This window comes from Bufo gargarizans, chromosome 2 (assembly GCF_014858855.1).
Source record: "Bufo gargarizans isolate SCDJY-AF-19 chromosome 2, ASM1485885v1, whole genome shotgun sequence".
In the NCBI taxonomy this organism is placed as follows: Eukaryota; Metazoa; Chordata; class Amphibia; order Anura; family Bufonidae; genus Bufo; species Bufo gargarizans.
The window spans coordinates 346,225,218-346,369,396 of NC_058081.1; the positions used below are offsets into that span (position 1 = coordinate 346,225,218).

At 43.2% G+C, this 144,179-nt stretch overlaps 1 protein-coding gene across 1 annotated transcript; it reads right to left on the reverse strand.

Annotated features, from left to right (window-relative positions):
- Positions 1-16,333: 16,333 nt before the first annotated feature.
- GPRIN1 (G protein regulated inducer of neurite outgrowth 1) lies at positions 16,334-89,551 on the reverse strand. Its single transcript, XM_044277399.1, has 2 exons — positions 89,455-89,551; positions 16,334-21,385 (listed from the first exon to the last, which is right to left on the reverse strand). Exon 2 carries the CDS (start codon positions 21,332-21,334, stop codon positions 18,791-18,793), a length of 2,544 nt encoding a protein of 847 aa, XP_044133334.1. The 5' UTR covers positions 21,335-21,385; positions 89,455-89,551; the 3' UTR covers positions 16,334-18,790.
- Positions 89,552-144,179: the final 54,628 nt, after the last annotated feature.

Genomic DNA, 144,179 nt, shown 5'->3' on the forward strand with positions numbered 1-144,179 from the left:
AGATGGAACAGAACATTTTGGTATTGTTGTTCTGTTCTCTCGCCATAACATCTATATGAGGTTCCCCCCACCGATTCTCAATTTCCATAAACACAGCTAGATTGAGACTCCATTCTCCTGGATGAATTTTCTTGCGACTGAGCAGGTCGGCTGTAATGTCCAGTGAACCCTTCTGGTGGACTGATGATATTTCTTTGGTCCATCTTTCGTCCCATTCCATGAGAAGACTGCATTCCCTGAAAAGATCGCTGTTTCTTGTCCCCCCCTGCTTGTTTATATAGAATACTGTGGGAACATTATCTGACTGGATTAGGACGCTGTGGTCTTTCAGTTGGTCCTGAAAATGAAGCAATGCTAGGCTCACTGCTCTCAGCTCCCTCCAGTTGAAGGACCCTTTGGAGTCCATGGCACTCCACTTGTTTTGTACCCACAGATTGTTGACATGAGCACCCCAACCCTAGGAGGAGGCATCCGTAGTGAGGCAAATCTGGGACTGATGTTGCAGACTTTTCCCCTCTTGAAGGCGATGGATGATAATTACTTTTTGTTCAGGGAGTGATAACTCCTGTCTCATGCTCTTAAGATTGCATACTGTAGCCTCTTGAAGTGAGCTTTTGCCCAAGGCACTTATGAGAAATATGGATTATCATTTACTGGCAGCCCTGATTTTAATTTTATTCACCTTTTGCATGTACACAGACAGTGTACATGCAAAATATGTTCTCACCCCCAGCCATCTGCTGTCAGATAGCAAGGGAGAAACCCTCCCAGGGGTCCAGGCTTCAAGGAGGCCCCCGGTGGATAAAGTCGCACCTCTTCTAGCTGATAGGCACGGAGGATGTAGCAGGAAAACTCCCATCAGGAGGTCTCAGCCCTGGACCAGATCTATCACTTTCCCACAGACATGTTGGCACCGACATTTCATAAGGAATTATGAATCGTCCGTCCATTCCAGGTATATTTCGGTTATCTTTTTGCGATCCTGGGGCAAAGCCAAACATCCACGTGGTCCTGGCTTGATGCATAACTCCCCACAGAAGCCCCATAGCAGCACAATGTTTGGACTCTAGTTGTAGCCGGAACCCAGGCGGATCAATTGGGCCCGGAACCACCTCCCTGCAACATTCTGGTCTTGGGCTATGAGCCATAATCTGTTTTGCCAGTCTCAGAACAGGAGGAGGGGACCCCTCCCGGAGGCAGGGAGGGGAGGGGCCGGCTACAATTTAAAAGGCTTGTGCCAGCAAGCGGGTGTGTCTTTTTCTGAAAGGGGGTCACATTGTGCAAATGTGTTTTTAGAGACCTGGAAACCGCTGATATCCCCCCCCCCCCCACACGTGACTGCAGCCAAGGACTATTCCACCATCATAACCCCAAGGAACTTTCATCTACCCGGTAACTGACTTTTGCTCTGCTTAACCCTGTTGTACCTATATCACCTGTATCTGTAACCTCAGACCGCTGAATATATTCCCTGTGTATATTGTGTCATCTAGTGTGCCCTTAAGGCGATTAAATATATAATTTAATCTTGTGCTATCTTGTATCTCGATCACGAATCCACAAGTACGTGTTTCGGCCTAGTTATAAGCTACAACGGGTTGGTTTCTTACCCTATATAATCCCGTTAGTGGACCGGGCTGAGGAGGCGCTGTTTCACGGCGGCAGTGAAAAGGCTCTCTCAGCTTGTTGCCTCTCTGTACCCGCGTGGACAAGAGGTGTCTGTGTAAACTGTACCAAGCTGACCTTACCTGCTCCTCTGGAGGGTGTAATGTAACGCTTTGGTAACAAGTGACCATACTGCATCTAGTAAGCTCGACGTAGGTGATGTCAAGCGGGCACAAGGCGTGGTATCCATCACAGTACTGCATCTACAGAATAAGTTAATAGACCCAATACAGATATGGCCCACTGAAACAATACTTTGGGAGAGGAAACCAGGTGCAAGATGTTTCTGTGGATGGATACTATCCTTTCTGAGGACAGTCTGACATTCGTTTGATTTTAATTCAGGATGAATCCTAGATATTATATCTCCTGGGAGGGAACAAGTTGAGATTTCTTGTAATTTATCAGAAAACCATGATTCTGGAGTATTAGCAGAGTTTCTTTTAAATCCGCTGACAACTGAGTTGAAGATTTCGCTATCAGGAGCAAGTTGTCTAGATACGGTATGCAGTATATTCCTTTGAGATGCAAAGCTTCCGTCAGAACCACTGCTACCTTCGAGAACACCCTGGGAGCTGATCATATCCCGAAGGGCAGACATGGAGATCTACTGATGCCATATAGCTGTTCTCTTCCAGTAATGAGATTACTGAGCGGATTGATTCCATTCTGAACTTTTACTTGGCAATGTACTTGTTTAAGTACGTTAGATCTAACACTAGCCTTAACTTACTTCCTGGTTTTGGCACCGGGAAAATCTTTGAATAAATGCCTTCCCCTGCTTCCACACACGGCACCAGTTCCAAGGCAGCCTTTCCTTTGAATTCCTCTAGTAGTTGAAGGATCACCGGATTGATTTATGAGATATCAATCTGGAGAGTATTTTGTAAATTCCAAGACGTCACCTTTTTGAATAGTGGAAATGACCCAGCCATTGTTTGATTTATCTCACCACACTCCAAACTCCTTTAGTCTTGCTCCTACCAGGGGCTGAGGCCTGGCGTAATTGTTCTGCGGGTTTCTTATCCTTTTTTCTGAAGTCAGGTCTTTCTTGTCTGTTCCGAAACCTTCTTTGTCTGTCAAACTGCTGTCTGTTCAGAAATCTAGGGGATCTTCTTCTTTGAGGCCAAAAGGATCTAAAAGGCCTTTTTTTTGTTTCTGGAAATTCTGTTACTTTCCCATCATAATGACTAAAGAATTTTCTCCAACTGTGGACCAAAAATGGGACGTAGGCTGGAACGGAAGGTTACAGAAGTGAAACTTGGACAAAAGGTCACCCGACCATTGCTTAATCCACAGAGATCTTCTGGAGGCATTAATAAGTGCCAAGGAACAGGACACAAATCTGAAAGAATCTAGTGGAGAATCACACAAGAACTCAGTAGCATTTTTTCGTAACTAGAATGCATTTTAGAATTTCTTCCCTTGGGACCCCTTCCTCCAGGTCATGGGAAAGTTGGGAAAGACAGATCCCCAGAGATCTTGCCACTGACACAGAGGCTAGGGCAGGCATACCGGAAGTGGACGCATACTTGAATCTGGAACTTGGATCTCGTTTCTTGACTGGTCAGTCCCAATCCTACTCTAGCTAATCAATTAGCAACGGGTGCCCTGGAAACACTTTACCTCCTGTTTTTGGAAAATGTCCTTGATTGCTTTGAGAAGACCCCCTAGTTTATCTTTACAGAACAGCATAGTATCCTCCATATCTTCAGAACCTGAGTCTATTTCTCCCTCAAACAAAGAGTTGTCAGATGACGAAATATACTGTGGCGGAGTATAATATGTTTTTACTTTCTTATTTGAGGCTCTGATTTCATCAAATATAGAAGACACCTGTTCCTTAAGCCATCCCAAAAAGCCACTGTTCTGAGAGGGAGGAGACCCAGATTCCACAGAGGTGCAGCCCTGACACAAATCAGAAGGAGCATCATCTGGCATAGGTTGCTGGAAATTTCTGCAGGAGCAGTGTCTAGACTTTCTTTTCCTCTTAAGAGATTCCTCCTGAGAGGCAGACATCTGAATAAAAATAAAAAGGAGCATCAGCAAACAGCACTCTTAACCCCAATACACTGAAAGAAGTGTGCCCAGAGGGAGAGACAGACCGCATCCCAAACCTATGCCAGATCTTGCCAATAGAATGTTATCCCCATACGCTATCCTTACTTACCCTTCCAAGCAGCAGGAGTAGCGTCTTGGCGAGCGCATATGGTTACTGTGCCACTGAAGTTAAATACCTCTGGGACGCGCCAGCATGAGCTCGCATGCGCAAGACTTTGTGGTTCCCTAGTATCATCTCGCACATTCGCCGTATGCTATAGCGAGTGTCTCTACTGCCCCAACCCACATCCAAATACAGAGGTAGGTAAGCAGAGAATGGAGCAAAATGCTGCATGAATGCACTGGGGAAAACACTCTAGCCTCCATCTTCTGGGTGAGGGACAAAAGTATCACACCCGGGGGATAACTGTGGGTGATGGTCTCTTTTAAAATTACCTAGAGAAATAAAATACATGGCTCTGTGTGTTCTGTGAGGCTTTATACTGGGAGATATTATACTAATTAATCAATTTATTGTTTGCTAATTGGTCTCTATTTCTAATTGTACCTAGGGGACTTAGGCCCCTTTCACATGGGTGAGTTTTACGCGGATGCAATGCGTGAGGTGAACGCATTGCACCCACACTGAATCCGGACCCACTCATTTCTATGGGGCTGTGCACATGAGCAGTGATTTTCACACATCACGTATGCGTTGCGTGAAAATCACAGCATTTTCTATATTGTGCATTTTTCACACAACGCAGGCCCCATAGAAGTGAATGGGGCTGTGTGAAAATCGCAAGCATCCGCAAGCAAGTGTATATGCGCTGCGATTTTCACACATGGTTGCTAGGAGACGATCGAGATGGGGACCCAATCATTATTATTTTCCCTTATAACATGGTTATAAGGGAAAATAATAGCATTCCTAATAGAAAATGCATAGTAAAATAGGGCTGGAGGGGTTAAAAAAAATATTCAAATAATTTACCTCACCTTAATCCACTTGCTCGCGCAGCCCGGTTTCTCTTCTGTCTTTATCTTTGCTGTGCACATGAAAAGGACCTGTGGTGAAGTCACTACGCTCGTCACATGGTCCGTCACATGATCCACCACCATGGTAAAAAATCATGTGATGGACCATGTGATGAGCGCAGTGACGTCATCAAAAGTCCTATTCCTCAAAGAAGAAGACAGAAGAGATGCCAGCTGTGCAAACAAGTAGATTAAGGTGAGTTAATTTTTATTTACTTTTTTAACCCCTCCAGCCCTATTGTACTATGCATTCTGTATTCAGAATGCTATTATTTTCCCTTATAACCATGTTATAAGGGGAAATAATACAATCTACACAACTTTGAACCCAAACCTGAACTTTAATGAAGAAGTTCGGGTCTGGGTACCACATTCAGTTTTTTATCACGCGCGTGCAAAACGCATTGCACCTGCGCGATAAAAACTGAACAACAGAACGCAATCGCAGTCAAAACTGACTGCAATTGGGTACCTACTCGCGCGGGTTTGCCGCAATGCACCGGCAACGCATCCGGACCCTATCCGGACACGCTCGTCTGCAAGGGGCCTTAACCATTTAGTGTGAAGCAAATTTTGAAATTTTTCAGAAAATTTCCAAATCCCACTTTTTATGGACCAGTCCAGGTCTGAAGTCACTTTGTGAGGCTTACGTAATAGAAACCCTTCAAAAATGACCCAATTTTAGAAACTACACCCTCAAGGTTTTAAAAACTGATTTTACAAACTTTGTTAACCCTTTAGGTCTTCCACAAGACTTCATGGCAAATGGACATAACATTTAAGAATTTAGATTTTTGGGAAAAATTTCCAATATAATAAATTTTTTTCAGGAACAAAGCAAGGGTTAACTGCCAAACAAAACTCAATATGGGTTGCCCTGATTCTGTAGTTTGCAGAAACACCCAATATGTGGTCCTAAACTACTGTTTGGCCAAACGGGAGGACATAGAAGGAGGGGAACGCCATATGGGTTTTGGAAGGCAGATTTTGCAGGACTGGTTTTGTTTATACCATGTCCCATTTCAAGCCCCCCGTTGCAACCCTAGAATACAAATTCCCCAAAAGTGACTCCATCTAAGAAAGTACACCCCTCAAGGTATTCAAAACTGGGTTTACAAACTTTGTTAACCCTTTAGGTGTTCCACAAGAGTTAATGGCAGATGGAGAAACAATTTTAGAATTTCTATTTTTTTGAAAATTTTCCATTTTACCCTTATTTTATTACTGGAAAAAATGGGTTAACAGCCAAACAAAACTCAATATGGGTTGCCCTGATTCTGTAGTTTGCATATGTTTTGCATGCACGGCAGGACATAGAAGAAGGGGAACGCCATATGTTTTTTGGAAACCACACCATGTACCCTTTCAAGCCCCCTGATGCACCCCTAGAGTAGAAACTCCATAAAAGTGACCCCATCTAGGAAACTACGGGATAAGGGGTTTGTTGTTTTGGGACTATTTTAGGGTAAATATGATTTTTGGTTGCTCTATATTACACTTTTTTGAGGCAAGGTAAATTTTGTGGAACACCTAAAGGGTTAACAAAGTTTGTAAAGTAATTCTTGAATAGCTTGAGGGGTGTAGTTTCTTAGATTGGGGTCACTTTTTTGGAGTTTCTAGTCTAGGCTACATCAGGGGGGCTTCTAATGGGACATGGTGTAAATAAACCAGTCCATCAAAATCTGCCTTCCAGAAACCATATGGTGTTCCCTTCGTTCTATGCCCTGCCGTGCGGCTATATAGCCATTTACGACCACATATGGGTGTTTCTGCAAACTACTGAATCAGGACAATAAATATTTAGTTTTGTTTAGCTGCTAACCCTTGCTTTATTACCGTAAATAATGGATTCAAATGGAAATTTTGCCCAAAAATTGGTGTCTTGGCACCGTTTTTATTTTATATTTTTAACGCTGTTCATCCGAGAGGTTTGGTCAAATGTTATTTTTATAGGGCAGATTCTTACGGATGCGGCAATACCTAATATGTCTACATTTTAAAATGTATTTTGATTTTACACTATATTATCATTTTAGGAACAAAAAAATATATATTTGAATATCTCCATAGCCTGGGAGCTACATTTTTTTTTTTGGACGACTATCTAATGTAGGGGCTCATTTTTTGTGGGATGAGATGGCATTTTTATTGGCACTAATTGGGGGTGCATATGACATTTTGATCGCTCGCTTTTACTCTTGTTGTGATGTTAGGTGACAAAAACAAAAAAAAAATCAGGCTTTTTTTTTTTAACCCTGTTCATCCGGGGGAGTTGGGTTAAATGTTATTTTTATAGAGAAGATTTTTACGGACGCGGCGATGCCCAATATGTATGGCTCTGAGACTTTGGAGACACTATGCAGGCATCCTCAAACTGCAGCCCTCCAGATGTTATAAAACTACAATTTCCACCATTCCCTGCTGATAACTGTCAGTTGTCTGGGCATGCTGGGAGTTATAGTTTTATAACCATGTTATAAGGGGAAATAATACAATCTACACAACTTTGAACCCAAACCTGAACTTCAATGAAGAAGTTCGGGTCTGGGTACCACATTCAGTTTTTATCACGCGCGTGCAAAACGCATTGCACCTGCGCGATAAAAACTGAACAACGGAACACAATCGCAGTCAAAACTGACTGCAATTGGGTACCTACTCGCGCGGGTTTGCCGCAATGCACCGGCAACGCATCCGGACCCTATCCGGACACGCTCGTCTGCAAAGGGCTCTTTCCCGGTCTGAAAAAATCAGGTCCTTGAGGACTGCCTCATCTAATTGGAAGAATGTCCCTGTGCTGCCAGCGCTTCGGGATAGTACAAAAGCGTTGTACAAGGCAACCTGTACCAAGTAGACCGCAACTTTTTTGTACCATGCCTGGATTTTGCGCATGGCATTATATGGCTTGAGGACTTGATCAGAGAGATCAACTCCTCCCATATACCGATTGTAGTCGACGATACAATCGGGCTTGAGGACCGTACCTCGCACAGGGACAGGGGTGATGCTGTTACCATGAATTGTGGACAGTATAAGGACATCCCTCTTGTCCTTATACCTGACCAGCAACAGGTTTCCACTGGTAAGGGAACAGGTCTCACCCCTGGGGATAGGTACCTGGAGGGGGTAGGGAGGGAGGCCGCGTTGAATTTTCCGCACGGTCCCACAAGCGGACGTAGATCTGGCGGCAAGGGACCTGAACAAGGGAATGCTAGTATAAAAGTTATCCCAGTGGGTGCATAAGGTTCCACACGAGTTTCCCGCTAACACGCAGAGTGGGGGGACATTCTGGGGGTTCAATACGGGAATCTCGCCCCTCGTACACACTAAATTTGTACGTGTACCCTGAGGCACTCTCACAAATTTTGTACATTTTCACGCCATACCTCACCCGCTTAGTGGGAATGCATTGGCGGAAACTGAGTCTCCCCTTGAACGCAACGAGAGACTCATCAACTGCGACCTCCCTTCCGAGTATTTAGGCCTGCGCAAATTTGGCCCCGAAGTGATCGATGACCGGCCGTACCTTACACTGGGTTCACACCTGAGCGTTCTGAAAGGAGCGCTCTGTATGCGCAATTGTACCGGCGTTTACAATTGCGCATACAGAGACAAGCGAACGCCCATTGTCGCGCGTTCCCGAAAGTCTATGTACGGGAAAGCGTGACAAAACGCCCCAAAGAAGCTCAAAAACTTTTTGGAGCGTAGGGCGTTTTTCAGCGCGTTCAAACGCGCTGTAAAACGCTCAAGTGTGAGCCAGGGCCATAGGGAAGCATTGGTTTTCATGTGTTGAGCGTTTTACAGCGCGTTTGAATGCGCTGTAAAACGCTCAGGTGTGAACCCAGCGTAATACAGACGGTCATGGGCAGAATCACCTCGGGGGGGGGGGGGGGGACATGCTGCATTATCTGTTGGGGGGGGGGGGCAAGTGGCAGTACCCCTGGGTGGGTCTAGGGTCTCTGGTGGACCCCAACCACCAGAGACAATACTTCTCCCTCACTGACCCTAACCTACCTGGAGGGTGATGGGTGCAGGAGGGTGATGGGTGCCGACGGGGGGATCACAGGAGCTGGTGCTGGATGGTGCTGGATGGTGCAGGTGCAGCAGCAGGAAGAGGGAGGGAGAGAGGAGCGCCGGGAGTTTGAATCTCCCGCCCCTCTCCCCGCACCAATCAGCACCAAAGACAGCACCGCCGCCCCCAAATGCTCGGACTGTGATTGGTGGTGTGTAATCACACTACAGATCACCGTCCTTTTCCGGTTCATCGGGTCACTGGAGACCCGAATGGATCGAAAACGCAGCAAACCGCAGGTCTGAATTGACCTGCGGTTTCCTGCGATCGCCCGAAGGGGGGGGTCACATGACCCCCCCGGCATTGTGACAGGATGCCCGCTGAATGATTTCAGTGGACATCCTGGTCCGATTAACCCCCGCTGCGCCGCAATGTATTTTTAAAGTTAGGACGTACCGGTACGTCCTGGGTCCTTAAGGACTCGGCAAAAATGGTGTACCGGTACGTCCTAAGTCCTAAAGGGGTTAAGGAAGGATTATAGCACATATTTTGAAAACCTCTTTTCAACCCTTAGAAAACATAAATATTTAAATGTACAGTGTTATTTGAGCTTCAAAAGTAATATTTTGTATTTAAAGAGTTAGGGTACTTTCACACTAGCGGTAGGACGGATCCGACAGGGTGTTCATAATAGTGACGGGGGCGGAGCTCCGGTGCAGACTAAAAAGTCGGACATGCAGTACTTTTAGTCCGGCAGCCTTTCGCCGTGCACTGCCATGCTGTGCCAGAGCTGCGCCCCGTCCCCATTATAGTCAATGGGGACGGAGTGGCAGTCCGGCGGCAAGACAAAATAGCGGCAGGACGGATTTGACAGGGTGAAAAGCCCGCCGGATCCTGCTGCTAGTGTGAAAGTAGCCTTAGGCCTCTTTGACACATCAGTGTTTTGTTCAGTGATTTCCATTAGTGATTGTGAGCCAAACCCTGGTGCAGGTCAAAAACATTCAGAACAAAACTCAACCCTCTTGAACTTGCAGCTTGGGATGCATTTGTGCTAGTAGTGCAGAACTTCCTTGGGAACAGACGAGCTGCAAACTATGGTGAATTAGTAGACAGTATGCTTACAGCATATGAACAACTTGGCTGCCGAATGTCATTGAAAGAGCATTTCTTACATTCCCATCTTGACTTTTTCCCACCCAATTTGGGACACGTAAGTGACAAACATGGAGAGCGGTTCCATAAAGATATTTCTACAATGGAGAACAGATATCAAGGCTGCTAGAATCCCAACATGATGGGACACAACTGCTGGTTTTTGCAATGGGAAACTATGACCTTTCACAAATGCAAAAGCAGATGCCGATGCACTTTTAACAGTACTGGGCCTTGCTCAATTGCTTAATTCATGTAGGCATACTTATGCATAGCAAAATTTTGTGATGTGTTACAACAATTCTGACTTCGGATTTGTAATCAGCACACTAATTTTAGTATAGGACAAATGGTTTTGCCCAGTAGCAGACAAAAAGTTTTTTTTTTGTTGCGTGGTGTTATAAATCGGCATCTGAGTTACTGACTTTTAACCTATACCAGGCAGAATGTTAAATTCAGGAATGTACCAGCATACTGAACAGCTACACGAATGTGGTTCCGTGTCTCAATCTATCACAGCATAGAGGTGTTAATATTAGCCAGTGGTGGAATAAATGTATGAATATTAATTAGCTGTATCCATTTGCTGACATACCATGAAACCTAGGGTGGCACCCAACGTCCACCAAGGAACCGGTCTTCAACCCTGGGGATCCTGCTGCAGAACCCACAAGGTTGCTCAGAATCTCTTTGGGAACCATTGGTCTAATAAAATAAAAGAAACTACATGCAAGATAAAGAGAGCAGAAATCAAGTCTTTTTTTTCCAGATTTTATTAACCAACATCAGTTCTACAGCTTTTACCCAGAAGAAAATGGATAGTAAAAGAAAAAAGACAAGAGTACAGTATTTCACCATATCACATTTAAATAAAAAGTCAATGGCACATGATAGAACTCCACATCATAACTAGAACAGCGAAGAAGGAAAAATGTGTAACAACTGCTGAAACTACAAGAACATCAGAAAAAGAGAGAGATAGAGACAGCTGCCCAGCTGGTACCAATCTGTCACTGGGGCTAAGGCAAATTGTAAAGAAATAAACCAACATTACCAAGTTGATGTTACAATATGGAGCACAAGGTGAGGCTACACCAAATTAAAGCCTTCATTCAATACTCTTAATTGAAATAAGTTGTGCTTTGCTCAAACCCCATGAAATAGAAAAGAAGGGGACATTCTTATAATGTAACATTTATTTAGTAAATTAATCTTTGTTATAAGATGGAACTAATGACTTATTTTCATACATTTCACTGTTTCCTTAGATTCCGAATCTGAGTAGCAATAAACATACATTTAACGTTAGTGCAGAACCTTATCATTAGGACCCAAGGCGTTGATGGTTCCATCTCGTGTTGTATTGTAAGGGCACTTTACAACTTCTTATGAGCTAAACCTGTGATGTTTTGCATTAAGTTACCTGATCAGCTAAAATAATGAGGCACATTTGAGTTTGACCACATTTATGTGTCTCAGACAGGTGACCCCCCCCCCCCCCCCTGATTGTCTGTCTCTGATATTATTTACATTGAACTATATAAGACATTCTCACCTCTTGTGTGATACTGCTCCTATGCAATAGAATATCGCAAGCCCGTGGCCAGAATGGCATACATGCAAAGCTCGTAGGCTACTCAGGAGCACAGACCAATACTAAACTTGTGAATGACACAGCTATGTACAAGAGCAAAACTCCATCGTTGTTCAAGGTCTGAGGTAATAGTACATCTAGTAGATAGTTCACCTCAAAACTGTTTAAATTACTGCTCGTTCTGCCCATCATTGGCCCGTGTAGAAGGCCCTTTAACTCTTTAGACCTTTATTTACATTGCATTTAACATGACTGCTATAATATCAACACCCTTTTTTTCCTCTCTTTGCGTCTGCCACCTTCTCCAGTGACAGAATGATAGGTACCAACTATTGTCATGTATTAAAAGAGGCTGCAAGATCAACACAGGAAATAGCAGAAGACATAAATCACTTCTAAATAGAAAAAAGCAGTGTTGGCCAGGTGAGTTCACCGTTTACTCCTCAGCAATATCACCTCCTCATGGACAGGATGTGTCTCGGGAATCCTCTGGGCTTAATAAGAAAAACAGGAGGAACCTGAGTCAAGGAGACATAACAGGCCCATAAATGAAAACTCTGGTTTTGGGGAAACAGATTGTGCTTAGCTGCACCTTAGCTAGAACCCATGTAGTTTTGACCTATATTTACAGCACAGTTTCCATAATTCTGGTTTGATCAGTAACTACTGTCCCAGCTTTGAGATCTAGTAATACATCTAATACACCTGCCCAGTTCCTGAGATATGACATAAAAGGCCAACAATGTCAGTATAACCTCAGTACAAAGACAAATTGTGAAAAAGGTAAAGTAATTATCTTCACAGTTTTATTTCCCGGATTTCTCTTAATTTTTTTGTAGCCCAGATATCTCAGTATTGCAGTCTACATGATGTTGAAATCACTGTGATAGTAGAAATCTCTTTTTACACTATTTACAGAGCATTTTACTTAGTCCTGCTGATGTATCAGCCAACCAGTTGGTTATAAATGTATTATTTTCTAAATAATGGTTTGAATTAAACATATTTCAAGGCTACTACTTCATATAGTTGTCCCTATATGGCCATTGTAGTCTTCTGGTATATTCTATTTTATAAACAGAAGGTTTTAAAACCTTTTTGAACTTTAAATCTCCCTTCTCATTTTCATTCTCATTATGGTTCTTCAAAGTGAACCGAGACAAAATGTATCAATGTAACAGATGGAACACGATGCCACCAATTTGGTAATGTCTGTATTCTGAACAAAGAACTTCAACAGAGATGAGACTAGACTAGATTCACCTGCAGAGGTCCCATTGCAAATTTTTTCACCAAATCCGTACCTCCCATATAGTACTGAGGTATTATTTTCTGGCAGAGTGATCATGGGGCCCCATTAGGCTCCAAGGTCCATTAAACTGCTGCCTTTGCACCTCCTATAGTGAAAGAGTTTTTAAAGTTTTGCTTATCACTAGTTTTCGAAGGTCATTCCATTAATGATGGAGCTGAATGAATGGATTTAGGAGGAACAATACATAAAGCAAACTTTTGTCAAATATTTACAGGCTACACTTTATAACATTATTCACTAGGAATAGTATCAATGATACCATGGGATAGTAGCCATGCCATCACAACAGAATGTAAAGCAGCACACTTATAACATTGTCATATGACCTGTGCAATATACACAGTTGAGTCACATTATTATAACTACCAGCTAATATCTAGAGTAACTGCCATGGCAGCACAAACAGCAGCTAGATGGGTTGGGAGTGTCTCAATAAAGTTCTGGTAGGGTGTCACTAGTATCTGAAGCCATGCTGACTGAAGTGCATCCCACAGCTGCTGGGGGGTGGGTAGGGGAGGATCCATAGAGCAAAAGAGGTAGTCCCACAGATGCTCAATTGGGTTCAAATTTGAGGAACTAAGGGACCAGGGCAGTACTTGGAAATCCTGCTCATGCTCTTCAAACTAATGCCAGCATTGTCTTGCTGAAAGATCCCATCCACCCCAGGGAAGACAATCATCATATATGCATGTACACGATCTGCAAGGAGGAATTCATACCCACATTGGTTGAGTGTGTCTTCCACATGGATTAAGTAGGCCCAGAGAATGCCATGGCAATATTCCTCAGATCATAATGCTGCCACCACCAGCTTGTGTTCTTCCAGCAATTGTTGCAGGGTATTTGTTCTCTGATGTTTCTTGCCTGGCCCACTAATGGGCATCTATTCAATAAAGCAGAAACTGAGACTCATTGGAGAAGAAAACCCTTTGGCAATAATCAGAGGTCCAAATCTGATACTGCAGAGAAAATTGAAGCCTTTTCTGCTAATGCAACTTTTTTTAGCAGAAGTGCAGTGGCCATCCATCTGCTTTGGAGCCCCACACACAGTAGAGTCTCCTGGTTCATTTTGGAGGTGAGCTACTCCACTGTATCATGTCGGTCTGCCCTTGCTCACCTTCATAGCTGACATTCACCTCTCACATCTGTGGCACATGGTGCTCCAGTTTCCATGTCTCTTATTCTCCATGGTGCCATTTGTCCACTCGCAATACACTTTTACCACAGCAGCATGCAAACAGCTCACAAATTGCTCAGTTTCAGTAATACTGCCACCCTCGGCTCGAAAGGCTATAATCATCCCATTTTGCAACTCCGATAAATTGCTAATTTTACCCATGACAGCAAGAGGGATATGTGTGCTGAAATTCTATTGCACACCTTATATACCCACCAAGCCAGCTCATAACACTTGACTTCCTTGATGAGCTATGCGTTGCCTCTGTCAAAAGTAGCCATAATAATGTGACTCCACTGTGTAGCATGCCATCATCTGTTTGCCAACTGTAAACCTTTTTGACAGGATCTGTTTGATGCATATATATATATATATATATATATATATATAAAAATGAGTGTCAGCTTGACAGACCTGTCATTTTTAGGTGTTTTTTTTAATTTTTTTTAATGTAAATCCAAATGTATACCGTGCAATATTATGCCTATATTTTGATCCATCTGCCAATAACTTCCATTGTCAAGACAAATTAACATATTTTGATATGAAAAAAAGTCATTCTGCACTTTTCAGCACTGTAATAAAATGACAGGTATCCAGTTGTAAACTTGCAAGAGGTAAGCAAGTTTACATGTGGTAAGAAAAGAGGTCACACACTGATTCATAGGATTGTCTATGAATCCTATACAGTATACATCTTGAGTTGTTGATCCAGACATACTGCCGCTTCTGTAGTTAACATGGGGTGAATAGTGGGTAAGAACACTGAACAGAACACTGTACGCAATGCATACATACAGGTCATTCTCAAAAAATTAGCATATTGTGATAAAGTTCATTATTTTCTGTAATGTACTGATAAACATTAGACTTTCATATATTTTAGATTCATTACACACCAACTGAAGTAGTTCAAGCCTTTTATTGTTTTAATATTGATGATTTTGGCATACAGCTCATGAAAACCCAAAATTCCTATCTCAAAAAATTAGCATATCATGAAAAGGTTCTCTAAACGAGCTATTAACCTAATCATCTGAATTAACTAATTAACTCTAAACACCTGCAAAAGATTCCTGAGGCTTTTAAAAACTCCCAGCCTGGTTCATTACTCAAAACCGCAATCATGGGTAAGACTGCCGACCTGACTGCTGTCCAGAAGGCCATCATTGACACCCTCAAGCAAGAGGGTAAGACACAGAAAGAAATTTCTGAACGAATAGGCTGTTCCCAGAGTGCTGTATCAAGGCACCTCAGTGGGAAGTCTGTGGGAAGGAAAAAGTGTGGCAGAAAACGCTGCACAACGAGAAGAGGTGACCGGACCCTGAGGAAGATTGTGGAGAAGGACCGATTCCAGACCTTGGGGGACCTGCGGAAGCAGTGGACTGAGTCTGGAGTAGAAACATCCAGAGCCACCGTGTACAGGTGTGTGCAGGAAATGGGCTACAGGTGCCGCATTCCCCAGGTCAAGCCACTTTTGAACCAGAAACAGCGGCAGAAGCTCCTGACCTGGGCTACAGAGAAGCAGCACTGGACTGTTGCATGTCATTCGGAAATCAAGGTGCCAGAGTCTGGAGGAAGACTGGGGAGAGGGAAATGCCAAAATGCCTGAAGTCCAGTGTCAAGTACCCACAGTCAGTGATGGTCTGTGGTGCCATGTCAGCAGCTGGTGTTGGTCCACTGTGTTTTATCAAGGGCAGGGTCAATGCAGCTAGCTATCAGGAGATTTTGGAGCACTTCATGCTTCCATCTGCTGAAAAGCTTTATGGAGATGAAGATTTCATTTTTCAGCACGAACTGGCACCTGTTCACAGTGCCAAAACCACTGGTAAATGGTTTACTGACCATGGTATTACTGTGCTCAATTGGCCTGCCAACTCTCCTGACCTGAACCCCATAGAGAATCTGTGGGATATTGGAAAGAGAAAGTTGAGAGACGCAAGACCCAACACTCTGGATGAGCTTAAGGCCGCTATTGAAGCATCCTGGGCCTCCATAACACCTCAGCAGTGCCACAGGCTGATTGCTTCCATGCCACGCCGCATTGAAGCAGTCATTTCTGCAAAAGGATTCCCGACCAAGTATTGAGTGCAGAACTGAACATAATTATTTGAAGGTTGACTTTTTTTTGTATTAAAAACACTTTTCTTTTATTGATCGGATGAAATATGCTAATTTTTTTAGATAGGAAATTTGGGTTTTCATGAGCTGTATGCCAAAATCATCAATATTAAAACAATAAAAGGCTTGAACTACTTCAGTTGGTGTGTAATGAATCTAAAATATATCAAAGTCTAATGTTTATCAGTACATTACAGAAAATAATGAACTTTATCACAATATGCTAATTTTTTTAGAAGGACCTGTATATGCACACATGCTTACAGACTGATTTTTAACTCTATTATCTCAGAAACAGCTGAATGTTTAAGACCAATGGCAAAAATATTTTTAGCCAAAATAAATAAAATGCAATCATAAAAAAATTTCCCCAAAGGCACCCATACTCTTTGAACTGGTACTCCAAGCTTTTATTAAAAAAAATCTGCAGCATTCTGACCTATGAAGCAACATGGTTTCCTTGGTTGTTACCCTTGTGTCACACCACCAATTCCACTGTGTCCGCTCTGCATATGGGACCACCGGGACAGGCTGCAGTCTCTTCTGCTCTGGTCCCGACCGAATGTGTCCCTAAATCCTAGTGATGAGCGGCAGGGGCAATATTCGAATATGCAATATATCACAAATATTTAGGCGAATATTCATCAAATATTTGTGATTTTGTGATATTCGTAAAATTCTTTCCGATTGCGCTATTATGCGCGCACAGGTACTAGCTAATAGCTACATAAGTGGTGAAAATGGTTGGCAGCAACTTTCGAGATGGTGAGGAAGAACTCCTGATCACGGTAAGTAATTGAACATTACAACACTGTTTTAGATTTAAATTCCATGCATGTCATAACAATAGCTTTATATGCAGATACAGTTTTTCAAAGTATTCATGATCGCGCATATCGCCACTATTGATTTGAATATTTTAGCGCAATACATACAACTTCACCTTTTAATCTGGTCTGACAACAGAATACTGACTGTTGAACTTAGTATTGTTGGGACATCACAGCACTATTTCTGTAGCATGTATGTATGGACAGCAGAGACATCTCTCTCACACGCACATTGCACATTTATTTTCCTGCCACACACTATAACCTATACTATCTAACACTAACTATCTGGATTATATACTTTAGCTAACTATCTCTATATCCCGAATATTCGTCATTACGAATATATAGCGCTATATTCTAAATATTTGTGAATTATCGAAGTGCCAGTATTCACAATATAAATTCGTATTACGAATATTTGCGCTCAATAGTACTAAATCCTCATAATCATCTGCATTTACAGTATGGAGCTGAATAGTAAGACTCAGCAACACATATGGTCGAGACCTGAGCAGAAGAACCTGCAACCAGTCCAGATGGTCACATCAGCCTAGTGGAGATGGCATGCAACGGAGGGTAAGCACTGAGGGAACCATCTTGTCTCCATAGGCCAGAAGGCTGCCAGAATTTTAGCTGACCATAAATAGTAGTATTTTTTGCATTATAATGGTAGACATGATAAATTTGTTTTAATTATGTAATTCAAAGTATATGTGAACTGTTTTCTGCGTGAAAATGGACATGTCTGCTCTGAATACAAGTTTCTTCCACAATATAGACAGCTATGGTTACGTGCAGAAGCTGATTTCCATGGCAACAAAGAGAAAAAGAGAGAGGAGAAAATATGAGCAAATATTCTAAATGGTGAATTTTAAAACCAGGGAATATGTCTGAAACAAGCGCCCATGTTACAGTTATCACATTATGATGCACTTAGTCAGAAGATCATTTACTAACATTGTAGGTTGGGTTGAAAGAAAAAAAACTCTAAGCTCAATAAATGCTAATAGTTTGCAGAATTGCAGCATTGTACTTGATCTGTGTATGATCTAAGTGTGACGCAAGTAGTTGAATATCAAGCTCATTTATCAAAACTGTCTAGAAGAAAAACTCCCCATGCAACCAATCAGAACTCGCCTTTCATTTCTTAAATTGCTCTGGAAGAATAAAACTTGCACTCTGGTCACTATGGGCAACATGTCCAGTGTTTCATTTAGACAGTCTTGATAAACGAAGCACTAGGCTTATAAATGTGTTAGATGATTGCTATTTCCATCAGCCAAGTATCTCTTGTATCCAAGCCACTTGGGTAATACGTAGCTGTTTCTTTAACACTTTCTGAGCCAGTCTTAACATTGAGGCATTTGAAAAAAGAAAATAAAAATCACCCGGTATCAGCCTCTCTAACCAGGCATTGTAGCAATAATCACCATAACCTTCACTGATCTTTGGCACCATGTGTGGTGCACTGTCTCCTCTGTCACCTCCTTCTCAAACCCATTGATCGCTAAAAGTTCTGCTATTAGGGACAGCAATGTGTTAAAGGTACTAGTGCAGAAGATGCGTTGTTAGAATGTAAAACACTTTACAATTCCCTTGTTCTGTCTGATCATCAGAAAGAGAATTTTATATTAGAATCCGAATGCACATTTATCTTTCCATTAAATCCAACCACTGGGCTCTTTACGACAAGAAGGCGTCACGTGGAGAATCCATATTTCCCCCTCTATTGATAGTTTCTGTCTATGCTCCTTTTAAACCAATCTTTTTTATTCACTTTCAAAATAAATCTTTACTTGCATCTTTTTCTTTTTCTAAGTGATTAAATGGCTTATCTCTTTTTGGTTCATTCTGCAGTTGCTCCAGCATGAGAGCAGCAACGGGATCTTCTCCGGAAAAAGGAGCGGAAGGTACCAGGTTGTCTTTTTTTGCTCTCATTCTTTACTACAGTACCTCGAACAGAACTACCTCTAACAGTATTTTGAGGTGTCATCACTTTCTGTCTCTCATGCTCCTCAATCTGTTTTTCCAGGTGCTTCTGTATAGCCATCCCCAAAACTTCAACTTCCATTGATGCTCCATACACTTCCCATGTCATTCCTTTCTCATCCCAGCTGACTTCTCGCACAGGTTCTGGGTGATCTGCTTTGGCTTCTTTTACTTTGACATCAGGATAGGAAGCCTGTGGTGTTTTCCCTTTTGGAGTCATTGGGTCAGTTGCAATAGATCTTGTTTCAACTGGAAAGGACACTTGCATCTCTGCATCCTTCATCTCAGGCTTTTCTTGAACATGTGAACATATTGCGGGGACTTGATTGGCATCCTCCGTTTGGAACACAAAGGAGCATGATCCTTGCAGTGGTACCATGGGACTGACAGCTATAGAAGCACACTGTACTATAGTATCAACTTGGATCCCTATATCATGATAAAGGGTTGTTGGTTCTGGTAACCGATTGGGAATGGCACTTATACTGCAGGAATCCAGCTTTTGTGTTTGGTCATGGTGCAAGGCAACTTGGTCCCCTTGGAAGGAAAAAGATGAAGATCCTGATGAAATTACAATGGGGCTCACAGCCACTGACACACATTCTACTTTATCAGCTTGTGTCCCAATATCTTGGTTAGGGGGTGTCAGCTCAATTGAACACGTCTTTGGCAGTGCATCTAAAGAGCTTGATGTGTTCTTTCTACCAGTTTGGAACGAAAAAGAAACCTCATCAGGGGGTATTATAGGGCTAACTGCCACAGACTTATATTCTACTCTTCTGCTAGTACTAGGTTCATCATCAGGAGGAGTGAGCTCAAAGGAGTATGTTTTGGGAAGGTTATCTGTAGTTTTAATAGTTATATCTTTGTTTGGCTCTGTGCCATTAGTATCTGCTATGAATGTAAAAGAGGATGAGCCACATGGAAGTACAATGGGACTGATGGCCACAGATACATACTGCGCTCGTGTGCCACCCTGTGTGCTCACATTATCTGGCACCTTTTCTCCGCCAATTTTATTCATTAGATCTGACTGGAAAATAAATGAAGATGACCCATCTGGTGGTATAATTGGACTTACTGCAACTGAAACACACTCGGCTCTGGTGTCTGCCTGAGTGCCTACATCATAATTCGGTGGTGTCAATTCAAAGGAATATGTTTTTGGGAGTAATTCTTTATTCTGGGCTTCTTGTTCTGCTGCTGTATTGCCAGAAACAGTTCTTAATGTATGAAATGTAAATGAAGAAGACCCTGCAGGTGGAATAATTGGACTCACTGCTACAGATTTATACTCTTTTTTGGTCTCAGACCCATCTTTGAGCTTCTCTTGTTCTCTAGTTTCTGAAGTTTGTTTTGAACAACAACCTTTTACATCTTCCTGACTGTTATCTTTTTGAAATTGAAATAATGATGTTTCCCCAGGGGGTATAATGGGACTGACAGCAATAGATCTATACTGTACTTTTGCCTCAGCTTCACCTTCAGCAGGAGTAAGTTCACAGGAATAGGTTTTTGGTAGCTCATCATTTTTGCCAGTATTATCTCGGCCAGAAGAATTTTTAGCAAATAGTGTTATACCAGTTTGAAAAGTAAAAGAAGAACTTCCATCCGGTGGAACAATAGGACTTATTGCAATAGACCTATAGTTTTTTTCTTCTATGTCACTGCTTGAATTTAAAGACAATAAGTTAGATGCATATGTTTTTGTACTCATTTCTCCATTGGTAACCTCCTTACATTCTGCCATTACTTCTGCCAGAATTTCTTTTCTTGCTTGATTACCAAGTCTGCTGGCAAGCTGTAGTGATTCAGATTTTCCATTCACATTTTCTTTCTCTGTGTCTGTTTCTCCTTGTAGGTTAGGGACTTCAGAAGCCACATCAGTGTTCATTACCATTGACAGGCTAACATCAGATACAGTTGGGACATGTAATATTTCTCCTTGACTATTCATTAGGTTTTCTGAGTTAATTAAGTCTTTTCTATCTGACACAGAAGTGATATTAGAACTTTTTTCAAGGGATTGCTTAGAGGGTGCCTCTGTTTGTGGGGAATCAGACTTACAGTTCAAGTCTCCTTGCTTTGATGAACTTTGATCTTCCCTGACTTCATGAAAAGAATATGCACCATCTGCGTCCACAGAAAAGTCCCTATGTATTTCTAAGATATCATCTCCATCTGTGTCGAAGCTAAAACTTCCTTCCATAAGTTCATGGTCTCCATGTACACTGACACAGAAGTTTCTCATACAAAGATCCTCCCTATCAAATCCTGAATTGCATGTGGGATCTTCAGCCTGCCATATTTTTGAGGAAATTGGAGAACGTAGAGAAAGGTTCTCACTGGTACCATCTGGTCTTGTCAGTTGCAATCGCTGAGGCTGTTTAGGGCTGCCCATGACTGGACCAAGTCTCTTCCATAATATTTCAAAATTCTTCCTCACAGTATTCTAAAACAAAGTGCAAAACATGAAAAAAAACATTAGTGTGGCCAAGAGATGGAACCATGAAGCCATCTACTAAATTGCTGTGTTTAAAGAGGCCCTGTGACATCTCCTGACATGTCTGTTAATACCAGTTCTGGAGCATCTATTATTATGACTCTATATTATGCCATTCCTGTTTTACTCCTGCTAGAAGTTTACAAATAAATTGCCAGCAGTATGCAGTAAAAGTATTGCAGGGTGTTACCAGTAACAGGTGTGTCTGACTCTGTCCAATCAGTGCTGGTGGTGTCAGACTGTACAAGGGTACAACCGCAACTGGTAACACTCATCTTTACCTTTATTGCAAGCTGCTGGCAATTCATTCATACCTTCTTTTAGAAATAACAGAGGTTCCAGAATTGTTATTACATGGGGAAATGCAATTAGTTACTAAAGGAAACATGCCTATTATTCACATTTTCTAAGAAGTATACCAACTGCAACAATGTTCAATTAGAAGTCTTATGCTTAAATATTTATTTTTATCCATTTTATATTTAAAGGGGTTGTCTAGTTAGGCTAGTTTCACACACACAGGGAACAGCCTGCCAGATATTTCTGCATTCCGACATTGCTGGAAGCTATCACATCGCTGTCCAGCCCCATTCACTAATGGGGGCCAGCAAAGATCCATCCACAACAGGAAGATCCTCGGCATGTTTGCCACATTGCGGGTGGATCTCCGCCAGTCCCTATTATAGTGAATGGGGCTGGTGGGTATCAGGTAGTGCCCGGCAGTGTCGAATCCAGACATCTCCAGTAGGCTGCTCCCTGCCAAACAGCTTGCTGGAGATGTCGACTGCTAGTGTGATACTAGCCTTAAAGGCTATGTACACCTTCGGAGGCAATTATTTTTTTAATTATTGCATTTTACTCATTTTGGGCTAAAAATAATTTTTTCAAATGTTCTTATTAAAAATATTGAGTTGTTCTGTCACACAGTCTTAACTGTTTTTCCAGCTGTATGCATCCTACTTTCACTTTGTGCCAGTCTTCTAATAAACCTTAACTTTACATTACTAAGAGGTCATAAACACTTATTTAAGGCATCCTTCTCCGACATGTCGTAGTTTTATTCCGGCAGCCTCTCGGCATGTTTGCCATGCTGCCACCGAAACTCCGGCCTGCCCACACTATAGTCAATGGGGTCGGTGTGGCCAACGGCAGCGCGGTTGCACTAGCGGCAGCACGGATCCGGCAGGCTGTTCATCCGCTGGAACAGCCTGCCGGAGAAGGCTGACGCTAGTGTGAAACTAGCCTAAGCCACATTCTTATCAGTAAGATAAGAACTGAGCTATAATGAGTGTTTATAATGTCAGAGATAAAGAGCTGTCAAATTAGCTAGCTGACAAGCAAAGAAAAAGTTCAGATCCCTCTATTAGAGCATCTCAGCGATGTACAGAAAAAAGGGTTCCATATTTGTAATAAAGACCAATTAAAAAAAAGATTTTTTTGCTAAAAATGCAATAACAAAACAAAATGCCCCCAAAGCTGTACATAGCATTTAGAAAAAATAATTCTTATATTTCTATTTCAGAAATATAAGAAAAAATAATTCTTATATTTCTATTTCACATTATGAATGGTATAAAAAATAAAGACCAATTCCCAGATTTTTTGTTCATCCAGTCTCTTAAAAACAGAATAAGGCCTCTTGCAAAAGTTTTTTTTTTCCGTCTGTTTTTTGCGTTCCGTATACGGACCGTATATAAAACCATTCATTTCAATGGATCCACAAAAAAAAAAAACGGAAGGTAGTCTGTACGGTATGTCTTTTGTTTCTGTATTTCCGTTTTTATGTTCTGTTCAAAGATAGAACATGTCCTATTATTGTCCGCATAACGGACAAGGATAGTACTGTTCTATCAGGGGCCAGCTGTTCCGTTCCTCAAAAAATGGAATGCACAGAGACGTCATCCATATTTTTTGCAAATCCGTTTTTTGCGGACCGCAAAATACTGAAAAAGCCATACGGTCATGTGCAAGAGGCCTAAAAGGCAATCAAAAGATGGATGTAAAGCTACAACTCCTTCTACAAAAACTCAACCTGCACACAATCTTACTGAACCAAAGACTAAGGCCTCTTGCACATGAATGTTGTGCATCCGTTCCGTGCATTGAGGACCACAATTTGCAGTCCCCAATGCACAGGCAAAGTCCGTGTGGTGGCTGGAATGAATCGAGACCCATTCAACTTGAACTGGTCCGTGATCCGTCCGCACTGCAAAAAAATTGAACAAGTTGTATTTTTTTGCGGTGCGGAGGCATGGACAGAAACAACACGAAAGCACTCCGTAGTGCTTCCGTGGGGTTCCGATCCGTGCTTCCATTGCCCATCTCCGTGATTGCTGACCCATTCAAGTAAATGGGTCCGCATCTGTGATGCGGAGTGCACATGGGCCAGTGCCCATGTATTGCGGACCCACCGTATGTGGGCCGCAATACGGCCACGGGCACGCAACGTTCGTGTTCAAGAGGCCTAAATGTAACGTCATTTATGCCACATGGTGAATTATGTGAAAATTAAACCACAAAAATTTGGAATTGCTGTTTTTTTCTCAGCAATTTCCTGAGGATAGGCCATCAATATAAAAGTACCTGAAAACTCTTTTAAGGATTCTATAATGACGGGATTTGTTCCACGGGACTAGTGTGTAGCAAATGTGATGGCAATGTTCAAAAAGGGGTTCAAAAGTGAGGCCGGACACTATAGGCCCATAAGTCTACCCCCTTTTATGGATAAAATATTTTAAGGTTTTCTAAGAGATGCTAGGCTGAAGTATCTCAGTGGAAATAACCTTACGATACAGCATCAGCAGGAGTTTATGAGGGAGTGCTCCATTTAAAACGAATCTGATCAGCTTCCATGTGGAAGTAAATTCCAAACTGGACCTGAGTAAGCCTGATTCACAGCTACATTTTTCAAAGGTGTTTGATACTCTACAACTAGAAATGAGCGAATTTCTCAAACATTCAATACGGCTGGTTCGCCAAATATTTTGAAACAATTTAGTTCAATCCAAACTTATTTGAGGTGAATCGAGTAAAAAAATGGCTATTTCCTGACTGCAGAGAGCCTTTATAGTGGTGTAGAACATTGTGCCTCGCAGTAACACGCAAAGCGAGTCTGTTGTGGTGGTGAAATAATACTGTGAGTCAGTACAACATGCAGATGACAGGTGTCGCTCTTAGAATCACTGCACACTTCACTTATTTGGGCGGTTACGGGGCCAAAACTGACCAAATAACTCAAGTATGAACTCAGCCTTACAGGTAAATGTTAGCGCCAAGAAGTAGCGCACTCCTTTTACACCATCATCAGCTGATTTCACCTAGATGGCTACAGAACCTGTTCTAGTAAACGCTTATACAAGTAGAGCCCCCCGGCAGGGTGGAGAGGGTGTCAGCAGTACGTTTGTGTTGATGTCACTGATTATTTTGCCCTTCCTCTGATCCGTCAGAATAATAACCCCCAAAAAAAGGATACTGTCTGTTGAGCATCCGCCTTCACTCGGTCAGCATTTGGTCAGTAATACTTCAGTATTTGTAATGCCCAAAAACAGGAGTGGATCCAAAACAGAGATGACACGTGAATGGAATATTTGCATGTCTTCTGTGTTTTGTACCCACTCCTGCTTTTGGCTACCAAATCGTAAGCCAAATCGTAAGAGCTGCTACACAGACAGGATACGTTGTGCGTCTCATTTTTCATTGCTTCTGACAGATCAAAAGAAGGGTCAAATAAATGACGAATCAGCCAGGCCGAAAGGCAAAATTGTCGCCCAGTCATGAAGTGGGGAGGGTGGGAACAGCATGAGGAGTCCACAGAGTGGCCTTATGACGTAATGGTGAGGTGGAAACAGCACGAAGAGATCACAGAGTGGCCCAATGACAGAGTCTGGAGGTGGCAGCAGCAGCATCAGGAGGCACAGAGTGGCACAATGACAGTGTGGAGGTGGCAGAGCAGCATCAGGAGACCACAGAGTGGCAAGGTGACATAGTGTGGAGGTGACAGCAGCATCAGGAGACCACAGAGTGGCAAGGTGACATAGTGAGGAGGTGGCAGCAGCATCAAGAGACCACAGAGTGACCCGGTGAGAGTGGGGGGGGGGGTGGCAATACGAGTACCAGCTGAAGATGGTGGGTGAAAGAAGGAGCACTTGGCATCAGATGTGTGGCATCAGGTGGGTGGCAGCATCAGAATAGTAGCTGAGGCAAATAGCCAGAAGAAAACGGTGTGGCGCCATGGATGATCTAGTCTTAAGTATCAGGCATTGGTGGGTGGAAATCCTGGCTGATCCACGCAAGCAAGACATAGAAATATTTCCTTGTAATAAACCCTGTTAATAGCTGTATCAAACAGCACTTGCACCCCAACAACAAGAACAGTTTGCTGAAATTACAGAGCTGTATATTGGCAATTTGGATCCCCAGTCAGTGCAGCAAGGTGTAGTAGGATTGTTTCTATTACCGAGGCTGTAACCTCCTCTACTGAACCCTGTTCTACATAAATGCTGTGGAATGATTTCTCCCTATCCTCTCCCTACACCTTGGATAACCTTTCCCTGAACTTGTAAATATTATTTTTTTTTTTCAAAATAAAGTCTTTACTAGCACTGTCCCTAGCGCCTGCTGACATCTCTCCCCGTACTAAGTACACTGGGAAATGGCAGAATCCAAGATGGCTGAGGCTAGTTATAGGGCTGTGACATCACAGGGCTGGCTGGCTGCTGCTTGGCTGCATGCATGGCATTATGGGTGATCCCATGTTCCCAAAGTTCCTTGCTCTATGTCCTCACACATGCAGCAGCCGTTTTAGGAAAAAATGCGATTCGTTACCACGAAGCGTGAGGAAATTTGGATTCGGTGCGAATCTAATTTTTCCTGAAATTCGGATCAAATTCCACTTTTTCAACTTCGATTCGCTCATCTCTACCTGCATCCAAAGGTTGTGCAGTAACCCAGCAGATCACTGCTAAAGATTGTATGCAAAAAGGTAAATTTAATTGAATGTTAAAAGCTGTTATCTCTCTATGCACTATGTATTACAAATAGTTGTGTATGGACATAAAACAGTTAACACTGGAAGTCTTAGTTAGGTTGCCATGGTCCGGCCTCCTCTGGTTAGTTAGAGAGTCATAGTAGAGCAAAGAAACAAGACCAACATGTGTGAGCTCCTGCAAGGGAAGCCTCATCCAGAAAACACCATTCCTGATTCTATACAGCTGCCAAAGAACAACTTAACTGATAGACTACCTCTGAGGAAAAGAGAATAGACGGGTTTAGAACCATCAAGGCTGTGCATGGGATTCAGACAGTAAAGTACCACACATTTAGCCTGGGAACTGCTGAAAGTACTTGAGAATAGAATTGCCAACCTGTGAGTGTTTGGAAAGATTGCTAAGTAATCATTGCTACTCCCTATATACAACTATTGGTGGAATCCTATTCTGTAATATACCCCAGAACTGTTCTTTTTTTCTGCTGTATGAACTACTCCCATTATCTGTTAAGTAAAGGTCACGGTAACCAGTGGGGTGCCACAGGGTTCGGTTTTGGGCCCTCTTCTTTTTAATATGTTTATTAATGGGATTGTTCGGGACTCAAATATTGATGACCAATCTACCGAAGAGGTCATCAATATCTGATTGCTAGGGGTCTAACTCTCACTCCCCTTCTGATCATATCTTGGAAGGGACCACAGTGCTGTGCCTTTTCCTAGGCTTGTGACCTCCCATCCATTGGTCACATTGCCTTTTCCGCAGCCCCTTCAACCCTCACTGATCTGACATTGATGACCTATCCATATGGACCAATTGACACCATAGGGTTTTTGTTCAGTGTTGTACTGGGGTTCTGTCACGGCTGAGGATGGGGAAAACCCTCAGCCGTGCGATGACAGAGGATGGTAGTCACGACTTGGCCAGAACCACAGAATTAGGGAGCAGGTCACCTCCTATTGCTTCCCTAATCTGACCCTAACTCCTAGCGACATGAGCCAACCTTGAAGGTAGGAAGGCTCATGCTCTGGAACCTTGGGTCCCTACTAGCCCTCCGCAGGTCCCTAAGCTAGGAGCTGGGTAGACTACCTGTTCCTCCTGGACATGGAGAAATAGGAGTCTAAAGATGGCCAAACTATAAAGACAGGAGAAACATAAACAGTCATATGGCAATGGCAGGTAAGTGCAACTAGTACTAACACTTACCTGCCACAGACACAGAGCCTGGGACCGAAGTATCAGTGCTGCTGTTCACAAACACAAACGACAGAGCACACACACCACACAGGACACCAGGAAACCATACGCTGTAAAGAATAGACATGAGACACAAACACATCCTCATAACATCGTGTATAAACAATACATAACAATTTGTTTATGACCACAAGGGTGGCCCCCACTGGCAGATGGAATTACCAGGAGGGTGTCTCCAGCCAAGCATGGCTGAAGAACCCCTCAGCTTCTGATCTCCAAAGAGGCTTTATAGCCCAAAGTGGCCACACCCACACAGACACACACAGGAGAGGAAATTAACCCTTCCAACACTAACCAGGGAGTGAAACCACTTAAAGAGGAAGTATCCAAAAGAAGATCACACTGCAGCTGTTATCGCAGGCAACGACATGGGTGGCAACCATGTCCTAGGAGTCAGCCAGAAGGCTGAGACACTGCCACCACATGTACACCAAACTAAACGTTGCCACGGGCAGCCACAGTGAAGGGAAGAGTCACAGTGCACACCAAACATAAACTTTGTGCACACCAGACATACAAAGTGCATAACATACACACACACCTAACTGAGAGGTTGCTAGGTGCAACCGCATGAACATTGCCGCAAGCTGCCTAGCACCAGCTCAGGCTGCTCTACTGCGACAATACAAAATTACTTGTTGCCCGCGGCAACCACAAGTGAGGCAGCACACTAGCGGCCCTCACCTGTGGTTGAACACCCAATAACAAACCGCAGGCAACAGCTTGCGGTTCAGGAGTCACGACCATGACCATGGCCATGACAGGTTCATTGGGTCCACCAGAAGAAGTTATTCTGGGGGCCCAACTCCTTTATTATCAATACAGTCTAATAGGTTTTGATTCAAAGAAATAGACTCTAGTGGAAAGTGATTGGCTCCAAAGGCGGCTCCAAATGTATTTTTTTTTTCTAATTTTTTTTTAGGCCCACTATGGTATCAGAACCTGGGCCCACTAGAGGATCCTCTGGTAGTATGGTGGGCCAGTCTGACACTGTTTTTTGCCTTCCTCTGGATCCACATGCTAAGATTATAGGTTAGACTTGAAGCCTTTTTTTATCATTACCAACTATGTATGTTACTGTGTATTGTTACTACATGACAGAGTAAATAAAGAGCGAATATGTGACTATTTTATATGTGTATCTTGATTCTGTCTGGTCTCTTGGCATCACAATTTCCACATCCAAACTATCGGGGCACATCTGAAACCATTTCAATTTATAAAAACCCTTTTAAATAATTCATATAAGTGTGGGAGTGTGGGAATAGAATGGATTTGATTATGAAAAGGGTAGGCTATTTTATGGCGTGTTTTTTTGTCAAGTACAATAGCTATTGTAGGCATGAGATTTCTATTAGGTTGTACAGTGATTGAAAACCAGCTCTGTAGTCTGACAGCGGAAAGGTACAACCTTGTTGCAATGATTATGAGTAACAAGCACATGTTACCATAGACAATGGAGCGTAGACCGCTATTTACAGAGAGAGTCATTCTAACTTTTCATTCTAACAAGCAGAATCTAATTTGTTGTTCAGTAGCCAAGAGAAAATAAAGCAGAATGGAAATTAACATGAGAAAAAATCCTCCTCCACAAAAGTAATTCCAGTCTCAAGGCTGTTTCTATAGGAACAATTTCACAGAGCTGAGCTGAGCTCTGATGTTCACTAAACTGTTAAGTGCTGAGGTCTGTGATCACATATTACCATCATGTTACTCTTCATATTCGAGCCTCAACCCACCTTACATCTTGTGTTAGAGGGCTTGTTATGACAACCCCTTTAGAAATGCCCTACCAGGCAGAGCAGAAAGCCACTACAAAGATAAGCTCTTTGCCTAGAAAACCCGGTACATACAATGGCAAACCATTGAATCCATTGGATGCTGTTCAGACCCCTGCCAATCTGATAATGATGACCAAAGTCTATGTGAAAGGGGGTGACTGTAAATGGTTTGTTGTTAAAATGTAATATAATGTTATGTAATGCCATGTAGTACTCCCAGAATAGTTTTGTATGGTAGTGAGGGAGTCGGATAACTCTGACAGAGCCCTTTGCACAAGATTGCTAGGTGGTGGCTAGCTCCACTCCTAGCGCTAGAGTAGTCTAGGAAAGTCTGAGGAGGGAGTAGAGAGAAGAAGGGGGCAAAGTCCATGTGCTCCCTCTCCTTGAGCCTCAGTATTTAGAGACTAACAGATCTCTGTTTTATTTCTGCAGCATCTACAGCAAGAGAGAAAAGAGAGAGTGGAGAAAATTTGGAAATCTGCATGGCTGCGCAACAAGAATTAGTCAGTAAGGTAACAGCAGTTAAGGGCAATACAGACTTTACTACCATGGAGGGATTACATTTAACACCCTACACACTTAAGGAAGGACCCGGATCAGTCATATCATTAAGCCTGTATGCTGCCAAGCACATTACAGGCAGAATTGCAAATGTACAGTCGCCCGCTAAAGATTCTACTAAGAGAGGCTTTAGAAAGACAAAGAGCTAAGAGGGCCATAATTCCCATCCTTTCCTGAATCCATACACTGCTATCTGGGAGAGAGTTTCATTGTGTACAATTGGAAATATGCTTTGCTATAGTTCTATAGTTGGATGTACTGTCCTAATACTGGTAGCTTGTACTACGGTATAAAGAGACATATATTCTTCTAACTCTGGCCTGGTTTCCTGACTCCTACACCATATGCTGGCCATTGCATTCTACACTCCCTGCCTTGCACCCATTCAGACACCTAACATCAAGGACACCCCAGCTACCATCAGGCAGGATCCCCAGAATCAGGGTGTGCACTGAGAGAAGAAAGGGTGCCCTCCCTTTCACTGCACTGCCCTAAGGAGCAACAATGTGAAACAGTGTGAAAAGATTAGGCAGTCAATATGAGAGCGGTTATCACCAATCTAAAAACTATTGATCCTTGTACAATCTAACCTCTTACAGCAAGCGGAGCGCTCTAGATCAGCTGACACACAACGGCCGAACAGATCAATACATCACAAACACATGGGACGCCACGTGGGACACTGAATGAACTGAGACACAACTCAGCGACCGCAGCGATACATTTCCATTTCAGATGCTGACTTCTGCTGCTACATAGGATTGTTAACATAACAGGGTATTTGTGTTACATTAACTATCAGTATTAACCAAAAAACTGCATCAATCAACGCTCCTTTATAGCGCTCAAAGACTAATTACAACAGCATCCTGTCTATATAAAAAGGATACTAATCAACTTTGATGCAATACTGATGTACAGATGTCAGCCTAAGTGAAAAGGACACAAGGGGATTCTTATATGAATAACTGGACATTTATCACTTGAAACTATCGTATTATAATACCAGCTGTTCAATCATATGAAATAATATGATCTGCAGAGTGTTATACACTAAATATTGTTCAGACTGTCAGACACACTTGATTTATCCCAAAAAACTGATGATTTTTATTTTTTTTTCAATTAGGCTACATCATATACTTATTTACCTCTAGATAATACCAAGCACATTATGCAGCTGCAAATCATGGGTTTTCAATAGTGACATACACATTGTGATTGTTTTATTTTATATTATAAATTTATTAATATTGTGGATATATTTAAAAAAAAAATCTTTATCATTTTTTCTTTATTTAATTTTTAATTTTTGTATTTTTATTTTTTGGGTTGTGATTTTAATATACATATGTATTGAATAAATATTTTATGCAACACCAGATACTTGAGTGCCTTCGAACCATTTGTTATTCAGTGTAAGGACAGCCACTGTGATTGATTTGATAGCCAGAGCCACTACCACTCCCACTGCAGGTCGCTGCATCCACCCTTGTTATTAAAAGTTATGTTAAGTGAGGCCTAATTGTTGGGATCCCCACTGATCGAAAGAAGAAGGGTCCTGTACCCCAATTAGAAAATGTGCCCTGCAGTCACCCCTACTGCTGGCCCTTCTGACTCAGGTACCTAGGGTTCTGGTCTCTCCCCTGAGCCGGGCCACTCTGCTAGGGTTATATCTGTCTACCGGGTATCGGTAACTTTCGTATCCAGCCATAGTGCCGGGAAACCAGGGAAGTCTCTCCCAATTAATAACTTATACGGTAATTTTGTGGCGAAGGCCACCTCATGCGCCTACCTGCTGGCCACCGTTGACAAAGAGACCAGGGTGGTGGGATAGTCCTTTACGTCCCCATGAATGCAGACAATGCTGACTTTTCGGCCAGTATACTCGTTGGGCCGCCCCAAGGCAGCTCATCCCAGGGACACCAGGCTCCCTGAATCCAGCAGTGCCACCGCCAGAGTGTCCCCCACTTCCACCTGGCACAGGTGACTATTGTCTACAGTCTCAGAGGTACCTGTGGCGCACATCTTTCTGGCATACAATGAGTGGCGGTAGCCATTGTTGGTTTCCATAGGTTCACCCCGATGGGGACAGTTGGCTCTTAAGTGTTCGGGTTCGGGCTCGTGACACCGCCAGCAGACCACCGGGGCTGGGTCTGCAGGACGTACGTCCCGTGTGGGTTTGGTTGGCACGAGCTGCCGAATTTGGAGTAGAGATTTCCGGAGTTTGACTGGCCCCCTCCCAAAAGAACCCCCCTGTAGATTTCTGGTGGCCTCGTAGCGCTCCACCAGGTCGACCATCTCCAAGGCATTATCCAGAGACACCTGGCCGATCCAGTGCTGGAGAGGGTATGGCAAAGCCCTCCAAAACACATCCGCCAACAGCCGATCCAACATAGCAATGGGAGTCAATATGTCAGGCTGCAGCCATTTTTGCAATCAGTGCAGCATAATATTGTGGTCTGGCGGGTTCAGCCGGGTTAAATTTCCTCTGATGCACCCGCTGGGCCCGGACCAATATATTCACCCCGAGTCTCGCCAGGGTCACACCTTTTACTGACGGGTAGTCGGCCGCTTGATCATCGAGGAGATCAAAAAATACTTCCTGGGGACCAGACGCCAGGAACGGAGCGACAACCTCAGCCCACTGGTCTCGGGGAAACTTTTCCCTCACAGCCACCTTTTCGAAGACCGCCAGATAGGTCTCGACGTCATCTGAGGGGGTCATGTTAGGAATCGCCGCGCGGACAGCTTTGCGCGCATCGTGGACGTTCTGGGAGGCTACTGCCTCTTGCAATGCCATTACATGTCATAATAGCAGCTGGTTAGTTTCTTGTTGCTGCCTGTTAGCCTCCCACTGCTGCAAATAAGCCTCCATGCGGGTTTTCACAACCGCCTCCATTTTGTCAGAGGACATGGGTCGTAACCTTGCCGGCTTAATGTATGACATGCACTTGTGCAGAGGAAAAACAAAAAAAAATTGGCCTTCAGGCCTGCCTCACTGCGTTTGCCCGCATCCGACACCAATTGTGGGGATTTGCTCTGGTAGTCAATTTAGCGGACACAGTACAGAGGCAAAAACTAAGTCTTTGACTTAAACAGTGCAGTGTTTATTCACACATAAACAAAAATGACAGTTTGTCATCTTGGTGTTCATTCACACCATGGCAAGTCCACAGAACAAAAAGCATTCACATTGTCAGCGGTTTTGCCAGTAGCAGTCCCCAACAGGCTTTAGGGCCTGCTTCCCAGCAATGCGGCTCTCAGCCCTTTAGTACGGCACACATCATGCAGATCTCAAACCACATAGACTTCACAGATCCACTGTAAAATGGAGGATAATCCACACCCAGCTGAGACTGCTGGCTGGGTTTTATATCCCTAACCAAAACCCGGCCTGGAACGTGGGGAACAGCCACCCACCCTGCACTTTGGCTGCTCCCAGTAAGAGCCGGCCCGGATTGGCTTTACAACCACACTAAATAACCAATAGTGTCAGTCAGCACTAGCTGCCGCTGACACTTAAAATTACCTGCTTTTACCTCACCGAGGCCAGGAACATCGGTGACACATATCTTCCATCAATGACGGCCCTTTGTGCTTTCCTACAGTATGTTCAACCATATTTCATTCAAATGAGACACACGGGACCCCTGTTTTTATGATCGGTAGGGCTTGCAAATGTCACACCCCTACCTAACAGCTGTCCTCTAGCTAGGGGTTAAGGAATAACTTGTTGTTACTACAATACCATGTTAACAACAAGGCTTTAAGCTGCAACACTATGCTCAATTCTAATGTTCAAGATACAGTACAATGATATGCCCAAGCTATCATAAGTAACATGATAAGTAGATAATTTTTACCATCTTTATTTATTCAAGGCAAAACAAAAGTGTACATCTTAAAACCTTAAACTAAGACTGGCCATACACATAAGATAGCTTATTCAGCTGACAACTACCACTCCTGATTGCTGTTATACAAACATCTTCTTGTCTTGGCTTGGCAAGCTTGTGTTCAAAATTGGGAGAGGGAACGGAAACTGCCAGGCACCTCTGGCAGTGGCTTTTCTCAATGAAAACAAAATGATTGGGCAGTTGATATCCAACATGCCCAATGCTCCCATTAAGGAAAGCTGGGAGGCCCCCATAGTTACATAGTTAATATTGTGACATAGGTCCATCAAGGACATAGGTCCATCAAGTTCAACCAACCACATTAGATAGTTGGCTGGTCCTTTCAAAAATGGTGAGTTCAGACAACATACATTTAAATATGTATGGCTATCTTAACCCCTTCAGGACCTTGGACGAGTATACTTGTCCTGGAGCAGCGGTACTTAGCGCACCAGGACGAGTATACTCGTCCTGGCATTAAACTGTCACCATGTCTGCAGACATGGTGACAGCACTGAGTGCCGGCTGTTACACACAGCCAGGCACCCAGGGTCAATGCCGAGGGGGTTCCTGTGACCCCCCCATATCGGCAATCGATGCAGACCGCAGGTCAATTCAGACCTGCGGTTTGCAGCGCTTTATGCAGTTTCTGATCCCTGCGGTCCCTGCACCCCTGAATGCATTTATGTCGGCGGGGTGCAGGGGGGCGGTTTATTATGCAGCTGCAAATCATGGGTTTTCAATAGTGACATACACATTGTGATTGTTTTATTTTATATTATTAATTTATTAATATTGTGGATATATAAAAAAAAAATCTTTATCATTTTTTCTTTATTTAATTTTTTATTTTTGTATTTTTATTTTTTGGGTTGTGATTTTAATATACATATGTATTGAATAAATATTTTATGCATTCATATATTACGAGCTTCCTTGCAACACCAGATACTTGAGTGCCTTTAAACCAGGGGGGGCGGTTTGTGGGCGGTGCGGGCAGTTGCGGGAGGCGGGCGGTGCGGCAGGCGGGATCGCGATCCCCCGCCTGCCTCCCGCTGAATATTCATTGGTGGTCAGTGGTACCAGAGTGTCAGTACATTGCTGACACTGTGGTATAAACGGCTGACATTGCTGCGATGTCAGCCGTTTAGCCGTTTCACCCTTTCCATACCGCGGTCGTATGGAAAGGGTTAAGTCAGGGAGCTCCCGCAGCCCCCAGATGGATGGGGGGACAGAGGGAGGGAGCTCCCTTCCTTCCCCTTCCCCGTCTGCTCAGTTGTGGCAGACGGGGAAGGTTCCCATGGCACAGGACGCCTTCTCAGGCATCCTGCTGTCCATGGTGCTGAACAGATCTATGCTAAAAGCATAGATCTGTTCAGTGTAAGTTAAATACAGTACAGTACAATATATATTGTACTGTACTGTATTATACAGACATCAGACCCACTGGATCTTCAAGAACCAAGTGGGTCTGGGTCCAAAAAAAAGATAATAAAAACACATTTATCACTGAATAAAAAAATAAATAAAAAAATACACTACACATATTAGGTATCGCCGCGTCCGTAACGACCTGATCTATAAAACGCCATGATCTATCAGGAAATTGAAATTTTGCCCACCTTACTGCCAAAAAAAGGTAATAAAAGTGATCAAAAGAGTTGCATGTACGCCAAAATAGTACCAATCAAACCGTCACCTCATCCCGCAAACAATGAGCCCCTACATGAGACAATGGCCCAAAAAATAAAAAAACTATGGGGACACTATAACATGATATTATTGTGTAAAACTTACATAAATAAATAAAAAGTATACATATTAGGTATCACCGCGTCCGTATCGACCAGCTCTATAATAATATCACATGAGCTAACCCCTCAGATGAACACCGTAAAAAATAAAAATAAAAACTGTGCTAAATAAAAAAAATTGTCACCTTATATCACAAAAAGTGTAATAGCAAGCGATCAAAAAGTCATATGCACCCCAAAATAGCGCCAATCAAACCGTCATCTCATCCCGCAAAAATCATACCCTACCCAAGATAATCGCCCAAAAACTGAAAAAACTATGGCTCTTAGACTATGGAAACACTAAAACATGATTTTTTTTGTTTCAAAAATGAAATCATTGTGTAAAACTTACATAAATAAAAAAAGTATACATATTAGGTATCGCCACGTCAGTGACAACCTGCTCTATAAAAATACCACATGATCTATCCTGTCAGATGAATGTTGTAAATAACAAAAAAAAACGGCAAAAAAGCTATCTCTTGTTACCTTGCCTCACAAAAAGTGTAATATAGAGCAACCAAAAATCATATGTACCCTAAACTAGTACCAACAAAACTTCCACCCTATCCCGTAGTTTCTAAAATGTGGTCACTTTTTTGGAGTTTCTACTCTAGGGATGCATCAGAGGGCTTCAAATGGGACATTGTGTCCCAAAAAAACTGTCTAGCAAAATCTGCCTTTCCAAAACCGTATGGCATTCCTTTCCTTCTGTGTCCTACAGTGTGCCCGTACAGTGGTTTACGACCACATATGGGGTGTTTCTGTAAACTACAGAATCAGGGCCATAAATAATGAGTTTTGTTTGGCTGTTAACCCTTGCTTTGTAACTGGAAAAAAAAATTGTAAAATGGAAAATTTGCCCAAAAATTGCTAATTCTGAAATGTCATCTCTCTTTGCCAATAACTCTTGTGGAACACCTAAAGGGTTAACGACGTTTGTAAAATCAGTTTTGAATACCTTGAGGGGTGTAGTTTCTTAGATGGAGTCACTTTTATGGAGTTTCTACTCTAGAGGTGCATCAGGGGGGCTTCAAATGGGACATGGTGTTCCAAAAAAACTGTCTAGCAAAATCTGCCTTTCAAAAACGTGTGGCATTCCTTTCCTTCTGCGCCCTGCCGTGTGCCCGTACAGTGGTTTATGACCACATATGGGGTGTTTCTGTAAACTACAGAATCAGAGCCATAAATATTGAGTCTTGTTTGGCTGTTAACCCTTGCTTTGTAACTGGGAAAAAAAATGGAAAATATGCCAAAAAAGTGAAATTTTGAAATTGTATCTGTATTTTCCATTAATTCTTGTGGAACACCTAAAGGGTTAACAAAGTTTGTAAAATCAGTTTTGAATACCTTGAGGGGTCTAGTTTCCAGAATGGTGTCATTTTTGGGTGGTTTCTATTATATAAGCCTCACAAAGTGACTTCAGATATGAACTGGTCCCTAAAAATTGAGTTTTGGAAAAGTTCAGAACAATATCAAGATTTGCTTCCAAACTTCTAAGCCTTGTAACATCCCCAAAATATAAAATATCATTCCCAAAATGATGCAAACATGAAGTAGACATATGGGGAATGTAAAGTAATAAATATGTTTGGAGGTATTACTATGTATTATAGAAGTAGAGAAATAGAAACTTGGAAATTTGCAATTTTTAACAAATATTTGTTAAATTTGGTATTTTTTTATAAATAAAAATTTATTTTTTTAACTTCATTTTACCAGTGTCATGAAGTACAATATGTGCCGAAAAAACAGTCTCAGAATGGCCTGGATAAGTTAAAGCATTTTAAAGTTATCACCACATAAAGTGACACTGGTCAGATTTGCAAAAAAATTGCCTGGTCCTGAAGGTGAAAATGAGGCGGGTCCTTAAGGTGTTAAGGGAATAAAACATAAATTTATTTCTTATAAACTTTATCCTCAAAGAACCAACTTCATCCTCTCCTTATCTCCATATAGGTAACCTTTTTAAATACTAGTGTTTTTTTAGCATTTTATATTCATGAAGAAATGTCAGTGGTAGATAATGACTTACTGTAATATACTGTATGTGGCAATCAGTCTGTATGCCAGATATCAGGTTCTAAAGATGGGAAGGACAATATCTACATTAGAGATAAGCAAATTTCCGATTATGAAATTCGTTTGCAATTCATTTACTGGTAAAAGGTGAATTGCGTTATGAATTCTGTTACCACTGACCATAACGCAATTCTATGACTGAATGCATAACAGAATGCTTTTAGAGGCATTTCGTTATTCATTCCGTCATAATAGAAGTCTATGGGCTGCAAAACAGGTCTGTCCTATTTCCGTTATGCAGGAGAGGACTCCCCCGAATAACGGAAACGGAGCGGATCCGTTTTGCAGCCCACAGACTTCTATTATGACCGAATAAATAACGGAATGACTCTAAAGGAATTCTGTCATAGAATTGCGTTATGGTCTTTGGTAACGGAATCCATAACGCAATTCAACTTTTACCAGTAAAGAAAAGCGTGAATTAATTTCAAAATATGAAATTTGCTCATCTCTATTCTGCATAGCCCATAATGACCAGCCTGATAGAGATAGAGATCTTATGTACTTTATTTCATAAACATGTAACTTCTGACCAATATGACCAGCAGCGTCTTGTCCACGCTTGTGGGGACTGTGAATTCACAGACATTTATGACTTTAAGAATATGAAATCTCTAATAAATACAGTAATAAAGAATTCTCTCAGTATCTTGCTAGTATTAAGTGATGTTACATTGATAATAACATACTACTCCATTTACATTCTTCAATATTTACTATAATTTTCTCCTACTTCCAGGAGAAAAGGGGTAATAAAACTGTTATACTCTACAGTATATGCAAAAACTGCAATTTACTTAAAGGGGTTCTGCAGTTTGTTTAAACTGATAATCTATCCTCTGGATAGATCATCAGCATCTGATCAGCAGGGGACCGACACCCGGGACCCCAGCCGATCAGCTGTTTGAGTAGGCAGCGGCGCTGGCAGTAGCACCGCGGCCTTCTCGCTGTTAACCGCAGGCCCAGTGACGTCACGACTAGTATCAACTGGCCTTAGCGGAGTTAAGCTCCGTTCACTTGAGTGGAGCTTAGCCGCGCCAAGGCAAGTTGATACTAGTCGTGAAGTCACTGGGCCTGCGGTAAACAGTGAGAAGGCCGTGGCGCTCCTGGTGCGCCGCTGCCTTCTCAAACAGCTGATCGGCTGTGTCAATCTTAATTTTCACTACACAACTCTGTAAATGTCGTTTGGTGGTCTGCACCCAAATTCAGAAGAAAAGTGAAAGTGGAGAGCACTGGCTCGCAGACGATTCTTGGGGAAGTGTATAAGATTGAGGAAGTGGTGTTTTCAATGAGGGAGGTCGGAGTCCCCACAGTGGCTAACTCTGCTCCAGCGCTCACCAGGAACGTTGCTAGGTTAAAACATTTGGGGCCTGGGCCCCTGATGTTTTGTCCCAGGCCCTGAATGTCCTGCCTGCCAGCTAGATACAACTGGAAGTTCTCAGGACGGCAATACAATTGAATCTAATGCACTGGAAGAGCTGAAGGGCCTGTGTTGACATCACAGTAAAACAGGCAGTGGATGAGAAGGACCTGCCATGATGTCACCATCATGTGACTCTGCAGGGGAAAGAAGCTGTGGTGAGGTCTGCTACATGAGGAGAGGGAAGTGAAGGGAGAGGCAGAGCTATGCTGGGAGTTGTGGTTATTTAACTGGGAATGTATGTTAGGGCTAAAGAGAGGGATGTTATTTACATGGAGGTGGCTGGGGAGGGGGTCATGTTATTTACATGGGACTATATGTAGGAGGGGGCTGGGGGAGGGAGTGATGTTATTTACATGGGACCATATATTGATAGCGGCTCTGGGAGGGGGTGATGTAATTTACATGGGACTGAATGTTGGAGGGGGCTAGGGAAGGGTGATGTTATTTACATGGGACTGTATGTTGAAGGCAGCTGTGGGAGGGGATTATGTTATTTACATGGGACTGTATGTTGAAGGCGGCTGTGGGAGGGGATTATGTTATTTACATAGGACTGTATGTCAGAGGGGACTGGGGAGACAATGATGTTATTTACATGGGACTGAATGTTACAGGGGTCTGAGGGAGGCAGTGGTATTATTTACATGGGACTGAATGTTGAGAGAATGATGTTTACATGGGATTGCATGTTGGAGGCGGCTAGGGAGGGGGTGATATTATTTATTTGGGACTGTATTTTGTAGGGGGCAGTAGATAGAGAGGGATGTTATTTACATGGGACTGTATATTGGAGGGGGCTGGAGAGATGGTGCTATGGTATTTACATGGGACTCTATGGTGGAGCGAGGGAAATATTGTTATTTACATGGGACTATATATTGGAGAGGCTGAAGGGAGGGGAGTAATGTTATTTACATGGGACTGTATTTTGGAGGGGGCAGAAGAGATGGTGTGACGTTATCTACATGGGACTGTATGGTGGAGGGAGGAATATAACTACAGGGGGCACTGCGAGGGGCATTATAAATACTGGGGACACTTCAGGGTGAGCATTATAACAGTAGGGGCAGTATAAATACTGGGGGCACTGTAGGGGTATTATAAATCCAGGACACATGATAGTCGTTCTTATTACTACTGGGGGCTCTATAGGAGGGACTTATAGATCTCACTTATATCTACTAAGAGCACTATGGGGGCCTTATTATTACTGAGGGGTCTGTAGATAGCTTTATTACCACTGGGGGAATAATAGGGGGCCTTATTTCTACTGGGGGCTCTGTGAGGGTATTCTTAATACTGGAGGGCTCTACTACTAATGTGGGGAACACCTGGGGAGAGTTATCATGGTTGGGGGCACTGTAGGGGCAGTATTACTAATGGGGGCATTCTTGGGGAACATTATCACTGTTAGAGGCACTGTAGGGGGCAGTATTACTAATGAGGGCATTCTAAAGGGAAATTACTATTGGTGGATCTTTGAGGAGCACTTTTACTATGGGGGCTCTCATTTTTCTTCAGGATAGTATTTGGGGGTATTGGGGAGCACAGCGAGCAGCAGGATAGCACTGTGGGTTGGGGAATGATAATAGGAATATGAGAAATGTAAGATGTTTGTGTGTCACACTCTACAGAGACGAGGCAAACAAGTTGTATGGACCAAATGGAGAGGATGATGAGAGGTCACCTGGGAGGCACTGGATGTGACAGGTATGTGCTGCTGTATGGCAACTTGGCAAGTACAGCAAAATGTGGTGTGTGGGGGGCGACTAGCCATTGGATCTTTTGAGACCAGCAATGCCCCTAGCGCACACCCAGGCTAACCATGCAGTTGTTGGAGGGGGGAAAACCTTCCCCTTGGGGTAAACTCTGGATTTTGAGGGTCTCCTGCCTTGCAGTGGCTGGGATGACTTTGATGTTGGGTGAATGGGTAGCAGGGTGCAAGGCAGGAGAAAAGACAGAGTAACTGTATGTGGAGACCAGGCTGGCTTGATTATAGTAAAATAATAATGATTATAGTAAAACTAAAATCTCTCTTTTACTGAATAAATGGTGAGTGCCACAGTACAAATACAATTAGTAGACACAGCTCTCAAGTACTTTTCTAAAGACTGTGTATAGAGGATGGCTATTATGGTCTTCCCTGATTCTCTCTATATAAATCTATGCAATCTTCCCCAAGACCTGCAATCACTCTCAATATTTCTTCTGCAATGAGCAACTGCAGGGTGTGGTTCTAGATTTGATGGTCAGTCCATCTCAATATTGTGGCAGGTGCCAGAAGCAATATAACCCAAGCCACAGGCAGTAAAGTCTAAAGTTGTATGTGTGCATTACCTTTGCTGACTCAGTCCAAGCATGGCCCTTAAATGGTCTTCAACCTTCTGCAATAAATCAATGTTTCTTTCCCTCAGAAGTTAGTTTCCAACAAAATTGCTTTTCTGGCAGTTATTGCTCACAAGAATTGTGTTTTTCTGGAAAATGATTTTTTAGCCAACTTGGCGGCAGCACATACACCAAACAAGTCTTTCACTGGTTTGCTTATTACAAGCAGCACACATACCAAATAGGTCTTTTCTGTATTGCTTACTAGAAGACTCAGTAATCAGGGGGTGAGGCCATTCCACTATCTGGAAACTGGAGCTAAAGACTGGCAGTTAACTTTTTCCTTCCCATATACATAGCCTTTTAGAATACATAGTACACAACACCATATTAAGCATCCCACAGTTTTGGTGCTGGGACACATGGTCACCAACCAAAAATAAAGCTCTGTATTTAGCACTATATGAACTGTGACCAGCCCTGCTTTGGACAGTCACTTGATCATGACATGATGAAGAGGTGTTCCCAACTGGAACCTCAGTGATCACTTGTAATCTGTGGGGGAAACTAGTGGAAATTAAGACTTACGCAATGCCCATTTAAAGCAATGGGTTGTCTGTATAATGCAGGACAGGACATGACAGGTTCTCCAGAGTGAGAGACGCTCTCCATGCCAAGAGAAGAGAAACCTTAACAAGTTATCCCACTCAGCTCCCTAATAAGGTATATGAATATGGATTTTCAAAACTGCTCAACCTGTTAATCTTAAACTCTACTTTTGTTTAAAGGACATCTGACCTGTTACATGTGCGCTTGGCAGCTGAAGACATCTGCATTGGTCCCATGTTCATATGTATCCGTATTGCAGAAAAAAAAATATATGCAACTGAGCCTCTAGGACTAATGATGGCATTACCATTACACCTACAGGTGAAACTCGAAAAATTAGAATATCGTTCAGGTCCCGAGCTACTTGAGAAACCTTGGCGCAGTGCTCGGGCTCAGACATGTCCTCACGTAGGACATGTTGGCTAATCTCTCAATTTTAACACCAGTTTGAGGGCTTAGTAAGACCGCAGAATGCACCTGTCTTTGTTTTTGTTATATTACTTTGTATATGTACTGTTTATCACATCCACACATTTGCTATCCTGTGTAGGATGTCCATTGTGGTACTTGAGGTCCGCTGCGGGCATCCTCCATTGTATGCATTTTAGCAGCGGACCACAAGTGCAGGATCTGCCCCCCCCCCCCCCCCCCCGGTATAGATGCACCACTGCATATGGGGTTAAGCACTTCCTGCTTTTTAATACCACGCCAATTTGTAGTTTGTATTTTAAATTTTTTGAAGGTGTAGTTCTCTCTTGAGAATCGGTAACAGGAGCAGGAGCTTCTCTCTCTTGCTTCCTCTCCCTTCTGTCTTTGGACAGGAACTCCCACTCTTAGTAGGAAGCAGGACCAGCCCACTCCTAGAGGGGAGGACCAATAAAAAATGGTGCAGACAATGGGGCACTACACATCCAACCTCCTGCACCTAAGACCCACTAACTTTTCTAAAGTGGCAAGAAGCTAAAAAAATGCAATAAAATTCACAGCAGCCTTGGATATCGATGCTCGGGTACATTTATTGATGTTAATTTCACATGCGACAGTATTTATAACGTTTCGGCATACAAATGCCTTTGTCAGAAATTGTGTCATCGGATGAATATGCGCAACTACAACAAAGAATCTCAAGCACCTTGACCGACCGTCGCAAGACGATCAAAGCCACTAAAAGACAAAAATTCTTAAGCGATACAGAGGACTATCGCCTGAACCGTGTTTATAGGTGGCCTGATTCCTCCTACAGACAACCGACGGATAAACGATCTTCATCAATGGATTCATATCACTCCGCATCCAGTGATGATGCACACTCACAACGACGTCCTACACGCGGTCCCAGAAGAGGCAATAGGACTGGCCCGTCTTATGCGACAAGTAATGTTACAACGAGATCACAGGTATAATCCCTTGTGTTTAATATCTCATCTGTCACTCTTAGCCCAGCACAATTGTCTGTACTCCAAAAAGGTCTATCTTTCTGTCCCTCCTACACATTGGATACGTTCTAACTTGACATGGATTTACAAAAATTCTTCCGTAACGTACGATTAAAAGCACATTTTGGGGGACAAAAAGAACAAAGGCCAACATCACAGAAGGACATTACACCAATTTCTGTCAAGACGCTAGGCTTACAAAATAAAAGCACATATACATTACCCCTAAAAACAAACCACCAGTAGAGACATTTATTAGTCTGGTACAAAGGGATATAGCGAGCTTTAGAAAAAACCTCAAGAAAGGGAAGTTTAAATTCACACATAATCTTAGCCTCACAGAACGTCAGGCTCTCAACTCCCTCAAAAAGGACAATAGATTAGTGATAAAACCAGCTGACAAAGGGGGAGCCATGGTGATCATGGACAGGGAGAAATATGTGGCGGAAATTATTCGCCAATTGAATGACGGAGAAGTATACCAAAAATAGATCATAATCCCACCTTCAAAATCGCCTCAGAAATCAAACTGACCTTACAAAAATACAGGTCTGCGGGCATTATAGATGATTCTACTGTTACCTATCTCACCAAATAATATCCCATAACTCCAGTGATATACATTTTACCGAAAATACATAAGAATCTAGAAAATCCCCCAGGCAGACCCATTGTCGCGTCCACCGATTCTGTATTGTCACCTCTGGCAATATTTTTGGAAAAAGTTCTTACACCACTTGTCAGAAATACAAGGTCTTTCCATTTGGACACACAATCTTTTCTAGACATCATTCTAAATCTTGAACCATTACCTGCTGGGTCCTTTTTGGCCACTTGGGATGTGACTAGCTTGTACACTTCTATTCAACACAACAAAGGGATCCATGCAGTGGAAATGTTACTCACTTCCGCTAACACACAGACCACAGTACTCAACTTCTATCTGGACCTTCTCAAACTAGTACTGACATACAATTATTTCTTATTCCAGGATACATTTTTCCTACAGAAACGGGGGACCTAACTGTTAAATGGATCATTTTGAGAATTAATTTGTCTATACCAATCCACTTTTTACCAAACATGCAGCAGTTTGGAAACGATATATCGATGATATCTTGGCATCTGGCAGGGCCCGTTGGACTCCCTCCTGCAGTTCCACGCTTTCTTAAACTCCATCTACCCAGAGCTCCAATTTACAATTCATTATGATCACTGTACCATTAACTTTTTGGACACCACATTAACACGTGACACAGCAGGCAAACTAACAACGGACCTCTATCGCAAACCAACAGATCGGAACAATTTACTGCATTTTACCAGCTTTTATTCCCCTAATACAAAAAAAGCATTACCGGGATCACAATACCAACGAATTAACAGAATTGTACAAAACAGCCCTACAAGAGAGGTACATCTAAGAGAGATGGCAGATAGATTCCATGAGAGAGGTTATCCAAAATGCATTACCCAACATAATGTTACTCCAAAAATTAAAATCCGACCCCAGGTACCACGGATTCCCTTTGTTCATACATACCACCCATGTGCACAAAAGATTCTCAATACCATTCGGGGCCATTGGTCTATCCTAGGTAAAGCATATCCAGACATCCTGGAGTTCGGCCAACCTATTTTACCATGTAATAAACGGCCAAAAAACTTACGGGATCTATTGGTCCACGCAGATGAGGGTTCTGTAGTGTCCCACTAGGTAGGGGTGGGCACTACACAAGGGTCAATTGGTGTGCGCATTACTCCTACTCACAAGGGACGGAAATGTTATATTTAATTGTGCATTTAATGTATTTTCTAATGTGTTTTCATATGCAATGTTCCCCTGTATGATGCAATAGCAGGCCTAGTTGGGTGTAGTTAGACATCCCAGACACTAGAGGGAGATAGGGAGCCCCTAGTATAAATGTCCAGGCCCAGACAGGGAGAGTTAGTGCAGAGTCAGGAGTCTGAGAAGACAGAAGTTAGAGGGCCTCCTCCTGACATGCAGCTTGATAGCCCTGGCTGCTAGCTATGACCAGGAGGCTAGTGAGGAGACCTAGCCTGCCTGAAGCCAAGAGAGCCTTAGTTAGCTCTGAAGTCACCCCAGTAGCAGGACAGAACCTCCTGGGAGAAACCCACGGTCATTCACCAGACAAGTAAGGATATCACAGGCAAAGATAAGTAACCCTGATGGGCAGATGCATTAGAAAGTAAAGCAAGGATCTAATACCAGAGGAAGATATATATATTTACCAAGGATTTAAGCCACCATTTAGGCATCCGGGCCTTGGGATAGAAGCCAGACAGGAGTTCTAGAAAGAACAGTGTACACTATTTCTGAGGAAAGGTACAGCCTGATTCTGAGTGCATTGTGGATTTACCCTCTGAGTATCTTGCATAATCAATACCTGCCATCTTGTGGAATAAGCCTGCTTGTAAAGCTGTGATCTAAGAGACTGTATTACCATCTGATGTATAAAGTTGGACTGTTAAGTAAAGCAACGTTTGGTTCACTATACCACCTGTGTACCTCACTTATTCCAACTATCAACCGGTGTGCCACCGTCAAAGGCACTGACGTCACAAACCTTAAAGGGACCTTGCCCCAGGCACTCAAAATACCCGTAACATCCAGGGCACCTCATCCACCATCAGGCCTGGTCCCTACATACAGAGTGTGCCCCAGAGGAACCGTGTCTACCTCTCCTTCACTGCCACATGTCTGCCCAGGGTTCTCCAATACAGTGAGCAACCCTCGATTGCCCATAACCGTGACCTCACTTCGCTATACCCTGCAGGTCTGGCGTGTTGCAGTTCTACCAAAAGCTCCCCTCAACAAACATTTCTTAAAACACGAAAGAAAGGTACTTTTCCGTGTCTGTGTTGCATGCAGTGTTCGCACGTACAGAAAGGATCTCATATCTCACATCCCCGCACAGGGGAATCTATCCCTATACGAGATTTCTTTACCTGCGACTCTGATCATGTCGTCTACATGCTGAAATGTCCATGTGGACTCATATATGTTGGTGAGACAACACAGAAAATACGAGAACGTATCTGTCAACATAAATCTAAAATCCGAAATAATAACTTACTACTCCCGGTCCCCGCCCACTTCCATCAAATGCGCCATAACATTGCACAGCTGAAATTCCAGGTACTAGAACACATTTCGTTACCATGAAGTGGCCGCGATCGAATTCGATTGCTAAAAATGAGGGAAGCATACTGGATCCATCGACTGGACAGCCTTTCACCAAATGGTCTTAACCGTGAATACGAGATCCAGAGCTTTGTATAATTTGTATAACATATATCTATGTGAATACTGCATAACCATGTCATCATTATGGCTCTAATTTCTTTCGTTCCTTTTTCAGGCCCACTAGAATACTTCCGTGCCGCAGACGGGTATCCTTTTTCTTAATTCACTTAACATTGACCTTTTCACTGTACTGTAATATATCCACCTTCTTTACTGTATGACGGTATTACCTTTATTCTATACATATGACGTCACCTCTTATTATTAACGTATCCCTATTTTGTGTCTGTTTATTCTTTGGACTATTTTGGCTATTCTGCAATCTTTCATTTTAACGTTATATATACTATTTCTTTTCATCCTCTTTCTTTTCATCCTATTCCTTACTCTATTCACACTATTCTGTAGTGGTATAGTATATTGGTTAGCACAGTTGTTGCCTTCTATTCACTATCATGACTTGTCTTATAGTGCTGGATGCGGTGCGTTCCACGCTGGAACGCATCGACTTCCGGGTGAGGAGCTTTGCCCTCTGTCCTGGTTTTTCTGATACGACGGAGGCCTGAGCGCGTCACTTCCGGGTGGTGAGCGCTTGCCGCTACTGCGCATGCGCCAGATGCATCTCAGGCTGGAACGCATCCACTTCCGGTATCGGTGCTCTCTGGCCTGAACTTTTCCATATTCCCTCCTTTCACCTGGCGAAAATGGCGCCATTATCTTCTCACACATGCCTTTATAAGTCAGCACACCTCTCCAGATGCCACTTCCGGCAAAGCATGCTGAGTACATGCATACCTCATCTGTGTCTGTCTACCTTGTTCCTTTCTTCTCCCTGCGGCATAGTTAAGTGACATCATAATTTCAGTAGCATGTGTAAATTGCCACCAATGATCCTGGTGTTTCATTAGCATTCCATATTCCTCAAATTCCTTAATACATGGTTGACAGATAAAATTTAGCACGCTCCATTGGTTCATCCTTACAGTGTATGACCACCTTGCCTGTCTGGATTTCTTGGTTCTGCGTATTGTGCAGTACTCGATACACGGATTACTTATACCAATATTATTCATCTGTTTCTTTGATATTTTCGCAATGTTTGGTGCATATGCCACAATTATCTTGATTTTGTATAATCCTGTATGATCGCTGGTCATGTACTATGTTTTTCATGTTTTTTATGTCTAATATGATTTCAAATTGTCTTTTTCTGTAGTATCTGACAAAGGCATTTGTATGACGAAACGTTATAAATACTGTCGCATGTGAAATTAACATCAATAAATGTACCCAAGCATCGATCCAAATGTATCCAAGGCTGCTGTGAATTTTATTGCATCTATTGGGGTGGAACCCTACAGTCAGTCTCTATACAGAGTGCGCTGAATACAGATTTAATAAGAAGCTCAAAAAGTCACAAATTGTGGTGCAAATATGGCTTGCTCGATAATTAGCAACTTTTTATACCATAATAGTGGAGTAAAAACTTTTGTAAATGCTCCTTAATATGTATTCTACACACAAAACCCATCCATGACCTGCCCAGGCTCCCTCCAACACCAGTGAGGAGGAAAAGGTGGGTAACCCCTTTTGTGCCACAAAATGGCCCTCATCTGTTGTTACTTGTTAGCAACCCTACAGCTTATCTGTTACCCATGGGACTGCAGTTTAGAACGGTTAGTACAGATGGTGCAATGTTTATATTAAGGAAACATGGTGGGATCATCCTTTATTAAAGGGATAAATTGGCAACCCTACTGGATATTGCCACTAAAATGACACCTGGCGAACAAATGTTAATTGGCTTCTGGGTTCTGGCTCCATTCAGACAATTCCAAGGGTATCACTATGGAGAGAGCGCGGAGAATGGAGATTATTCTTACTGTGATCTTTATTTGTGCATTTCCATTGACAGAGCAGCAGGTTTACTTTAAGCCAAAAACCTGCTATATTATTCTTGTGCCAATTATGCGGCCATTCTGGACTCATTTGTGGCTAGTTCTGGAATGTACAACGCAATGCACAAAATGTACAGTGGGTATGATGCCAATCAATTACTAGCTATTATACAGATGGTAGCTGTTATCTAAGCCTTTAAACAAGTAGCTGAAGTTTCATGTCGTTCTTAAAGCCTTTATATATACAAAACAAAATCAATATATAGACCACTGCTAAGTAACCTGTAACATGTATTTCAGATATTGATACTGTCACTTAATGATCACAATTGGACAAAAGTAAATTAAGACAATTGGGGGAATTTATCAAAGATAAACATTTATAATGTTTTACACCGGTTTATGATACCCTGTAGGATGTGCCTAATTGATGACGAAATGCCAGTCTCGTCATGTATTAAGTGCATCCTCTGAAAGTCCGAGGGCCTAAAAGAAATTCATGGCAACTCAGAGCCAGGTGACCCTTCCCCCTCCCCACCCCCCTTTTCGAAAAGTGGATAAGGGTACTTTCACACTAGTGTTATTCTTTTCGGACATAGAGTTCCGTCCTAGGGGCTCTATACCAGAAAAGAGCTGATCAGGCATATCCCTATGCATTCTGAATGGAGAGTAATACGTTCAGGATGCATCAGGATGTCTTCAGTTCAGTCATTTTGACTGATCAGGCAAAAGGGAAAACCGTAGCATGTTATCTCCGGCGAAAAAAAACGAAGACTTGCCTGAATCCGGGAACCGGCATTTTTTTTCCATAGGAATGTATTAGTGCCAGATCCGGCATTCAAAATACCAGAATGCCGGATCTGTCCTTCCGGTTTGCGCATGCACAGACCGAAAATAAGGTGAAAAAAACTAAATGCCGGATCCGTTTTGCCGGATGACACTGGAAAGACGGATCCGGCATGTCAATGCATTTATTTGACTGATCAGTCTTAAAAATGCCTGATCATGATCCTGATCATTCTTACTAATGCCATCAGTTGGCATACGTGTTGCTGGATCCGGCAGGCAGTTCCTGCGACGGAGCTGCTTGCCGGATCTCTCTGCCGCAAGTGTGAAAGTAGCCTAAGGCAGCATAAAATTGCCACTTGCAACTAAATTTTGCTGCAGTGGCATTTAAAAAGTTGCAAACTCAGGGTTTGTGACTTTTTTTTAATGCCAGAAAGGTGGTGTTATAGGAATGATAAATTCTCTCCAATGTTCCCTTCAATCGGAACTGACTCTTTTCAGACAGAAAAGAGTCAGTTACATTATTTCTCTGATGCAGACTACGAACACAATGGCTAAATTGCTTTTCTAACTTTTCTGATTCACACTCTCATTGCCACTTACTTTTCTATTTATGTTGACCATCAGAAGGATAAAAAAAAATCCTGCTCTGCCTAGCAATAAAAAGATAAAATAAAAACCTGCTCTGGATGGATCTTATTAGGGCTTTAATACCTAGGACAGCTTGGTTCATTAACATGCAAATATAAGATGTGACACATGGATATTCAAACAGCCTCATTACCATATGAATGCATAATACACTAGAATTAAGGTGTTAATAAACCAATGCAACCCACATTTAAAGCAGCGTGCCTTTATTAACTACAGAGGAATAGCTTTAATGGCCTGTAACCGGCCCAGCCACAAACCACATCAAATGCTGCTATTTCTAATGATAATTATCTGCATAGAATCACTTCTTCGTTTTATAAGGATCCATTAAAGCAGTTTTTTTTCAGTGATAGGCTGGATGGTCACATTTCCTGTATTGAGATGGACCGGTGGCGGGGGATCGGTAAGGTTATTTTAACTGGCTGGACAACCCCTTTAGCCACACCGCTGAGGTATGCACTAAAGTGTGTGAAATGCCTTATGCAAAGGCCCTGCATACAGCAGTATATTGGGTGAAAGTGTTGCAGGTAGCCTTTGGCAGTGTATTTACAGTTCCCCACAACAGGGTCAATGCAAAGGGTAAATTGTTGTAATGTTATGTTGCTAAGTGAAATGTTGTTATTTATTTTGTTTCTATACCGCATGGACAAGTAAGGGATAACCACCTTGGCTTATCCTCTTAGGTTGTCAGGAGATGGACCTGGGCCTACCCCCTAGTTAGTGAGTTAGGAGCCTAACTATGCTACAGTTAGGATCTAATTGTGTAAGCTCCTCAGAGAAGGTTTATCGCTGAGACAATCTACTGCCACAGAAGCAACTTTATTAAAAGTGCTCCAAAGAGAGAGGTTAGAAGGTTCAGAATCTGCATGGCAGTGCATTGGAGTCAGTCAGCCAGGTATAGTGAATGCTTTGGCTGAGAGACACTTTGCTGCTGTGAGAGGGAACATTGCTAGCACACCCATCCACATTTCAGATGGTTTGGCTAGCCATGTCTTAAATCTGTACTCCCCAGTCTGGGAATTGCAGAAACATTCACAAGGAACCTCATTGCTTGCCAAAGGCTCTGTAGAGAGACTTTAGAGAGACAGAGAGAAGGAGTACTACAACCCCCATCATTGCTGCTATCCATACATTGTTATTGGGGAAAAACTGCACTGTGATCTACTTGGAACAGTGCTTTATTACTATTGGATGTACTACTACCCAAACTCTGCACTTTAGTAAAGAGAGTCTTATTTATTGATATAAGCTGGCCTGGTTAATGACTTCATCATCTGCCGGCCACTTAACCCACACTCCTGCTTTGCACCCTGCCCCCCCCCCCCCCCCCCCAAAAAAAAAGAAAAACATCAAGGGCACTCCAATCACCACCAGGTGCCCCAAGACCAGGGTGTGCTCCAAGGGAAGAAAGGGTATGCCCTCAAGTCACTGCATGGCCCCCACTATGAGTACTATTTACACCTACTGGACCAAATTTACAACTCCTATCCTCCACTCCTCTTTTCTGGGCTGTTTGGAACACTTCAATTATCCTGGAGTGGGAAGCCACACTGAAGGGCCAAAAGTATTGTATATTGCATCAGGACAAGTCTCCTTACACACAAACTGTGCAATGGCACAGACTGCATTATACTTATAAAATCAAGAGAGAGTTGTATTCTTCTCAGACCAATATGGTCTTCCAGTTCACAGAAGGATTAGATTACATCAGCCCATAGAAGTCTATTGAGTGGGGAGGGGGAAGGAGGTATGAACAGTAAAGTGAGAGAGAGATACAACACAGAGACCACAAAAGGGCTTCATTCACATGAATACTGTAATTCTCTTTATTGGCCTATTTGGTGCTTCTGAGTAATCCTGAGTGATTCAGAGAGATATGAGGAGCAGAATCTCCTGCATATATGTGTATTCTACAGGGAGACAACATTGCAGCTAGTCTCCACCCACCAGCTCAGAGACTACTTAAAGGGGTTCTGCAGTTTGTTTAAACTTATGATCTATCCTCTGGGTAGATCAGCATCTGATCGGCGGGGGTCTGACACCCAGGACCCCTGCCGATCAGTTGTTTGAGAAAGCAGTGGGGCTCCAGGAGTAGTATCAACTGGCCTGGGCGCGGCTAAGCTCTGTTCAATTGAAGGGAGCTTAGCCCCGCCCAGGCCAGTTGATACTAGTCGTGACGTCACTGGGCCAGCGGTAAACAGTGAGTAGGCAGTGGCACTCCTGGAGTGCTGCTGCTTTCTCAAACAGCTGATCGGCGGGGGTCCCGGGTGTGAGAACCCCGCCGATAAGATGCTGATGATCTATCCAGAGGATAGATCATCAGTTTAAACAAACTGCAGAACCCATTTAAAATGATAAATGTAGGTAGCAGAGAAGAAACTGCTAAAAAGGCAAATTCATAGAATGACCAGATGTAGTTCTATCACTCATGTATACACAACCAGGGAAGCATTTTCTAAAAAGCTATCTGCAGGATGAATCAAAAAAGGATGGTCCAAAAGTAAAGGCCTGTAGGTAAATTAAACAAAATCTGCTCTTGAAAACAGGGGTGCACCTAGCCTTTTTGCTGCCTTAGGCGAAAACTGAACCGACAAATCACCCCCCTTCCAATGCCAAATTCTCAACCTAACCCCTTCCCTCCAGCCCTACTGTTTAAGGCATACTTGAAAAACATTACATACAGCACAACAAAACATACAGGGTAATACATTGCCACATACATCTAACATTCAGTGATGTCTCCGCTGATATAGATGTTCAATTTCGTTATCTTCTCCATTCAGAGCAGACCACCATGATGATTTCTTTCAGCCACCTCTTGTCTGCAGAGTTCGGCACACAGCAGACATCTTAGTTTCCTACTTTTCCATCCTCCTCCCCCACCTTCTGAGCACCCCATCCTGCCACCCCCAATACTGTGCCCAATGTGCTCCCCAATACTATGTAAATGTGCACTCAATAGTAATAATGCCCCTCATTTTGTCTCAGAAGTAATAATGCCCCATAGTGTGCATACTAGTAATCATGTTCCTCGTATTCTCACAGTAGAAATAAAGACCACGATAATGCCCCCAATATTAATAATTCCCCCAATACTGTGTGTCTGTACAAAAAATATCCCCTTATAATGTGTGACAGTACAAAAATTCTCCCTTAGATTATGTGCCAGTACAAAAAATGTCCCCCTTTTAGTGCCTTGAGTAGAATGAATGTCCCCATAGTGGCCCCCTTATAATGTGTGCCAGTACATAAATTCCCCTTTTTAGAGCCCGCAATGTCTCAATAAAGCTTCCCCCAGTTACAAAATAATGACCCCCCTATTGTGGCCCAACAGCATGCTGCCAAATAAAAATAATAAACTCATACTTACCACCAATTAGCTGTTAGCGATGTGGGGAAGGACACAGACGTCTTCCGTTCTGTGCCCTGAACTGTATGGAGCCTGGCTCAGGCAGCGTGATGATGAAGATGATGACACCAGCCTCTGATAGGCTACAAGCACTTGGACTAAAGCCTATTAGAGGGAACATGGGGCAGGGATACATCGCTCCCATGCCCCGCCACAGAATTTAACTGTATCACTGTCTTGAGAAAAGCAATACAGTTGAATATGCAGAGATAAGAGCTTCCAAAATGGAAGCGCTGATTGCTCATGGCCGTTCTGCTGCCTCCAGCTTGTCCCTACCTGGCGCTGCCTGAGGCAATCGCCTCACCTCGCCTCATTGGCGGTGCACCCCTGCTTGAAAAATGAAAGCTTTGCTGTCATTGGTTGCTATGGGCTACAAAGTCTCACATGGAAGTACAAGTGTCACAAACCTAGGTATGGTATATGTTTTGAGAAAGTCTGTGTTAAAACCCATGCAGGTTACAAACTTCTAAAAAGCTGAAACTGGAGGACAAACCGAAACACAGTGACTTTTGCATTGACTTGCAGGGTCGATTGAAAGAAGTGGAATTCACTGACAGGTTGGTCTTCAGTGATGAGGCTTTCATCTCAGACGGAAGGTCAATCCCCACAACATTAGAATCTGGGGCTCAGAAAACCCACGTGCCCATATCGAGCACATTAGGGACTTACCTATAAGTCAAGCAATAAGCAGACACAAAGGTGGAGATTTATCAAATCTGGTTTAAAGTAGGACTGGCTTAGTTGCCCATAGCAACCAATCAAATACCACCTTTAATTTTTCAAAGCTCCTTAGGAAATCTGATTGGTTGCTATGGACAACTAAAATAGTTTTCCTTTCCACCAGTTATGATGAACCTCCCACAATGTCTACAGTCCTTTTTTGCTGAGGTCACTGGCCACTCCTCCCTTGAAATGTTAAGGGTATGGCTTATGTCACAGATAGAAGAAAAGCTACAAAACATAGGGACACATTTATTAAGACCGGTGTTTTAGGCACAGGCCTCTCCATAACTTTGGCGCATCCAGTGCCATTTCACAGGCGTAAAGAATGATAAATTAGATGGATCTGCAGGCCGGTCCCCCTCCCTGTTCACAATTTTAGACCTGGTGTGAGTGGGGCAAATTCACAGATAGTGCCTGAATCTGTATCTGCACCTGAAATACACATAATTTAGGTGTATTTCAGCATAGTTAATAACCCCCATAGTCTATCAGCAGGATGGTGCCCCTCTTCATTTCCAGTTGGATGTTCGCTAATATTTGAATTAAACTCTACTGAAATGTTGATCAGCCCCTCCACAATTCACCAATGTTGCACTGGCCTCTATGATCACCAGATAGAACACCTGGCAACTTCTTGGTGTGGGGCTTCATCAGGACCTCAGTGTATCTGGCCTCCAGCCTCAGGATCGAAACAATCTGACACAACGCATCACTGAAAAAGTGGAGTCCATATCCATAGATGGCACGCATCCAGACAGAACTGGACTACTGCCTAGACATCTGCCAAGTCACCAGTGGAGCTCACATTGAACATTTGTGGTCTACAGATAAAACTTGGATAGATAGTGTGTCTTTTCATGTTAATACATCTCTGTTACAGTATGTCCTCTCAGTTATGAATACCGAGGCTTTAATTTTGCATCATTCTTTTTGAATCACCCTGCATAGGTATTCTTTAATAAATTCCCCCTATTGATTTCAATTGAATATAATGCAATTGTACCTCCCTAGTGTCTACTATAAAGCTATCACATTCATTAAAATAACAGCTTCACGCAACTGGAGTCATTTTCTGGCTGTTTCCTTTCCTACAATAAATTCTGGCAGAATCTCATCTTGGGCTACAATGCAGGGAATGATGAGAGGATGGAGGATTGCCAATCCTAGGCTTTACGCACATCCTCTGTTTTTTCAACAGTGAGATCCTACAATCCCCGGAGCAGGGGCTCACACCACCTCTATAGTACTTATAGTATCAATTAGTTGGCTGAATGGTACCTAACTAGACTGTAAATATTCAGTTGCAGGTTTTTTACCCCTAGCACAGAGTATTGATGTAGGCTTGTGCTTGACATGCCACCGCACCATCTTTCACACTTTTCTGAAATGATTACCATGCTTGTTACCACAGATTATTATGTACTACACCATACAGTGCCCATAAAGTATAAATATAAGAATATAATAAGGTTCCTGCCAATTCCCGGAGTTATATCATGATACCAAGGTAGTATTGCTGGCCCCTATGGTGACTACACACCATGGAGCCTTAAAAAGGACCTGTCACCTCTCCTGACTGTGCAAGGACACCCTCCCAGCTGTTAACACCATTCTGGACCTTCATGGCAAATAGTAATGTATTAATAACTTCAGCAGGAATAAAGAAAAGTAATAGAGCTACATAGAGTTGCTGCACCAATTGTTATTGCATGTGGGATGCAAGTTAGACTGAGTTCACACTTCAGTTATTTGGTCAGTTATTTCCATCAGTTGTTGTGAGCCAAAACTAGATCCGGGTCAAAAACACAGAACAGGAGCAGATCTTTCCGTTATACCTTATCTCTGTGTAGGATTCACAACATTTTTTGGGCTAACAATAGCTGATGGAAATAACTGACGAAATAACTGAAGTGTGAAATTGGCCTTACTAAAACAGACCTGTCAGGAGAAGTTACAGGTCCTCTTTATAGACAATACAAATGTACTCACATTCCTGGATGCAGCCATCATGGCTTTCTGGCAGCTGCTGTGGCAATTTACTGTGTAAGGCAGAACCCTTAGTGAAGTCATTGGCTGTCACATCCCCACTTGCAATGTCATCAATACCTGTTTAGGGGCCCTAAAGTAGACATGCCAGGCAACTATTGTGATATTATAACATCATCAAATGAATTAAATTGTTCTAGTTGGCACCACTAAAATAATACTGGAATGCATTACATCAATTTCTTCTACAATGCAAAGCAGACACAAAAAGCAGCACTATATCGAAACATAGGGGGAATATTTGAAGTCAGTTTGGCTTGAGTCTGCGTTGGAGTACTCTGTACAAAATTTATGAAACGTGCATCTTTAAAAAGGAATATTCTGGTTAGGCCTCTTGCACACGACCGTATGGCTTTTTCAGTATTTTGCGGTCCGCAAAAAACGGATCCACAAAAAATACGGATGACGTCCATGTGCATTCCGGTTTTTGCAGAACGGAACAGCTGGCCCCTTGTCCGTTTTGCAGACAATAATAGGACATGTTCTATCTTTGAACAGAACGGAAAAACGGAAATACGGAAACGGAAGGCATACGGAGTACCTTCCTTTTTTTTTTTTTGCAGATCCATTGAAATTAATGGTTCCGTAAACGGAAAAAAAATACGTTTGTGTGAAAGAGGCCTTAGATTTAGTGATTCTATTAAACAGTGGGGTTCTAACTGCTGGGACCCCACCAATACAAGAACGGAGGCACCCTACTCCCTGGATCACCTCCCCCCCCCCCCAAATGAACAGAGTGACTCCCTTCATTTCTACACAAGTAGGTCAAAAAGGTTGCAAACCCTATTTTGTTAATTTTTGAAGCAAGAATTGTGGAGAGCAGAGTTTGATAAATTCCCACATAGTTTTCTTTATTAATCACAATAACACAAGTAAATATAGATTAAAAAAAGACTAAAAAATTTAACAAATAGCAAAAAACTAAAATAATAATAATAGTGTCAAAAACATTATATAAAGAAGTGTACCCTGAAAAAACAAAAACAGCTATTAAACACTTCTGCTCATGATGTGGATTTAAATCTTTATCTTTACTGATATTTCCCTTTAGATGTCTCCATCATTGTGGACCTCAGTCACCACAGACACATATAAAATAGTGCTATACAGTACGACAAATGCTGTAAATGAGTATGTCATAGTCCTGTATGCAATCAAAGCTTGTCTCGAATCACCCCAGCAGGATATGCCGTAAGTGTCCAACAGGCATGGGTTGCACCCCGGGACCCGCTCCTACCTCAAGAACTGGGTCCCTCTGTGAATGGAGATCACTCACAATCACGTGCATGAGCAGTTTTACTCTCCATTTACTACTCATCAAGCGCACTTCGATATTTTTGGAGGCAGTGAATGGAGAGGATGTAGCGTATACCTCTCTATTCACCATTATGGACCTTCCAAAAATAGAGAAACTAGCACTCAATTATAAGAGTGAATGGAGAAAGGCACACATGCATGGTATACTCTAATTTCATGGTTGACTGGAGCCCCGTTCTTGGGAAAGGAGCAGGTTCCAAAAGTGGGTCCCATCATCCTATCAATATGCCATAAATGTCCATGTCTCATACAACACTGTCAAAATAACAGTTGGTTCCCAGAACCAGGAAGAAGCAGGATACGGACCCAGATTCACCCTCTTGCTGGCAGATGCAGGTGAGCCTTAGGCTTCCTGTTCTGCTCTTTTGCACCTTGCACCAAGATGGAAGCGGCACATTGATGATGCCCAGCTTATAGTACTGTACAAGCTACACCAGGCCAAAAGACCAGGCCTGGTACGCATAGCTGGATGATGGCAAGGGAAAGGGCAGAAGAGCTTTGATCTTTATTGGAGGAGGCACCATGATTATTTTGGGGCATTATTTTATGGTGCATTATATTTATATGGCGCTATTATATTCAGGTGACACAGTATGTGGAAACAAGAGGATTTTCCACTTGGATTGTGGTTCATATTCTCATCAAAATCCAAGGGAAAACCGTGTGTATTCTGCCTTTAATTGTGGGAATCCACGCCATAGTTTGTGTGCATGCAGAATAGATATTCATTCATATAGCAAAAAAACTATGAACATGTCAATTCTTGCTGCGTTGTCTAAGCAAAAACCATGGCAGTATGCCAGACATGTATTGAAGGGGTTGTCCAGTTTCAACAGATGATCAACCTGTAATAAAGAATAGATAATTACGTACCTGGGCAAATCTCACACAATTGCTCCGGTTCTCCCAGCAGGGTTCTATTTTCCCAGCTGCAGTGGTGACGTGTTGTTGTCATGTTGTGGTCATGTCAACAAAACGTGACTACTGCAGCCAATCACTGACCTCTTCAGTGCAAGGCTGATGTCAATGATTGGTCATGTGTTGTTGATGTAATGTCACCGATGCTGCTGGGAGAACCAGAGCGGTGGTGCCAGATAAATAATCCTTTATTATTATCGGTTGATGGTCGTTTGCTTTCCTCTTGAAACTGGACACATTACAAAAGGATAAATCTGCAACACATTTAATACAACTGAAAATCCTCAGCAAGAGATCGGCACAAATGTCTTCTGGACATCTGGCTTCAGATGAGCCAGTGGCACCACCACTACGTTCAGCAGAAATAATATGCAGAGTGTCAGTAAATCATTCACAGATATTGTGAATGTGTGGGATCAGCATGTTTGGTATGTGTGTGATCGGCATGTTTGGTGCCCAAACCCGAATTTCTTCACAGAAGTTCGGGTTTCGGTTAGGTGTTGTGTAGATTGCATTATTTTCCCTTATAACATGTGTAAGGGGTTACACTCTCAGGCAGGGTGGCGATGACAGATTCTCTTGCAGACCACAGGGTTAAAGTCCAAATGTTGCTTTATTTATAACACTCTGGCAATACAGGCAACCCCAGTTATAATTCACTGGGTAAGGTGAAGGCCCAGCATCACAAAAACATAAACCAAACCAAAATAAACACCTGCCCGTCTGGGCTCTAGCTAATACAGTGAAGTTCCTAACTCACCTATTGAACACAGTTCACACAGAGAATTCAGCTTCTCTAGCCAGCGGGGCAGCCAGCTTCCCAGACTTTCTCCAGGCATCACTCTCCCCTTGACGATCCCAGCTGGCTTCAGCTGGGGATCCCTCAGGCTAGGGGAAAACCTGTCCCGGAATAGGGTGGACTGGGGTGGTCCCTCTACCAAGCCTACCTTCTCCCAGTCCAATAAAGTCCAGCCCATAAACTTAACAAAACTGTCTCAGCAACCTACACATTGCTGAGACCATTTTAACCTTCTGGATTTTATTTACCTGACCCAGTTGAGGAAGCTGGGTGGGATATACACCCCTTCCAGGACTTTACCATACACTTTTCTGTTCACCTTACCACACATGGTTATAAGGCAAAATAATAGCATTCTTAATACAGAATGCATAGTACAATAGGGCTGGAGGGGTTAAAAAAAATGATTTAACTCACCTTAATCCACTTGTTCGTGCAACCCGGCTTCTCTTTTGTCTTCATCTTTGCTGTCCCCAGGAAAAGAACCTTTGATGACGTCACTGCACTCATCAGTGATCACATGGTCCATCACATGATCTTTTGCCATGGCGATGGATCATGTGACGGACCATGTGATGAGCGTAGTTACGTCACCACAGGTCCTTTTCCTTTTCCGGTGCACAGCAATGAAGAAGACAGAAGAGAAGCCGGGCTGTGGAATAAGGTGAGTTAAATTTTTTTATAATTTTTTTTTAACCCCTCCAGCCCTATTGTACTATACATTCTGTATTAAGAATGCTATTATTTTCCCTTATAACCATGTTATAAGGGAAAATAATAATGATCGGGTCTCCATCCCGATCGTCTCTTAGCAACCGTGCGTGAAAATTGCACCGCATCCGCACTTGCTTGCGGCTGCTTGCGATTTTCACGCAGCCCTATTCACTTCTATGGGGCCTGCGTTGCATGGAAAATGCACAAAGGGGAGCATGCTGCGATTTTCACGCAACGCACAAGTGATGCGTGAAAATCACTGCTCATCTGCATAGCCCCATAGAAATGAATAGGTACGGATTCAGTGCGGGTGCAATGCGTACACCTCGCGCATTGCACCCGCGTTGAAATCTCACCCGTGTGAAAGGGTCCTTATAGTTTGAATGTGACTGGTCTGAATATAAGCAGTTACGTTCACTGAATGTGGGAGAATATAACTATTTAATATGCCAGGATTGTATCCAATAGGGCTTTTTTTATTAACACAAGTCACTTACTTACCCTTTTCAAATTATTATTAATATCTAACGATCCATGCTTTGCTGCTAACCCCTATTGGAGCTGCAGTGTATTACTGTAATAAGTAGCTAGATCGGCTGCTGAATTGGTAACACTGTTTCCCTTGTGCAGGCATTAAAGGGGTATTGCCATCACAGACTCGATATGCCCCCATTGTCTGATAGGTGCGGGTCCCACCTCTAGGACCTGCACCAACACCGAGAACAGAGCGGGGAGAGTTGTGGCTGGAGGACCCCTGGTTTTCTGGGGCCTGGCTACCGCCAAGCACTCTCCTCATAGAAGTGAATGGGAAGTGGCTGCTTTGGGGCCCGAACTCAGAAGGGGCCCATCCAGGATGAGGACTAAAATATTTTATTGCCAGGGTCCCCTCAACAGTATTATACAATGACATGATATACTGTACAGAGACACTGTAGGAAACGGACAGAGCGTCTTCTGGGACCGATCTTGACTAACCACCGGAGTGGGGGTTACACCGGAGGAGGGGGTAGTTATAGAAGTTTTGTGGGGGGTTTTTTTGGTGGGGGGGGGGGTCCAGTCATTTGTAGTCACGCCACTGCCTTTGTGTTTTTGTGCTAAATGTCCATACTCAGGGGATAATTATATTGATTATTAAGGAGAGGGAAAAAGCTACATATTCATATGGACGTGCTCTTAGCAAGAACTGTACAATTTCATAATGGTTGTATGCATTTAGAATTACTGTAATATACTGCTGTACGTTACAGTGCAAGCAAATGATAGTGTAAACCAGTGTTGGAATGGGGAATCTTGAGCCCCCTAGTAAAATTTGTTCTGGGGCCCTCTGTAAAGCTCTGTATGCGCGATTGTACGGGCGTTTGCAATCGCGCATGCAGAGACAAGCGAACGCCCATTGTCGCGCGTTCCCGCTGAAGTCTATGTACGGGAACGCGCGACAAGACACCCCAAAGAAGCTCCTGTACTTCTTGGGGCGTCGGGCGTTTTACAGCGCGATCGTACGCGCTGTAAAACGCTCAGGTGAGAACCATTCCCATAGGGAATTATTGGTTCTTGCCTGTTGAGCGTTTTACAGCGCGTAGGAACGCTCTGTAAAACACTCAGGTCTGAACCCAGCGTAAAAGATGATTGCCTATGGCGATCACTGCAGCGACATCAAGGTGGCAGGTCCCTGATGAAAGAGGATAATGACTGGCCTGCCTCATACCTAGAAGTTATCTCAACCACCCGATGCGTCTATAATAATAAACTGGGTACTTTCTTTAAAAATTAACCTGTGAGATGCTGGGTGCTGCTTAACTATATGTAGTGAAATCAGTGTTCTGTGCCACTTGTTCACTAGGGCTCACCTTACTCAGGGGCCCACCATAGGATTCACCAGTTACCCTTTGGGCCAGTCTGAGCCTCATGGAAACCAAATAAGCAAGATTTATGAAGCATATTGCACTAAATAATGTAGAACATTGGCCTACATCCACAGTGATAAGACATAGAATTATAAAATATAGCAAATTTATTGCAGACGTGCTATTTGCTAAGCAAAATATTGGTGCGTGTGTATGCCAGCCATGAGGTGGAGTAAGGAAAGTGTGTCCAACATGTCTAGAGAGTTGATGCAAATTATTATGCAAACTGAGACATACAAGTAGCAGGGTTAACACTCAAACTCAACTCAAATTTCTTAACTCATCGTGTTATCTTGAAACAAAAGCCATTGAAAAGCAATTGAAGGTGTTTGCTTAACGCATTTAGTTTAGATAACACGTCTCATAAAACATGAGTGTTAACTCTACTACATCCGTATTTGCGGAGTTGTAAATTCATGCAGTTTATGATAATATATGAATTACTATAACAAATCTGTATTGTTGAATGCAAGCTGAATTCTGAAGCTTAGTTTAGGTAGTATAGACTATAAATTCTAACAACTCCACAACCAAATATCATGTTAGTTCAGTAGTCAGTAGATCTGTGTCGAAGATTTTCCTTGGGTTCACAAGGCAGTTTTGTATGATTATAATTGAACCAATGAGAGGCATTGTACCAAATGACGGGTGCCAGGCGAATGTGGTGCCGATTTTCTAAAATGGTGCTACGTCTTCACCAGGACCAGTAAGCTTAACATCCATAGTGGTAAAAGTGTTTAAGGGCCTTCTATGGAACTACATACAGGATTATGTAACTGTCAATAATATAATAAGTGACAGCCAACATGGTTTTACTAAGAACAGAAGCTGTCACACTAACCTGATTTGTTTTTATGAGGAGGTGAGTAGAAGCCTGGACAGAGGGAAGGCTGTGGATATAGTATTTTTAGACTTTGCAAAGGCGCTTGATAATCTCACGCATGGACGACTAATGAGTAAATTAAGATCTATTGGCTTGGAAAATATCATTTGGATTTGGATTGAAAATTGGTTTCATGCTTGTATCCAAAGAGTTGTGGTCAATGATTCCTACTCTGAATGGTCCAGGGTTATAAGTGGTGTACCCCAAGGTTCTGTGCTGGGTCCGCTATTATTTAACTTATTAATTAATGATATCAAGGATGGGATTAATAGTGCTGTTTCTATTTTTACAGATGACACCAACATTTGTAATATGGTACAGCCTATGGAAGATGTTAATAAGTTACATGATGACTGGGCCAAATTTACTGTTTGGGCCTCCACTTGACAAATGAGGTTCAATATAGATAAATGTAAAGTTGTGCACCTGGGGGCTAATAGTCTGCATGCAGCATATGTCCTCGGGGGAGTAAAACTCGGAGAGTCACTTGCTGAGAAGGATCTAGGTGCATTAGTAGATCATAGACTAAATAACAGCATGCAATGGCAGTCAGCTGCCTTCAAGGCCAACAGAATTTTGTCTTGTATTAAAAAAGGGTATGGTATAGAAAGCATTGGTACGCCCTGACCAGGAATACGTGGTGTTCAGTTCTGGGCACCAGTCCATAAAAAGGAAACCCTGGAGTTAGAAAAAGTGCAGAGGAGAGCAACTAAACTAATAAAGGGCCTGGAAGATCTTAGCTATGAGCAAAGATTAAATACAAATTTTGTTTAGCCTTGAAAAAAGATGTCTAAGGGGGGACCTGTACGTGCACCTGTACAAATATATAAAAGGACCATAAAAAAAATTTGAGAGAAACTATTCTGTGTTAACCCCCCTCAAAAATCAAGGGGCTACTCCCTACACCTGGAGAAAAAAAAAAATATTCAGTCATAAAAGGAGACAAGCATTCTTTATATCTTTGGGCCTCATGCACAAAAACGTATTTTCTTTCCGTGTCCATTCCGGAAGTTACTCTGTGTGCATTCTGTTTCCATATGTCCGTATTTCCATTCCCCCAAAAAATAGAAGATGTCCTATTATTGTCCTCATTACGGACAAGGATAGGACTGTTCTATTAGGGGCCAACTGTTCCATTCCGCTAAATACGTAATGCACACAGACATCATCCGTATTTTAGTGGACTGCAAAATACATACGGCCGTGTCTTTTTCCAACCTTAACAACTATGTAACCACTGCTGTCCCAATGATATTCTTCCTTTACCTGTCCATGACCATGAACAATCCTGACACCCAGCATCCCCAACAATCAGCTCTTTTAGCCATCTGGCATTGGCAGGAACTATATAGTGTGTGGAAAGCTCGACACACTGTTGGGGTCATTTATCAAACTGGTGTAAAGTAGAACTGGCTTAGTTACCCATAGCAACCAAATTCCACCTTTCATTTTTGAAAACTCCTTTGGAAAATTAAAGGTGGAATCTGATTGGTTTCTATGGGCAACTAATCCAGTTCTACTTTATACCAGTTTGATAAATCTCCCCCCTGTGTTTGTAGTTTGTATGTATATTGCAAAAATATTTTGAAATATTCATTGCACAGGAATACTTTACATGGAGCAACCCCGTTCAATTTAAGGTTACTTTTTCAACCAAAGAACAAAATAAACACAAAGTGGAACTTGGTGCAGTTATGGTGCCAGATGTTAGCTACAGCAATAGCCGACTCCATTAAACATACTTTTTTTATATACATGGGGGGGAGAAACAGACCTGGATTGCACATCCACAATGCTATGCTTTGATCTAACTCGCTTATCAGCGCAATATTAAAGTGTACGGCCCCCTATACTGCATGCTGTACAAGAGGCATTAGTGTACACTTTGGGATGCTGTTTTGACTCCTGGGTCCCACCGCCTACCAGGGCATTACCGCTTTGTCACCGCACTGCGCTGCGCCCTTTTGTCAGAGGAGGTCCCACTCAAAAGAGGCGGCCTTGGCGTGGTGAGTGGGCTTATGCCTTTTGATCAAAGTGTACACTAATACCTCTTGTACAGCATGCAGTATGGGGGGCTGTACACTTTAATATAGCGCTGATAAGCGAGTTAGATCAAAGCATAGCATTGTGGATGTGCAATCCAGTTCTGTTTCTTCCCCCCATGTATACTTTTTTTTTTTTATTGTAACATAAACTGAAGGAATGATGAGAACCCTAACTGATTTGATATTGATGACCTAGCCAAAGGGGCAGAAATCCCTTTTACTGTTAAAGAAGAAGCATGTGTAGTAGTCAGGGCACAGGCAACAAACTGTGCCGATATACCAATATTTAGTTTTTCTGCAGGTTGGCAAAGTTTTAACGGAAAGACAGATGTTTACTCTTAAATCTGGGCAGACATGGTTATTGACCTCACTGACAGTAAACCTCGGCTGTGCAGTGGCACCTACATGTGTGTCTACGTGTCGGCGTGGACACAGATTAGAAACAGTGCTGAAGTTCCGGGGCTGGCAGTTTAATGCCGTGACCGCACAAATAAAGAACATGTCCCTTCTTGGTACAGTTTGCAGATAGCTGCCACTTGAAGCCACGGCTGGTGTCCAATTTAGCTCTATTTAACCACTTCAGCCCCGCTAGCTGAAACCCCCTTCATGACCAGGCCACTTTTTACACTTCGGCACTACACTACTTTCATCGTTTATCGCTCGGTCATGCAACTTACCACCCAAATGAATTTTACCTCCTTTTCTTCTCACTAATGGAGCTTTCATTTGGTGGTATTTTATTGCTGCTGACATTTTTACTTTTTTTGTTATTAATCAAAATGTAACGATTTTTTTGCAAAAAAATGACATTTTTCACTTTCAGCTGTAAAATTTTGCAAAAAAAACGACATCCATATATAAATTTTTCACCAAATTTATTGTTCTACATGTCTTTGATAAAAAAAAAAATGTTTGGGCAAAAAAAAAAAATGGTTTGGGTAAAAGTTATAGCGTTTACAAACTATGGTACAAAAATGTGAATTTCCGCTTTTTGAAACAGCTCTGATTTTCTGAGCACCTGTCATGTTTCCTGAGGTTCTACAATGCCCAAACAGTAGAAAACCCCCACAAATGACCCCATTTCGGAAAGTAGACACCCTAAGACTGCCAGGGCAGTATAACTACGCCACAAGTGACCCCATTTTGGAAAGAAGACACCCCAAGGTATTCCGTGAGGGGCACTGCGAGTTCCTAGAATTTTTTTCACAAGTTAGCGGAAAATGATGATTTTTTTTTTTCTCTTTTTTCCTTACAAAGTCTCATATTCCACTAACTTGCGACAAAAAATAAAAAATTCTAGGAACTCGCCATGCCCCTCACAGAATACCTTGGGGTGTCTTCTTTCCAAAATGGGGTCACTTGTGGCGTAGTTATACTGCCCTGGCAATTTAGGGGCCCATATGTGTGAGAAGTACTTTGCAATCAAAATCTGTAAAAAATGACCGGTGAAATCCGAAAGGTGCACTTTGGAATATGGGTCCCTTTGCCCACCTTGGCATCAAAAAAGTGTCACACATCTGGTATCGCCGTACTCAGGAGAAGTTGGGGAATGTGTTTTGGGGTGTCATTTTACATATACCCATGCTGGGTGAGAAAAATATCTTGGCAAAAGACAACTTTTCCCATTTTTTTATACAAAGTTGGCATTTGACCAAGATATTTTTCTCACCCAGCATGGGTATATGTAAAATGACACCCCAAAACACATTCCCCAACTTCTCCTGAGTACGGCGATACCAGATGTGTCACACTTTTTTGCTGCCAGGGTGGGCAAAGGGGCACATATTCCAAAGTGCACCTTTCGGGTTTCGCAGGCCATTCTTTTCCCATTTTTTTATACAAAGTTGGCATTTGACCAAGATATTTATCTCACCCAGCATGGGTATATGTAAAATGACACCCCAAAACACATTCCCCAACTTCTCCTGAGTACGGCGATACCAGATGTGTCACACTTTTTTGCAGCCTAGATGCGCAAAGGTGCCCAAATTCCTTTTAGGAGGGCATTTTTAGACATTTGGATCCCAGACTTCTTCTCACGCTTTAGGGCCCCTAAAAAGCCAGGGCAGTATAAATACCCCACATGTGACCCCACTTTGGAAAGAAGACACCCCAAGGTATCCAATGAGGGGCCTGGCAAGTTCATAGAATTTTTTTTTTTTTTCGCAAAAGTTAGCGGAAATTGATTTTTTGGGGGGTTTTTCTCACAAAGTCTCACTTTCCGCTAACTTAGGACAAAAATTTCAATCTTTCATGGACTCAATATGTCCCTCAGCAAATACCTTGGGGTGTCTTCTTTCCAAAATGGGGTCAGTTGTGGGGTGTTTGTACTGCCCTGGCATTTGAGGGTCTCCGCAATCATTACATGTATGGCCAGCATTAGGAGTTTCTGCTATTCTCCTTATATTGAGCATACAGGTAATGAGATTTTTTTTTCCGTTCAGCCTCTGGGCTGAAAGAAAAAAATGAAAGGCACAGATTTCTTCATTCGCATTGATCAATGTGGATGAAAAAATCTCTGCCAAAAAAAAAAAATGGAGGGGAAAGGCATCTGCCAGGACATAGGAGCTCCGCCCTACATCCATACCCACTTAGCTCGTATGCCCTGGCAAACCAGATTTCTCCATTCGCATCAATCGATGTGGATGAATAAATCATTGCCGGGATTTTTTTTTTTTTTTTTTTTTTTTTATATATATACAAAGTGTTTGCCAAAGCATAGGAACGCCGCCTCCTCCTCAGCTCGTATGCCTCGGCAAACATATCTGTTACTGCAGAGGAGAAAATCCCGTCTTGCAGCGCCGCATACACCGACTGTGGTGTAATCTGACAGCAGCGCAATGCTTCTGTCAGAATGCACATCGGTGCTGCAGCTGGTCGATCGGTTGGTCCACATGGAAGGTAAAAAGAAAAAAAAAAAAAAAAAGAAAAAACCAGGCCGCAACGCAATAATTTTATTAACTTTGCAACAGAACATGTAACTTTAACTTTTTGAACTGAACATTAACGTGTTTGCTTACTGGTGTGTTTTTTTTTTTGTTTTTTTACCTTTATAGAACAAACCTCTCCTTCCCCATGGGTCAATGTGCAAAGCGCAAATCGCCCAAAGATGTGGCGAAGTGCGTTATGCACTTTGTCCCATGTGAAAGGAGACGTTTGCAGCAGCAGTGAGTGAATGGGCCCTAATAGCCCTGTGTGCCTATCCTGGTGAGATGATCCCTATGCTAATAGTGTACCTGTGAGTGGTACTTCCGGAAACACTCTCCAAAGCATAGGGCAGGGTGGTCAGGACAGTCAGGACAGAAATAGCGGGTGTCACGCCTTATTCCACTCCAGCTACAGACACGACATCTTTTTCGGGGTGACGGTTGGGTTGAGGTACCAGGAACGACATTGGGGAAATGTCGCTCGTGTAGACGGCTAACTACACTGGTGGATGGGGCCACGGAACCTCCTGGGTACAGGAGGTTCTCGATGATCTCTTCCTGAAATTTGAGAAAGGATCCAGTTCTCCCAGCCTTACTGTAGAGAACAAAACTATTGTACAGAGCCAATTGAATTAAATATACAGACACCTTCTTATACCAGCGTCTGGTTCTGCGGGAAACTAAATACGGAGACAACATCTGGTCATCTTGTGTAAAAATTGTCCACATAAAGATGGTACCCCTTGCCGAATAAGGGTGACACCAAGTCCCAAACTGTCTTCCCACTGCTCCCCAGGTAGTCAGGGCAACCGACCGGCTCCAGGGTCTGATCTTTTCCCTCATAGACACGAAATTTGTGGGTATAGCCTGTGGCCCTTTCACAGAGCTTATACAATTTGACCCCATACCGGGCGCGCTTGCTTGGGATGTATTGTTTGAAGCCAAGGCGCCCGGTAAAATGTATTAGGGACTCGTCTATGCAGATGTTTTGCTCTGGGGTATAAATATCTGCAAATTTCAGGTTGAAATGGTCTATGAGGGGCCGAATTTTGTGGAGCCGGTCAAAAGCAGGGTGGCCCCTGGGACGGGAGGCGGTGTTGTCACTAAAGTGCAGGAAACGCAAGATGACCTCAAATCGTGTCCTGGACATAGCAGCAGAGAACATGGGCATGTGATGAATCGGGTTCGTGGACCAATATGACCGCAATTCATGCTTTTTTGTCAGGCCCATGTTGAGGAGGAGGCCCAGAAAAGTTTTAATTTCGGAAACTTGGACTGGTTTCCACCGGAAAGGCTGGGCATAATAGCTTCCCGGGTTAGCGGTTATAAATTGTGTGGCATACCGATTTGTTTCTGCCACAACTAAGTCTAAAAGCTCCGCAGTCAAGAACAGCTCAAAAAATCCCAGGGCCGAACCGATCTGAGCTGTCTCAACCCGAACTCCAGACTGGGCGGTGAAAGGGAAAACTACAGGTGCGGCTGAAGTTGGGGACTGCCAATCAGGGTTTGCCAGCACCTCTGGGATTCTAGGGGCTCTACGGGCACGTCTTTGCGGTGGCTGCGACGGGGTCACTACTGCACGTGCCACCGTACCAGCTTCAACTGCCCTTCTGGTGCTCGCTACTTCACCAGGTTGTACGGCAGTGCTGGTACTAGGTCCAGGGAGGGCTGGGCTGCTGGTGTATGCCTCACCACGTAATCCGACAGCACCAGCCCCACTCTGCTGCTCTTGAAGCGGATCCTGGGCAACCTGTGGTCTAGCGACACGGGGCCGGGTACGCCTGGTGGTATCAGGGACCTCAGCCTCCTCGTCCGAACTTTGGGTCAGAGAGCCACTGCTTTCTACAGGTTCGTATTCTGACCCGCTGGATTCATCAGATGAGGGTTCCCACTCCTCATCCGACTGGGTCAGAAGCCTGTAGGCCTCTTCAGAGGAATACCCCCTGTTAGACATGTGGGCAACTAAATTTAGGGGTATTCCTTGAGACTACCCAAGAAAAAAAAGCAAGCCTGTCTTACAAAGGGGAGGCTAGCGAAGTACCGGAGGCCCCTGCGGTTGATAAAAAATATCAAAACTAATTTTTTTTATCGCCGCAGTGCGTGTAAATTGAATGTGCAGCGATCCAAAAATATTTTTTTTTTGTCACTGCGGTGGGGCGGGTGTGGGCGAACGCACGTGTGGGCGAGCGATCAGGCCTGATCGGGCAAACACTGCGTTTTGGGTGGAGGGAGAACTAAAGTGACACTAGTACAATTATAGATCTGACCGTGATCAGTTTTGATCACTTCCAGATACTATAAAAGTACAAATGCTGATTAGCGATACGCTAATCAGCGAATAACGGACTGCGGTGCGGTGGGCTGGGCGCTAACCGATCCCTAAACTACCTAACCAAGGGGCCTAAACTATACCTAAAACCTAACGGTCAATAACAGTGGAAAAAAAAAGTGACAGTTTGCACTGATCACTTTTTTCTTTTCACTTGTGATTGACAGGGGCGATCAAAGGGGTGATCAAAGGGTTAATTGGGGTTCAGGGGGGTGATCTGGGGCTAAGTGTGTAGTGTTGGTGTACTCACTGTGAAGCCTGATCCTCTGCTGGATCCAACCGACGAAAAGAACCAGCAGAGGAGCAGGCAGCCATATAACAGATCATATTTACAAATATGATCTGTTATTCGGCTCTCTGATTGGATTTTTTAAAAATCAGCAACCTGCCAGCCAATGATCACGGCTGGCAGGTTGCTGACGAAATAGTCCTGAACGAAATGCCGGCGCGAACTGCGCATGCGCGGGCGCATATTCGCGTCATCTCGCGTCTCGCGAGATGACGCGTATATGCGTGACTCTGCGCAGAGCTGCCACCTCCGGACCGCACATCTGCGTTAGGCGGTCCGGAGGTGGTTAATGGAGCTAAGCTGAAAAGGGGTTGTCATTATCCAAAGGGAAGAACCGCAGCAGAATCCATGAAAATCCGCCATGCAAACAGACCCTTACATCCACAGCTACTTCAATTTTCTTTATAAAAGGTACACTAGTCTGTAGTTTATTTTTCTTCTTGCTATCCGGATGTTAGCCGTCATCTAATCTATAAACTGGTTCCCCCGAGTCAACCGCATAGACTTCGGCAAATGTATATCTACTCTTTATGAATGAGACATAGCTGAATAGAATTACATAGGCCTCTGAAAGAGATACACATAAAATCCTATAAGCATTGACTCCAGTAGCGCTTAATAGCTAATTAATTGATGTATAGAACATTAAACAAGCAGACCCATCCACTGTACACATTTTTCATTTTATAATGCACTAGAGAAACAGCAGCGCTTCAGCATCTCAATGTAATGCTCGCCTTGGGAAGATCTTTCTATATAATCAGGGTTATGTACTATGAGCCGCTCACGTCCATTTAATGGCAAGAGTCTCATCAAAAGAGTTGCAGAAATGTAATCTGACATCTGTGACTATTCCACAGGGATAATCCTAAACACTTTTGACCTGCCCCACACTCATGATGTGTTTAGCCGATCCTGGAAAACCTCCATAAGACAGCTACATTCGATTTCATTTTTTTATAAATTCCCATGAATTGTAATCTTGATTCTATTCAATATTTGACTGCATAAAGAGATTATCCTCCTAAATGACAAGCCTAAATTTGTGTTAGGTTGGTCTACTATATAGTTAGATCACCATGATAGCTTGAGTGATTGACTATAAAACATAGATTTTATTGGGCAGATTTAAACCCCTGTGTGAAAATGATGTAAAGAACATTTCCACCTTCAATGGGGTTATCCGTTAATTGATATTGATGACCTACCGTATCCTTAGGATCAGATTTGCGAGCGCCACATCCTCTTCCTAGGCCAGGCATGTCCAAAGTGCGGCCCTCCAGCTGTTGCAAAGCTACAACTCCCAGCATGCCTGGATAGCTTACAGCTATTCGGGCATGCTGGGAGTTTTAGTTTTGCAACAGCTGGAGGGCCTCAGTTTGGACATGCCTGTCCTAGGCCATGTGATATCACCGTACATCGGTCACATGGCCTAGTTGCAGTTCAGCCCCATAGAAGTGAGCTGCAATACCCAGCACAGCCACTATACTATGTATGGCGCTGTGCTTGGAGAAATGTTGGGAGCTGGCTGCGCTCACCAGAGTTCCGACGGTTCCCTGAAACAGCTGATTGGTGGGGGATGCTAGGACACGTAAACCTGCCAATCTGATAATGATGACCTATCCCCACTTTCAATTCACTAATTTTAGGGAAAAGTGAACACCTGATTCACAACTCTTGTGTCACATCAGAAAAAGCCCACCAACTGCATAAATTGCAGGTTTATACACATAATTTCAGGCTTTACTGCATGTAACATAAAGTACATGTATGGCTGTCTGCATAGTTTAATAATTTGGTTTAGCAGTTTCTTAGTAATATTGGCCCTTTCCTCTTTTTCACCCCAAAAGTGACTATAGAAAATATATCATCAGCTCAAAAAGGGTTGACAGAAAAATTTCTCATAAGCCTGAAAGTCAGACGTGCCTAGTTATGCAGTGATATAGAAGTAGGCAAAGTACTGGTATAGCTAAATAAAATGTGGAATTTGTGGTCTGTTAACGGGGTTATGCCATGATTGATGTAAAAAGGAAAAATCAGGCATCATAGGCCCCTTGCAGACGAGCGTGTCCGGATTAGGTCCGGATGCGTCCCGGTGCATTGCGGCAAACCCGCACGAGTAGGTACCCAATTGCAGTCAGTTTTTGACTGCGATTGCATTCCGTTGTTCAGTTTTTATCGCGCAGGTGCAATGCGTTTTGCACACGAGTGATAAAAAACTGAATATGGTACCCAGACCCGAACTTCTTCACTGAAGTTTAGGTTTGGGTTCGGTGTTGTGTAGAGGTAATTATTTTCCCTTATAACATGGTTAATACAGAATGCTTAGTAAAATAGGGCTGGAGGGGCTAAAAAGAAATAAATAATTTAACTCACCTCATCCACTTGTTCGCGCAGCCCGGCTTCTCTTCTGTCTTCTTCTTTGCTGTCCAGGAGGAAAAGGATCTGTGGTGACGTCACTTTGCTAGTCACATGGTTCATCACATGATCCATCACCATGGTGATTTATCATGTGACGGACCATGTGATGAGCGCAGTGACGTCACCACAGGTCCTTTTCCTCAAAGAAGAAGAAAGAAGAAAAGCCAGGCTACGCGAACAAGTGGATTAAGGTGAGTTAAATTTTAATTTTAATTTTTTTAAGCCCTTCAGCCCTATTTTACTAAACATTCTGTATTAAGAATGCTATTATTTTCCCTTATAACCATGTTATAAAGGAAAATAAAATCTATACAACACCTAACCCAAACAGAAGTTCGGGTTTGGGTACCAAACATGCCAATTTTTCTCACGCGCGTGCAAAACGCATTAAAATGTTTTGCACTCGCGCGGAAGGAAAAATCACGCATTTTCCAGCGACGCACCCGCATCTTATGCGGCCCAAATCCATGACGCCTGTGTGAAAGAGGCCTTAATCTAAGAACATGTGGCAACCTCTGTGAGGTGGAAAAGAAATAAAGAAAAGAACAAACAGCAGGTGGTGCTATACAGATACATTTTAGTGAATAAATCAGTACCTATACTACAATTACAAAAACATTCAGATCCAGGTGCTGGTTTTAAAAAAAGTAGAATGTTTTTCACGGCACAATCCTTTTAAAGATTTATGATGAAAATGACGGAATCTATTTCTTGCTGTTACTTTTAGAAGATGGAACAGAAAAAAAAAACAGCTGGGAAGGTGGAGATTTTTTCTACTTTGCCTTCCTTTTCCTCTTACTCTCTTCCTCCATTCGTCTCTTCACTAAGGGTAAGTTCAAACAGAGTTTTTTGGAGGAGGTCTTGAGGTAGATTTTCCTGCAGATTTATCAGCTAAAGGCAGAAGTGGATTCAAAAGGATCCACTTTTCACTTCAGCTGAAAAACCTGCAGGAAAATCTGCCTGAAAACCTTATCCAAAAAACTCAATGTGTACCTACCTTTAGGCTCCCTACCTCACCCCACACGTTTGTTTACGGTGGTGTTGTTTATCACACAGCTGTCAGTGATACCAGCCTCACTTTCCCTTTCTTTTCTGTGGTAATAATCCTGGCCAGCTGTCATTAGCTTTTCTGCACAGTTACAGTGAATTGGAATGGGTGCTGAGCTTCAGTAACCTAATACAACCGCTACACGGTGGATGGAGCTGTGCTTCTGGGTCAATTTTTTGTGTTAGCTCCGGAACAGGGAGATACTGCAAACATTTGACTGTCAGTGGTGCCAGGTACGGTATCTTAAGGATAGGTCATCAAGATCTATAACCCAGGAGGTGACCAACCAGTTGGCACTCTATATTCATCATGACAGAACACCTGTAATGCAGCATAAAGTCACCAAAACGGCCGCCTTTTTCCAAAAGTAGAGGAAGCTTTTAATAGCTTCTCACAATAGGGAAGCCATTAATCTTATTGTGACACCGTTTAGGGACACAGAATGGTATCTAAAGGCCGATATAGGGGAAACGTTAGGGGCTTTGTTAGAGAAATAAGGATGGTGATCATGTAGGTTGATGGTGGAATGGAATGATTGGCATTTGGACTTGGGGTAAGGGGAGTGGGGAGGGAGTTCAGTGGGAGGGGGGGGGGAATGTCTTCTGTAAATCTGTGTATACTCTTTTTGATAAGGACAGCGAAAAGCTAGTCCACATGTTTATGTTGTATTGTGGTATATGGAAAATTAATAAACAGATAAAAAAAAATATAATAATCTATAACCCAGAAAACCCTTTTCATTATTAATGGGGTTGTTTCCTCTGAGACATTGGCAGCTTATTGTTAGGAGATAGATAGAATGCTCGCTCGGCTATTTTCGAAACTCTCATAGAAGTAAATGGAGGGTGGACAGTCTTGGGGGGTGCACCCGCGTTCAATTTGGGGGCCCCGTTGTAGAGATAGGTGTGGGTGCCAGAGGTAGGACCCACACCTATCTGACATTGGTGGCATATCCAAAATCATTAGTTCTCACCAGTTTGACCACAAAGTTTACCCTTTTTAATTTTTTGAGGTGGATTTTTGTAAATAATAAAAAATATTTGAATCATCTGAGGACAAGGGCATATGTGCCATATAAGCAGGTCTGTGGCCGCGATGCAGACCTTGAAGAGAAAGGGCTAATTCCAGGTTAAACCTTCATCCATTCTGGTTAATGAGGAGCTGCACAGGGATATGATCTCAACACTTTCTGAAATTATAGCAAACAAGGAAGTAGAAAATATACTTGAGTTGTGAAAAAAATGCAAATATCAGGGCATTCTGTCTATATTGGTGTCAGACCATGTTCACACGGCAAAAAAGCAACATATTTTGACATAAAACTCCTATGTAACACACCATAATATATCAAAATTGCTTGAAAACATCTTCCAACTATCAGTTAAAAATACATATCATAGTTCATATGTGCATGTATATTTATGCCATAGTTTCAGAGGCAAATTTTTCTTAGGACATAGCCTTAGACAGTACCTGATCTTTTCACTTTTTTCACATCTTGTTATGTTCTGGCCTTATGTTAAAATAATAATAATTAAAAAAAGTAGTTTTTCCCCATTATTCTGCACTTAATACCCCAGAATGAGAAAGTGAAAACTATTACAGCCACTCATTTTCTTGGCTATTATGCCACAAGGTTTACACACCTTGATTTGGGGATTTTCTGACATTCTTCTCTCCAGATCCCCTTAAGTACTGGTTGGATGGGGAGTGTTGGTGGACAGACAGCCATTTTAGGGTCTCTCTAAAGATCGTTTATTGGGTTTAGTTCAGCACTCTGGCTGAGCCACTCAAGTACATTTACAGAGTTGTCCTTTAGCCACCCCTGTGTTGTCTTGGATATCAGCTTACAGCTATGGACTTTTTGGAAGGTGAACCTTTGGCCCAGTCTGAGGTCTAGAGCAGTGTAGATCAGGTTTGAACTTAGAATATCTCTGTTCTTTGCTCCATCCAGTTTTCCCTCAACCCTGACCAGTCTCCCTTTCCTAGTCACAAAAAAAAACACTTCCACAGCATGATGCTGCCATCACCATACTTTACTGCAGGTTGGTATTGGGCAATAATTAGCAGTGCTTGATTTTCTCCAGAAATGACACTTAGAATTGATGCCAAGAAGTTCAATCTTGATTTCATCAGACCAAAGAATCTTGTTTCACATAGTCTGAGAGTCCTTTGAGTGCTTTTTGTGCATACTCCAGGTGGACTTTCATGTGTCTCTTAGAGAAGAGAGGCTTCTCCCCCCTTCCACCCCTTTTCTTCTCTCTTCCCCTCTTCCCGATCTTCCCCCCTTTTCTCCCCTATAGCTAAAATTATCTGTAGCCAAATAACAATATGATATAATAATATATAGAATAAATAGCTACTAATAACTTATAATATTTCCACATATAAGAAACAAATATTTTGTCATTAATAAGTAGGAAATAAACTTTATAAAGAATAGAAGGTAAGATACAAATGTAGAGGGGGGAAATGTTGAGGCCTGAGTGACATAGCAAGAAATAGCAAAAGTTGTCAAAGACAAAGTCCGCTGTCATGCTTACTAGTTAGCTCCCAGTAGAGGACTTTTCTAAGTTCGCGCGCATGCGCAAGCGTCGGAATGGACCGAGGGACTCCGTGAAGATACATGCACATCATAGGAGCGGGCGGAGAAGCAAAGGGAGGTACTGTAGGCAAATCAGAAAAAGCCAAACTTCTCTCCTGACAGCCACAGTAAGTAACGCTTGACTCTATAGGCCTTACCCCGTGCTGACATCACCTACATAGGTAATAAAAGGTGGTCCCCGCCCCCATAATCATACCTGCCTGATCCCCTGAGGACACCGGTTTGCCGGCGATTAAAGGGAGACAGAATGATTGTGCATGTATTTTAGATACAGTGAGGAATGCAGTTTATTATGAAGTGTAAAACAGTAGATACTATATAGTGACAGTGCAGATAAAATAGGACCAGCTGGAGCGCGCACCAACCGGCATATACTTAATGCTGTACGTCCATATTGCCCTGTGGGGATATATGTAACAGGGGAAGGCTTCTCTACTAGATGAAATATATAAAATTAACTATATTGTGCCACCGGCTGTTTTTTAAACAAGTCTCACTAACAACGTTGCAATTCTTTTAGAACAAATAAATAAAAGCTATGTTTTAACTAAAAAGAGGCAAAAGCTAAATAAAGGTGTCTAATAGTCAACTGACTAATTGTAAATAAATGAACAGGCTTCTTTCTCAGCACTCTGCCATAAAGCCCAGATTGGTTGAGTGCTACAGTAATGGATGTCCTTCTTGAAGTTTCTCCCATCTGCACACAGGATCTTTGGAGCACAGCCATTGGGTTCTTGGTTAGCTCTCTTACCAAGGTCCTTCTCCCTCCTACTTCCTTTGGTGGGGCAGCCAGCTGTAGGAACAGTCCTAGTTGTTCTTTCTTGGGAACTTTGAGTGCAGCAGAATTATTTTCTGTACCCTCATGCAGATCTGTGCCTCCACACAATCCTGTCTCTGAGCTCTACTAACAGTTATTTTCTCCTTATGGCTTGGTACTTGCTCGGATATGTATTGTCAGCTGTGAAACCTTATATAGACAGTGGTGTGTCCTCCACATCATGGCCAAACTGCATTTACCACACCAATGAAGGTGTTGAAACATCTCAAAGATGATCAAGAGAAATGGGAGGTCTCCAGAACTAACACTTTCAAGTGTCATAGAAAAGTGTCTGACCTATGTCCATGTGAAAGTTTAGTTTTTCCTTTTTAATAAATTTGAATATTTTCTAACATTCTATTCTCACTTTCATTATGAGATACTGAGTGCAGATTGATGGGGAGAAACTTGAATTTTATTTTATTTTATCACAACACAGCAACGTAATAAAATGTGAAAAAAGGTGGAAGCCCTTTATCATATAAAAAATCATTCACATTGTGCATATGTAAAGCTTTAGAAATCATTGCCTTCATAGTGAAGAATGTTAGATCTTCCTTGAATTGGTAGAAAATCTTTCCTTCCGTAGCAGGTCGACTCCCATGGTAACATTTCTTGACATTTGTGCTTGGGAAAAAATCGAATTAACTCATCTATAATTATTTGAAGATTATAGGGACCAATCAGCAACCAGCTGTAACAAAGCTGGTACAAAAGAGTTTAGCAGTCTAATGGAAAGAAGGGGATGATTAGTTGCTACGGTTTACAAGCTGTCAAGGCATGTTTGGTGACTATTCACAAATTACAGTAGATCTGAACCTCCGATTGGATGAATTCACCTAGAGATGTCTAGGGCAAATAATCACATTAAGTCTGATTAACTGGACTTGAAAATTGGAGTTAACATGAAATGGATTAGTAGCTTTCGCAGACCCTGTCTCAAACTATTCGCAGATTGCAGACATTATTAACCGATTCAGGTCTCCAAAATATTCAGGTCTCCAAAGTATTTTGGACATTAAAGGGCTATTCTAATTATGTGTAGTTATCCTCTATCCACAGGATAGCGGTTAACTATTGGATCAGTGGGATTTCTACCTCTGGGACCTCCAACAATGACTAGTACTGTAAACCCTTACCCTGTGAGGCCCCCTGAAGTTAATGAAGTGGCCAGTCCGGCATGCAGCTGCTTCATTCATTTCTATGGGAGTTACGAAGTTAAATGATCTAATAATTATCTCCTATCCCATGGATAGGGGATAACTTACTATAATCAGAATACCCCTTTAAATATGTATCACCTATCTACAGTATAGGTGAAAAAAAGTATGATCTCTAGGGGACCAACTGCTAGGAAACCCAATGATCACAAGAATGGAGGTCCCATTCATATCTATGGGACTGTAGGAAATAGCCAAATGCTGTAGTCAGCAGTCCCACAGACAGTGAACTGACCATTGATCACACATGCTTACTATGTTCCATTCACATTTATGGCTCTGCTGGAAATAACCGAGCATGGTAGTAGCAAAGAGTGAATGGAGCAGTGGTCACACATGCGCGCTACAGCTCCAATCACAAAACATTTTTATTTGGGCTTTTGACATGATTTTTTAAAACTATTTGATATACACACTTTTTTTTTAGACTATTAGAGGAGATTTATCAAACGGGTGTAAAGTAAAACTGGCTTAGTTGCCCATAGCAACCAATCAGATTCCACCTTTAAATTTCCAAAGGAGCTATAAAAAATAAAAGGTGGAATCTGGTTGCTATGGCGAACTCAGCCAGTTCTATTTTACGCCACATTGATAAATGACCCCCTTTATGTTTATAGTTTAAAATAAAAATTCTAGTTAATTCTTCTGGTTCATGTAGCATTAGGCTAGGTCTACACAACGACATTTGTCGCGCGACATTTTGTTGCACCAATGTCGCGCAACAATTTTTATAATGGCAGTCTATGGTGTCGCATTGCAACATGCGACATGCTGCGACTGCGATGCAACAGTCGCAGAAAATCCATTCAAGATGGATTTTTCTGCGACTGTCGCGTCGCAGTCTCAACATGTCGCATGTTGCAGTGCGACACCATAGACTGCCATTATAAAAATTGTCGCGCGACATTGGTGCAACAAAATGTTGCGCGACAACTGTTGCGCCCTATCTGTCGCGCGACAAATGTCGTCGTGTAGACCTAGCCTTAACCTAAAACAGAATGTATTCTTTGTCATTGCTTAGCATTCACTTTGATGCATTACATATCTAGTTTTGTATAATTTGGTTTGGGTTTGCAGTACTTTATCAGTTGGGGGGGGGGGGGGGTGAAGCTGAAGTGTCATCTCTGATTGTGAGAGGAGATGCCAAGCAAGTGCAATTGTAATACAGTACCCCAGAGTAGGGTACTTGCAAAGTTATTTTATCATGTAATGTTGTTTCATGTTATTTGATGTATTGTATACCCAGTATAACTTTATATGGATCAGTCAGGGTTAACAATGCTGACTTTGCCCCTGTAGGAAGCTAGGTGATGGACTAAAGTCAGCCCCTAGTTCAATCAGTTGTGTGTTAGAGAGAGAAACAAAAATCTAGAAGGTGCAGAATCTGAATGGCTGAGTACTGGAGTGCATCAGTAAGGTATTTGCTGTTTAAGGCTACTTTCACACTTGCGTTCGGTGCGGATCCGTCTAGTATCTGAACAGACGGATCCGCACCTATAATGCAAACGCTTGCATCCGTTCAGAACGGATCCGTCTGCATAACATCTTTTTTTCAGATCTGAGTTTTCACATCATGAAAACTCAGATCCGACAGTATATTCTAACACAGAGGCGTTCCCATAGTGATGGGAACGCTTCAAGTTAGAATATGCTAAGAACTGTGTACATGACTGCCCCCTGCTGCCTGGCAGCACCCGATCTCTTACAGGGTGCTGTGATCCGAACAATTAACCCCTCAGGTGCCGCACCTGAGGGGTTAATTGTGCGGATCTCAGCCCCCTGATCGGGTGCTGCCAGGCAGCAGGGGCCAGACCCCCCTCCCTCCCCAGTATTAAATTCATTGGTGGCCAGTGCGGACCCCCTCCCTCCCTCCCCAGTTTTAAATTCATTGGTGGCCAGTGCGGCCCCCCTCCCTCCCCATTATTAATTCATTGGTGGCCAGTGCGGCCCCCCTCCCTCCCCAGTATTAATTCATTGGTGGCCAGTGCGGACCCCCCCTAATTAAAATCCCCCCCCAATCATTGGTTGGCAGCGGAGAGTTCCAAATTTTAGAAGCATTATACTTACCTGCGCTGTCTGTGGCCGGCCGGTCACTCCTCCTACTGGTAAGTGACAGGTCTGTGCTATAAGCAATGCGCTGCACAGACCTTTCACTTACCAGTAAGAGGAGCGATCGCCGGCCACAGATAGCGCAGGTAAGTATAATGCTTCTAAAATTTCTAAGTAAGCCAGGCAGCCAGGACTGCATTAGCATCCTGGTTGCCATGGTAACCGATTGGAGCCCCAGCGATTAAACTGGGACTCTGATCGGAACTCTCCGCTGCCACCAATGATCGGGGGGGGGATTTTAATTAGGGGGGAGAGGGGGGTCGCACCGGCCACCAATGAATTAATACTGGGGAGGGAGGGGGGCCGCACTGGCCACCAATGAATTTAAAACTGGGGAGGGAGGGGGGCCACACTAGCCACCAATGAATTAAAACTGGGGAGAGAGGGGCTGCCGCACTGGCCACCAATGAATTAATACTGGGGAGGGAGGGAGGGGGGCCGCACTGGCCACCAATGAATTAATACTGGGGAGGGAGGGAGGGAGGGAGGGGGGCCGCACTGGCCACCAATGAATTTAAAACTGGGGAGGGAGGGGGGTCTGGCCCCTGCTGCCTGGCAGCACCCGATCAGGGGGCTGAGATCCGCGGGGTTAATTGTGCAGATCACAGCCCCCTGTAAGAGATTGGGTGCTGCCAGGCAGCAGGGGGCAGTTATGTACACAATTCTCAGTATATTCTAACTTGAAGCATCCCCATCACTATGGGAATGCCTCTGTGTTAGAATATACTGTCGGATCTGAGTTTTCACGATCTAACTCAAATCCAATGGTATATTCTAACATAGAAGCGTTCCCATGGTGATGGGGACGCTTCAAGTTAAAATATACCATCGGATTGGAGAAAACTCTGATCCGATGGTATATTAATAGGGACTCCTGACTTTACATTGAAAGTCAATGGGGGACGGATCCATTTTGAATTGCACCATATTGTGTCAACGTCAAATGGATCCGTCTCACTTGACTTGCATTGTAAGTTTGGATGGATCTGTTTGGCTCCGCACAGCCAGGCGGACACGAAAAGCAAGCTGCATTCGGGTGTCCACCTGCTGAGCGGAACGGAGGCCAAACGGAGCCATACTGATGCATTCTGAGCGGATACGCATCCACTCAGAATGCATTGGGGCTGTACGGATCCGTTCGGGGCCGCTTGTGAGAGCCTTCAAACGGAACTCACAAGCGGAACCCCGAACACAAGTGTGAAAGTAGCCTAAGGCTGATAAAGACTTTACTGCAGTGAGAGGGACATTGTTAATACACCCTTTCACACTTTGACACTGTTTGACTAGCCATATCTTAATTTTGTACCCCTCAGCCAGGGAATTAAAGACAACTTTGCAAGAACCTTATTGCCAGCCTTAGATTCTGCAGAGAGAAAGAGACTTTGGAAAGATAGAGAGTAGGAGTACTACAGCGCTCAACCTTGCTTATAGCCATACATTGCTATCTCGGAAGATTTTAAATGTGAATTTTTTGGAACTGTGTTTGATACCGTTGGCTGTACTACAATTCTCATTTTGCACTTTAGTAAAAAGAGACTTGTTTATCTTCTACAACAAGGCCTTTACTAACATATTTCCTGGAATAGTCAGGAACATAAGCATTTTTAAGAACTGTTAAGTACCAAATATGTTGATAATTTAGGGCTGCATGTATGAATATTATTTCTGGGAGCATCTCTTTAAGTGGGAAAATTACTTTGCCCTTCATTCTTCATATATGTTTAAGGATGGGTTCACATTACATTACAGTTTACGTTAGGAAACCTCCAGACTAGAGATGAGCGAATTCAATATTTTGAAATTCGTTTGCGCTTCGTTTGGTGGTAAAAGCAGAATTGCGTTATGGATTCAGTTACCATGGACCATAAAGCAATTCTATGACGGAATGCATACCAGAATGCCTTTAGAGGCATTCCGTCGTAATAGAAGTCTATGGGCTGCAAAACTGATCCGTTCCATTTCCGTTATGCAGGGGAGTCCTGTTATGCATTCCCTTAAAGAATTGTGTTATGGTCTGTGGTAACGGAAACCATAACGCAATTCTGCTTTTACCACCAAACGAATCGTGAAAGAATTTCATAACATGAAATTCGCTCATCTCTACTCCAGACATACACATTAAACGTTTGCATAAGGCTCCATTAGTCAGACGGAGGTAAAAAGAGTATCCTTTTGAACTTCGTCTGGCTGATATACGTCAGTATACTACAAAAAAACTGGGTGGAATAGTGTAGTAGACTGAGCTATTCCATCCTGCACTATTCTATACAGTAAACAAAAGGATCCATTTAACAAGCTTTATTAACCTATAGGTGATGGATGCTTCATATGGCATCCCTCACTAGTCTCCTTTAGGCTAATTTCACACTAATATCCAGAGATCCGGCACAGTGGTTTTAGTCCGTCCGATTCTCTGCATATTTTCTGAGTTGCGGCCGGATCTCCACCTATCCCCATTATAGTTAATGGGACAAGCAGACATTCAGGCAATGTCCGGCAATGCTGGATCGAGAGAGCTCTGGATCTCTGAACTGTAGTGTGAAACTAGTCTTAACCCCTTAAGTACCGGGCCCATTTTTGGTTTTGCATTTTAATTTCTTCCTTCCCACGTTCCAATAGCCATAAGTTTTTAAAGTTTCCGTTCATATAGCCATATGAGGGCTTATTTTTTGCAGAAGAAGTTGTATTTTTTAAGGGAACCTTTTAATTTACCATGTCTGTTATTAGAAATGGGAAAAAAATTATTTGTGAGATTAAATTGAAAAAACAAAAACAAAACACAATTCCGCCAAGGTTTTTGTGGTTTTGACTTTTGACATTACAGTGTTCACTGTGTGCTAAAAATGACATGACTTCCTTATTCTGATGCTCAATACGAATACAGCAATACTAAACATATGTAATTTTTGTGTTTTACTACTGTAAAAAAAAAAATATTCTTTGAAAAACATCTACATTTTCTTTGCATCGCCATTTTCTGACAGGCACAACTATTTATATTTCCTTCCACAGAGCTGCATGATGGCTTGTCTTCTGCGGGTTGAACTGTAGTTTTTATTGGTACCATTTTTGAAGTATGTACAACTTTTTGATCACTGTTATTCAATTATTATTTTTTTGGGGGGAGGTGACTATCAACCGATCAATCGTGTGTTTTTTTTTTTTTCAATTACGGTGCTCAAAGTTTATAAAATATTTTAATAGTTCACACATTTTCGGACGTGGCAATACCTGATATGTTTATTTATTATTTTATTTTATATGTCAAATTGGAAAAGGGGGGTGATTTCAACTTTTAATATTTCATTTTTTTAAACCTTTATAATAATAACTTTTAACCCCTTAGGGGGCTATAATCAGAGATCTTTTGATTCTTTGTCTCATTCATCCTAATAGAGATTTTTTTAGGGTGAATGGGATTTCAACACACTCCCTGCTGAGTTGTGCTTCTTGAACAGCTTAGAAGGGAGCTTACCATGGCAGGCCTTCAAAGCTTCTGAAGCATCCAGGCTATCATGGCAACTGATAAGAGCCCTGAAATTTCACTGTGGGGCCTCTGATCGGAAGGCAGAGGGAGCCACATCCCTCTGCCTAACCTCAAAGATGCCACAATCCATGTTGATCATGGCATTTAAGGGGTTAAATGACAGGGTTCAGTGCGATCGTCGAATACGGTCATTGCGGCCAGGTGTCTGCACCTAGTCTTTTTGCTGCCTCATGTGAAAACTGAAACAGCGCCCTCCCGTGCCAAATTCTCAACCTAAACTTTTCCTCACTAACATTACATGCAGCACTACAAAACATACAGGGTAATACAGTACCACATACCTCTTACATCCAGTTATGTCTCCTTTGATGTAGATGTACTCTTTCCTCATCTTCTCCTTTCACACCAGACCACCATGATAATTTCTTCCAGCCACGTCATGTCTCTGCAGAGTTTGACAAACAGACATCTTAGTTTCCTACTTTTCCATCATCCTTCCACCTTCTGAACATCCTATTCTGCCACCCCCAATACTGTCAGCTGTGCTCCCCAATACTATACTGCAGAAATAGTGAACCTGAAAATATTAGTTCTAGTAGCGCCCCTACAGTGTACCCAACGGTACTAAAGTCCCCACTGTAATAATGCTCCCATAGTGCTCATACTAGTTATCATGTTCCCCATAGTCCCCCAGTAATAATAAAGCTCACCATAATGCCCCCAGTAGTAATAATTCTGCTTATAATGTAGGAAAATGCCCCCTTATAATGTGCACTAGTACAAAAAATACCCCCTCATGAAGTGAGCCGGTACAAAAAATGCCCCCCTATAGTGTACGCTAATACAAAAAATTCCCCCATGTGTGCCAGTACAACAAAATGTCCCCATAATCTGTGCCAGTACAAAAAAATACCTCCTCTTAGTGTCCCCAGTAGAGCCAATGTCCCCATACTGCCCCCATAATGTGTGCCAGTATAAAATGCCCCTATATAGTGCCCCCAGTAGAAGCCCTCATAGAGCTCCTCTCCCCCTTCCCCATATTGGGCAACAGCATGGTGTCAAATGAAAAATAATAAAAACACAAATACTTACCTACCTACGTACCAGCACTTTCAGCTATGAGGTGAAGGCCCGTTCTGGCCTGTGTTCCACACTGTATGCTGCCTGGCTCAGGCAGCATGATAATGGTGACTTGGTCTGAAGCCTGTCAGAGGGAACAACGAGGCAGGAAGACTTCGCTCCTGTGCCCCACCTAAGCATTCATCTGTATTGCCTTCCTGAGGTTGGAGATACAGTTGAATATAGAGAGATGAGTGCTTCCTCAATGGAAGCGCTCATTTCCCTTAGCCCTACAGCCGTCCCCACTTTTCTCCAGGGCCATGCTGCCTGAGGTGATCTCCTCACCTCGCCTAACTGGCAGTGTGGCCCTGCCTCAGCCACCATGAAGTACTGGTATGTCAAAGTGGCTGAAGAAGTTTAACTGGTGCCTCAGGGGGATCCTGTGAAGTTTTACCCCTTCCTCCATAAGCAGCACAGGTGGAGGCTTTGCCTCATCCTCTGAGGCCGTGCTGCTTATTGTGGAAGGTGTTAAATTATAGACTAGTCCTAGTCCACTGGATTATAGCTATACATTATGAGCTATTATTTTCCTGTTACTGTTATTACTGTAGTATGATAAATTATAATACCTAACCTCTGTTTAGGATCTCCAAACTGCATTGACTATATTGACATTCAGAAACCTTAGCCTGCAATCAAATGGTTAATGGCACTGTAGAAACCTATTTGCGCGCTTGCTACAGGATTTACTGGGGGACAAAGGGTTGAAATCAAGCTCTTGTGTACTGTACAGTTACATTTATCTGTAGCCATATAATATATGGAAATTACACTTAGATGTCCCTTCTGTAAGTTGTCATTAAAGGGAATCTGTCACCAGTTACCTTCCTATCAAACTGTTTGTATAGACACATAGCTGTGGTTCACCTGATTAAAACGCTGTTTTTCTTTTGTTGATCGGAGACTCAATTTCTGAGTTATGATACTTTTTCTTAATATGCCAATTAAGCCTTTTGGTGCAATAAGGGTGTAACCATTGCTCTTATTGCACACAAGCTCTGCTCCTTTCTGTGGTCAGCCCCTTCCTTCCTGCCTGCTTTGATTGACTGCGCCTGGCAGCTTTGGTGTCATAACATGGGAACGGAGCCTCCGATCAACAAAAGAAAAACAGTGTTTTAATCAGGTGAAGCACAGCTTTGTGTCTATGCAAACAGATAGGGAGGGAGATTGCTTTTAAGAGGGGTTCTGTGGGGAGTCCTCCATTTATCATATACTGTACATTATGGCAATCTACACCTAAGTGTAGCACAGAAGCAGAAGAAGTGAGTGTCCATAGAGCAGCATATGTGTGTTTCTTTTGTACATTGAATTTTATGTGTGCACTGTGACTCTATCCATATAGGCTGTTTGTGGACTTGGGTATCAGCCTGCAGCTTCCCAAGATCTATTAGAATTATATGGAAGATTTACTACTAGCTGGTGGCACTTTTATCATCTAAAATATCTATTAAGAAAGGTTCACATTTTATATATGATAATCAAGTACTGAGAAACTTGACCACCTAAAATGATTCATCTTCCAAATGGGTGGTCCTTTCAAAGAAGATGCTGGAAATGCAATCTGTCACAGGAAACCTGGCCTAGATAGAAGGGTGGTCATTTTACTACTCCATTACCAACGCATTTATACTCAACGAACAAGCATGGGCTACACACAATCTGCATAAGATATACAGAAACTAAGCAAATTGGCTAGGAGTAAATGTGACTATTCGGTTTCTAAGACTGTGTAATTATCGTAATGCTGCTACGTACATTAACCACCACCAGAGCGATACAGTTCATGTACTGTATCTAAGACAAATGCATCTTGTGACAAACAAGGTCTCAGTTTCTACGCACTGAATGGGTTTAGCAGAAAATATTATTTTACAATTATTTCCTTTGATTACGCAGGTGTATTCGTGAACATTATATCTTCTAGTGCCCATGTGCAAGATGATAGGCACCAACAACCTTTCATAAAGGAAAATGTCACCTCCTCTTCCAATCAATAAAAGGCCTTACAATATTCAATGATTCATTTACTAGAAGGTGATGTTTGTCCTAATAAATATTAATATAAATAAATATTGTGCAATGTTTTACATCATTTCTTTTCATGGTATCACCTGGAGCAGTGAGAATCCCCCGAGTGCCCACACCATAATAACTAAACCGCCCCAAGCAGCTGTCTTGTGTATAAAATCCATTTATTTATGATGAAATGAGAGAAGCCTCGTACTTCCCGAGGTGATCTCCTCTGTACACCAGCATGGAAAATAGCGCGTTGTTTCTGCTTTAAAGTACGGTACCGTACAAGAAGACATAGGAAAAAAACCACAAAGCCAAAATACTAGCGTGGAGGAGAATGGAAGTAGGATGGCAGGCCATTTGTCTCCTTGGAAACACACATCTAGCTGCATGCAATACCAAGAAATGGAATCCCCTCCGTTAAAATGTTAGAGCTGCACACAAATGTTGAAGCCACCGATGTAGCCATACTGTGAGGCATTGACGACACCAATCTTCTACATGAAAGAACAAGGGATGAATGGAATAGTTCATGTTAATTATTTGGCTTTATACAATGCCCTACCTTAAAGAGACGTGCTGGGCATTCAGAAAGCCAAGCAGGTGACTAAAATAGGAAGGAGCTGTCACCCTCTAGTATATGCTTTACTACAACGAGCAGGCTGCACTAAACACAGGAATCCATGTTCGGTTCTTCAGATGTACACAATATATCCCTAACATGAACAAGACATTTGTACTGCTTATTCAGTAGTATATGGCATATTAAAGCTGTTACATCATGACCCAAGACCGAAAAACCCTTTATAGTAGGTGTTCATGGTCAAGGTGTTGAATCAAGTCAGGGGATATTGATCTTGGTGAAAAGTAGCATTGCAATAGACATCAAGTGGATCACGTTTTTGCTAAGGCTACATTCACACGACCGTATGTGTTTTGCGGTCCGCAAATTGCGGATCCGCAAAATACGGACACCGGCAGTGTAAATGTAGCCGGCCCTATGATAGAAATGCCTATTAGGACATGCTCGATCTTTTTTGCGGGGCCGTGGAAGGGATCTACGGATGCGGATAGCACATTGTGTGCTGTCCGCATCTTTTGCGACCCCATTGAAATTAATGGGTCCGCACCCGTTCCGCAAAATTGCAGAACGGATGTAGAGCCAAAAATACGGTCGTGTGGATGCACTCTTAGGAATATGTACATGGCAAATTCAGAAAAAAAAATTGCTTTAAAGAATTCCTTCAAAATATAGGGTTTGCGTTAGGTACTTTCACACTTGCGTTGTTGGATTCCGGCAGGCAGTTCCGTCGCTGGAACTGCCTGCCGGATCTGGCAATCTGTATGCGTCTCACAAATGCATTGCAATACCGGATCCGGTTGTCTCTCCGGTTGTCTCTCCGGTTGTCATCCGGAAAAACGGATCCGGTATTTATTTTTCACATTTTAAAAGGTCTGTGTATGCGCAGACCGCAAAACCGGATCAGTTTTTCCGGAACGCTTGCGGCCGGATCCGACATTAATGCATTCCAATGGAAAATAATTCCAGCATTCCGGCAAGTGTTCCGGAATTTTGGACGGAGAAAATACTGCAGTGACTGAACTGAAGACATCCTGATGCATACTGAATGGATTGCTCTCTGGTATTGAGCCCCTAGGACGGAACTCAATACCGGAAACCCAAGTGTGAAAGTACCCTTAAAATATAGTTGTGCTTAGATTCCTTATACCCTACAGACTACTGAAATGAAATGTACAGACAGTGGTAATCTGCATGTGCCATTTTCAGCTGAATACATTTACTACTTAAACACGTGCTGCCCCCTCACAGATGGCACTGCAAACCTCCTCACCAGCTGAAATACCCATCCTACCTGTAGAACAACCTGACCACTGACACCTGGCTGAAGACCATTCACAGTGCAAGCTATACACAAATGTTGATGATGATAAGGATGAACATGAGAGCGATGATGATGATGATGAAGAAGAAAATAAAATACCTTGTGCACAGACGTTACAGAGCCGGACTCCCAGGAAAAGTGTATCAGAAGCAAAAGGAGAGGTGAGTGGGGAAAAACAGAAAGCTCAGGAGTGACGGGAATAATGCAATTACCTGGATGAGTCACACAGATGAAGCTCTCCTGCCTGAGAATCCCTTTGCCTGCTCGCACTTCTCCTAGTACTACTCGTAGCTGAGTGTTGCAGTCATGCCTGCCAGTGGGAGCATGCGTGTGGGAGGAGGGAGAGAGAGAAGCAGAGAGAAGAACAGAACCAGCAAATGTTTTTCTCCCATCAAATTACCCTGCATCATCATCATACTAGGAATCAGCAAGAGAAGGAAAAAACTGTTGGGCTATTACACAACCGAGAGAGTGCGCACAGTGTCAAATGAATACGTGTTTTCCAGTACGTTCATGCCCTTACAAAGAACACCCAAAATGGTCAGAGGGAAAACGAGCTGAATATGTTTGAGCAATGTTAAAACAGATATGTGTAAGGCCTCATGCACACGACCGGAAAAAAACACGGATACGCAAAATACGGATGCTGTTGTCCGTGTTGTTTCCGCATTTTTTTTTCAGACCCATTGATATCAATAAGTCCACATTTTACGGACAGGTATAGGACATGGTCTATCTTTTTGTGGAACAGACATGAGGATGCAGAAAGCACACAGATCATCTAGAATAGACAGACTGTGTCCACAAAATCCGGACCATGGACCCATTTCAATCAATGGATCTGCAAATAAAATGCAAACTGCACAAAATGATGTGCACGATGAAATGCACAAAATTACTAAATCCGTCAGATCATTGACTGATCTGTCATGATTACTATTATTATCCCTGTGATCACAGCAAACAAATGGTAATACCAGAGAACATGAGGTTGTGGGGAGTAATAGGGTTTTACGTCACAAACTATGGGAGACATTTTTCAGATATTATTGTTACTAGTGTTGAGCGAATTGAAGCATCTAAAGTGGAATTGGATCTGAAGTTTAGGAAAAATGTGATTTGCCCCAAATCTGAATTTCCTCGTGCTTTGTAGCAACATTGTTTTTTTTCTAAAATGGTGGCTGCATGTGTTACACAGTGAAAGTAGGAAGCCTTGGAATGTGAGATCCCCCATAATGACGTGCAGCCAGCCAATCTGCTGTTAGCCATCTCCCTGTGATGTCACAGCCCTAGAACACCATCAGTCTCTGCCATTTCACTGTGAGCTGAGCATAGAGATAGACGTGACAAGTGCTTGTGTGCTAGGGACATTGTTGCTAAAAATAATATTGTATAGGGAGAGTGCAGGGACAGAGCAGGGAGATGGTAGGGAGATCGTAGATTATAGGAAGAGTATAGGGAGACTGCAGGTTGAGTGTAATTGCCACATGCATCTTGTTCAACTGCTGCGACATTCATAGTTAATCTGTTATTTTACAGATAGACTTACTGTGCCTCAGTATTAAAGGACAATCTAATATATCATAACATTCATCTGGTTCAACTGCTGCTACATTCATACTTTATAGATAGACTTACTGTGCCTCAGTATTAAAGGACAATCTAATATATCATAACATGCATCTGGTTCAACTGCTGCCACATTCATACTTTATAGATAGACTTACTGTGCCTCAGTATTAAAAGACAGTCTAATATATCATAACATGCATCTGGTTCAACTGCTGCCACATTCATACTTTATAGATAGACTTACTGTGCTTCAGTATTAAAGGACAATCTAATATATCATAACATGCATCTGGTTCAACTGCTGCCTCATTCATACTTTATAGATAGACTTACTGTGCCTCAGTATTAAAGGACAGTCTAATATATCATAACATGCATCTGGTTCAACTGTTGCCACATTCATACTTTATAGATAGACTTACTGTGCCTCAGTATTAAAGGGCGGTCATATATCGCAGCGTGCATCTGGTTCAACTGTTTCCATATTCATAGTTAATTACTTTTTAGAAAGACGTACTGTGCCTAAGTATTAAAAGGGCGGTCTAATATCTCGTCACACACATCTGGTTCAACTGCTGTCACATTCATAGTTAATGTGTTACTGTGCCTCAGTATTAAAGGGCGTTCTAATAGATTGCAGGGTGCATCTTTTTCAACTGCTGCTGCATTCATAGTAAATCTGTTACTTTATAGATACACTTAATGTGCCTCAGTGTTAAAGGGTGGTCTAATATATCACTGCGTGTATCTTGTTCAACTGCGGCGTCATTCAATGTTAATCCATTATAAAACTGATACAGTTACTGTACACTATGGCGAACAGACAGTTGCCTGGACCCTCCAAAGGAATGGGCTGTGGCAAAAATATTTCTGTAGCCGGAACAAGAAGCAGCGGAAGTAGGGATATGGTAGAAGCCACAGCAATATACCAGAGCTGTCATCCAGCGGTGTTGTTTTGACCAACAATCCAGCTGTACTGGAATGGTTGACTCACTCAGATACACATACATGGAATCAGTGGGTTCATCCACGCTTAGTTGGCATGGCCCAGGAACTGTGCCCTCACCTGTCCTGAACCTGCCTCTTGCTTTGGCTGCTCCTTCTGCTAGTCGAATGTAGGGTGCCGGCTCCGCTCCACTTTTCAGCGAGGGTGAGCTTTGTGAGAATAGTCAGCAGTTACAGGCCAGAACAGACTTGGAGGAGGGGTCCGCTGCAGACTCCTCTCGGCATGCAAATACAGTTGATGACAGCACGGTGGCTCAGTGGTTGGCTCTGGTGTCTTGCAGCGCTGGGGTCCTTGGTTAGAATCCAATCAAGCACAACATCTGCATGGGGTTTGTATGTTCTCCCCGTGTCTGCATGGGTTTCCTCTCACACTCCAAAGACATACTGATAGGGAACTTAGACTGCGAGCCCCATTGGGACAGCTTGATGCTAATGTCTGTAATGCGCTGCAGAGTATAGTAGCGCTATATAAGTGCATAAAATAAATAAATAAAAAAATGACAGTCAAGAGGGAGCACATGTTGCAAAAGGTCATGGACGTGTGCAACAGACAGGTGAAGGTGGCATAATGACGACCAAACAAAATTAGATGATGATGAAGCTGATCGCACGTGAGAGCCCGGTGAAGAGAGGGCATGGTAATCATCAGGCATGGTTCAGAGTGGCCCTCCAGCATACGACCTACGCAAATCTAGGTGTTGTCACGTGGTTCTGCACCTGCAATCAAATTCCTTGATCGAAGTTCTGCAAATCTCTAAATGTTACCATACCGACAAACTAACACTGTATGTAAATAGCCAACTAATAGCAATAATGACCTATCACTTGTGAATACAGCTACAAAAGTAAACTGCTATTACAATATGGTAGCCCCTGATACAGCATTGCTTTCTGACAAGAAAAGTAATGATTTTACTGATTTCAATCACATTTTTTCTGAGTCTTTCTTTAGTTAAAAGGCATCTGTCAGCAGTTCTGTACCTATAAAACTGGCTGACCTGTTGCATGTGAGTTTAGCAGTTGAAGATATCTTTGTTGGTCTCATCTCATATGTTCCTGCATTGCTGAAAAAAAGGGAAGTTTTAATATATGCAAATTAGCATCTTGGCGCAATAGGGGTGTGGTTCTTACTCCTAGAGGTCCCGCTTTCCCTGAAACTGACGCACCCCCTGCACTTTAATTGATGGGGACAGGCGTGATGACAAGTTCACTGCCTGATCCTGTCAATCAAAGTGGAGAGGGTGCGGCAGTTGCAGACAGAACAGAGCCTCTAGGTGTAATGGCAATGACAATGCCCTCATTGCTCCTAGAGGCTCATTTGCATATATTTAAACTAAATTTTTCTCAGCAATGTGGCCACATATAAATATGGGACCAACACAGATGCCTTCAGCTGCCAAGTACACATATAACAGGTCAGTCAGTTTCATAAGTACAAATCTTCTGACAGATGCCTTTTAATAATGTCTATTTCTCCTCAGCTTTTTTGTTCATGATTATGATGAAGGACTTCGGGAACATTTTGGTCATGTGCCCATGCAACCAAATTGTGACATGGATTTCTATGTGAATTTAGCACATTATGTAGCATCCCAACAAATATAGCATGATGCGACTTTAAACATCAGCAAGGCTATGTGTCCCGGGGCAGTGTGATAAATACACTCCACACTGAACGCAGAAGGGAAGGGAACAGGTATTAGGCCTGGAACCTAGGGAAATGGAAATGGTCACACCTAGTGAGTCCCTATGCCGAACCCTGACTGCTATCAGTATGAACAGACCTTGATGGTAGGAATGTTCATACGCAGGAACCTAAGCCCAATCTCACCTTGACAGGGTCCTACAGATAGTGTCAGGAAAAAGATGGCCTATTCCTTCCCAGATGAAGGAAAAGGAGACCCCCTCGGGCCTAATATTAGCAGGTAGGGGAAAACAACAAGCAAGAAAGAAGATACACTTAACTTCCAGAAGTATGCGGACGATCAGGAACTCAGAGAGAACCAACACCAGGACTTCCACAAGCAAGGTGCTATCAACCGCATAGCATGATGGGTGAGGCCAGACAAATAGAGGAGTGACCACTTAAGCTACACCTGAGACAAGAGGTGTGGTCATCCCCAGCAACAACACAGAAAGGTGAAACCAAAGAGGCTGTCAATCACGTGCAGCCAGTCTGCTCGATCTTCTAGACCCTGTGACAGGCGGGACCGTTACACTATGTTCAAACTTCTAAATAAAATCTGGCACTGTACCATGGATTTGCAGACTGCACTGCTGCGGATGCAAATGATGATTCACCTCATAGTCATTCAATGAGATTGATGCTCACATTTTCCACCTGAAATAAAATGACAAGCCACTTAATTCCTGTGTTTTTTTTTTTTTTTGCCCCACTAGAAAAACGTACAGACATTTTGAAATCCTCCCAACTTTTTGGATGATCGAAGAGGGACACATTTGTTTCAATGTGTGAAAGATCCATTTTTCCTCCATATCTATACAATTCAATAGTTTTCGCTTACGAAATAGCCAAAAAATAATCTGAATAAAGAATTTTCTAAAATCCCAACAGCATCAAATAATGAAACAAGACGGGCTCGAATATATAGATAGGAACCAGACCAACACTTTGTGGATCAATATTGTGAATGTAATAATGCAAATCTATACCTCAGATCAAAAAGAGGAGCTTTTGAGGAGCAAAGAGGGAAAGAGGGACTTGGGTCAAAAAGAGTGACGCTTGGAAGCTCTGCCTAAAATATGACCTGATTTTTTTTTCTACTGCATGTGAATGAGGATTAGATAAACCCCATTCACATATAATTGTATTGTAGATTCTGCAACAAGAAATGTCAGCAACAAAAAGACTGCCTAGTCACACGGCCTACAGAGGCCCTGATGCCTCCTTCACATACTGGCTATGAATCTCAACTGCTATAACCTAATGTATAAAACATGTTTTTTATCTGCTGCTTTTCAAATCCTATAAAGAAGCCTATGGGAAACACGCCATATCCGGAGCATGCTGCATTTTGAAATAAACAAAATACAAATGCCAAAAACGTCATTAGATAGCAACAACATTGCTGTGTGTGTGGACTTATCAGTAATTTGCTTAAAATGACAACAAAAATGCAGCAAAAAAATACTACAAGATAATGTATGTGAATCCATCCTTCCAGTGTGAAAAGTAGTTCTATATTACGTCATTTTATATGACATTCATATTATACCATTACTGTTTGCCAGAAACAGATAACCAAGATCACAGCTGAATAAGGCAGAAAGGCAGTGTCATGCTAGGTGGGATGGGGGGAAATGGGGGGCGGTTCGCCCCCGGTGCCGCTCTCAGGGAGGTGCCAGAAGCAATGAGAGCTTCTATCAATACAGATGGAAGCGCTAATTTCTGGAGCATGGGGAGCTGCGGTCCTGTCACTCACCGCTCAGCTCCCAACACTCTTCCCCTCCTTCAGGCCAGTGGCGCTCTGAATGGTAAAGCAGGAAGACTTCTCCCTGATCCACCATTCAGCCTGCAGGCACAGATTGCGCTTCTGGTCTGTGAGGGCGGAGCCTGCATCCTGGAAATCTGCATAAGCTCCACCAACACAGTGCTGCAGCTATATGTGTCTGCAGGGGAGAGACGACTGTGAGATTTCAGGGAAAAATTCGATTTGCCGCATAACTGAATTTCCTTGTGCTTTGTGGTAATTAATTAATTTTCATCTCTAATAGCCACCACATAGTAAACAAACCTTCTGTTTCCGGCTACATCCACTATATAGTTTATGGCTCTGGCAGTTGCCCAAAACAGCTGATCGATAGGGCCAGGATGGCCATAGACCTTACAGGGAAATTTCCTGGTTGGCCGATGTCCAGGGGGCTACCTGAGCCCTCCTCAGGGCTGGCCAGTGGAGGTTTTTGGGGATGTATTTTGTTTCTGCTGGCAGTATTTTATGATGGACTGTGGTATTTGGCTCTGTTGGGGTGGTATAATGTGCCACAACATGGTATTACTGGCCCTGCCTTCCATCAATTTGGACTCAACTACAAAACAGGGCCACTTTTAGTATTTTTTCCAGGGCCACTTTAAGTTCCCAGTCCGACCCTGGATGGGGTTGTGGGGTGTTGATTCTCAACTGAGCTGATATTGGTCACCTATCCTGAAGATAGGCCATCAATGTCTAAGTACTGTCAGACCCCTTTAAGAGAGCTTGCACAAGAGGAAATCTCTTTAGTTTTTTTATACTTTCTTTTGTGGAATAGTCTCACGTGTTAGTAATGGAAATATTTTCCGGCAGCTTTAGATATTAATAAACATTTTGTGTCATCTCACTTTGTATTTTGTGGGAACAACATTCTCCAGAGACAAGGTTACAAGTCTTAAAAGATTAGCACTTGTGAAAATGATGCACCTTGGCATCATGCTAGTTCATTGGAGGATATGTTTAGTACTTGTGAGAAATAAAAAAAATAGTAACAGGTAGAGGCAGGAATTAGATAGCAAGACAATTGTACATGCCTAGCAAGACTTTATATCTATGACTTCTTTTTTCTTTATATTTTAGTCTATTACAAGAGTGACGGGTAAACAATCTATAGGAGCCACAATAAGATGCCGCGAACATGTATGAGTGTGGTATCTGAGGGGTACAATGACGGTAATGATATAATAACAAAGTAATAATAATAAAATAAAAACAAAAATGGCTACAGCATTACAGTGAATGGCAGTACTTACCTGCACGTTTATTGGCTGCGTAGGGGGGAGGAGACTAGAGCATCGCGCTCGAGCAGACGGTCAAGTAAAATTTGTGTTTGGCCAAGCATTTGGCCACTAGTAAGGAGCGGATGCATATATACATTACACAGTATGTAAAAAGGAATTTCAAAAAGCCCAAACATAATCTCATTAGGTTTTTTCTCATGTATGGATTATGTTTAATAAAAAAAAATTGCGTAGACGTAAACTAATTCTGTTTTATAGACTGATGAATACAAAGAAACGTTCTCAGCTTGCTTCATAAATTATAGTAGGGGATCAGCTAATAACAAAGAGAACATTATGGGAAATAATAAGGGCTGCCGATATTTTAAAACATGTGCATAGTTCAGATAGAGTGACTGAGAGTTGGGAGAGTATATTTTAAATTGCTGATATATGTTACGTCTGGATCTATACAACAGTAGACACTTTGATTTTTCACTGAATAGAATGACCATTTTGGCAAAAATCAAGCTATCATATTAAAAATGAGACAATTTCACAAATTCTCGAACTGGAACAATTAATACTAGCAAACAGAAAGAAAACCATTACATGTGATTGGTATTGGTTGTAGTTAGGGTTATACATGGTCCAGCTGACTGCACATGGCCAAGCCACATCACCATTAGGTGGTGAATGGACACACAATTTACCGGCAAAATCATGTGGTCATTTGCCATTGTACCTGGGCCAACCACACCATGTGGTCTAAGGATACTTTCACACTTGCTGCAGAGTGATCCGGCAAAATGTATGCCAACTGATGGCATTTGTAAGACTTAAAAATGCCTGATCAGTCAAAAAGCTTTTGAGGCCGGACATAATACCCTAGCATGCTGCTGTTTTATCTTTTGCCTGATCAGTCAAAAAGACTAAACTGAAGACATCCTGATGCATCCTGAACAAATTGCCCTCCATTCAGAATGCATGGGGATATAACCGATGAGTTATTTTCCGGCATTGAGCCCTTTTTTTTTTTTTTTTTTTTTTTTTTTATAAAGTTTTTATTTTATACAACACAACAAGGTACAAGTAAAGTTGCTGACACACCTCGCAGGGCATGTTGCGTTACAAAGAGATCAAATCACGTATCACACACAATACAGCCTTGGCACACCATACCGTAATCCTAGTATCATATAGATATACAGCATCATTTAGGAAGATTCCTGTATCCGTTTTATTGGAGACTAAAGGATCTCAATAACATTACGAGGAGGTAAGTTATGATGAAAATCATGGAAAATTTACTGTGAGTAGCAAGGGTGTCTGTACTTTTGCCACAGATGCCATTGGCGTTGAAATTTCGGGTGGTTTCTTGCTTCCCATGAGGAAATTTCCTCAAACCTAAAAATTTGATCTATCTTCAATTCCCATTGTTCAATGGGGGGAGGTGATGTAGACAGCCAAAATTTAGGTATTAATAATCTAGCTGCTATTAAGAGCTGCTTGAAAAGAAAAGGTATAGGATGTATTTCCTTATCTACATCAAGATTAAGGAGGGCTCTGCTCGCTGACATTTGTATTTTTGTCTTACAGATAAAATTGCTAATCTGAAATATTTCTATCCACCAAGTCTTAATAATTGGGCAGTCCCACCAAATGTGGAGGAAGGTTCCTCTATTTTTGCCACATCTCCAACATACATCAGAGGCTGTGGGCGAATACAGGGCTGTAATATCTGGTGTCTTATACCATCTGGTAAGGATTTTATATCCATTTTCCTGTATGCGCACACATCTAGACAGTTGGTGTGGGGATGATAGGGCCTTTGACAAAGCAGAAAAGGGAATTTCCTGACCTAAATCCCTTTCCCAATGCCTCATAAACGCCGGTATGGTAAAAGGCGATGGCATGTTGAGTCTTCTATATATTTGTGAGATCAATCTTCTCGGAGGAATAGGGTCTGAGATGAGAACCTCTGACCACAGTAAAGGGCGAAAGAGGTCGCTTTTGGTGATGTGTTGAGATAGGAATGCGTGTGCATATGATGTAGAGGAGATATGTCGGCCATCGATATCGAAAAGTTTTTGGAACTCTTTAAGTCGGAGTATGGTGCCATTAGTGTCAAAGAAAGACAATATTGGGGTAGATGAGTCCCTCAGTTCTGTAGGGGTACATTCAATGAGCGCAGGTAGAGCAGTACCCAGGATGTCTTTGATTGAAAGAAGTGGGGAAGGAAAAGGAATTGAGCAGTGGGAAGATTGAAACCACTTCCATGCATTGATGGTGGCCTGGATAATAGGATATGGTGAGGAGGGAAACGAACAAGAGCTTCCTTGCGCTAATAAGAGGGATCTAAAGGGTTTACGCATCAGGTCTTGCTCTATCGCAACCCAGGGCTTCATGTTATCAGGCCTGAGCCAGTCTATTGCTCTAGATAGTAAAATGGCCTTTCCATAAAGTGCTGGGTCAGGCAGTGCAATGCCTCCAAAACATTTAGGGCGTGATAATAGCTCGTACGACAGTCTAGGTTTTTTTCCCTTCCAGATAAAGGATCGAAAAAGTTTTTTTAGAGAATTATAATAAGTCTTGGGGACTGGGATAGGCAGAACCTGTTGTAGGTAGGTAAGGCGAGGAAGAATCAAAGACATGAGCAGGTTTTTCTTACCGAACCAGGATATAGTTGGGATATCCAGGTTACTTATGCTATGAGAAATGTTATCCAATAATGGAGTATAATTCAGTGAGTATAACTCAGAGGGTTTAGGGCTGATTTTAATTCCCAAATACGTTATGGTAGGAGAGGACCAATTGAAGGGGGAGTCTCTCCCTAGACTTCTTTGGGTTGAGTGGGGGATACCTATACAGATTACTAATGATTTTTGTTTGTTGATTTTAAAATTGGAAATGGCGCTATATATGTCTAAATGTTTTTGGATCACAGGTAGGGATTCCTTTGGATTGGACGTCATGATCATAATGTCATCCGCGAAGGCGGCAATTTTATGGTCCGTACCTCCCAATGTAACTCCACATATCCCCGAGTCATTTCTTAATTTTAGGAGGAGCGGTTCCAGGGCCAAGACAAATAACAGGGGGGATAACGGACACCCCTGTCTGGTACCGTTTTGAATTGAGAAGGGATCCGATAGGTCCCCGTTTATCATAACAGAGGCCGATGCTTGAGCATACATTGCAAAGGTGGCCTGTGCAAAGGGATCAGGTAGGCCAAATCGAGCCAGGACATTTCGCAGATAAGACCAGCTGATTCTATCGAATGCTTTTTCTGCATCCGTGCTTAACAGTAAAAGCGGTTTTGAGTGGATGGAGGAGAACTGTATTATATTCAGCACTCTAGCCGTATTGTCCCTACCCTCCCTGCCTTTGATAAAGCCCACCTGATCCCCGTGCACTATAGATGGGAGGAAAACTGCAAGTCGGTTAGCTAACAGCTTAGCCAATAATTTAAGGTCAATGTTAAGGAGGGAAATGGGCCTGTAGTTAGCACAGTGTTTGGGATCCTTCCCTTCTTTAGGGATCAATGTGATGTGTGCTAGTGTCATGTCCCTGGAAAGCTTCTCTCCCTGTAAGGCCAAATTACAAACCTCTAATAGGTGGGGAAGTAATCGTTGTTGAAACGTTCTGTAGTATTGGACCGGAAAGCCGTCCGGGCCTGGGCTTTTCCCTAAGGGGGATTGTTTCAATGCAGTCTCTAATTCCTCTAAGGTGAAAGGGGAAGCTAATTTCTGTTTTTGGACTACAGAAATAGTTGGCAGAGGGAGTGAATCTAGAAAGGAGTTAAGGGTAGTTGTCAGGTTTTCGGGGGCTATTGCGTGGGGCAGATTATAAAGGGATTCGTAGAATTCCCGAAATTGGGCGCCTATTTCTTTGGAGGAGTACAGAGGTAGGCCTTGGGAGGATTCTAATTGGTGTATGTAATTTGACGATCTCCTATTTTTTATCCTGTTCATCATAAACTTGGACGTTTTGTCCCCATGGGCAAAAAATTTGTGTTGCGAATTTAAGAATAGCTTAGCTGAGGAGTGCTGTAGCATGGCTTTCAACTCCGCTCTGGTATCAGATAATTCTTGGAGTTGCAAGGCAGAAAAGGATTTCTTATGTTGTGACTCCAGGGCATCTATTTTCTGAAGTAAGCTGTCGATTTTTTTGTTTCTTTCTTTCTTTCTTCTGGTGAGCCCCTATACTAATGAAGTGTCCCCTTATAAAAGGTTTGTGGGCATCCCATAAGGATAGAGCTGAGACATCTGGGACTTTGTTAAGGGTAAAGTATTCGTCAAGGAGTCCAGCTATCTTATCTCTAGTATTCAGGTTCCCTAAAAGGGACTCGTTTAAACGCCACGTAAACTTGTGTTGTTTTGGTACCGGAGTTGATACTGAGAGGGATATGGGGGCGTGGTCCGACAGGTGGATAGACCCTATTTGGGGATTGTGGCAAAGCTGGAGATGCTGTTTGGATATGAACAGGTAATCTAAGCGATGATATGACCCATGTGCAGAAGAATAGAACGTATAGTCGCTGCTGGTGGGATAAAATGTGCGCCAAACATCTATTAGGTGAAGATTACATAGGCCCTCTCTGATATAGCGGAGAGTTTTTAGCGCCAGAGCAGATTTTGATGCTGACGAATCTAATTGGGGGTTCAAAGTGGCATTAAGGTCACCTCCTGTTACTATCAGACCCTCTGCAAATGATTCAATGATGGGGAAAACCTTGGAGAACCAGTTATAGTGACCAGTGTTCGGTGCATAGAGGTTAATGAATGTGTATATCTGGGGACCTATACTACCTTTGACCATTAGGTAGCGACCATCAGGGTCCTGTAGTTGTGAGCTACATTGGAAGGGAACTCTCCTCTGGAACCCAATACTCACACCACCCGAAGCAGAGGAATCACCTCCACAATGGTACCATTGGGAATAGTGGCCATGCGAAAGGTTAGGGTAATGGTTGAACTTAAAGTGCGTCTCCTGGAGAAGTAGGACATTGGCTCCCAATTTGCGTAACAATGAAAAAACCTGACTTAGATGGAGAATTAAAGCCTTTGACATTGTAAGACGCAAATAATAGGTCAGTCATGATATGTGTAATACAACGTGTTACCTTGCTGAATGACCTTCCCTCTCCAGGAGGGCGCACTGATACTGAGGCTGCAAAGTGAAGGCCGAGCGAGTCCGGTCTCCAGAGGGAGTTCCTGCTTCTTTCGGGCTTTTAAGATAAACAATACATGTACCTTCAAAACAATATAAAAACGATGAACCAAACAGAAAAAAACATAGTTAAGAGATTCAAAGTAACTGTACCCATGAATATGGGTTTGAACAATATGTGAACAGTACCCAATACAATGGGCTTGAACAGTGAGAGTTACCTGGGTAACATTATCAGTTACCAGGGTCACAAGGGGGAAGATGGTCATTCAACCCTATTGTGATCCTCCACGCACAAATTATGCATCCCTTTGATGAGATCAAGAGACAGACATATAAGAGGCCAGGGTGAGGACAGGTGAAAGGGGAATAAGGGCTGTGTCGACTAATGTAGCAAGCAAGAGATTATTTATAGGAGAGGAGAGGATATATGAAAGATAAAAAAGGCATTAGGAATAGCTTATGAGAGAGATGGAAGAGACAAAGCGAGTCGTTACGTTAGTAGAGCCAGTCTCTATGGTGTGGGTTGCGTGTTCCTCCGCTTGAACTTCTGGGCCTTTGGTGTTCGTGGTAGCTCAAAGGGAACGGGCCTCGGCAGGTCAGGAAGCTCTGTAATATCTTGATAAAGTTCCCAGTTCTCGATCTCAAGAGGTGGGATCTGCAGGTGTTCGTACGCTCCCATCAGGTCAGCAAAGGTGTTGATAGTGAGGCGGCGTCCTGCATGGGCGAACGAAATCCCAAAGGGAAAGGTCCATCTGTACAGGATCTTGTTCTTCCTGAGCCAGTCCGTCAAAGGCTTAAGCGATCTTCTTTTCTTTAATGTAGACGGGGCCAGGTCTTGATGAATCAGGATTCTGGAGTCTTCATATGCCAGGTCTTCTTGGTTCCTAGCTGCTTCTAGGACAGCGGTCTTCACTTGAAAATTCAGGAACCTGCAAATCACATCCCTTGGCGGTTCCGTCCCTTTAGGCTTAGGCCTGAGCGCTCTGTGTGCACGTTCAAGGACAATATCGGAGCGGCTATCAGAGCCTAGCAGGGAGCAGCATATATCTATCACGGCCCCAGGAATATCAACCGCAGCGACTGTCTCTGGTATCCCCCTGAATCGCAGGTTGTTCCTGCGCCCTCTGTTCTCTTGGTCCTCCAGGGCATTATGGAGGTCATTCAGGTGTGTGCGGCATTTTTGAAAGGAGGAGGCTGTAGCTATTTGATGCTCGAGCACTGTGATTTGTTGCGCTTCCAGGGTAACCACCCTGTCTCCAATATGCTGGATATCCTGGCGCGTGGCAGTGAGCTCAGCTAGAATTGGCTCCATCGCTTTACTCAGCGACTGTTTCAGGAAACGGCGGGTAATCGGCAGCGCCGTCTTACTATGTGAGTCCTCTGTATCGCTCTCCTCTTCTGACATGTCAGCCGCGCGCTCGCTCACCTTAGGAAGCGGGTTCGGCGCCATCTTGTTTTCTCTTGCCGCCACTGTGGCCGCCGCTTTTTTAATAAATTTATCCATGTCGCCGTTGTTATTCAGCTGCCTGGCAGCTCCAGAAGTGTCTCCGGTTCTCTGGTTCCCGATTTTCACCATGCTGGTGTCTGTTCGCTGGTGTAAGCTGGTGCTGTAGAGGATCTACTGCGGAGAGCTCCGAACTATGCGGCCATCACGGTCCGGCGCTAGCTCCGCCCCGCATTGAGCCCTTTTGACGGAACTCAGTACTGGAAAAGAAAAATGCTAGTGTGAAAGTACCCTTACCCTTAGGATGGTATTAGAGTCCCTTTGCAGTCTGAGACAAAGGTACGAGCATTGGCTACATCTCCCAGATCAACTACAGTTCATCTGATGTACTCACAGAATCACAATGATTTATGATGCTGTTGAGTTCGTGCCCAACCATGGGTTTACTGTACTGTACTCACATGATGTAAATATGCAGAAACCAAGACCTGCTATTGTTTACTATGCTATCAATTACAACCTTCATGCATCACTTGTACACCATCAGATTGGGTATGGCTGGCATTGGTTGGCATTAGGAATGGGATTAACCATCTTATTTGTCCCTTCTTGGTAGGAGTGGGCTCATCCTGCTTCCCACCAGGAGGGAGTGGTCTAGTCTAGATAGTGATGAGGATGATGAGGAAGGAAGCATGTTCAATTGCTCCTGCTCCAAGGGTCTTAGGGACCAGAATTTGATCAAATTCTTGTGTGCAATCACTACTACAGAGAGACTGCAATAATTCAAAAAACTCCAGATTTCAGAAAAGCTACTGTTTTTTATAGTCAGTAGAGTGACCAGAAAGTCACAGCTTTACAGATCCTGCTGTAGGTAAGACACCCATCACCTAGATTACCTTCAGGCCAGACCAACTCAAAGCCTGCATTACGCTATGGACGCCCATGGCCACAAGTAGCAGCATACAGCTGTTAGCCAGAAGTTCAAGGGAGAGTCACCAGCAAAATAGCACATCGGAGGTGTCATTACCTGCCACTTTGCCATCCACCATACCTCATCATCTGGGGATAGAAATTGCACTTTGTACTTCCTACTGCTGGATTTACTACAAGTTATCTATTGCACTGAGTAAAGAAAGACTTTTATTCTTCTGGCCTTTAAGTCTTTAAAACAACTTTCCATTGTACCCATCCCCAGGGAGCAAAAATAAAGGAGGCTTGTCCCATTAAGGCAACTTATCCCCTATCCACAGGATAGGGAATGAGCCAATCACATATTAGGAATTGTTCTTTTATTGTAATTACTCCTCAGAATCTTGCGGGCAGGACCTTCATTCTGCTTGTTTCAATTATCACTTACTCTTCTGAATCTTTTCTTATATGTACCCTCTGGAATGTGAAATGACGTAGAATATATTGGCTCCATAGAAAGATTATTATCTTTTGGATGAAGCATGATGATATATATAGCTAGATTCATTGTACATAATGTGCTTCATCAGGGTGTTAAAAGTGATAATTTCACATGTAGTATATATGCTAATTGATTCTAGACTCAGTACCAATGAATAATTAATAATATATCCTCTTTTCTAATGTAGAGAATGGTAGGTGCTGTTTAGTTTAGAATAATATACACTATGTTTAACATAATCATATGAAAACAATATATCCAGCTTCTAGATGTGTATTATTTTTATACATAGACCTGTATATCCATCCATATTTTATCATGTGCAAATATAAGAGGGGTTAGGTTATAAAACAGTCTGCCATTCTGAAGTAATGTAGTGCCGTGGAGTAAGGATATATTGGAATCTGGATATAGTTGGACATTTGTCCCTTTTTTGCTGCTATACAAAGCCATCGGTATTAAGTAGGAAAGACTCTGCCAGACTGCAGATAGGGACCAGTGTTTAGTTGGGGAGACTCTAACAGACTGCAGATACGGACCAGTGTTTAGTAGGGGAGACTCTGCCAGACTGCAGATAGGGACCAGTGTTTAGTAGGGGAGACTCGACCAGACTGCATATAGGGACCAGTATTTAGTAGGAGAGATTCTTCCAGACTGCAGATAGGAACCAGTGTTTAGTAGGGGAGACTCGACAAGACTGCATATAGGGACCAGTGTTTAGTAGGGGAGACTCTGCCAGACTGCAGATAGGAACCAGTGTTTAGTAGGGGAGACTCGACAAGACTGCATATAGGGACCAGTGTTTAGTAGGAGAGATTCTGCCAGACTGCAGATAGGGACCAGTGTTTAGTTGGGGAGACTCTAACAGACTGCAGATACGGACCAGTGTTTAGTAGGGGAGACTCTGCCAGACTGCAGATAGGGACCAGTGTTTAGTAGGGGAGACTCGACCAGACTGCATATAGGGACCAGTATTTAGTAGGAGAGATTCTGCCAGACTGCAGATAGGAACCAGTGTTTAGTAGGGGAGACTCGACAAGACTGCATATAGGGACCAGTGTTTAGTAGGGGAGACTCTGCCAGACTGCAGATAGGAACCAGTGTTTAGTAGGGGAGACTCGACAAGACTGCATATAGGGACCAGTGTTTAGTAGGAGAGATTCTGCCAGACTGCAGATAGGGACCAGTGTTTAGTATGGGAGACTCTGCCAGACTGCAGATAGGGACTAGTGTTTAGTTGGGGAGACTCTAACAGACTGCAGATACGGACCAGTGTTTAGTAGGGGAGACTCTGCCAGACTGCAGATAGGAACGGGGTTTAGTAGGGGAGACTCGACCAGACTGCATATAGTGACCAGTTTTTAGTAGGAGAGATTCTGCCAGACTGCCGATAGGGACCAGTGTTTAGTATGGGAGACTCTGCCAGACTGCAGATAGGAAACAGTGTTTAGTTGGGGAGAATCGACCAGACTGCATATAGGGACCAGTGTTTAGTATGAGAGATTCTGCCAAACTGCCGATAGGGACCAGTGTTTAGTAGGAGAGACTCTGCCAGACTGCAGATAGGGACCAGTGTTTAGTAGGGGAGACTCGACCAGACTGCATATAGGGACCAGTGTTTAGTAGGGGAGACTCTGCCAGACTGCAGATAGGAACCAGTGTTTAGTAGGGGAGACTCGACCAGACTGCATATAGGGACCAGTGTTTAGTAGGGGAGACTCTGCCAGACTGCAGATAGGAACCAGTGTTTAGTAGGGGAGACTCGACAAGACTGCATATAGGGACCAGTGTTTAGTAGGAGAGATTCTGCCAGACTGCAGATAGGGACCAGTGTTTAGTATGGGAGACTCTGCCAGACTGCAGATAGGGACTAGTGTTTAGTTGGGGAGACTCTAACAGACTGCAGATACGGACCAGTGTTTAGTAGGGGAGACTCTGCCAGACTGCAGATAGGAACGGGGTTTAGTAGGGGAGACTCGACCAGACTGCATATAGTGACCAGTTTTTAGTAGGAGAGATTCTGCCAGACTGCCGATAGGGACCAGTGTTTAGTATGGGAGACTCTGCCAGACTGCAGATAGGGAACAGTGTTTAGTTGGGGAGACTCTAACAGACTGCAGATAGGGACCAGTGTTTAATAGGGGAGACTCTGCCAGACTGCAGATAGGGACCAGTGTTTAGTAGAAGAGACTCTACCAGACTGCAGATAGGGACCAGTGTTTAGTAGGAGAGATTTTGCCAGACTTCAGATAGGGACAAGTGTTCAGTAGGGGTGACTCTGCCAGACTGCAGATAGGGACCAGTGTTTAGTAGAAGAGACTCTGCCAGACTGCATATAGGGACCAGTGTTTAGTAGGGGATACTCTGCCAGACTGCAGATAGGGACCAGTATTTAGTAGGAGAGATTCTGCCAGACTGCAGATAGGGACCAGTGTTTAGTAGGGGAGACTCAACCAGACTGCATATAGGGACCAGTGTTTAGTAGGGGAGACTCTGCCAGACTGCAGATAGGAACCAGTGTTTAGTAGGGGAGACTCGACCAGACTGCATATAGTGACCAGTGTTTAGTAGGAGAGATTCTGCCAGACTGCCGATAGGGACCAGTGTTTAGTATGGGAGACTCTGCCAGACTGCAGATAGGGACCAGTGTTTAGTTGGAGAGACTCTAACAGACTGCAGATAGGGACCAGTGTTTAATAGGGGAGACCCTGCCAGACTGCAGATAGGGACCAGTGTTTAGTAGAAGAGACTCTACCAGACTGCAGATAGGGACCAGTGTTTAGTAGGAGAGATTCTGCCAGACTTCAGATAGGGACAAGTGTTCAGTAGGGGTGACTCTGCCAGACTGCAGATAGGCACCAGTGTTTAGTAGAAGAGACTCTGCCAGACTGCATATAGGGACCAGTGTTTAGTAGGGGAGACTCTGCCAGACTGCAGATAGGGACCAGTATTTAGTAGGAGAGTTTCTGCCAGACTGCAGATAGGGACCAGTGTTTAGTAGGGGAGACTCAACTAGACTGCATATAGGGACCAGTGTTTAGTAGGAGAGATTCTGCCACACTGCCGATAGGGACCAGTGTTTAGTAGGGGAGACTCTACCAGACTGCAGATAGGGACCAATGTTTAATAGGGGAGACTCTGCCAGACTGCAGATAGGGACCAGTGTTAAGTAGAAGAGACTCTACCAGACTGCAGATAGGGACCAGTGTTTAGTAGGAGAGATTCTGCCAGACTTCAAATAGGGACCAGTGTTCAGTAGGGGAGACTCTGCCAAACTGCAGATAGGGACTAGTGTTTAGTAGAAGAGACTCTGCCAGACTGCATATAGGGACCAGTGTTTATTAGAAGAGACTCTTCCAGACTGCAGATAAGGACCAGTGTTTAGTAGAAGAGACTCTGCCAGACTGCAAATAGGAGAGATTCTGCCAGACTGCAGATAGGGACTAGTGTTTAGTAGGAGAGACTCTGCCAGACTGCAGATAGGGACCAGTGTTTAGTAGGAGAAACTCTGCCAGACTGCAGATAGGGACCAGTGTTTAGTAAGACAAACTCTGCCAGACTGCAGATACGGACCAGTGTTTAGTAGAAGAGACTCTGCCAGACTGCAGATAAGGACCAGTGTTTAGTAGAAGAGACTCTGCCAGACTGCAGATAAGGACCAGTGTTTAGTAGAAGAGACTCTGCCAGACTGCAAATAGGAGAGATTCTGCCAGACTGCAGATAGGGACTAGTGTTTAGTAGGAGAGACTCTGCCAGACTGCAGATAGGGACCAGTGTTTAGTAGGAGAGACTCTGCCAGACTACAGATAGGGACCAGTGTTTAGTAGAAGAGACTTTACTAGACTGCAGACATGGACCAGTGTTTAGTAGGAGAAACTCTGCCAGACTGCAGATAAGGACCAGTGTTTAGTAGAAGATACTCTGCCAGACTGCAGATAGGGAACAGTGTTTAGTAGGAGAGACTCTGCCAGACTGCAGATAATGACCAGTATTTAGTAGGGGAGACTCTGCCAGACTGCATGATTGACCAGAAGAAGATGCTGAGATGGGGATACTCTGACACACACCCTGGGTCACCAGCCCTTTGGCCAGGGTACCATCATTCTAAGAAAGAGAGGAACCTCTAGCTCAGAACTTTCCTCAGCACATAACCTTCTACTACCAGAGGGGAAACTGAAGAAGCCAGTATTGTTTTGCACTTACCGTATTTTTTGCCCCATAAGACACACTCCCCCTCCCAAAGTGGGAGGAAAATGCCCCTGTGTTTTATGGGGTGAATACTAATGAGCACTTCCATTATGGAAGCGCTCATTAGTACCGGAGGACCAGGAAGTGGTGAAGGCTCTGTACTCACCGCTTCCTAGTCCTCTGCTGTTCGCTGTGCTGTGGCTGCACACAGTGTGAGGGCGCTCTGTGACCTCACACTGTGCGCGTCGCGTCACAACACAGCCGGCAGAGGAGGAGGCAGAGAAGCGCTGGAGCAGAGGAGTGGCAGCGTCCGGAGCAGGAGAGGTAAGTGGATTTTTTTTTTGGTGATATGAGGCTGTGGCTGCTACAATGAGAATGGGGCTGCTGCAATAAGGCTGAAGCTGCTATAATGAGGCTGGGGCTGATACAATAAGGCTAGGACTGCTGCAATGAGGCTGGGGGCTGATATATGGTTGGGGGCTGGTATGAGGCAAGGGGGGCTGATATAAGGTATGGGGGTCTCCTCTGAGGTCTCAATGGGGGTCATTCACATTGGGGTCTGAGCTGAGGTCTGATTGTGGGTCTGATCTGAGGTCTTATTAACATTGGGGGTCTGATTGGGGCTGTGAGCTGAGGTCTGATTAATTTGGGGGGTCTAATCTGATATTTAATGAAAAATATTTTTTTATTATTGTCCTCCTCTAAAACGTCTTATAGGGCAGAAAATACAGTAAGTTCCTCCAGTAAAGAAGCACACTGGTTTACTGCAAACCCTGACTCTCTGGACTTATTTCCCATTGGAGTACACCATGCCTTACCATCCCTCCCAGACAGCAGCATTGTGTTGGGGGCCACCTCCAATCTGGCCACTGCAGTAACAGTTACGGTAGTTAGTTAGTTAGACTCTCTATAGACAGACAGATACCAAAACAGCATCCTTTATCTGCTGGGCAGTTATAAATTGGTTTGCTTTTTCCCCCATTGTATAGAAAGCTGCTTTTTCCTTACAGTGGACCACTGAAAAAAATCTGTTTAAATACGGTATATACCACATGGAAATTCTCTCTTTTTTTTACTATTACATTTGGCACATAAGACAGGAGATTTGGTGTATATTTCAGTGTAGTGCATTAACATGATGCGAATAAAAGATTACATCAGTTGGAGATTTTTTCCCTCATACCCGAAGGAAAAATTGACATGTATGAGTTTTACAATAAGGCCTTGTTCACACAGTGCAGATTTGGTGAATTTTCTTTGCAGTTTTTTTTTGTCAAGTAGATTGTTTGCAGAGTACATCTGTAATGATGGTGTTTGATGCAGCATACCTAAATTAATGAAAGATTCAACAGTTAAAAGCACTGTGGGGGTCCTTTATAAAGGTCCTTACAACTATTTTAGTAGTAAAAATTGTCACGTACGGCATCTGGGCGGGATGGGGACGTGTCAGGGGCCGAGTTGGGACTCGGACACCAGCCCAGGCAAACTTACTGTAAAGAGGTATAAATGTTGGTGAAACCAAGTCTAGCAAGGCTCTGGAGTAGTTTTTCTCTCCAGGCACACAGACAGCCTAAATGATGAAATAAGCCAAATCTTACAGCAGCACAGGGGGAATCCAAAACCAGCGTAAAAAGACGGTTTTAGTAAATAACCCCATGTATGTCCCAAAATATGAAATTAGAAATATTCTGAGGTATAGTAGTTCCCCATATGCACATATAAGTGGCACCGGGATATATGCTCTCTATGTATTTGTTTTATTTTCCTACACCACTAAAAGTATTTCAACACTCATGCATAAATACATACCTCTAACTGGATTGACCGAAGATAGAATTAGATCAAGATTGCCTTCATGAACAGAGAGCTTCTGTGCTTGCTTGCTGAGCAGCTCTTCAAACACCCGCAGTACAGCCCTGTCTATGTACAAGTGGGATAATTACGGGTTAAGACAATGTAAAGCAGCTGTGCAGAAAGGTCTGTTTTTTTTTTTTATAAAACATAACATTTTGGAGTATTTCAAGGACTTGATGTGAAACTAAGATTACAGAAAACTAGGGTAAAAAAATAAAAATATATACAGTTTATTAGTGTTGAGCGAGCATGCTCAGCCAAATACCAGTTCCGCTCGAGCATCGCAATGCTCGGCACATGGCGGTACTCGGCCGAGTACCGCATGTGCTCGAGAGCAATGCTCGAGCCTCCTTCCCTCAAATTTTGCGGCTGCTAAGCAGCCAATAAACGTGCAGAGAGGTACTGGCATGCACTGTAATGCCGTAGCCATGTTGGCTACTGGCATTGCAGTGATTGGCTGGCCGGAACGCGTCATCGGGTGCTATATAGCACCCGCTGACACGTGTTCGGCTCAGTCTTAGTCAGGGAGAGCTGCGCATAGGAAGGGACAGACAGTGTAGGGAGTGATTTTGGACTATTTTTGTTAGAAAACTTTTTCAGAGACCCAAAAGTATTTTTAAGGACTATTGTGTGAGACAGCAGCAATATATATTTTTAGCGCATCCTGCATCTAATAGGCCACTGTGGACAGTTAAATAATCCGTGCCACATCTCCTGTGTAAAGTGTGCGACTGCGCATCCCTAAAATATCAGTGACATACAGTGCACTTTATCCATAGACGGTGTCTGCTGCGGACATTTAAATTAACTGCACCACATATCCTGTGTAAAGTGTGCGCCTAAAAAAAAATCTGTGACATCCAGTGTACTTTTTGCATAGACGGTGTCCGCTGTGGACAGTGACATTAACTGTGCCATATCTGCAGTGTAACGTGTGCGCTGAAAAAAATATATCTGTGACATCCAGTGTACTTTTTGCATAGACGGTGTCCGCTGTGGACAGTGACATTAGCTGTGCCATATCTGCAGTGTAACGTGTGCGCTGAAAAAAATATATCTGTGACATCCAGTGTACTTTTTGCATAGACGGTGTCCGCTGTGGACAGTGACATTAGCTGTGCCATATCTGCAGTGTAACGTGTGCGCTGAAAAAAATATATCTGTGACATACAGTGTACTTTTTCAATAGACGGTGTCTGCTTCTGAGAGTGACATTACCAGGCCCACATCTAAAGTGTAAGGTGTGCGTTTAAAAAATGTATCAGTAAGGCTACTTTCCGTTTGAAGGAGCTCACGAGCGGACCCGCCTCCGTCCAGCCCTGATGCAGTCTGAATGGAGCGGATCCGCTCAGACTGCATCAGTCTGGCGGCGTTCAGCCTCCGCTCCGCTCGCCTCCGCACGGCCAGGCGGACAGCTGAACGCTGCTTGCAGCGTTCAGCTGTCCGCCTGGCCGTGCGGAGGTGAGCGGATCCGTTCAGACTTATAATGTAAGTCAATGGGAACGGATCCGCTTGAAGATGACACCATATGGCTCAATCTTCAAGCGGATCCGTCCCCCATTGACTTTACATTGAAAGTCTGAACGGATCCGCTCAGGCATCTTGCGCACTTACAAATTTTATTAATGCAGACGGATCCGTACTGAACGGAGCCTCCGTCTGCATTAATATCCGTTCAGAACGGATCCGATCAAGCGCAAGTGTGAAAGTAGCCTAACATAGAGTGTACTTTTTCAAAAGACGGTGTCCGCTGCGGACCGTTACATTAGCTGCACCACATCTCCTGTGTAAAGTGTGCACCTAAAAATTATATCAGTGACATCCAGTGTAATTTTTCTGTAGATGGTATACGCTGCCGACAGTTAAATTAGCTGCGCCTCATCCTCTGTGTAAAGTGGGCGCATCTGCAATGAGCAGGACCGTGGTACGGCTACACAGACGCCAAATTATGGAGTGGGTCCGGATATCGGTATATAAGTATATAGTTTTTGTTCGTGACGCCAATTGCAGCGTGCGCAGGGTACAGTCTCAGGGTGCTTTAAGGTGTTGCAACTCACGTACCAGGTTAGTAATGCCAGAGTGGTGTAATGTCTCTGTGTGGTAGTAGTAATAGTGTCAACGGCTGGACTCCTGGATCCTGGCTCACTTGCATTAAATGAGTGTTTTGCTAGTAGGAGTAATTGAGGGTTTTAGTAGCAGTAAATGAGATCCAGACTTGGAATATAATTCAACTTGTCTTTACTGGTTGCAGCATTAACTTCTGCTCTGTCTATCTTCTGCTGTGCATGACACTGACTATCTGAGGAGGAATTTGGCTTCTCCTGGACTCTGGATATTACTCACAGTTAGCTCACAGGGAATGGCTCTTCCTGAAATTCTGGAGGTGGCTGCTTGCTTATCAACCAGCTGAGGCTGAAGTCTCAGACTGGGGATGAAGATCTTTGGTTTCAGCCGAGACGCGATCCTGGGTTGGAATCCCTATTTCTGGGAGTTCCTACCAGCACAGCCTTCCCCTAGCCGGGGTGGCTGGCACACTAACTCTAACTTCCTTTCCTCCCCGTGAGGCAGGACATGGGTGAGCCCACTCTGCTCAAAGAGGGGGGAGTTAATCTGGAATAAACTATTCCAGTAGTTTAGATATGCTAAACTGTTACTAAGGCCCTGGTAAACATATTGCTGCCACCTGCTGGTGTACATGGAAATTACAGCAAAGTATGATTTACAAGGCTTTCAATGCACATTTGTGAGGAATATTAAATAAAATCACATTTGATGACAAGGCACATGTTACCAACAAATAGAAGTGGGGAAAAAGAGTTTAGTAACATAACTCTGGAATGTTACACATCCCAAAAATATCTGTGACATCCAGTGTATTTTTTCCGTAGACAGGGTCCACAGCGGACAGTGACATTCCCTGGGCTAAATCTGCTCTATAATGTTAGCGCATCCAAAATATATCTGTGAATTTCAAGTTAGTTTTTTCGTAGCCGGTGCTGACTGCGCCATTGCCTGCGCTAAATCTGCTGTATAACGTTAGCGCATCCAAAATATATCAGTGAAATTCTATAGAATTTTTGGTTGCTGGTACTGACTGCACCATTGCCTGCGCTAAATCTGCTGTATAACGTTAGCGCATCCAAAATATGTATTTTGCTGCTGCTCTGGAATGTAATATCCTTATACTGTTTTTTCTATGCTGATACATAACTGTTTTTAATAATATCTCTGCAATGTCCTAGCACTGGCAGCTCTGCTAGTCTAGAGGACTGGCAGCATTTAGCATCGACAGTAGGTGAACATTATCATGGCACACTTACTATCAGCGCAGAACTCTGCAGTCCCGCTTCTCTTGCTATCTTTCCAGTGTGTCTCTTAGCGCCAAGAGAGAAGCTCAGAGAACAGAGCCAAAGTAGCAGAACTGCCAGTGGTTACTAGCACTGGCAGCAAGTCAGGCAAGGGCGCAGCAGAGATAAAGCACATATAGGGGGGCAAGAGCTGGGGAAGTGACAAGAGGCAGCATGAAAGCCTCTGTATGTTACACACAGCTCATCCTGGATGGGGTATGCCTACAAACAGTAATGACTAATTAGCTAATTGGTCATAGCCCCCAAGATCTGATCTCAGGGATAATCACCTATAGAGCTGATTACAATCAGTTCTATTTATGAAATTATATGTAGGCTTTAAAACATAAAAAATTGCCCCCAAAAGATGTAAAAAAGAAGGTTTTCTAGAGAATCAAGATTTTCTGATAATTCATTCACAGATTTAGACAAATAACTTTGCTGCTCAACAGAGTAAAAATTAAATTTTTCAATACAAGACAGCAAATGCGAAAAAATTATTTGCAAATCATGATATTTTTCAGATCTCTCTACACAACCATTAAAGAACACAAACCTATAACTAAATAATATAAACATAGTTGCAGACACTTTATAAGACTGCCCCGAAGAAAACTCTTGTGTACAAAATTGGAAAATATATAAAAAATTTCTTGTGAAAAAAAGATATACTGAAGATACATTTAACTTTAAATATTATAATGCAAACACATACAAAAATTATTGTACAAGCAAGAAATGTGCCATAAGCTACTAATGTCATTGGCACAGAAAACACTACAGTAAGTAGTCAACTGAAAATATGCAAATATGGTACCCACTGAATTTTTCTTCTCATCTTCTTTACATTATTGCCAAGAACCCCCTGGCCATCTTGTATTTATACTAGAATTGTATGAGTATTTAATTGGCACTGAGTTCTGATTTGAAGAAGTGGATGGACCTGTATAATTGTATGGCACATTGGTACCAAAAGGACCAGCAGCTGAATACATCCATGCTTGAATTTGTCCACTGAGACTGGAGTAAGGTTGGTTTGTAATGTAGGAATTTGGCACTGAAAAAGTCGATGACTGATTGAAAGGACTGCTTGGCTGTGTACTGTAAGAAACCTTTGGGTATGTTTGACTTACTCCTCCAGTGTTATCACTATTTTGATACCAGCAATATAAGGAATACTTCCAAGAATTGGGAAACGGTGGATACTGACGACTGGCTGTTGAGACTAACTGACCATTCCAGGTGGTAGATTCATCTTTTGGTTCTTTCGTCCCAGAGACATTTAAGTCTTTCTTTATTTCTTCTTGTTCTTCAGTTCCTGGATTTTGTTGCTTGATGTTTCCCTGTTCCTCTGATGTATTAATGTCCATGGAGAACATGCTTAAGATACTTGCATTATCAGCTAATGAAGAATCTTTCGCTTCAGAGAACTCGTCACGCACTTTCCTGCTTTCAATGTCAGATGCTTTACTGGAATTTTCATAAACTGATCCAACTGAAATGGAATTTCCCTCCAATAGATCCTCGTTATAGTATTTAATCGGGTACTCATTCCAATAACAGCGCCTCTTAAGAGTCCTGTATTGTTATTTATCGTCACTACCTCCCAAAATCAGGAGTGGGTAATTGGCGCGCCTGCTATCTTCCTTGACTGTGGTAACCATTTCTCAGGCTTCCTCTTCGGAATCAAACCCTGATTCCCTGTTACCCATAGTCACCATGGTAGGCACAGAAAGGAACATCGAAAGTTTATAGGGCAGACATCCAAATGGATCGTCGCTGTCATGGGGACGTGCGATCGCACAGAAGTTATCTAGAGTCAACAAAGCAGCAGCAGGCCCTCACCCATAATCTTTTCAATGGTCAGCTCACCTACAGGCTCTCACATATAATGTTTTACAGGGTCAGATAAGCAGCAGGCGCTCTCCCAATTTTTTTTCGATGGTCAGATCAGCAGCAGGCCCTCAACCATAAATTTTTCGATGGTCAGCTAAGCAGCAGGCACTCTCCTATCATTTTTTCGATGGTCAGCCCAGCAGCAGGCCCTCAACCATACTTTTTTCGATGGTCAGCAAAGCAGCAGGCACTCTCCTACAATCTTTTACAGGGTCAGGTCACCAGCAGGCCCTCACCTATAAGTCCAGTCTCACTATTCAAGAATCTGGTCAACACAATCCTCACCGCCGGGGGTCACGTAACTAGTTAGCACGGAGGAGTCTCGCTCGTTATCGAAATTAACCAGACAAATCGCTCCACCCACTCAGAACGGCCATGCACCACCACCCACAGAATAGAGAAAGTGCTATCAATCTGTCAATCTTTCTGTGTCTGGGCCGGGTGAGGTTTACCGTGTGGAGTCAAATTAAGCCAAAGGCTGAACTCCTGGTGGTTTCCTTCCATCAATTAGTTTAAGTTTCAGCTTTGCAACCATACTCCCCACGGAACCCAAAGACTTTGGTTTCCTGGAAGCTGCTCGGCGGTAATGGGAATAACGCTGCTGGTTTGTCTTGCGCTGGTCCAAGAATTTCACCTCTAGCGGTGCAATACGGATGCCACCAGCCGTCCCTCTTAATCATGGCTCCAATTCCGAAAACCAACAAAATTTTGGGCAGAACTTGCACTTTATATACAAGTAAATATACAGTAAAGAATGTTTCTGAACAATTTTTCCTCTAAAATCGAATTTATCTTTGGTTTTGTGCGCATTATTGTCAGTCTGTAAAAGTGGCGTACTACTCGGACAACATCGTTCCCAGCAGCACCATGGAAGTCCAAGATGCATCCAGACATCCTCCCCATGCTGTCCCCAAACCATTTCGGTGGTATTTCCATCAATTTCGGAACATTTCCTGTGAACCAGGCACCTTCCCCTCTTCAGAGCAGGGAGTGGCTGGTTTAATGCTTGGGTTTTCCCATTGACTTCCATTATACTCGGGTGCTCTGTGGAACATACGGTGGAGCTAGATGGGAGTCGTGGCTGAGGCAATGAGGGTTGTGGTCAGGGGCGTTGCTAGGGTCTGAAAACATCCTGGGCACAAGCCCACTGTGTTGAAATTGCACATTAAAGGCATGCTTAAAGGGGTGTTCTGGTTTACACAAATGAAGTGCAGGCCGCTGACTCTCCTTCTCTGAGTCATTATCATACTCTGTGCATGATAATGACAGCTGAGGCTAGCACTGTGTGTTACCACCTGTAATACACATTATGGGCGCTGGCCTGTTGTGCCCAGTGGACTGTCATTATCATACAATGTGTATGGTAATGACCACACAGAAAACTAGCTCAGAATCAGGAGCTGTCATGTGGCCTCAGTCTTTTATCCAGTCTCTGTCATTGTGCCACTATGTGGCCTCCTCATGCTGCCATCTCCACACCATGTCACCTTGCCACTCATTTTTATCACCATGCTGCTGCTGATGCTGCTTAAAAGGCCTTAAACTGTTCACCAGGCCCACAATCTAATTAAGGTTTTACGTACAAAACCAAAGTAAAACATCGATTTTATAGGAAAAATTTATTGAAAACATTCTGTCCTGTATATTTACTTGTACAGGTCCTTCTAAAAAAAAATTAGCATATTGTGATAAAGTTCATTATTTTCTGTAATGTACTGATAAACATTAGACTTTCATATATTTTAGATTCATTACACACCAACTGAAGTAGTTCAAGCCTTTTATTGTTTTAATATTGATGATTTTGGCATACAGCTCATGAAAACCCAAATTTCCTATCTAAAAAAATTAGCATATTTCATCCGACCAATAAAAGAAAAGTGTTTTTAATACAAAAAAGTCAACCTTCAAATAATTATGTTCAGTTATGCACTCAATACTTGGTCGGGAATCCTTTTGCAGAAATGACTGCTTCAATGCGGCGTGGCATGGAGGCAATCAGCCTGTGGCACTGCTGAGGTGTTATGGAGGCCCAGGATGCTTCGATAGAAGCCTTAAGCTCATCCAGAGTGTTGGGTCTTGCGTCTCTCAACTTTCTCTTCCCAATATCCCACAGATTCTCTATGGGGTTCAGGTCAGGAGAGTTGGCAGGCCAATTGAGCACAGTAATACCATGGTCAGTAAACCATTTACCAGTGGTTTTGGCACTGTGAGCAGCTGCCAGGTCGTGCTGAAAAATGAAATCTTCATCTCCATAAAGCTTTTCATCAGATGGAAGCATGAAGTGCTCCAAAATCTCCTGATAGCTAGCTGCATTGACCCTGCCCTTGATAAAACACAGTGGACCAACACCAGCAGCTGACATGGCACCCCAGACCATCACTGACTGTGGGTACTTGACACTGGACTTCAGGCATTTTGGCATTTCCCTCTCCCCAGTCTTCCTCCAGACTCTGGCACCATGATTTCCGAATGACATGCAAAATTTGCTTTAATCCGAAAAAAGTACTTTGGACCACTAAGCAACAGTCCAGTGCTGCTTCTCTGTAGCCCAGGTCAGGCGCTTCTGCCGCTGTTTCTGGTTCAAAAGTGGCTTGACCTGGGGAATGCGGCACCTGTAGCCCATTTCCTGCACACGCCTGTACACGGTGGCTCTGGATGTTTCTACTCCAGACTCAGTCCAGTGCTTCCGCAGGTCCCCCAAGGTCTGGAATCGGTCTTTCTCCACAATCTTCCTCAGGGTCCGGTCACCTCTTCTCGTTGTGCAGCGTTTTCTGCCACACTATTTCCTTCCCACAGACTTCCCACTGAGGTGCCTTGATATAGCACTCTGGGAACAGCCTATTCGTTCAGAAATTTCTTTCTGTGTCTTACCCTCTTGCTTGAGGGTGTCAATGATGGCCTTCTGTCAGGTCGGCAGTCTTACCCATGATTGCGGTTTTGAGTAATGAACCAGGCTGGGAGTTTTTAAAAGCCTCAGGAATCTTTTGCAGGTGTTTAGATTTAATTAGTTGATTCAGATGATTAGGTTAATAGCTCGTTTAGAGAACCTTTTCATGATATGCTAATTTTTTTTAGATTGGAATTTGGGGTTTTCATGAGCTGTATGCCAAAATCATCAATATTAAAACAATAAAAGGCTTGAACTACTTCAGTTGGTGTGTAATGAATCTAAAATATATGAAAGTCTAATGTTTATCAGTACATTACAGAAAATAATGAACTTTATCACAATATGCAATTTTTTTTTAGAAGGACCTGTATATAAAGTGCAAGTGCTGCCAAACATTACAAGGAAGAGGCACTCCAATACAACCTGTATATCACATAAATGGGGGCCTCAATCTCATTGAGTTGCGGGCCTGCAGGTTAGCTGACCCTGTAAAAGATTTGAGTTGCGGGCCTGCAGGTGAGCTGACCCTGTAAAAGATTTTTGGTTTGGGCCTGCAGGTAAGCAGACCCTGTAAAAAATTATATGCGAGGGCCTGCTGGTGAGTGGACCCTGTAAAAAATTTGATGTGAGGGCCTGCTGGTGAGCGGACCCTGTAAAAAATTAGATGTGAGGGCCTGCTGGTGAGCGGACCCTCTAAAAAATTATATTCAATGGCTATATATGCAAGGGCATTATATGTGACGAATAAGCAATGCATTTTAATATGACAGAAGAGGAGGAGGAGGAGAAATGGAAGATTCAACCATATACCCTTTGTGGGTGGGTTTGTGGTGGAAGGGGTGCATGAGAATAGAGTCTATTAATTACATTAAAAACAACACATGTAAAGTGCCTTTATGTTCATCAGCATTCATCGGATGGAGTCGAAAAGTCATGGTCAATCCAGGCCTTGTTCATTTTTATATGAGTCAACCTGTCAGCATTTTCAGTTGACAGGGAAACGCTTATCTGTTATAATGCCACCAGCAGCACTAAATACATGCTCAGACAAAACGCTGGGGGCAGGGCAGGCCAGCACCTCCAAAGCATAGAGCGCCAGTTGTTGACACATGTCCAGGGATCATTGAGGACACTGACATGGTCTGCTATGTACTTGTTCACCATTTTTCAAAATGTTTCGCTCCTTGTGGCAGTAGGACACACATCAGGGTGAGGGTGCTGGCGGGGTGTCATGAAACTGTCCCAGGCTTTGGAGAGTGTTGCCGTGCCTTTGTTGGAACTGCTGTGTGTTCCCCTTGTCTCACCTCCTCAGTTAGGCCAAGGAAGTCCAGCGTTGTCAGATGGAAATTTTTGGATCTTCTGGTATTGCACCATTTTGCTTGTCCTCTCCACCAGGAATGAGAGATGAGAAGTTCTCTTTGTAGCGGGGGTCAAGAAGGGTGAACAACCAGTAATCCGTGTTGTTTAAAATGCGTATATAACGCACGGGTCATGGGAAATGTAGCCTAACATGAAATCAGCCATGTGTGCCAGAGTACCAACAGGCGAGACTTCGCTGTCATCATCAGGAGGATCACTCCCAATCTCCTCATCCTCTTCCTCCTCTTCTGCTCACCCACGCAGAACAGATGGAATTAAACTTCCATGGGTACTACCCTCTGTAGTGGAGGCAACTGTCTCCTGCTCCTCCTCCTCCTCTTCAGCCTCCAATTAGCTCTGAGAAGATGAACTGAGGGTGGTCTGGCTATCATTAACCTGTGCAATGTCTTCCCCCATTTCCACTTCTTCCACATGCACAGCTTCATCCTTAATTGTGAGCAGCGAGCGTTTGAGAAGACACAGAATTGGGATGGTGACGTTGATAATAGCGTTATCGTTGCTCACTATCTGTGTTGATTCTTTAAAGTTGCATAAAACCTCACAGAGGTCAGACATCAATGCCCACTCCTCGCTTGTGAATAGCGAAAGCTGACTAAAAAGGTGACGACCATGTTGCAGCTGGTATTCGACAACTGCCCTCTGCTGCTCGCAAAGCCTGGCCAACATGTGGAACGTGGAGTTCCAGCACGTGCTCACGTCGCACAACAAATTGGGGTATGTTTTTAGAAACCGCTGAACCACAAGGTTGAATACGTGGGCAAGGCATGGCATGTGTCTAAGGTTGCCCAGCTCCAAAGCCGCCACCAAGTTATGGCCATTATCTGACACAACCATGCTTGGTTCTAGGTTGAGTGGAAAGAGCCACAGCTCAGTCTGGTCTCTTATCCCTTGCCACAACTCTGCGGCTGTGTGCTGTTTGTCACTTAGGCAGATCAGCTTCAGCATGGCTTGTTGCCGCTTCCCAACTGCAGTGCTTCACTGCTTCCAGCTACCGACTGATGACTGACTGGTGCTGCACGTGGATAATTCGGAGGTGGAACTGGAGGAGGAGGTAGAGGAGGTGAAGTGGGGGTTGGAGCCACTAGCTTAGGTGGTAGCAGAAACACTGATGGAATTGGGGCCCGCAATCCTTGGCGTCGGTAGCACCTGTGCAATCCCAGGGTACGAGTCGCTCCTGGCCTCCACAACATTCACCCAGTGTGTCGTCAGGGAAATGTAGCATCCTTGGCCGAAAGCACTTGTCGATGTGTCCGTGGTTAAGTGGACCTTCTCAGTAACTGCGTTCGTCAGGGCACATGTGATGTTAAGGGACACATGTGTAAGGCTGGCACGGCACACCTAGAAAAATTGTGGCGGCTGGGGACTGTGTAACAAGGCATGGCCACCGACATCCGGCTGCAAAAGGCCTCAGTGTCCACAAGCCTAAATAGCAACATTTCCAGGGCCAGTAATTTGGAAAGATGCACATTTAGTGGTATCGCCTGTGGGTGGGTGGCTGGGTATTTTTGCTTGCGTTCAAATGCCTGGGGTAATGACATTTGGATGATGCGCTGGGACAGGGAAGTGGATGTGGTCGCTGATGGTGTTTACAAAGGTCCAGGTGCAGGGAGGGAGGCATCCAGGCCTGCGTCTTGGACAGGGGATTGGCCAGCACGTAACACAGAAGAAGAGGAGGCAATGGTGTGCCCCACAGACACAGATTGTGGACCCAGGCGTTTGGCCCACCTATTAGGGTGCTTTGATGCCATGTGGCGGATCATACTGGTGGTGGTGAGTTTGCTAGTGTTCACGCCCCCGGCTCATTTTAGTGTTGCACAGGTTGAAAACTACTATTCTTTTGTCGTCCGCACTTTCCTCAAAAAAGAGCCATACTGCCGAATACTTACCCCTTGGCAAGGGAGATTTACGCAAGGGGGTGCTCCGTGGAACAGTTGCGGGCCTGTTCGGTGGTGCCCACCTTCTACCTTTTGCCACCCCGCTGCCTCTTCCAGCCTGTTGCAGTGCTGCAGATGCCTCCCCCTCTGTACTGCTCTCATCGCTCGGCTTGTTTCCACTTTCCCAGGTTAAGTCAGTAACCTCGTCGTCCAGCACCTCCTCTTCCACTTCCTCACTCTGATCATCCTCCTGATTTGTTGACCTAACCTCAACCTCAGTGATTGACAACTGTGTGTCATCCTCTTCCTCAACCTCTTGAGACAGTAATTGCGGTTGAGTCATTGGCAACTGTGTCTCATCATCATCCACCTCATTAAACACTAATTGCCATTCCCCAGTGTCATGTTCTTGTGACTCTGAATGCTCAAGAGGTTGGGAATCAGGGCACAAGACTCAGGTCCCTCTTCAAACGTGCTTGGCGAGAGGGCCAAATCAATTAATGGCAATAAAAAGAGGTCCTCGGAATATCCGAGTGTGGGATAACTTGTTTGGCCAGACTGTAAATGGTGGGAGGAAGGAGGGTCAGGGTGAGGATTGTGTGGGCCAGACTCCTAGCTACTGAGACTGGACTTGGTGGAAGACAGCGTGGTGCTTAACCAACTGGAAACACTATCTGCTGCAATCCAACCGACCACCTGCTCGCACTGGTCTGACTTCAAGAGTGGTGTCCTGCACCGCCCTGCAAACTGGGACATGAAGCTAGGTATCATGGATGATTGTTTTTCTTGTGCTATGGCAGCAGGCACAGTTTCACCGCGCCCAGGGTATTGGCCTCTGCGTGCACCATCAGCATCACGGCCATCCCTTAATGCTCGCCTTCTTCATATTAAATGTTATATGCACGCTTGACACATAAGATGTGGCACAGATGTCACAGTTCACAGCAAGCACAGTATATGGAAAAAGTACGTAAAAGGAAAAAGGAAAATAGATTTCACTTATTTTTACTATCTCTTGTCCTAACACACACACTCTATTGCAGCGCACATGTGAAAATTCACTGCAGAAACCGTTTATAGGCAAAGTGTGGAAAAATTATGTAAAAAATATAATTGTTTTCACAAATATTTTTCCCAAAATCTGGGTCTGACACACACACGCTATTGCAGCACAGATGTGACAATTCACTGCAGGGACCGTTTATAGGAAAATTATGGAAAAAATATATTTGTTCTCAGTAATATTTTTCCCAATATCTGGCCCTGACACACACACACTATTGCAGAGCAGATGTAACAATTCACTGCAGACACCGTTTATAGGTAAAGTGTGGATAAAATATGGAAAAAATATAATTGTTTTCGCTAATATTTTTCCCAATATCTGTGCCTGACACACACACGCTATTACAGCACAGATGTGACAATTCAGTGCAGACACCGTTTATAGGAAAATTATGGATAAATTATGGAAAAAATATATTTGTTCTCAGTAATATTTTTCCCAATATCTGGCCCTGACACACACACACTATTGCAGAGCAGATGTGAAAATTCACTTCAGGGATCGTTTATAGGAAAAATATGGATAAATTATGGAAAAAATATAATAGTTTTTGCTAATATTTTTCCAAATATCTTGACCTGACACACACACGCTATTGCAGCGCAGATGTAACAATTCACTGCAGACACCGTTTATAAGCAAAGTGTGGATAAAATATGGAAAAAATATAATTGTTTTCGCTAATATTTTTCCCAATATCTGTGCCTGACACACACACACTATTGCAGCACAGATGTGACAATTCACTGCAGACACCGTTTATAGGCAAAGTGTGGATAAATAATGGAAAAAATATAATTGTTTTCGCAAATATTTTCCCCAATATTTTGGCCTGACACACACACACACGCTATTGCAGCACAGATGTGACAATTCACTGCAGGGACCGTTTATAGGAAAATTATGGTTAAATTATGAAAAAATATATATTTGTTGTCAGTAATATTTTTCCCAATATCTGCCCCTGACACACACACACACTATTGCAGAGCAGATGTGAAAATTCACTGCAGGGACCGTTTATAGGCAAAGTGTGGATAAATTATGGAAAATATATATTTGTTGTCAGTGATATTTTTTATAGGCAAAGTGTGGAGAACCCGTTTAACTCTAACAAACCTGACCTGGTCCATATGTATTGTTTCAGCTATGTGAGGGCCAGCCTGTTTGGAATGCTTAAATATCATCTGTAATTGCTTTTTACTTTTATAATGCACTCTTTCATTAGAGGTTGAGGACATGGAATATAATGTGTGTTTCTAATTGAAATCAGCAAAGAAAATATGAGGTAAAATTCTCATTGTTTAATAATTGCCAAAAAAGAATTATACACAAAATGATCCAGAGTAAACAATGGATCAGTTTCCCTAATGTTTTTACAAGTTAAACAGAATTATTAAATGCATGAAATCATAGAAATTATATTCAGCACATTCAATCTTTCATAGAAATCTAATTTATTCCTTACAACCCTTCCTTATTTATTACTCTTTTATTGTTACTTATGACCATCAAGCTTTCCAGCCTTGGTTGTGCAAGGGCACACAAAGCTCACAAATCTGTTCTTAAGAAAAATTGGTTAGGATGAACCATACCTTGATGCAAACAACTTTCAGGACTTAAACAATGTGTTAAAGATACACATGAAGATGGAAAAGGCTTGAAAACCATTTCTATAGACATGGGTGTATATCAACCTATGGTTAGACAAGTTATTTACAAATGGAGAAAATTCTGTACTGTCGCTACTTTGCTTGGGAGTGAGTTCCCTGTGAGATCCCTCCAAAAATGGCAATCCTCAAAAAGGGCAATCTTGAACCCAAGGGTAACAGCAAAGGAGCTACAGGAGACTTTGAACAAGAATGGCGTTCATAAAGAAGGATACCATCAAAGAAACCACTGCTGTCCAAAAACATTAAAAATATTTTGGCCCGTTTGAAGTTTTCCAAAGATAACATGAGCTGTCAAAAATATACAAATCTACAATGCTGTGTTCAGAGGGGAAAGAATACTGCATTAACGCATCTGTGAAGGGAGCATCATGGTTTGGGGATCTTTTTTCACCTCAGGGTATGGACAGTGGGTGATCACTAAAGGAAATTAAAACAATTTACAGGAGAATTTAAGGTCAGCAGTCCATGACCTCAAGCTAAACAGACATTGGGTGATGTAGCAAGTCAATAACCCATGCACACAAGTAAATCAACTAAAGAATGGTTGAAAAAGTAAAATTTGCATCTTGGAATAGTCAAGACAATGGCCGAGTCAGAGTCCTGACCTTAAGACCCTATCAAGATGCTTTGGCATGACATAAAGAGGGCTTTGTAAAAAAGGCATTCCGGAAATATTGATGGGCTGGAACGTATTTGCAAGGAGGTATGTTTCAAATTTCCTCCTCAATGTTGTGCAAATCTTATTTGCAACTACTTGAAACATTTGGTGGATATGATTGCTGCTAAAAGGGGAACAAAGGGTTAATACAATCAGGGGTTCACTTACTTAATCTCCATGCACTGTGTAAGTTTACTCAAAATGCTCAATAGAAGACATAAACTGTACAAATGTTTGTGTGTTATTAGTTTAGTTGGATCGCAAGTGTCCAAAACATTATACATGTATTACAGTATACTGTATATCTTAAAAACCTAAAAGAACTAAAAACATGGAACATATTGTACATTATACTGCAGGCAAATGAACCATTATTATATTTTGACATTTATTACCATTTTTTTCATACATGACTGCAAAGAAGACCGATGCAGTGGTCACTACTGTTGGCTCAATGCTGCCTCGTGTATTTCTTTCTAGTTTGGTCCCTTTTTTTTGCTCATTTTACCTCCCACACTTCCTTTCCACACTTTCTTTGTAATCCTCACACTCTCTCTTTATGTGTGTGTGACATCCTTGGTGTTCATCCTGCTGGCTGATCCAATCCGTATTCACGTTGAAGCTGGTTGCCTAGCAACAGCAGACATACGTAGGAGTACATGCTGCTTCCAGTAAAGAGTGGGGAGGGAGGTGGGGGGGGGGGATAATGCTAAAAATAGGGGCTGAGAAAACATAATGAAGATTACAAAAATAAGCTTGTGTTAGTCCACACGTCTGAGTTCAAACATCCATCCTGTTCCCCATCCATATTCCATTGCTCCTATATTATGATTTTGGTTGACTTATGTGAGCAGGTGGTGATGAAACTTTGCCAGTTAGGGACAGACAACTGGAGAAACCTGTCATACTTTTTACACCAAGTTATACATTTCTGAGTCTTCAATGTCAAGGTTGTAAGTGATAGAACAAAGTAATATTAAAGGGGTTGTACAGGCTTTTTATTTTCCTTCCAACACCCGGCACCCCACCAATCAGCAGTATCGGGAGACGGCGCACGCAGTGCGCACGTGCTGTCTCTCTTCTCTCTTCCTGCTCACTGCTGCTATGTCTTTGGAACAGCAACGGTGAACAAGAAGAGAGAAGGGAAACGGCCGTGCCGTCTCCTCATACCGCTGCTCGGCGGGGGTGCCGGACCGCGCTGATCTGATGTTGATAACTTATCCTGAGGATAGGTCATCAATAGAAAAAGAATGGAAAACCCCTTTAAGTAAAAGTTTATCTTTCAAGTGAAGTCTAGTCCCTAAAACATCTATAAAATCTATATCTATCTATTCAAATTTTCGTGAACTACAATAACTTCAGTAACCATATTATTGTGATCTCTAGTATCACAGGTATCTCCAAGCTTTATTTCAGAGCAAAAAAGGGCCCATGCATTTCAACAATTTCTGTCCTGTTTTAACTCAATAAAAGGAGAAAAGTATAAAAGATAGATAGGACTTCTCTTTTTTTTATTTCACACCATCACATCAAACCTGGGACATAAACTGCATGCAATATGAAAAAAGCTGGTGCTTTCTACAGCATTTTAATGGCAAAAAATATATATATGTCAGAGCAAATTCGTGTATAGGAGCCCTTATACCAGCAACAATGCCTTGTAGTGCTATTTCTCGTGAATGTAATGATAGGGATACAATTTATTCTGTAGAAAAAGTACTTTCAATAAATATGCAAATGAGCATGTAAGTTCACCAAGGGCAGGTTCAAGTTGTTTGTGTGCTTATTTATTGTCTAGGGAGCAATCATTAGGAGAATTAAAATGGCCCCCATCCTATCAGTACTCACAAAACCTGGCCTAATCACACAGCAGGACATGTTACTTCACAGCACTGAGCTAAAGAGCTGCCTCATCCTCCTCTCTGCTCTACTTGTCAGAGATTATGGTCCTGAATACTATTTAATATGATCTTCAGCTGAATCTCTGTAGGAATGGAGTTCATGAGAAGACATGAAGTAGAGAGAGGAGGTGGGGGTAATGAGCAGCAGCACTTGTATGTAGTCGGCCATTACCACAGCCCCACATTACCACAGTCTGTCCTGTCCATCCTCTGTGCTTTAATTCTCCTAATGAACTTTGTTCCTACAGGCATTCATCAGACATAGTACATATGTATGGGTCCGCGCTAGGTGTCCACAGGCAGGCGTTTCACTCACAGGAAGATTCTATGGAGATTCCACGATGTTACAGGCACATCTCCAATAACAATCCCGATACCTACCAGCAAATTTTTTTTCCTCCTCTGCTTCAGGAGAAACAGAACATAGTGCAATACCCAGGGTGTTTAATATTCAGTAAGGTTTATTGTACGTACAAATACATATGCACTTTGGCTGATTTTCTGGAGAAAGGACTTACTCCAATTTCTGGGACTGCTGCTTCACCTCTTCCTGATATCACACAGAAATTTTCTTTGTGTCTTATATTCATCAGACATAGATCATATTAAATGGTATTAATTAATTATTATCATAATTCCTAACAAGCACAACAGAGAGTATGATGAGGCAGCTCTTTAGCTCAGTGTTGTGAAGTAACTTGTCCTGCTGTGTAATTAGGACAGGTTTTGTGTGCACTAATAGGATGGCGGCCATTTTATTTCACCTAATGATTGGTCCCCATGCAAAATCAGCCATTATAACTAATGAAAGGTATTTGAAACTAAAGTAATATATAAGTATTTTAATTTTTTTATTTCCTGGAGAACCCCTTTAAGTGAATATGAGAGAGCCTTCCTATTGAAGTGAATGGGACAGCAGAGCTGTAATTACACCTGTTCACTACTGCAATGTCAACAGTGGGCAGGTATACAGTGAAGAGAAGGCAGCGCTTGTACAAGCATTGTGCTCTCTTCAACCAGCTGATTGGCAGGGGTGCTGGCAGTTGGGCCCCCACCAATCTGATATTGATGACCTATCCTGAGGAAAGGGAAAGGTTAGCTGTGTGCCGCAGGGGCGTAGCTATAGTGGGTGCAGAGGTGCAGTCGCTACCGGGCCTAGGAGCCTGAGGGGACCCAAAGACCCTTGTGCCACATAAGAAGATACTGGTATTATAGAAAGTACATGCTGGTCAAGTTGTCAGGAAGGGGTTAGGACAAGAATTTAGCCTTGGGGGGTTACCGTTTTAGTCTTTGCCTCAAGCAACATGAAGGCCATGTGCTTCCCTGCCCCTGGCCACAAAGCACTGAAGGAAGGGGGGGGGGGGCGGGCAAGCTGAACTCTTGCACCAGGGCCCATGAGCCTTTAGCTACGCCCCCTGCTGAGTGATCTATGTGTTCCAGTCCTGGGTTAGCAGTGAACTAAAATGATTAAAGGGTAGAATGTTGCACCAAAAGACTCGTGGATAAGCCATGTAGCCATGTTCCTCTTCCAGTATAAAGAGCTCAAGTGTAAAATTACAGTTTACCAGTGTCAACTTAAAGTGGTCTATTGTAGAGTTAAAATTGACCTTAGTGAAGATAAATATGATCTACCTGAAGTAGCGTTTTACGTGTGCTACTGATTTGAACTGAGGCTGTGTGAGCACTTGGTCATCTGGAACCATACTTTTGCACAGAAAGTTGGCCTAGTGGCCTCGTAGTCATGAAGACCCTCATTGTCGCAGGGCAGACCTATACAAGATGGCTGATGTGATCCCACATAAAATGCCTATGAAGGTGAAACTGTGGCACAGGGAAGCCTCCCAGAGTACCACATCTGCACAGTAGCATGACTCTTTAGTCGCAACCTGATCCTTGGTAGACTTATTAAGTATCACACATGCCTGGTAAGTGAGTAAAGAATTTAATTCTTGCAATGTGTAAGAATTTAATTCTTGCAATGTGTTTTATACAAACAACTGTGACCTGCAACTTCAGGGGCGGGCTGGGCCGGGGGGCAGGGAGGCAATTGCCCCCCAGGCCGCCCTAAATAAACGGCCACTGGGCCGCCCGTCAAAAAAAATAATTTTTTTTAATTTTTTATTCTTCAGGGCCGCACCGCCGATCACCACAGGCGGCGCGGCCCTGGATGTAATTGCGGCCGTGCTGTGGGGCAGGGGAGGGAGAAGCGTGTCCCTCCCCTGTTCTTCTGATAGGCCGCAGGCACTAATGCCTGCAGCCTATCAGAGGCCGGCTCAGGCAGCGCGATGACGTCATTATCATCGCGACGCCTGAGCTGGCAGCACACACACACAGCAGGGACACAGGCCAGAAGAGGCTTGCATCGCTGCTGATGGAGGTAAGTATTTTTTTTTTATTCTTCTTTGCGGGGGGCTGGCACTATGGGGGGAGATCTGGCACTATGTGAGGGAGATCTGGTACTATGGGGGGGAGATCTGGCACTATGAGGGGGGAGATCTGGCACTATGGGGGGAGATCTGGCACTATGCGGGGGAGATCTGGCACTATGGGGGGAGATCTGGCCCTATGGGGGGGGATCTGGCTCTATGGGGGGGGATCTGGCCCTATGGGGGGGATCTGGCACTATGGGGGGATATCTGGCACTATGGGGGGAGATCTGGCCCTATGGGGGAAGATCTGGCCCTATGGGGGGGAGATCTGGCCCTATGGGGGGAGATCTGGCCCTATGGGGGGGATCTGGCACTATGGAGGGAGATATGGCACTATGGGGGGCACTATAGGGGGAGCTGGCACTATGGGGGCACTATAGGGGGAGCTGGCACTATGGGGGCACTATAGGGGGAGCTGGCACTATAGGGGGAGCTGGCACTATGGGGGGGACTATAGGGGGAGCTGGCACTATGGGGGGGACTATAGGGGGAGCTGTCACTATGGGGGAGACTATAGGGGGAGCTGGCACTATGGGGGGGACTATAGGGGGAGCTGGCACTATGGGGGGGGCACTATAGGGGGAGCTGGCACTATGGGGGGGACTATAGGGGGGGCTGGCACTATTGGGAGAGCTGACACTATGGGGGGGCTGGCACTATAGGGGGAGCTGACACTATAAGGGGTCTGGCACTATGGGGGGGGAGCTGGCACTATGGGGGGGGGAGCTGGCACTATATAGGGGCTGGCACTATGGGGGGAGGGCTGGCACTATGAGGGGAGGGCTGGCACTATTGGAGGAGCTGGCACTGTGGGGGCATTTCTTACTGGCACATTATGGGGGGGCACCATGGGGGAGAGGAGCACTATGGGGGTAACTGGGGGCTCTAAAGGGGCTTTTTTTGTTATTGGCACATTCTGGGGGGCACTATAGGGGAGAGCAGCACTATGGGGCATCTGGTGCTACTATAGGGGCATTATTTGGGGGCACTATGGGGAAGTGGGGGCTCTAAAGGGGCCTTTTGTATTGGAACATTATGGGGGGCACTATGGCATTTGGTGGCACTAAGGGGGCATTTTTTACTGGCACATTATGGAAGGCACTATAGGGGAGAGCGGCACTATGGGGGAGTGGAGCACTATTGGGGCATATGGTGGCACTAAGAAGGGGCATTTTTTTTACTGGTACATTGTGGGGGAGAGGAGCACTATAGGGGCATCTGCTGGGGGCACTAAGGGGCATTTTTTTACTGGCATATTATGGGGACACTATGGGGAAGGGGGAGAGGAGCAGTATGAGGGCATTTACTGGGGCACTATATAGGGGTATTTTATACTGGCATACATTATGGGGACATTAGCTCAACTGCGGGCACTAAGCGGGGTATTTCATGTACTGTCATATTATAGGGAAAATTAGTACTACTAGGGGGTATTATGGGGAGCTTTACTACTACTAGGGGCTATGAAGAACATGATTACTAGGGCACTATAGGGGAATTATTACTACTAAGTGTGCTCTGGCAGAGAATTATTTCTATTGGTGGGATTTTGGGGAGCACTGTTACTTTGGGGGCACCCTGGCATAGTATCAGCTTAGCACAATTATTTTTGGGGGACATTATCTTTATACTATTAGTGTCTGGGCGCAGTTATTTTTTAGAGCACTGTGTGCCAATAATTGTTTAAGGGGGCACTATCTGTGTGGTAGTAGTATTTCCAGGCGGACTGTTTCTGCAGTATAGTATTGGGGGCATAGCGGGTACAGTATTGGGGGCACTATCTGTGTGGTAGTTTGTATTTCCAGGGGGACTGTTTCTGCAGTATAGTATTGGGGGTGGCAGGAAACTAATGTCTGTTTCTCAATCTCTGCAGAGAAGGGAGATGGCAGAAGAATCATCATGGCGGTCTGGTCTGAATGGAGAAGATGAGGAAAGAAAACGTCTACAACAAAGGTGACATCACGGGATGTAAGAGGTATGTGGCGCTATGTAGGAGAGGAGATGCTCCGGCTCCTCCTCCTGCCATTTGCAGAAGGAGGATTCAGAACTGGGTGAGGATGACGAAAGGGGGCAGCAGGCCACGGGCGGGTGACAGATGGTGGGGGGAACCACAGGCCTTGAGCAGGATCAGGGTAGGGAGGAGAGCGGAGGAACTTCCTGGCTGTAGCTTGTTATATAAGCAGGCAGTGCAGCCAGGACGGCCTCCCCTCTCCGTATGATGTGTAGAGCCGCAACTATAGAATGTCAGCTGTACAGTGTGTGTTGGGAGTGGCCTATTATATGTAGGAGGGGCTTTTAATGATGGGCAGGGCTAAAAATGGGCCACTTGACTAGATTTGCCCCCCAGGACTAAGGCTGCCAGTCCTCCCCTGCCTGCAACCAACCAGTCTATTATGCCATTCCATGTGTTTGTAAGTATTAAGAGTTTGTGCCACTGTGTGAGAAAATATACATATATTCAGCTGTTACACTATGCAATCATTTTGAAAGGGAAAACTAGTATCCACTTATATCCAAATAGACGTAATAATTGCATATTGAAAATGTATTTGAATGATTTTCCAAAACCTCTTAGAATGATCCAATGAGGCATTATGCAACGCATTTTGCACCATATTAGAATTCTATTTTAGATCCAGGAACATTAAATACTGTACATATTCTTTAACTCCTCCACGTAGCAGGTCTTATTACAGAAGTTCATACTGTGCAGAAAATAGCATTAAACACTGTAAGGTGCCCAGCATACAACAGAGTAACACAGTCCTGTGCACGTTCCTTGCACATCAGCGTAGAGTCTGGTAGCTCCTTAATTCATGATGCAAAGCTATACATCATCTGACTTTGTATTCTCTCCTAGAAGCAATGCTTGCTTATACCTCTGTATATACGGAGCCTGATGGGACATGGCTTAATTTATTTTTGTGAGATTTGTACAAAGTCTGACAGAAATAAGCTCTGTATAAATCAGAAGCACGTGGATGGCTTATAGACCCCTATGGCAGCCCCATTACGACTCCATTTCGAATGGATATACAATGTTCACATGTATAAGCCTTTAGGTTGGATCTCTGATGTTAAACACTCTCCTTACATACTCTGAAACTGCATAAACTCATAGGGAAAGCTTTATCCAGACCAGTGTGTGGTAAGCCGGTCTTCATATCCTGTACTCTGTTGGAGGACCCTCTTAATTTATGATAAGCGCAGACCTCTTCATAAATAAGGCGCATCCTCTGGCTGTCCATGTGCCTTAATTAAAATCTACAGCATCTCATAGCTGGGTAGAATTCAGCCTTCATTTATGCTGGAAAACTGGAGTAAAAGAAGATGAATATGCCAGGACCACTGGCCTCTGACCATGTGTGCAAAGTCCATTTGTGACAAAATTTAATCACAATGAAATTTAAAAGTCCAAACATGGGGTTTTCAACTTTTTTGTGCTAGAAAACTGTCATAGAGAGAATGATAAATTTCCCCCCATAGACGTTTGATACAACAAATATGGACACTAGCGTGGATCAGTCACAGCAGGCTTGAGTTCACAGATTGCTTGGACAGTTAAAGTCATCAATATCAGATCGGCTGGGGTCCAACACTTGGCACCCTTGGTTGAAGAGAAGGGGCGCGCCGTGCAAGCGCTGCCTTCTCTTTATTTTTTACCTGCTCACCATCGCAATAGCAGCGGTGAGCAGGTGTAATTATACCTAAGCCATCCCATTCATCTCAGTGTAGCGGCTTGTTCTTACACAAATGTACTGTATATCCTAAGGTGAGGTCATCAATAAAATGAGTCGGACAACCCCTATAAAGGGTTTATCCAAGACTAAAAAATGTCCCCCATATGCCCGGGCCCCATACACTGAATCTACTTACCTGGCTCCCCACTCCCTGTGCCGCTTCTGGTCACCGCACCGCTACTGCTTCTCCCCGTGCGCGGATGAAAATATCTGGTGTCGGGGGGAGCAGCCAATAGCAGGCGGTGACGGGAACTACCCTCCCTAGCATCTTCTGTGCCTCTCCTACAGTGACATTTATCTATAACTTCTTTACCAAGGCCAATTCTGTCACTCTGTTACTCTCCAGTCAAGTAAGGGGCTGTTCATATCTCGTTTTTGTCATATACTTTAGGGCCCATTCAAACGTCCGCAAAACACCGGGCCGGCACCCCAATAGAGATGCCTATTCTTGTCCGCAGCTGTGGACAAGAATAGGTAATGCTCTATTTTTTTGCAGAGCTGCGGACAGGAAGTTCGGGGCTGCGAACCGGAAATGCGGATGCGGACAGCACATAGTATGCTGTTCGCATCTTTTCCGTCCCCATTGAAAATGAATGGATCCGCACCCGTTCCACATAATTGTGGAACGGATCCGGACCCAAAGTGCAGACGTCTGAATGGAGCCTAAGATGTTGTTCACGTCTCATTTTTGTCATAAATTGAAGAGGCTGTTCATATCTCGTTTTTGTCATACATTTTAGGGGCTGTTCACAACAGAAAAAATGTACAGAAACATAATTCAAAAGTGCATACTTTTGACTCAATTTTTCATTATTTACGTTTCTGTATGTTTTTTGCAGGACTTAACAACTTTTTTTTTATAGAAACGTATACATTTTTTTTTTTACGTTGCAGTGGATTGAAGACAGATGGAAATGTAAGACAATATTTTTCCATCCGTTAAACATATCAGTTTTTTTTTAGCTAATGCCTTCAAATCTTTATTTTAAAAAAGAAAGGTTTCACAAAAACATACTTTTTGGTAAAAAAAAAAACAGACACAAACATATGAACATACATTAAAGAATGGATAGATAACCACACAATTGCATACTTTTGTGTACTTTTTTTTAACTGTATGCCTAAACGTATATGCCTGAAGTACAGCAAAATCAAGATGTGGAGTGGACCCCATGTAAAGGGTGCAACAACGGCATCACTCAGAAGCCACAGTAGCTATAGCAGACATCACACATACAATTTGGAGGGGGACAGCCACTTATAGCAGTTCTGTAGCACAGCTACTCTCTCTACTCCTCTACAACTGCCCACTGACTGATTGTGTGTCTTAAAGCACATCAGGGTTACTTAGCACAGGCATAGGAACCAACATATGAAAGTCAATCTGACTAAACAACTCAATCACATTAACCCCAATCGGTCCACCTTGAAATAGACATAAATACAACTGGAATGCAAAAGATTATGAACTCTGTAAAAAGACAGTAAGCCCCCAGCACCCCTTTACAACTACATGAAAATATGGCTTACTCTCCTAATATCCCACTGTTACCAGAACACTTGGTTTATCTACTCTCCAGGCAGCCACCAGAACACATATTTAGTGTATTGACTGCCTAGAAATCACCTGTCTTCCTGCCATAGGGTAAATTAACATTAGTTTGGCACATCCACTTTCAATTGGTAGTGTTGACCACAAACATAGACAAAGAAGAAAGCGTGAACATGCCTAAGCATAGAGATGTCAGGCAGCCAGGGAGACTAACGCAGTCTCACCGGAAGAATGTCACCAAGCGAAGATGTGTCTCTCATTCTCCCAGGTGGTCTCTGGCCCTCTAGTGGTACATCCATCACCCCTCACTGGCCATGAGGGGCGGCATGTAGCCCCCGGAGGGCGGAGCTAGTAAAGGTTCACGCTTTATTTGCACGCTTTACTGTCAGATTCACTCCGGATCTTGGTACTGCTGGGAGACAGGACGCCATCATTCCCAGCATTGACGCTGGGTACGTAAAGGAGTTTCCTGAGGTGTTTTCAGAGGGGGGGTTCAATTTTACCACCTCATCGACCCTATGATTGTGATATTCAATTGATTCCTGTGGCCCATCTGCCTAAGGGAAGGATCTTTAATCTCGGAACCCGAGAGGGCGGTTATGAGGGATTATGTCCGGGAGAATGTTTCCAAAGGTTTTATTCGCCCCTCTAAGACTCCTGTAGTTTCTTTTTTGTGTCTAAAAAAGATGGGCCATTAAGGCCATGTATTGACTATTGTGAACTAAATAAGATCAGTATCCTGTTCATTCCTGACTTGTACAACCAGCTTATTGGGGCCAAGATCTTTACTAAATTAGATCTTAAGTGGGCCTACAACCTGGTCCTTTTCAAGTCAGGAATTAAATGCAAGACAGCCTTTAATACACCCGAAGGACATTTTCAGTGATGCATTTTGGACTTGCAATGCTCCAGCCGTCTTTTAAGCTTTAGTTAATGACATATTTAGGGATGTTTTGGGATTATTCGTCATTGTGACATATGACATTTTGGTATTTTCTAAAGATGTTCAGTCCCACAGGGACCATGTTCGTACGGTTCTCAAAAGGCTCAGGGATACCTTTTTGTATGTGAATATACCTGTGTTCTTTTGATGTAGGGGAGATCGGATTCCTTTGGGTGATTTTGTCACCCACGCCATTCAGATGGATCCCGCCAACGTGCAGGCGATACGGGATTGGGTTAAGCCCAGGAACCTGAAAGCCCTTCAAAGGTTTTTGGGTTTTGCCAATTTCTATAGGAAAATTATTAGGGGTTTCTCAAAAATTACGAAGCCCCTTACTGACCTTACTTGCAAAGGGGCAGATGTGTCTAGGTGGGGGGCCAATGCTGTTTCGGCATTTTCCAGCCTCAAGGAGGCTTTTGCATCTGCCCCTTTTCTGGTCCAACCCGACCTAGACAGGCCATTTGTAGTTGAGGTGGATGCTTCGGAGGTTGGGGTGGGGGCGGTGTTGTCCCAGGGGTCCCCTTTCCTCGCGCACCTCCGACCTTGTGCTTCCTTTTCTAGAAAGTTCTCAAGCACAGAATCAAACTACGATATTGGTAATAGGGAGTTACTAGCCATTAAATGGCCCCCTGGAGTGGGTATAAGAGAGAGAGAGAGAAAGTGTGAGGGTCAGACCGATCTGTTGGAAAGGGGTTCCACTAGATCTGAAAGACTTGAGGCGCCTCGGGTTTATAGGAGCGGAAATGGAGAGAAGGTTGGGTGTTGAATACTAAAGGCTGCTCCGGGTATAGTCAGGTCGACAAGATGTCTGCCTGTAGAGAATACAGTAGTGAGCCAAGTAAGGGGACTGGTGGGTAGAGATACCCTTCAGATCTCGCCTATTTGGAATATACCCTTTTGAGCGCCAATAGTGGTTGATTGTTACTGATTGGTATTTGGGCTTTGTGTTGGTATGAGGAGCAAGTTTTTTGGGATGTAGGGGTGTGTATATATGTCTCGAGCTGTGAGATAAAAGCACATATATGTTTATGTATATATAAACGCGTATAAAAACCTGCAAAAAAGGTCAAAAGATTGTATCTATATAAAAGTCTAAAACATTTTCACATGGGTAGGATTACTGCAAACTGTCTCAGGTGCCTAAGAGACTGTGCTCTGCAGCATCGTGCGCTGTATGGTATGGTACAGTACGTAAATCAATGGGTTAAAAATCTGTGTCCAAGGATACCATTATACATATATTTAAAATAACATATATATAATATAAAAATAAAAAATAATATTTTAAAAAAAAATTCCAAAAATATTTTTAAAAATAATGTAGTAACGTGGGTTCAGTTACTCACTTCACGAGGGGGGCGGTTTACCAGGATAAGCATAAAACACCTGTAAACCAAGTACCCCCCCAGCCTGGATCGCTTCTAGAGTATTAACGGATGAAGGCGTGAGCGGATTACTACTATGCAATAAAGCTTTGAAAGAAGCACCGTGTGATTGCTGCTTATCCGTAATACTCTAGAAGCGTCAGGCTGGGGGGTACTGGTTTACAGGTGTTATGTTTCTGGTAACCGCCTCCCTCGTAGTGAGAACTGAACCCACGTACTACATTATTTTAAAAAATATTTTTGTATTTTTTTTCAAAAAATATTATTTTTTATTTTATATATATATCTGTATTATAAATATATGTAAATGGTATCCGTGGCAAAGATTTTTAACCCATTGATTTACGTACTTGTACCATTACACATACAGCGCACGCTGCTGTCAGAGGCACAGTCTTCTTAGGCACCTGAGACAGTTTGCAGTAATCCTACCCATGTGAAAATGTTTTAGACTTTTATAGATACAATCTTTTGACCTTTTTTGCAGGTTTTTATACGCGTATAATATCATAAAACATATATGTGCTTTTATCTCACAGCTCGAGAATATATACACACCCCTACATCCCAAAAAACTTGCTCCTCATACCAACACAAAGCCCAAATACCAATCAGTAACAATCAACCACTATTGGCGCTCAAAAGGGTATATTCCAAATAGGCGAGATCTGAAGGGTATCTCTACCCACCAGTCCCCTTACTTGGCTCACTACTGTATCCCCTGGAGTGGGCCAGACATCCGTTTGTGGTACTTACTGAAGATAAGAACTCAATTTACCTGGAAAATGCTAAAAGCCTTAACCCCAGGCAGGCTAGGTGGGCCTTGTTTTTCTCATGATTTAAATTTTCTATTTCAATTATTCCTGGGTCTAAAAACATTTGAGCAGATGATCTATCCAGAAGTCTGTGCCCTGTCCATCAAGAAGAGGCCAGTCAACCCCCTATTCTTTCCCCGGGAATGATGGTCGCCTCCACCAACGTCGAATAGGAGGTGATGAAGTTGCAACATTTGGCTCCTACAGACACCCGCTTGATAAGTTGTTTGTGCCGGTTAATCTGAGACTCCGTATTATTCAGGGCTGCCATGATCCTGTGCTGGCAGGTCATCCAGGAGTAAAAGGGACGACACATCTGGTTAGGCGAGGGTTTTGGTGGCCTTCCTTAGGGCAGGAGTTTGTCCTTTCATGTGAGGTGTGCGCCAGGAGAAAGGTACCTTGGTCTACTCAGACTGGGAAGCTCCTTCCCCTCCCCATCCCGGACTGGCCCTGGTCGCATAACTCAATGGATTTCATTACTGATCTCCCCGTCTCTGATGGCATGACCATTATCTGGGTTATTGTGGATCGGTTTTCCTGTCAGTTTCACATCATTCATCTTCCTTGGTTGCCTTCATCACGGGATATGGTCGATGTGTTTATCAATAATGTTGTCAGGTTGCATAGGGTTCCTTGTAACATTGTGTCCGACAGAGGCACACAGTTCATTTCCAGGTTTTGGAAAGCCTTTTGTGGGCATATTGGGATGGAGTTAACTAACTCATCAGCATACCATCCTCAGTCGAACGGTCTCACGGAAAGAGCCAACCAGTCGTTGGAGACTTGTCTTAGGTGTTTCTGTTCAGACAACCAACTTGAATGGGGGATGTATCTACCATTGGCTTAGTTTGCCCTTTAATAATAGGCATCATGAGTCTCTGGGTATGTCCCCCTTCTTCTGTAATTCACCCAGGTCCCCGGCTTTTCTTAAGGGTTCTCAAAATATCCCGGGGGATTCTGAGACCACTAATCGACTGAAGGGGGTTTGGGAGAGGATTCGTCGGCAATTCCAAAAGGCAGTTTTCAAGGAGAAGGTTGCTGCTGACAAACACCAGTCTTAGGAAGAGGACTTAGAAGTTGGAGACTTGGTGTGGGTATCCACCAAAAATCTAAAACTCAAAGTGCACTGCTTTAAGCTCTCCCCTAAGTTTATCGGACCATTTCCTATTCTGGAGGTAATCAATCGGATTGCCTTTTAAACTCCCTGAGAATTTAAAGATTCCTAATGTGTTTCACAAATCCCTTCTTAATCCTCCTGGTCCTGTTCTGGTCGATAGTCAGAAGAAGTATGAGGTTGAACAGATTATTGACTCCCGAAAGGTTCAAAATTCTATTCAATACCGAATACATTGGAAAGGGTATGGGCTAGAGGAGAGGTCATGGGTCCCTAAAAGGAGTATCCATGCGAAGACATAGCTCTCATTCGCCCAGGTGGTCTCCGGCGAGGGGCAGGGTGTAGCCCCCGGAGGGCAAAGCTAGTAAAGGTTTGCGCTTTACGTGCGCACGTCACTTTGTGAGATCCACTCTGGATCTTGGTACTGCTGGGAGATGGGACGCAGTAATTCCCAGTGCTGACGCTGGTCAGGGAACCCCTAGCGTCAGCTGTTGCCAGGGAACCTCTGTTATCATATCTCCTGACTTAGACATGTGGTGGAAGATTACTTCCTCTGCACACTCTCAGCACTCACCTGTACTTCCCTGGTCTGAGGGTGGAGATTGGGTGTGACCTCAGCAGTGTCAAGTGATCTGTGGAGGGATATTTAAACCTGGTCTCCCCCCCCCCCCACTGCTGATTATTCAGTAACTTCCCTGGTTCTGGATCTGAAGCTATCTGGTGAGTGGTTTCTCTAGTTATTGACTCTGGCTTTGGTTTTGGTTGTCTTCTGGTTATTGTGCCCTGGCTTATGTTTACTGACCATTCTTGTGTTTCCCTATTGACCATTGCATAGTGTCACAGTATTTACTTTGGGGTTTTGCCCAACTGCGGCCAGTGTGCCCAGACACTAACCACCCTGCTATTTGACACCTGGGAAGGGCTATGCCAATGTCATCCTTCCTGCTGGAGGTGGGTGAAGAGTACCCCGGCCCTCAAGGGTGTTCAGAGTGTGATGGTTTGCACAAAGTGTGTCTGGTACGCTGCGTTTGCTGGCCGTCAGTTTGGCCTTATCATTACATTAACATTACAAGAGAGGGGTGAATTTCTTAAAATTCGATTGGTCCAATTCAGACAGATCTCCCATCTGATTCGATCATCTCTACTTTGTCATTCTTCTCACCTTGCCTACAAGGCATCTGAAAAGAGTCAAACAATATTCCTATTCTGGAAGTGAATGTAGCTGCCTCAACCAATACAAAGAAACTACTGTATATATGCTTCTGACTGCTATCCCCATTGTACACCTCAGTATGTCAAGCCTATTCAATACATGACCACCAAATCCAAAATGAAACGAGGGTTAGGGGGCTGCTAACAACGCTGTCATCTTGTCTCTGAACTGTGTAAATATGAGCGACATGCAGACTTGTGGACATTTGTCTAATAGTGCTAGACTGCCATACACATTACAAACATGCATGTACTACCTTTTGCGCATATTTCTCAAGCCCCGTCTTCATCCAGTAATTATTGTCTGGAAGTAACAGTTTTCTTGTTCTCAGTGACCTACCGGGTCACTTGTAGGTGAGCAAAGCCTCCTCTTCCGCTGCTCAGGGAGCCCAGTGACGTCACTGGCAGCCTAAGTAGTTATGCAGTGGATGGAGGGGCGGTAACTAGGCCGGCCGACATCGCGCTAAGCCCTGCCCCTCCGGTCCGGTGACATCACCGGGCAAGGAACTTTATAATGAATGGAGGCACATCACTGTGCGAGTTAGCATAGAAAACTCCTTCCATGTAATGTGCATGAGGCATGAATATGGATGAGGAGGGGGGGGTAGGGACGCAATGTTAGAATGTAGAAACTGGGAGATGCCGCGCTGCGCTAGGACCCACAGTGCAGTGCGGCAGGAAGTGATCGCACAGATAAACAGATTTGTAAACAATCTGTTGGGGACTGTAGGAGCCATGCTGCAGTATACAGGGAGTGCAGAATTATTAGGCAAATGAGTATTTTGACCACATCATCCTCTTTATGCATGTTGTCTTACTCCAAGCTGTATAGGGCTCGAAAGCCTACTACCAATTAAGCATATTAGGTGATGTGCATCTCTGTAATGAGAAGGGGTGTGGTCTAATGACATCAACACCCTAACTTCCTTTCCTTTGGCAAAATGGGTCAAAAGAAGGACTTGACAGGCTCAGAAAAGGCAAAAATAGTGAGATATCTTGCAGAGGGATGCAGCACTCTTAAAATTGCAAAGCTTCTGAAGCGTGATCATCGAACAATCAAGCGTTTCATTCAAAATAGTCAACAGGGTCGCAAGAAGCGTGTGGAAAAACCAAGGCGCAAAATAACTGCCAATGAACTGAGAAAAGTCAAGCGTGCAGCTGCCAAGATGCCACTTGCCACCAGTTTGGCAATATTTCAGAGCTGCAACATCACTGGAGTGCCCAAAAGCACAAGGTGTGCAATACTCAGAGACATGGCCAAGGTAAGAAAGGCTGAAAGACGACCACCACTGAACAAGACACACAAGCTGAAACGTCAAGACTGGGCCAAGAAATATCTCAAGACTGATTTTTCAAAGGTTTTATGGACTGATGAAATGAGAGTGAGTCTTGATGGGCCAGATGGATGGGCCCGTGGCTGGATTGGTAAAGGGCAGAGAGCTCCAGTCCGACTCAGACGCCAGCAAGGTGGAGGTGGAGTACTGGTTTGGGCTGGTATCATCAAAGATGAGCTTGTAGGGCCTTTTCGGGTTGAGGATGGAGTCAAGCTCAACTCCCAGTCCTACTGCCAGTTTCTGGAAGACACCTTCTTCAAGCAGTGGTACAGGAAGAAGTCTGCATCCTTCAAGAAAAACATGATTTTCATGCAGGACAATGCTCCATCACACGCGTCCAAGTACTCCACAGCGTGGCTGGCAAGAAAGGGTATAAAAGAAGAAAATCTAATGACATGGCCTCCTTGTTCACCTGATCTGAACCCCATTGAGAACCTGTGGTCCATCATCAAATGTGAGATTTACAAGGAGGGAAAACAGTACACCTCTCTGAACAGTGTCTGGGAGGCTGTGGTTGCTGTGCACGCAATGTTGATGGTGAACAGATCAAAACACTGACAGAATCCATGGATGGCAGGCTTTTGAGTGTCCTTGCAATAAAAGGTCACTGATTTGTTTTTGTTTTGTTTTTGAATGTCAGAAATGTATATTTGTGAATGTTGAGATGTTATATTGGTTTCACTGGTAAAAATAAATAATTGAAATGGGTATATATTTGTTTTTTGTTAAGTTGCCTAATAATTATGCACAGTAATAGTCACCTACACACACAGATATCCCCCTAAAATAGCTAAAACTAAAAACAAACTAAAAACTACTTCCAAAAATATTCAGCTTTGATATTAATGAGTTTTTTGGGTTCATTGAGAACATGGTTGTTGTTCAATAATAAAATTAATCCTCAAAAATACAACTTGCCTAATAATTCTGCACTCCCTGTAAAAGCTACCTAAAAACATCTGGGGAAAATAGACTCGGCTAGTAACGGTGAGTAAGCTGTTTTTTTAAAAAAATACGTTTGATCCCGGACAACCCCTTTAAAGAGTCATGGGCATCACCTAGGAAACAGACTCTAGAGCCTTTCATTTTGGGACTCAAAGCATAGATGAACTCACATTGAACAAAAATGCATTTTTCTCTTACTTAAACTTCCCTTCTTGTTTTTGTGTCTGTTCACCGAGATCTCGGTCTAATGAAAAAATAAATGTTTTTTTCACTCTCTAACGTCATCCTTGAGAACATGTTTTTCCTATGTAGACTATTTCGTAAGCTTGCCACCCACATAAGCATTGATGTATATGACTATGAGTAAGTGCATACGAAAAACTCACAGTATTATTAAGCCACATATTAAATACCACAAACACACACAGCAAGTAGTACATAAAATACATTTAGTATTTTTTAGCAGTTGTAAATCCTCCAATCTATGAAAAAGCTAATTAATATAAGAGCAGTTATAATAGGGCGACGGAAAAGAGCGCTGGTAAAAGTAAATTACACTTACAGACATTAAAATCCATTTACAGAGAAAAATCTTGGACAATGCTCATTCGTTATTTTTTTTACAATAGTATAAGACGAAAACATTGGTAGAACTGAATAAAAAGGACAGTGAAAAAATTGGTCAATATAAATAAAAAAAACTACTTATGAAAAATTAGACCTTTAAAACAAAATGGGTTTTATATCATTAAAATAAGAGAAGGCTGATTAGGCTTATATAAGGATATATAACAAGGAAAGTGTTATCCTAATAAATGTAAAGGAATTTCGATAACAAATGAGTAGCTAAATGATCAATATGAAAGGAACACTGGGGATCACCAGAAACTGTGGAGGGAGGATGAACAGAGGTAGTGGTGAAGGGAGGGACTATTATTCCTAACATTTTCCAAATACCTCTGCCCTGGGATGACTCCTGAAGGTGAAATCTCCCTGTCCTCGTGCCTCCCCTGGCTTACCCTAGTAGGCCCTCAGACAGACTGGGTTTCCCTTGTGTCCCAACGTGTTTCTCCCACCTTTACGTTTATTAGGATTACACTTTCCTTGTTATATATCCTTAGGTGATCAGGCCTAATCAGCCTTCCCTTATTTTAATGATATAAAAAATTTTTTTTTTAAAGGTCTAATTTTTCATAGGTAGTTTTTGTTATGCACGTTTGACCTTCCTATCTAATATAGATCCACAATTTGAGAGTATTCAGTCATTGCTAGTATGGCCAGTTTTCTGAATGGGACTCTTTTCGACAAAGCACTTGTATGTGAGGCAAAATAAATATTTTCTGAGAAAAAAATCCCGGGTCTAAATTCCTCGGTGACTTGCAAACTTGCTTGCTTTATGTGGGGTATAAAGAAAACATCAAAT

What these genes read in the sequence shown, in the direction of transcription:
- GPRIN1 (XM_044277399.1), bottom strand. Translation starts at nt 21,334, where the DNA reads ATGGGCAGCCCTAAACAGCCTCAGCGATTGCAACTGACAAGACCAGAT.